Source organism: Quercus lobata, chromosome 5 (assembly GCF_001633185.2).
Source record: "Quercus lobata isolate SW786 chromosome 5, ValleyOak3.0 Primary Assembly, whole genome shotgun sequence".
NCBI classification, from domain to species: Eukaryota; Viridiplantae; Streptophyta; class Magnoliopsida; order Fagales; family Fagaceae; genus Quercus; species Quercus lobata.
Window position 1 is genome coordinate 41,056,986 of NC_044908.1, and position 144,179 is coordinate 41,201,164.

The window sequence follows — 144,179 nt, forward strand, 5'->3', positions numbered from 1 at the left end:
TTTGTTTCTTGTGAATAGGATCTCAACATCATCCATCGTACTGACGAGGCGAAATTGCGTTTTATCCGCCATCAACCTAAACTTAACTTTTCTTTTTTTAAAACTATATAGCATTTCTTGAACTACAATATGGTTTTCAGCAATCCACCTTCCCAGAATAAAAGCAACTTGGGTGGGGGAGATAAGTTTATGTAGAATTTTCATCAATCTAAACACTAACAATTTACTGATGACCTTATAAACAATATTACATAAACCGATTGGCCTATAATGATTAAATGATGAAGGGTTTCGGGACTTTGGAATAAGCACAATAAAATAACTATTTACCTCAATCGGCATTCTTCGTGATTGCAAAAATGTTGTGACAGCTCTTGTAAGTTGCAACTAACTCTCCCAAGTAATTACTTGTAACTTGTACTAATTAATCTAATCAAATATCTACCATGTACTTTTTCTATATTTGAAATTCGTTTGCCTGGGGTGCAGAGTTTGTTAGTCCCTGATAAGGAGAATTTCTCTTGTAAAATAGCTGGCTTGAAAACTTAAAATAATTTAAAATAATTTTCTAAAATTCAATAATTACATAAACTAAAAAAAAATTAATTCTTTATAAGTTCTTTCTTTATAGCATTTTCCTTCATATCCCAATGAAAAAATAATTTTAATCTCCAAACGTATCCTCAAACAAAAACTCAAAACATACAAGTAATTCTTAGGTACCCCTAAAGCATGGTAAATGGTGCTCCATTCTCTCACATTCATAGTAAAGTCTACTCATTAAATTTATGGTGGGATTCATTATAACTGTGAGAAAAATGAACATCATTTCACTGTACTACTTCGGGAGTAGCTAAGTATTTTTCAAAACACACATTATAATAACTTCAAGCTCAACCTACCATCTTCAACTACAAACACAATCATAGCCTCCAACAAAATAACATTTAAAATAAGCAAAGAGAGAAATTTAAATTGAGAAAAAGAATTTTAAAAGCAAAAGCTTTTAAGTACTCTGAGTCACGATTGAATTTCTTTCGAAACTTCTTAAATCAGCGATCGAAAGTGTCCATAGGCATAACCAACTTGCTCACATCCACGTAACACAGCCGGCCATCCTTTTTCTAAATCGTGAGATCAACCCAAGCCTCAAATGCACCTTGATTTAGGGTTGAACCACCAAGTCTCAAAGCCTTGACCACCTATTGACCCAATTGAGCTCCATGAGGACAATTGTTGAATCCTCATGCACACAACTGTTGTTATTGACCAATTACACTAAAGCTTGTCTACACGCCCTAAAAAAAGTAATCATATATATATAAAGACTTGGTTTTAAAAGATTTACTTCCATCATTCAATTTTAATGATGTTAGTGAGAACTTTTTAAATTAAATATAATTTACCCCACATGAACATGCTAATACTTTTTCTTTTTCTTTTCTTTCTTTTTTTTTTTTTTTTTAAGAAAACAAACAACTAGTTGTATATTAATAGTAGACATTATGTCACTGAATAAATACTTTCATGATATTTATTTGGAGGGGAAAAAAAAACCTTCCCCACCATATATCCTCTAATTGGACTCTACTATTCTTCTTCAACAGTAATAAGTTAATCTTGGAAAGCAAGAAGGTATAAATTATAAAGAAACCAATTGAGTTAAAAACTTAAAATTTTATAAAAAAATTAGAGAATTAAGTTAACGAATGTCCTTAAAGTAATTGTTAATAAATCATAATAAGAATGTTTGGACATTATTTTTATGAAAAATATATAAAATTATTAATAAGATTTATTATTTTATCATTCTTTCAATAATTATATCACCATCATAATTAAAAATAATTAGTAATTTGGTTTCTTTTCCAACAATTTATCACAATTCATGGAGCAAGAAGCCTTTAAAATCCGTCGGTCCGGCCCAAATTTTGTCCGGACTTCCACGTGTTTTACCGTCATTGATATGAGAGAGAAATTTGGAGTCTTTCGATGTACAGTATTTAAAAAAGAAAAACTTTAAAATAAAGGCAATCATCAATGTAGACTACAGCGGTGGGGGTAAAAACTAAAAAGTGAAAAGGGCCTATCAAAAAAAAAAAAAAAAAAAGTGAAAAGGGACTGACTTTCTTGTAACGTACAATATTCTCTCATCTATCAAAGCCCCTAGTCGTTAAAGCGTCCTCTCTTTTTTATTTGCCTCATCTCAACCCCTTGCTTTATTTTCTATTTTTTAAGTAGGGTTAACGCTTAACCTGTATTTTTTTTTTTTTTTTGAGAAATAACCTGTATTTTAAGTAATAAGTAATATGAAAAATATATTATGTCACCGTCATAGTTGAAAAAATTTTATTTTTATTGCCTAAGTCATTGGTATGAAAGCGATCATGTAATGTAAGAGACTCGCATAACGATAAAAAAAAAAAAAAAAAGGAAGGTTATCAAATGAACGAACTATCATAGATTCATAGGTGTAGAGTAGCGTTTCATTATTTATTTTTAAATGAAACCTATTTTAATTTTTAACTCAATATATATCCCAGGTAAAGTATCAATACAATTACAGTATCATTTTTTAAATCAAAGTAAAAGGGTTCTCTTTTGTATAAAAAAAAAAAAAAAAAAAGTAAAAGGGTTCTCCTACCAAGACCTTGGAAACTTCTACATTTGCCTTGCAAAATGTGCAAAATTCCAAATATGACTATTTTTTCCTCTTATGCATGTGACCTTTCCCACCACTTGTTCAAGCCAATCACTCGTCACAACTAAATAAAAAATAATTTTGGTAATTATAAGTTTAATGCGTAAAATATTATAAATTAGGTAGAGCACATATTAATAGGTCCGTTTGGATAGAACTTATTTTGCTATAACTGAAAACTGAAAACACTGTAACAAAATAATTTTTAAATGTTTGAATAATACCATGAGACTCATTTTTAATGAAAAAATAGTTGAAAAATGAAAATTATGGGTCCATGAACAATGCACCTGCAGGCTTAAAATAAAAAAAAAAAAAAATGCAGAAGAAGCAAAACGTGGATGTGATAAGTTGGATCCAAACACATACGTTAGTAAATTATTTAAAAAAAAATTTCATCGTAAATTAGATAGGGCATATGGATGATATATTTGCCCTAAGGGCATACGCTATCAATTTTTTTTGTAGTTGTGTACAATATTTTACACATTTGTATACTCTATCACATAAATTTTGTGTTACAAGTAAAATATAAACAAATAGTTTTCTTCAAAAAAAGAAAAACAAAAACAAAAAAAAATTGTCTGATTGGCCTTTCAAAACTAACTCAATCCCAAAATCTCTTCCTTGATCTCTCTTTGCACTTAATACCCCCTGCCCCACCACATTATAGAAAACAAGATTTTATCAACAAAAACCGCAGAGAATCGTGGCTTGAGCCCCTATAAAACTACCTCCTGTCACCCCCCTCACAACACCAACTCACACACACACACACACACACACACACGAGCACAATCTAGCCTGTTCTGAGCTAGAAAAAGGCTTTTAAGCATGGGTTTTGCTACAAATGCATTGTTGCTAGTGCAACTCATGCTCCTAGTGAGCACCACCCTCACTGTGTTTGCTTCACCAATCCCAGTAGACCCCCCAAGTCACCACCCTCACCCACCAACTCCAGCACCAGTTTACCCACCTACATACCACCATGGCCACCCACCAAGTGAAGCACCAGCACACCCACCTACTTACCACCATGGCCACCCTCCAAGTGAAGCACCAGCTCACCACCACCACCACCACCACCACCACGGCCACCCTCCAAGCCACTCACCAGTTCACCCACCAGCTCACCATGAACCTCCTCACCATGCTCCTCCTAGCCACCCACCAGTTCTTCCCCCATCTCACCCTCCTCACTACCCACCTCATCACTACCCACCCCATCATCCACCAAGAGGTACACCTGTCCCAAGGAGCTTTGTAGCTGTACAAGGTGTTGTTTATTGCAAGTCCTGCAAGTATGCTGGGTCTGACACCCTCTTGGGTGCTTCACCTATTGATGGTACTTTCTTCATATTTCTCATGCTTATTGTATTTGTACAACTTTGAAATTTCATCTTTCCTAGGCCCAGAATATGTTTACTTTTTAAATAAAAATTTTTAACTTCATTTTGAAATTTCTTTTGATTTAACTTTTTGTCCATCCCCTGTGCAGTAATCAGTTTAAAAATATTAATTTGTTGCTTTGTTTGGCGTCCATTGTCAATGATAAGATTTTCAGCATGCATCGTATAATACTTGCTACCCCAGAAAAAGACAAAGCTGAAAGCTCTTTTCCACACCGTTAGGAAGAATTTTCTCCTACAACCCGTGATTCATAAAACTATTCTAGTTTATAACTTATTAAATTATTTAAATAATCATATTAAGTCATATAATTAAAAATATACACCTAAATAGTTTTATCTATTAGATTTCCAAAGAGATTTTTCATTTAAATTGATTTTGAGAAAAAATAAAGGGTGTACCTTCATCATGTCTTTTGTATCATAAAAAAGCAGCATTGTCATGGCAACGCAAAAGTTAAAGTAGCTGTTATCCATTTTTAACTTCTTTCATGCCAAGCACGCTTTCCCTAGATATATATTATGACCAAACGTACTGAGTCATCTCTGACTATGGCATTGATTTTTTTGCAGGTGCCGTGGTAAAGTTTCAGTGCAATAACACCAAGTACCCAGTGATCCAAACAGCTAAAACTGATAAGAACGGCTATTTCTTCATCACTGCACCCAAGACCATCACCTCCTTTGGTGCTCACAAGTGCAAGGTGTTCATAGTCTCATCACCATTGGCCTCATGCAACAAGCCCACTGATCTTCACTATGGTCTCCAGGGTGCCAGCCTAAGGCCAGAGAAGCCATATATGGCTGATAAACTCCCATTCATTCTCTACACTGTTGGACCCTTTGCTTTCGACCCCAAATGCCCACTCTAAATCTTTTCACAGCTTGTATTAATTAATTAATGTCTGTATTTGCGTTATTACCACCACTGTCTAGGCTTCCGTTCCATGATTTAGACCACATTGTTGTATTGGCACTTTGGTGATTTTGCTTGAGATCTTGCTTGAGTTATAATAAATGATGTTTATCGATAGGATTATTATATATTAGTAATAAATAAATTCATTTGAGTTTGTGCAACTGTTTTAATATGAACATCTGCAGTAAAAAGCAATGGACATAAATGATTTTGTGAGTCAAATGGCAGACATGAATGTCACTTTTATCGGGGAAGTGTACATAGAGCTTTGAACCTCAGCGCATGCTGATCTCTTCAGTGGGTCAGCCATTGGATTCCTGAGGGGTCACGTATGTCTGATGATAAACACAATGGTTGTGGGCCTTACTCAAATTTGACCGTTGATCATTTTTGAACAACCTCGATCAAATTTGAAAGTTGGAACGAATATATAATACGCTATTGACCAAAAGAAAAAGGACACCACCCTCTATTGCTCCAATGGGGGTGGGCTGTGGCGCATAGGATGCCAAATGAAATGACGCCCAATAAAAGGACGGAGTTATGACGGTGGACAAGTTTTATCAACTTCCTTTACTTCTTCTATGATTATGAATATTGAATAAGCATGTAGATATGCAATAAATAATATTCATGTTTTAATTAAGGGCCATGTTAACGAATGTCTTAAGGACACTTGTTAACAATCTATTTTAGGAAAATTTTGACATTAATTTTATGGGAAATAAAAAAAAGCTATCAAACCATTAATTTTTTTTTTCTTCATAAAGATTTTCTTTAATTGGATTCTTAATTAGTGCCCTTAGTTAGCATTTCGCTTTAATTAAATTTTTAAAGAATTTTCCTTGCATCAACTGCATGAAAATGAATATGAGAGATTATACAATATGCAAGTTTTGAACCCCTATGAATATATGCAAGAATGTTTATGAAACTGTCTTGGAAGGCATAATGAAGTTGATATGAAAATGTTTAGTTTTGGATTATGCCATAATATGTTCCGACTCTTTCATGGAATTGATTATGCAATAATATTCATGTTTCGGATAGAAATAAAAAAAAAAAAAAAAAAATCAGTTCTTCCATCAACACACCTGACCACTCAAGTCCACTACTGGTATTTAGTGAAAAACAATCAATTATTAGTTGCTATGTATTTAAGTACTATGCGTTTGGTATTGATTATTTTTACCAACATATTTTTACTATTCAGCTTATTTTTTGTACTATTTTATGGGTTTTACTGTATTTTTTGGTACTATTTATAGATTTTACCGTACTATTTCAACTAACTTTTACTTTTATCTACTGTAATTTCAACAACAAAAAAAAATTTAATTTTAGCTAACTTCCCAAACGAACACTAATCCTAGACTTTTCTATTAAAAAATTGCGAGCCAAGATTTGAAAATTAAATTTTTAATTTTTGTCATAGTTGAGGTTTCAAGTTCCCAATGTGTATGTAATCTTGTTCTTAAAATAGTCTACCCTTTCTCGCCACGTCTACCATCATTTTTTCTTCTACGGACACCCCTAGCACATATTATATTACTATCAAAACATATTATATTATTATCGTTTACTGATGAACAAATTGGGTTAAGTTCGAGAATTGTTCCATGGACACTATAAAATGTTGAATGACATGTTACATCACTACCACTTACATAACTTTCTTAGTCTCACGTATTATATATGTCATTAGAAAGCTAAGGATCGAAGTTAATTTCACAATTAACAAAATAGAATGATTCCTAAGATATTGAAAGCCAACCTTTGGTTAGAAATTTGAGGTTTTTTTTTCAAAAAACGGTTATACATGTCTTATATGTTTTACCTGTGTAAGAGCATTCTCATCAAGACTCTCAAATGCTATTAGTGCTATTTTTTAGCATCTAAACCCCAACAAAACCCTTCCCATCAAAACTGGTATATGCTATAAAATTTACAATCTTGCTACAGTGCACTCTCATTTTTGAGAGCACACAGTAGTTGTATTGTAAAATAAAAAATAGTTTTTTATTCACCCAACGGCTCTTTCTCATTTCTCATTCTCTTTCCTCTCTCACTTCTTTCATCTCTGTTCTCTATTCTCTCTTCTCTCTTCTCTCTCTGTGGTTCATGGTCTGTTGTGCTCGTTGCCGATTTCTTTGCTCTCAGTCGCTTGATCTCTCTACTCTTCATCTGCAACGTAGCTAGCACGTCGCCAATCTCTCTACTGTCAATCACTTGATCTCTCTACTCTTTGGCCGCAACATTGCCAGGTCGTTGCTGCCTTCGATTCGCCCTCCCACTCGCCCTCACCTGTTCAGATCTATGATTATCTCTCTCTCACGCCTTGGGTTTCGATTTGCAGGTTGTGGGTTTGTACAGGGGTTCTGATTTGGGCATATTTTGGTGGGTTTGTGATTTGGTTTTGGATGGGTATGGTTTGTGATGGGTCGGTGGTGGTGCGTTTGCTAGTGGCAGCGATGGTGGAGGATTTTTTTATTTTTATTTTTATTTTTCAGCTATGGTTGGTGGTGGTGAGTGGATGTGGATGTAGATGTGGAGGTTTCTTTCTACTGTGATTTTTTTTTTCTTTTTTTGTTAGTGGTGGTTGTGGTATGGGTGGTGGGTTTTTGATGGGTGGTTGGATGGTGGGTTTTGTGGTGACTGTTGGTAGTGTGGCGCCGGCAATGTTGTGAGAAAGAGAGAGATAGGAGAAAGAGATAAAGGAGAGAGGAAAAATAAAAAATTATTGAAAAATAATAAAGAAACAATATTTAAATGAAATGGTAAAAAAAAAAAATAGAAGTTTTGATATAGGTTGTATTGTAAAGTGGTGTGTTATATGTTATAAAATTGGGTTTTGAGATGGTAAATGCTAAATTTTTTAGAATTATTGATGGGAATGCTCTAATTCCTTTTGAGAGCATCACAATAAGACTATTCAAATTTGTAAAGCAAACGTAGGTCTCATAACTCTACTCTTTTTATGTAGCAAATATATATGATATTCTTGTGTGTGCTTAAAAAAAAAAAAAAAATCTAGGGTAAATTCCACTAAACCCCCTGAGGTTTGGGCTAATACCATTTAAGTCCAAGACTTTTAAAAAACGACCAACTTGGTCCTTAAAAGACAATTTTATCCCTGACTAGTAAACCCTTCTCATCTCAGTCCCAAACCCTTCTCTCTCTCTCTCTCTCTCACACACACACACACACCTTTGGCTCCCTCTCTCTCTCTCACCCACACCCACGACGGCTCCCTCTCTCTCTCACCCATACCCAGGCGGCTAAAGACTCTTTCTTTCATGGCCAAAACCCATTTTTTCCACTACCATCTTCCACTTTCTTCTCAAATCAGTGCCATGGAGACATTTGACTAGGGATTTTTGAGCTTCATATCACCACCACTGCTATTGTTCCATGCCAGCAGCTTTGATTTGGTGCCAAATGTGCTTAGGTCTTTGTTTTTGGGTTTGGGTCTCTATTTCTAGGTTTGGGTCTTTGTTTGGGTTTGTGTGTCAAATGTCAAGGGAATGTTTGACAAGACCCACAAGCTCCGCCACCACCATCGGCGATGCCAACACCGGTGACCGTCAATCTCTATCCTCTTTCTATGTCCTAATTTTTTTTTCTCTTTTGGTTTGGTTCTTTGTTTGTATAGGTCTTGGTCAATTTACGGATTGGGTTTCTTATGTGATATAGGGATTTTGTGATTTTTTATTTGGGTTTGAAATGGGGTTTGGACATGATCATTTGCAGATTTGTGGGTATTTTTTGATTTAGGGTTTGTCTCAAAATGGTTCTAATTGGTGATTTTGTTAGTGTGTGCATATAAATCTATGTATGATTGGTAACCAGGGATAATTTTTGGGGGTTTCAGGTTTTGGAATTTGTATGGCTAAGTGTGTATGTTTGTGTTCTATGAGATGGTGCATCTCTGTAATGTGATTTGTGCTCAAATCCATGCTCATGTTAGTGTAATCACAGTGAATAGAAGAGAGGATCTGAGATGAGAAAGAGAAGAGTGAATAGAGTTTAATGGAGTTAGGGATAAAATTGTCTTTTAAGGACCAAGTTGGTTGTTTTTTAAAAGTCTTGGACTTAATTGGTATTTGCCCAAACCTCAGGGGAGTTTAATGGAATTGACCCAAAAATCTATATGTATAGTTTGCATCTCACAAAAATCTTGAGTTTGGATTCAAGTTTTCTATTCTATCAATAAAAAAAGTAAAAAGTTTTCCTGTTTTCTAATATCTAGAAGCTTAAATTCATCTAAAAGGTTCTGTATAAAAGACTGTTCTTGTACTAAATTATTTTAAAGAATCAACAAACTATATGTCTTCAATCATAAATAGTTTATAACTTTTTTTTTTTTTTTTAAATAATGTTTAAAACTAGAGATAGGTCCTAGGGGAATCTATAAGTCGGGTACGGTTGGATCTCTCATAGCCTATCACCTAACCCAACTGTGTAGAATCTTAGAAATCCAAATCTATTACCAACGGGTGAAACACACCTTGCTAACTGGCAAGCCCTGGAATTTTTTACATTCGCATCGATCAAAGTGATCGTACTCGTTGTTAATGGTGGCATAGTTGTCAGTATCGTACAATACGCAATATGTATCATACGATATGTATTGTATCATGTACAAAAAGTTTCGTATTGTAAGTGCTCATGAATCGTTCGATATATAGGTGTCTATCATATGAATCGTATCATATCAGTGAATCGTACGTATCGTACGATACATAGACATGTGAGTTTAAAATGAGTTTTTTTGTTAAAATTTGTGGTTTTAGTTGATTTAAATAAGTTGTTAGACTTTGTTAACACAAAATTATTGGGAAACTTAATTGAGTCTAATGAAATAGCAAGTCCATGAGCGATTATTGTATTGAGTTGATTATTGGACAACTATTAATGAAAAGAAGAAGAATCACTTGACATAGTTTGATCATGTATGAAAGATAGCAATTATTGCATTAATAAATATTATTGATTTGGTTTTCTTAAAATAACATAAGTAGAAGTATTAAGAATATACATATTTATTAATGGATGAAAAGGAGTATGATATTGGATAGAATAGAAATAGTATTAAAAATTACATATTTGCCAATCTTGATTAGTCTCTTAAGAACTTATAACTAATCCTAAAGTTTTTGAACTAAATCATTTTTGACATATTTGATATTTCTGCTCACAGATTCTTTGAACTTTAACCCTAACAGCTAAACATTGGTCCTTTCTAATTCTTTTGTTCTTTTTTTGGTCAACACTATAATTGATACCACCCTTAAATGAATCGTAATGAATAATTCACCAATCATAAATAGTACTAAAATTGATAATTCAACATTGGATGTGGCTTGAATCACAAGTCACAACATCCAGATCTTCCCAACACAAAGGAAAAAAAAAAAAAAAAAGGTTTAATGTAATTATTATTATCCTTTTCAATTTGGATTTGGTAATTTGAAATCAAAAGAAAAACCCATCAGTGGTTGTGGGCCTTACTTAAATGGACCAATAATTATTCCAATAAAATCTGTTGACCAATGATAGTTCTGGATACATAATGACAAGCCCAAGCCACATTGTGATACTGATAAAATTATTACAAATAATTTTGTGGTGGGGTTTCCGACTGTGCTAAGAAAGAGTCTCAACTTTCAAAAGGTCCATCAACGGACAAAATCATGACAGGTGGATTATTCATTCAGTATTGACGCCTTTTGCTGAAAAGTTTTAGCTAAGAACACTCTCATCAGGTGTGCCAAATGTCAAATATTTGGCATTTGGCACACCAAACACCAAAAACTATCCCTCATCAGCTCTTTCAAATCTCAAAAAATTTGAGACATAGCTACAGTACCGTCTCAAATATGAGACGATATGGACAACCATGCCAAAACACTATTTGGCTTATTTAATTTGTTTTTTTTCTCTCTTCCTATCAGATGTCTCTTTCTATTATTTTAATATATTATTTTAATGTGTAGTAAATATTATTTTAATGTATAGAATTATAGTATAGAACATCTGATAAATGGTATGTTGTAAAATGATGTGCTAAAATGATAAAGTAAGTTTTTAATGTGTCAAAATGACATTTTTTATGAGAGAGCTGATGAGAATGCTCTAAGGATAAAATGTGTTGGACGTGGTTTGGCCAATGAGGCATAGGGAATTTATCTTTTTCCCATTTACTGAAAGTTTTTGCTCCAACAGTATTTCCTTCCACTAACGTTATAGAAAAGAGTTCTGATTCATTGTGATAACATTTTTTTTTTCTATTGTTTTATCAAATTTTTTTATCCCTTCACTTATTTTATTTTATGGTATACAGGGATTCTCCTAATTCTTTTGCTCTTTTTTTTCCTTGACATTTCAACTTTTCTTTTATTTTTTTAATTAGTAGACCAAAGATTACAAGAAAAATAAAAATGGTAAACTACGTATTTGGTCCTTATCTTTTACACCATATTTTTTTGTTCTTAATTTTTTAATTGTGCCAATTTGGTCCATAAACTTTCAGTGTCATATCAATTTAGTTTATGCCGTTATCTCTTGGATGAAAATTGTTGACGTAGCTAATGACCAAAATAAAAAATTAGTGGCGAAAAACACATTTTAGTCCCTACAGTTTCAGGCGATTTTTATTTTAGTCCCCACATTTTATTTTTACCGCTTTTAGTCCCTATTCTGAAAAATGCTTCCCGTTTTAGTCCGTGCTGTTACTCATTTAATAGAAATATCCTACGTGGCAAACGGTCCAGCAGTAAATGTTGACGTGTATATTAAAATAATATTAAAACAAGTCACGTCAGGTAAAAATAATATTAAAAAATACCACATCAGTAATTTAATTTTTGAAAAAAGCCACATCAGATAAAAATAATATAAAAATTTCTAACCTAATTATTTTAAAAAAAAATTAGTTAAATTAATTTTTTTTCCTTTTTTTTGGAAGAACATGAAAAACGTGCCAGTTCTCCATCTCTCGCTCTATATCTCTCTTCTACGTTTCCCATTCCTCTTTCTCTATTCACAGCATGTTTCGCTCATCTATCTCTTCTCATCTAACTAAGTTTTGGTTGGATCGAATCAGTGGTTGCTGGGTTTTAGTGGTGGCGTTTCGGTGGTGGGTTTCGATTGTGGAGTTGAATCGGTGGCCGGCTTTGGTGGTGGGTTTTTTCGGTGTTTGCTGGATCCATTTGGTGGTGGGTTTCGGTGCTTGTTAGATCAATTTGGTGGTGAGATTTGGTGCTTGCTGGGTCTGTTTGGTGGCTGGGTTTCGTGATGGTCTTTTTGGTAGTTGGGTTTCTTTGGTAGCTGGGTTTTGGTGTTGGTTGGGTTCTGTTCCAGGTGGTGGTGGTCGTGCCTTTGGGTTTTGTTTGGGTGTTTGGTGAGTTAGGTATTGGGTTTGGGTTTGAATTGCTCGGCAGTGGGTGGTTTGATTTCTGGGTTTGTGGTGTATGTTGATTTATGAGTTTGTGGCGTATGTTGTCTGAATCCAAATCAACTACTCATTTGGAGAAGATTTTGAATCCAGAGTGGAATCAGTTGTACGCTTTCTCTAAGATCTTATTCAGGCTTCGCTGGGTTTGGTTGTGCATGGAGGCCGAAAATCTGGGTTTGAGTTTTGTGTTTTTTGTGTTTGGTTTCAAAGTATAAGAAAATTTTGTTGAATGTTTGTGTTTTGTAAATTTTTATGGGCATATCTTTTTATTTTGTAAATCTGAGTGATTTTATGGTTTTGGTTGCTAAGAAAATGCAAGAAAAGAAAAGTAAATTTTTAATTTTTAATTTTCTGGGCAAGCTTAGTTGGGGAAGAAAAATGAAGAACATGTTCTTCATGTTCTTCCAAAAAAAAGGAAAAAAATTAATTTAACTAATTTCTTTTCTTTTTTTTTTTAAATAATTAGGTTAGGAATTTTTATATTATTTTTATCTAATGTGGCTTTTTTCAAAAATTAAATTGCTAACGTGGCATTTTTTAATATTATTTTTATCTGACGTGGCTTTTTTTAATATTATTTTAATAGACACGTCAGCATTTACTGTTGGATTGTTTGCCACGTAGGATATTTCTGTTAAATAAGTAATGACAGGGACCAAAATGGGAAGCGTTTTTCAGAATAGGGACTAAAAGCGGTAAAAATAAAATGTAGGGACTAAAATGGGAATCGTCTGAAAATGTAGGGAGCTTTTCGCCAAAATTAGTTTAGATTCACATCAACGTAAACTAATTTTTTTATTTTGGTCTTTTGCTATGTCAGTAATTTTCATTTAAGAGATAACGACAATGACTAAATTAACACGACAATGAAAGGTTAAGGACCAAATTGACACAATTAAAATGTTATGAACCAAATTGAAATATGGTGTAAAGAATAGAAACTAAATACATAGTTTACCCAAATAAAAAAATACTATATCATTTAAAATTTTACTTCAACTAAAATTATATTGGGTCTTAGAAGTAGTGGTTATTTATTTATTTATTTATTTTGGTAAACTAAAGTAGTGGTTATATCAAGTGGTTATTTTCTATTCAAAATAAACTCCTACATTTTTATTAATTATTAAGATACTAATGTTTAAATTGAACTTTATTACCTTAATCTCAATGTTTCCATTACATAGTGGTGAATCCAAATCTTCTGTCTCACTCTCTCTATCTCACTTTATATTCCACAAATAAAAACTTGACACATGTACATCTATTTTATTTTATTTTTTATTTTTTATTTTTGATAAACACACACAGATATATTATTAGGATATTAATATCCACATACATCTTGGTTACGAGCTTGCTAAATATAGCAAGGAGTCTCTTCAATCCAAATTACATCATTAACAAGGCTTAGAGCTTGTCTTGCTAGAATGTGGGCAGGCTGATTGCCATTTCTTCTCACATGAGAATAATGGACAACACCAAGAATTGATCCTAAAGCATGAATTCCTTCCACAACAGCAGCAACCGAGGTAGGAGGTTCTGTAACTCGCTTAAGGGCATTGGAAATAATCAAAGAATCCCCTTCCAACACCCCATTCATCAACCCCAAATGTCTCACCAATAACATACTAGCTTCGTAGGCTTTTGCCTCAACTTCAAGAACCCCCAATTGAGCTCTAATTTTTCTGCATAATGCAGCCAATATTCGGCCTCTGTGATCTCTAATTACTACCCAAATTCCAGCCAACTTCTTTGTGTGAGAAAGGGCCCCATCTACATTGATTTTACATAAACCCAATGAAGGAGGAACCCGGGCCGAAGGCATAGCAACAGCATCTCTGTCAACTGGCTGTTGCATTAAATCTGAACTAGCAACTAGTACTCTGTCCATGGGCTACTGCAACATATTAGAAACAACATCTTTGTCAACAGGTTGCTGCATTAAATCCGAACCAGCAACTGCTATTCTTTCCATGGGCTGCTACAACATATTAGAAACCACACCTCTATCATCAAGTTGCTACAAAAAATTTGAACCAGCAACTACTTCTTTGTCCACGGGCTGCTGCACTATATCAAAACCAACCATTTCGTGCACTTCAATTGCAGACCAATATTCCTGAAAGTTAACCTGCTGCCCATCGAGCTATCTCCATTCCATTTTTGGCTTCACTTTCATGATAAACCTCATTCCTATTACACCATAATGCCCAAGCTATCATAACCACTTGTGAACACTTCTCATCCCCAGCAACTTTAGTCATCATTTCAATCCATAAAAGGTCCTGCAGAGAGTTAATATTATTATCCAGAGGCAGCAAATGTATCTTTGAAGCAATCCAAGCCTCTTGTGCTCTTGGACAACCCCAAAAAATGTGGCCATTCGTTTCTACCTTACCCTGACAGCATACACACACATCTTCAGCCATAACATTATGTCGCTTCAATTTGGCCTTTGTTGTTAAAATTTTGCGACAAGCATGCCAACAAAAATGTCGAACCTTATGAGGAATAGGCAATGACCAAACTTTCTTCCAAAATTTCCTTAACAAACTACCATCAGAAGTAATACCATGGTTCCTTGATTTGAACAAAGTAACCACCAATTTATATGCACTCTTAATAGTAAATTTTCCATTGTTAGTTTCAGCCCAAACCAGTTTGTCCGGCGGTAATGCAACACTCAAAGGAATACTTTTAATTAAATCAGCTTCATGATCAATAAAAAGACTATCAATTACCTCATTCTTCCACCTAGCAGTACTTGAATCAATTAAATCAGCAACCATTGTATCACCACTTAGAAACATCCTTGGAGAAATTACACTATAAGTTGAACCCTGTGGTAGCCACCTATCTTGCCAAACCTTAATATTTTCTTCATTTCCAACCCTCCATCGCATACCTTCAATAATTAAGCTTTGGGTAGAGATTAGACTCCTCCGTTTATATGAAGGATTATGTCCAATGGAAGCATGAATAAAATCAGTTGTTGGGAAATATTTAGCCTTAAGGACCTTGTACACAAGAGAATCACCACCCATTTGAAGATGCCAACCCTGTTTTGCAAGCAAAGCCTTGTTGAACAATTTTAAATTTGTGAAACCCATTCCTCCAACACACTTAGGCTCACACATTTTCTCCCAACTAAGCCATGCAATTTTCCTTTCCTCCTTTCATTGTCCCCACCAAAAATTTTGAATCATTCCCATTAGTTCATCACAAAGCAAGTCTGGAAGTTTGAAACAACTCATAGTATAGGTCAGAATTGCTTGAGCCACTGCTTTGATTAGAACTTCTTTCCCCGCCTTTGAAAGTAATTTCTCTTTCCAACCCGCCAAAACTTTCCCCAATTTCTCCTTGATAGCATTGAAGGTAGTTCTTTTATTTTTCCCCACCAATGAAGGTAAGCCAAGATACTTCTCATGTTGTTTAATTATTTGGGCACCAAACCAATTCTTTATCTCCTCTTGAACATCTCTTGAAGTGTTACTACTAAAGAACAACGATGTTTTTGTACGGTTTAGTTGTTGACCGGAAGCTTTCTCATACACGGCAAGCAATCTTTGTAGTTCATCACACTCCTTTAACGTCGCCTTGCAAAAAATCAAACTATCATTTGCAAAAAACAAATGAGACAATCTTGGACCACCTCTACAAATTTTCACACCCTCCATTTGACCCCTATCCACAGCTGATTGAATCAAAGCTAATAAACCTTCTGCTAATTTTCAGCCTTTGTTATTTCAGTTATCGTAATTAATTGAAAATTAAAAAAGACACAATAGCCAACACATCCCCACCACTGGCACCACCATCTTTCTCCGATGCCACTTATCACCAGCAATAGGTCACCAGCAACATTTTTCTACCTTTGTTCTCTTGTTTCTTCTTTATTCTTTCTTTCCTAAGTCTTTAGCCATTCTTAACCAACAGTTTGTATGCCATCCACTACCAACGGAAAAAACATTGGAGCAGAAAATTATGACATCATATTCTAAGAAACAAGTTTCTTCTTCAAATCTATGATAGGTACCTACCGCTACCTTATCTTCATCAGATCTCTAAAAAAAAGTTTTAATAGCTCAAATGATGGCATCCACCAATGATAACAAATACCAATACCTAGTAATGGCAGCAGTGGATGGTTGTGTATGGCGGCATTGACCGCATCTGCGATTGCTAATGGGGTTGGCGATGGTTGTTGTTGGTGGTTGTGGGGCATGTGGCGTCGGGGAAAGATGGTGGTGGTGCAGGTAGTAGGGATGTGTTTGACTCTTGTGTCTTTTTTAATTTTCAATTAATTTAGGTAACTGAAATAATAAAGGCACAAAATTAGCAATTAATAAAATAGATGTACATGTGTCAAGTTTTTATTTGTGAAGTATAGAGTGTGATAGAAAAAGTGAGACAAAAGATTTGAACTCCATAGCGACAAAGCCATGTTAAGTCTAGGGGCCCCCAAAATTTTTCAAAAAAATTGATTAGATATATTTTAGTATGATAATTATCCATACTAGTTTAAATTTTTCTAAGAAATTATACATATTCCCCCCCCCCCCCAAAAATTCCCATATTTGATTTTTATAATAAAAAAAGAATGCTAAAAATATAATATTTTTACAACAATTCTACAACAAAACCTAAGTGTCAAATATAGGTAATAAAACAAATGAGACAAAACTCTAAAAGATGTGCTTTCAAGAGATAAAAAATTGCTCCAATGGCTATCCTTTTTTCTTAAAACAAGTCTTTTTTTTCTTTTTCTTTTTTTAATATAATAGCTTCCTTTAAAATTCATAAAAGGCTTCTAATGGGGCATTTTTCAAACTCGTCATCTTCAAGTCCCTTTTTCAAAACCCCTCTTGTACAAAGTTTGAACTCCAAAATAAAAAACCATGGATTTTTACCTTAAAATCCTCTTTTTCTTTGTAAGAAAACCATGGAAACCATTTTCTTAAATGATTTTGATCCTAACTTGGGGTTCTAAAAATTCTTTACCTAAAATGAGTTTATTCTTCCTTTGTTTTGAATTCCCTTCACAAATAGTTTTTAATCTTAAACCTTGTGTTTTACGAAAACCCTTAATTTTTTATATTATTTCAAAACACAAAATTTGGAATTTCCTTAAAGAATGAACAAAAACCATGGACTTTTATCTCTCAAATCTTTCCCCTTTTTTTTAAGAATACCTTGGAAACCCTTTTTAAATTCAACCTCCTTTTCCTAAATAGTCTATATTTTATTATTTCAATCTTGGGTATGCTCTTCCTAAAAGGCATGAGAATCATTTTTCCTAAAAACAAGTTTTCAAAATGGTTTTGAACCTTTTCAAAATCAAAATGTCAATTATTTAAATGGTTTTTCTAAAATGTGAATGTTGTAGTTAAATTAAAATGAGGTACTATCATTAGGTATTTATTTCAAAACACAAAAGTTGGAATTTCCTTAAAGAATGAACAAAAAACATGAATATTTATCTCTCAAATCTTTCCTTTTTTCTTAAGAAAACCGTGGAAAGCATTTTTAAAAGCAAACCTCCTTTTCGTAAATAGTTTAGATTTTATAATTTCAATCCTTGGTATGCTCTTCCTAAAAGGCATGAGAATTATTTTTCCCAAGTTTTCAAAATGGGTTTGAACATTTTCAAAGTCAAAACACCAAGTATTTACTTTGTTTTTTTCTAAAATGTGAATGTTGCAATTAAATTAAAATGAGGTACTATCATTTGGATAAGCAATGTGGGGTGCCTAACACCTTCCTTAACCATAACAGAACTTCTGAGTCCAAAATCTTTGGTTCAAGATGTTAGTTCACCTTAATTACTTCAGAGAATCCCAAATTGGTTTTTAGTTAAATAGTTAACTAAAATGAATTAAACAAATAGGTGACCAATCACACACAATACAAAACCAATAGTTTGTGGCAACTCCTTAGAAATAAAAATAAGAAAACCTCACCATAGAAACACATGCACACATAAACACGTCGCCAAAACACCCAATATAGAAAAACTTCTGGAGAAGTGAATAGGACTTGAGAGAGTCCTGATGCATTCCCATCTGGGAAGGCAGCCATGTAGCCAAAAAAAAAATCAAAAAACCTAATCTCATGTTTATAGGAGGGACTAGTGGCTAGCCCGTGCGATGCATGCGATAATTTTTATAATTTGGCTCAAAGAATATTATAAATTTTTTTAACCCATAATAGTACAGAATGTTAAACCAAGAGCAAAATGGGGGAAATATAAAGAGAATACAAATTGACTAAAAAAGGGATGAGAATCTTAACAAATTTAAGTTAAGAAAAAACAGTTGCCAATGTAAATCCTTCAATTTAAGAACTTTCATGGCCTTGCAATTAATGCCTGAAAACCAAGTCTTATCTGGTTGAAAATAGCTGCGGAATAAAAAAAAAATAAAAAAGGGGGCTCTCTCCTTTTCTTCCAACCTCAAAAGTGTCAAGCAAGGATCATAGAATGGATTATGGGCAACAATAAAAGTCCACAACACAAATCTAGGTAAAAGAAGCCACCTACAACATTTAACATTCTGTGAGGCAAAAGATATGACAATCCAACTACAAATTTGAGTTAAAAAATTAATTGCAAGTAATATAGAAAAGCATGATTCCAAGCCAAAATTTTGATTCTAAAAAAGTAATAGGTTCAGGAACAAAATATGATCCAGCTCAGATTTTCACAAAAGAAGAAACTACATTTTTTTCTCTATATTTTCATTTTTATTTTGCTCCAAATGTGATGAATAAATTAAAGTCTTAAAAGACAACAAAGATGAAAAATTGATGTGTAACCCCAAAGTCTTAGGGCATAGAATTCAACTTAAGCAATCTATATATTAAACTCTAGGAGTTTATACTTTCTTTTTCAGCTTTAGATGTCTTTGTGATTCTCATTAAAAAAAAAGCTTTAAATGGAAATAAGCACCCTTTCATCAACATGTTTAATATAAACATAGGCCAGGGAAAAAAACCATAACCGAAAAAAAAAAAAAAAAAAAAAAAAAAAAAAAAAAAAAAAAAGAAGAGAATCCTATAGAGTTGAGAACAATTACATCTTAACGAAGAAGCAATTAACAATAAAATTACTAAATTTCTAAACTTTGTTTTATCAACATAGTTGAACCATAGAACAATGGAGAAATTTGTTCCCATTTTTTTTTTTTAATAGTAGAAAAAGGAACAACACAGAATAGTAGAAGAATTAAAACCTTCTATGTTGTGTTCCTTGCAATCCTCCAAAACCAAACGAAACCCACCAAAAAAAAAAAAAAAACATGAAAAATAATCAAGCAATAGGGAACCAAATGAAATAAAAGAAAAATAAGAAAAATCTATATGGAAAAAAGAGAGGAAAAAATAGGGCTGTACGAAGATTCAAAGGTGAGAATTGAGGCAACATGGTAATGGCGGAGTTTACAAACAAATAGAGAGACAAACAGATATAATTTGGGAAAACAAATTTGAAAAGAATTGGGAGAATTACCTGACATGATAAACCAATCAAAATCTCATCCTGATTATACGGGTTAGTTGACAATTGAAGATTTGGGTGATTTTCTAAGGAGGTCTTATGGTGAGAATTGGAGATTATGGTGTGTTGGAGAGGGTGGATCTATAGTGTTTGCCAAGAGAAAGAGAAAAACTTATTAGTTGGGGTAGTAGAGGCACAAGCAGAAGAGGAGTGGGGTGAATGATAGAGAGAGATATTAGTTGTAATTCCACCATCATTGATTTACCTCTTAACTGATATAAAATCAGAATTTTTGCCTTTTTATTTAAATAATGTTGATGTGTAAAAACGTGGGAGCTTTAAAAAAGTCAAAGGTTTCAGTTTTATATATATACTAGTCGCTAACCCGTGTTATGCACTGGAACCTACCTGTTTGTGGGGTAGACTAAAATAATTTTATAAAATCTTAAATTAATTAAGAAAATACACCATTGCATGATTTGCTCTTGTATGACTTTAATTTGTGTTACAATTTGATGAAGAAGTTATTGCTTGAATGTGCAATGGCTTACAAAAAAATTGTTAGACGGTTTTAGATACTACAAAAAAATAACTCAAAAACTCAGATATTAAAACTTCTAAAAGACTAAAAAATATTAAAGAATCAGATGATTTACTGCTTAGTAATTATTGAAACAAAACAAAATATATATGACTAAGCAATAGAGAAATATAAGAGGAAGATGTATTACATTCAAAAGAATAATCCATGGCTATAACTATTGAAATAAATCAAAAGATTCAGAACTTACAAATTATAGATAATATATATATATATATATATATATATATAAATAAGTGTGTGTGTGTGTGTGTGTGACTACACAAATTCAGATGTTAAAACTTCTAAAATGCCAAAAAAAAAAATATATATATATATATATATATATATAATTATATAATTAAAGAATAAGTTATTGAAACAATTCAAAAAATATATGACTATTCAAAAGAGAAATATAAGAAAAAGAAAAAAGTACACGAACCCATAAAGCAATAAGTTTTAAATTTTTAACGGGTCTAAACTTTAAACGAATCTTATTAGCATCTGGCCCATGCTAAAAAATGTTGAGTAGGAGCCCATGTTGAAATAATGAAAGTCATACCTCCTCTTAATATATCATATATAGGGACAGAACCAGGATTCGAAGTTACGGGGGCCAGGCTTAATATAAGTTCGTTGAATTTCAAAACGTCCATTAATTTCTCCGGAATGCATTTCTCATTATTTCTCTCATGTCTCTCTCCCCAAATTTTCCAACCCCCTTCTTCTTACCCCTACTTTCTTATTTGTACACCTCTATGAGTGGGGTAGTATGATGGGGGAATATTTGGCTTGTCAGTCGGTCCCTCATATCATATCGCCTGTTAGGAGGGACCCACCTTCGGCTATTGAAGTGACTCCCTAGTAACTTGTGCCTACCGTTGTGGACACAAGGGGTCGCTTTTGTAGGAGTCACCACCTTGTTTTTGCAATGGCCTAAGAACCATATATATAGCGTCCTTTCGAGGAAGGACCTTTTGATCCTATTACTAGAGATATGGGTTCAGAGTTAAGGTACGGTCTTGAGAAGGTGTTAGGCACCCAAAACTGCCCAACCTTAAGGTTGGCTTCCCATTATTGTATATTATTCTTAACCCTATTAAAGGCATACTCAATACTTTTATCTAACTGACACACACACACACACTAGCATACATCTAACAATCAACAAGGCATCAAACATCCCTAACCATACATCTATCGTGCTTAAGGAGTCCCTTAGCTTGGAATGAAAAGGTAGCCCCAGTTTGAAAGTGCTCGTGGCCACATGTTTGTTGTCTCCCCCAATCTCATTATACAGCTCTCAATACCTATCCAAGTAGGACTGGAGAGTCTCCCTACTCCCCATGGCCATCGATAGCAATGTGTCGATAGGCTGCGTTTCTCGGCTGTAAGTTTCAAACTTGTCTCCAAAGGCTTGGATAAGCTCTGCAAAGCTATGGATGGATCCCTTTCTCACACTATTGAACTATCTCATTGTTGTGGGGCCAAGACTAGAAGGGAACACCTTGCATAGTAGCCAATCATTCCGAGAATAGAAAGCCATAAGTTAGGTAAAATGGCTTATGTGCTCCATCGAATCAGTTTTGCCATTGTAACAGGTGTATAGTACACTAGCTAAGACATGGGAGAGTGTCGATATGGCTGGATCTGGACCTTACATGTGGAGTGGCTGTGAGCAAGGGAGAGGAAACGTTGGCTGCAAGATATTATCCTTGGCCCGTGCCAAAGGCGTGACTGGCTTGGGAAGGAAGTAAGATATGAATTTGACGTGGGTACTCAAGCACTCACAAAAAAGGGAGATAGTGACCTCCTAAGGTCAAGTACTATGGAAACACCATTTAATGGTTGAGTGTATGTTAGACCACTTTGGAGACACGTGTATCACCTTCAGCACCTCTGATGTCCCTCTCGTTGCTCAAGAATTGCTTCCCATGCAGTGGCAAAGTCACCTACCCCCATACCACAGTTCTGATATTGACGTTCTCTCTCCTGTAGCCACCAAATAGTACCTTAGCTGTAGTAAGGTCCAAAATAAGGAAATGATGACTTGACACATGTCTTTGTACTCAGTCATATTCCTTAGACTATAAGAGGAACATGCAGCTAGACTATTAAGGCAAGAACCTAAATAGATCTTTTGAGAAAAGAGTAGAAAGTTGATAAGGAAGGTAGAAAACCAGGTCTCTCTTTTGAGGAAGAACATCCTTATTGTACAAGAGATACCCTTATTCCCCACCTAATATAAAGATGAACAGAGCAAAAGTGATTCTCTCTTGCTCAAACCATGGTTTTTCATCCTTTTCATAGGGTTTTCCATGTACATCCATTGCCTACTTTACATTCTTGCAAACACTTTCTTTTTCTCTAGACATTATGATGTCAAAGCTTGCATCTTTGTCACTTATGGACTTTTTCATCAAGATGTATTGTTAGATAGCTTATCTACTTTCCCATATAAGTTCAAATCTAACTTACACGTACAACAGGTGAACGGCGGGTGAGTGATGTGTATTAGCATCTCGATGCGTTCTATTTCCTCAGAAAAAGGTTATTGGGCTATCCTCCTTAATGTTCGACTCATAGCGTTCATGGCAACATTCAAGCGCCTGTCTCTTTCTCTCAGTGATATTGAATTTCTATCTCTGGACTTGATTGACCAGCAATAGTCTGAAGCAAAGATGATATATTTTTTTGTTAGAGATTTTTTTTTTTTTTTTTTTGTTAGAGATCCGGGTAAAATTGAGATTTTAAAATAAAGGCAAGGGTAATTTAGGGATGATATTAAAACTAGAAACGGTAACCATGCAAGCTTGAAGTGCGTTTTCGTATTCCGTCTCAGAAGGTCCATTACCAAAACGTGCTTTTGGATTGATGGCAATTTCAAAATGCACGATTTGGAAATCTTACTATAAGGACCAGATAAACAATCAACCTAAGCCCACTTAGAACAATGGGTAGTACAATTCAACCTTGGTCCAAAACAATAAATTTGTAAGAGATGGAAACAAACAACAAGAGGGGGCTTGCCTGAGAATGAAAATAAGGAAGTAAAAGGCTGATGTTATTGAATAGATGAGTTAATATCTCAATACTGGCTAACCCGAGGAGGCCAAAGTCAATACAAAAATGGTATTGTTCACTCTCTCTTCTCAGTGTTCTTCTTGTTTCTCTTTTTATCTCTTGATCCTCCCTTCATTTTATCGTATAAATAAATACATATGATCTAAACCACCTTAAGGTTGATATTGGGATAATATGTGGCATTTTATGGATTATGTAGTATGCTAGAAGTATCATGTGGGTAACTGATAAGCTTTGTTTCAGTATCCAAAAAAATTATAAATATAAATTTTTGTTTTTAACCAAATTTTAAGTATATACAAGTTAATTAAAATTAAAACACCTCCTTGAAGCTATACGATTGAATTTTTAAAAAAAAGTTTTAACAAGAAATTACATGAAATTATCATAATGTAAGAAAAAATTAAAAAAAAAAATAACATAAAAATATTAAAAGAGGATAGCTAAACATATGATTTATAATTTTTCTTTTTTTCCTTTTAGATAAAGAATCTACAAATCTCAGGGTATATAGAATTGTAGCCGGCACATAGTACAACTTACATACTAGTTAAGATTAATGGTGAAGCTGCAACGTAAGACAGATGTGGTTGTTTAGTGGAGGTGTAGTAAGTACATGCATATGAAAAGCCAAAGAAGAATATGGTCTTGAGCTTCAAAGTTTTGTTTTGTTTTTGGGAAAATTGAAGAAAGTTGAGTTTTCAATTTTGGTTTCTTTTTTTCCCCCTTTTCTATCTTTTATATTGAGAATTTTTTATTTTAATTTAAATGTTGATATGTCATTTTAAAATATCTATTAATTTTTTTTTAAAATTATTTTATTGGCCATAAAGTGTCAAGTGTGCCAACTATGCAATGGGTTAGCCACGTACAGTGGCGACGCCACGTTGGGTTCAGGGTGTTCCCAGGAACACCCTGACCCAAAAAAAAAAAAAAAAAATTATATATAATAATTAAAATTTTTTTAGTTGTTTACCCATGAAAAAAAAATAGGAACACCCTCAAACAAAATTAGGAACACTCTCAAAAGTTTTATGCCAAATAAATTTTGAACTAAAATCTTAAAAAAGAAAAAAATGGTAACAGAGATTTTGAAAAAAAAAAAAAAATTGTTACAGAGTAAGCCCAAAAATAAAAGCCCAACATCAATCCTAAACAAAACCAACCCCAATCAGATTTTTAAATCAAAATACATTATTAACTAAATACCCAACAGGCCCAACCCAAACGTATTCTCAAAAAAAAAAATCCTACCTTCTTCTTCATCTTCTTGGTTATGGACCCTTCTTCTTCTTGTTTTTTTTTTTTTTTTTTTTTTTTTTTTTTTTTTTTTTTTTTTTTTTTCCTTCTGCTTCTGGGTTTCAGACCCATCTTCTTCTTCTGGTGGGTTTCGGACCCTTCTTCTTCTCTTCTTCTCTTCTTTATTTTTTCTTCTGGTGGGTTTCGGTCCTGCTGCCAGTCTGCCTTTCCCTTTTTATCTGTGTGTTGTACAGGATGTGACTATTTGTCTTAAATTTTATCTGTGGGTTTCGGTCCTTCTTCTCTTCTTCTCTGCCTTAAATTCTATGTCTTTTGTTTTTCATTTTTTATTAGTTCTACTTTTGCCAGCCCACTAGTGGTCTTGGTGGAATTTTTTAATGGTAAATATTTTGTCCATGGGCTAGGCTAGCTGTTAAGTCTATGAGAGCTCCAGAGTCCGGACCTTACATTACATGTATTTAGTTATTCTTTTAATAAAAGTATTTTACTTTTTCAGTCAAAAAACAAAGAAAACTAATATTAACATCAATTTTTTTTTCTTTATATTATTACTCTTATTATATTTTATAAATGATTATTATTATTATTATTATTTAGACTTAAAGATTATATATTAGTTGAAATATGTACTTATAATTTCTTTAAAACCTTTAATAATTTATATAGGTTTTTTTATTAATAATATATATATATATATATTTTTTCATTATAAAATAACGTAATTTTGAAATACCCTAAAACGGTACGCCGAAATAGATCGGTATCGAAATATTCCGTTCCAATAGACAAACCGAAACAAGGTCCGAAACGATATTCATAACATTGATTATACGAATACACGTCGCCAGTTAAAATCAGAAACCTAAAATCAAAAACTTACCTAACCTAAAATTAGAAACCACCTAAAGAAAAAAACATCATCAACGACAACACCTTACGCCTCTGTCTGAAACCTTATCATCAAGCACATAGGCGCAACGGGGCAACGACGCCTCTGTTCATTTCTTTCTTTTCTTTTCATTTTTTTTTTTCCTTTTGAGGTTTTTTGGTGTACATAATGCAAATTTGTTTTGGTTTTAAGAACAATTTTTTTTTTTTTTTTTTTTTTTTTTTAAGCACAAACTTCATGCCGACCAAATCTTGAATTTCGATCGATATTTACCGAAATGTCCCGAAACACTTGAAATAGACTGAAATGACCCAAAATTTTTTCAAAGTAGAATAGGGTAGGTTATTGTTCCGGTTTGTCCAGGAACACCCTGGACAAAATTCCTGGAGTCGCCACTGGCCACGTACACATTTTTTGTTAATGAATTAACGGTAGGGATCGACCAAATTGACTGCTATAAAAATATAGAAACCAAATTGATTATAACTCCAAAATGTATAGACCAAAATGACATTTTGCCCAAAAATATTAATAATAATAACGAAACAACAAAGACAAGAATAATAAGTAAATTAAAATATAGATATTATGATTTCTGAGCTTGGGAAATTGGATCAAAATGCTAGAGTTACACAGACCATGAGCCATGGAATTGAGCAAATCTATTGTATCCTAGTCCTCCATTCGATAGTTTGCTAAAAAGTTATAGCTACTAATGCATAAGGCTCCTACTTTTTGTTTGTGAGGTCTGGGAGAGATCGTCGATAGCAGTATTACTTCCAATTTTGATGGTTGATTTCCAGAAAAGAGTGCAATATATAGCATAAAAATTAAAGCAAAAGCAAAAGCAAAAGTTTTTAATCATGTATGGTGTTTATTATAGGTGGTCTTTTATAATTGGCAAGATTTTGAAAACAAAAAGGTACTTTGTTAACGTTTTACATCTGAGCAAACTGAATGAATGTCGTATCTATGAGCATGGCAAATATTTCAGGATGAATGATTATACTGATTTAATCTTCTTTACATAGTTTATTCCTTCTTGCATACGGATGGGAAGCATTAGTTTGGCGGACAAAATGGGCTTCTGCCCTTTTCCGGCAAATTAATTAGCCTTTTGCCCTTTTTCCCAAACTAAATAGGGAAATATCCCTCTTTTGAAAATCGAGTTTCTCAAAATCGATTTAAGCCCTATAGTGACGTTTTCAAGGACCTATAGTGACGTTTATAAAGACCTATAGTGGCGTTTTGTAACTTGATATCCATGAAATCGAGTTATAGGCAATAAGCCTATAACTCGATTTCATAGGTTCTTAAAATGTCACTATATATCCTTAAAAACGTCACTATAGGGCTCCAAAATTTTTTTTTTTTAACTCGATTTTGAGAAACTCGATTTTCAAAAGAGGGGCATTTCCCTATTTAGTTTGGGAAGAAGGGCAAAAGGCTAATTAATTTGCCCAAAAAGGGCAGAAGCCCATTTTGTCCTTAGTTTGGCCCTTTGGGGGTAATTTTATATATTTTTCTCACGCTTTATTGCAACCTGAATTTTTTCTCTTCTAAAAGAAAACTGGGCTGAATTTATATTGCTTAAGTAATGACGTAAATAAAATCTACAACATTATAAATTAAAGGGTGTGACATTTTTTTATAGATAAAAACGCATGAGCCCTATCAGATCAATGTGAAACCATGTTGCAAAGAAATTTTTGCAAGGTTATATATCACGCGTAGATGCCAAACACATACAATTGAAATGTATGATATTATTGGAATTATACAAAGACTTAATTGGAATCATTTCTACCATATTCTGGGTAGAAACACAACACTAGAGACTAAAAGATCAATATCTATTCACATTAACTCATAAACAAGATCTGCAGAGGTTATGAAATAGAAAGAATTGGAGAAAAAAAAACTCACACTAAAAGTAGTAAAGAGGGGCAAAAGAAAGGGTAGGTCCAAGTCAGAAATCTTAAGGGTAGGTCCAAGTCAAGTAACACATTAGTAGATTTGATATCTCTTGAACAATTTTCAATATTGATTCCTCATGCAAGAAAGTCAAACCTCTTTCTATGCCAAACATATTTTTTGCCTTAGAGGCCACTCCAATTTTAATTGGCCTCCTGCAAAACCTGAAATTGATGTTTAGAACCCTATCAATTGAGTTTGCTCCTCATTCTTCTTTTATTAACATAAATCGCATAGTAGGGTACTATACTCTTTTGCACGCACGCATGAGCTCAGGCTTTTCTATATATATATATATTTTCCAATATCAATACTTTCCATTTATCCAAATTTAGGGTTGATGTATTTTTCAATCACCAAAATCCATTAGAGTGTGATGAGATTTATGCATTTCTGTGTTCATTTTTTTGTAGTACACCTCATCACACTCCTCAGTATTTCGGTGATTGGAAAACGCATAAATGCCAATTGGGATAAATGGAAAGTATAGAACTGTGGTGTAGAACTGAACTATTCTGCATACCTGCCATGTGTTGATTTTAGCAAGCCAAAACGGCCCAACTATCTGCCTCTGGAAGTTTGCAAATATTTTGCATGATACACACACTTGGTATTAATTTTAGGTTAGTTTTAGACACTCTAAAATTGTAAGGTTCAATTTTATTAACCATCTTGTTAGTTTTATTCCGTGCCAAATTTGCTTGTATTTTAGCAATTAGTAACCTTGTATTTAGGTGGGAATCATGTAAGGATAGTGAGTGAGAGAGTGTGAAGAAATGCTCAAGATTGTGTAAGGATGCAGAGACTCGTGGCTGAAACTCGCGGGTGACTCGTGACTGGCAAACCGCCAACTGCAGCACACGAGTGAAGCGTGCAGAGAAGATGAACAGTCACGCCAACTGAAGCACTATAGGACAAAAAGTCCAGCCTGGCCGTTCTATTAACTCGCGGCTTGAATTCGCGACTCAGTCAAGTCGCGAGGCCAAGCCGCCAGCCAGCTCTCTTTTGAAAAACCTGACTCTTCGCATTCTACTCTCACCCTAGTATAAATACCCCTTATACCCACGAAATGTAGAAAGTTTCCAGAGAGAATTTTGAGAGAGAAACCCTAGAAAAAAACGAGATTGATTCATCCACAATCTTCACATAGAGACTCTTTAAATTCTTCTACTCTCTTCCTCTCCATTGTTACATTCTTAAGAGGTACATTACCAAAACCTTTTCTCACCATACCCATATCTGTGAGAAAGTTGTTTGGTGATTTGGGAAGCAGTTAAGAAGGGACCAATTTCATATTGGTTGATGCTATGGTCAAGTAGCGGAATCCGGTAAGCTAAAGAAAAAATAATTTCGGCGTAACCTTGTTGGAGTAAGAGCTTGGAGGGCTTAGGTACATTGGATAGATTAGGCTTGGAGGGTCTTTTGCTGTTCATGTATCCCAACTACATTCTTTAGTGGATTATTTACCGCTTGGAGGGCGGCGGAGAGGTTTTACATCGAGGGTTTCGGTTTCCTCTTCGATAACACATCTTTGTGTTGTCCTTGTATTTTCATCTCTCTTCCCTTAATCTTTGCCATTTAATTTCTGCTATGGATGTGATTTTATTTGGTTTAGATTGTTTATCAATTCTGTATTAAGCTTGTGTTCATATTCCGCATATTAATTGTTTAATATTAAGTTTGAATTGGTAATTTGTTAATTGGGGGTCTAAACGTTCATAGTGTTTTATACACTAATTGAACTTTCAAAAATATTTTGCAAATTTTTTTTTTTTTGGGGTGTTTTACCTCTGTATGCTAATTTCACTTAACGCTATACAAAAGAATTATCTTCGATGCTGAGGGCATCATTAGTTGAAAAATCAAGGCAGAAGCCTCAGAAAAAAAATACGAACTCTGACTGATTTAAATTATCCTTTAGACTTAAAGACTATTTTGTTTGTTTTGGATCATGAAACAATGCATAGACTCACTTAATCTGGTTGGCTGTGAGAAAACTACAAATATGATGATGACCCTGTGCTTGCTGAGCAGTGTGGTATTTCTATAGAGAAATATATGACTCAGGTTGAGACTCCAAAGGTATAAATTCACTTTTGTGAGAGAGAGAGAGAGAGAGAGAGAGAGAGAGAGAGAGAGAGACAGTGTCAAGGAGTGTCTTCAATTGAGTACCGGCATGCTCTCTGATGGACATGTCTTTTGTGATTTACAGTTGAAGGTCGGTAACAGCGATGACTGCATATGTCCAAGGCATTTGAAATAATAAAATTATCAAATTGTTTTCACTAAGAGAACGAGACTATTTTATCCTAATTTGTTAATCCCTCTCTGCATAATTTTAAATTTGATTGCCTAATTGAATACTTAATGATGATACTCTTTTTTCTTGTGGCTGGATAGAAACTTTTCAACCCTACTCGAATTGAACACTGGGTTGTTGTCAATTTCTCTGCACGCTGTGATACTAGTTATTTTTCATGGGAGTTTATCAACTGTACGTAGAAGTAATGAGGACATGGTAGGCTACACCACATGATGTCTTTTTTTTTTTCTTTTTTTAACTTCTTTGTATTCTTCTTATTAGAAATTTTTCGAGAAAAAAAAAAGACCGATACTGATCATTTTGATATTTGATTTGTATTTGTTTGTAATTTTATCTTTGGTGCTCATCAATTTCTGCAAAATTTATAATGCCTAGTTCTTTGATTCATTTTAGTTATGTTTTAGTCTTAAAAGTGTTTCTCTAACAAAAAAGACTGAGATGAGTAATGGTTGTGTAACGAAACTTATCTCATGTAGATAAAGCGACAATTTTCAAATCATAGGTTGGCAAAGTGAATTCAGGCCTAATCTCAGATGGGTAATTTATAATATTTTGCCACAAGTATCAATTTGATCTTTCGCTCTATTTTGCTGCCACACACACACAAAAAAATTAGTATTCTGTTGCCTTTAAGTTGCTGAGAAGGTTTGAGTGTAGTAAGTGTGGAAGTTGAAGGAGTAATTAGAGTTCCCTTGTGTAAGATCTGATGAGAGGTTTTACGGTAAGCTTGGGACATCCCTAGGATCAGGTTTTTTTTAATAAGAATGAATCTATGACCCCATGTTGTTAATAAATGGCAAGTTTCAAATTTGTTTTAGTTTGGATAAAGAAATGAGTTGTTTTAGTAATGGTTAACAAAAGTTATTGCAAACCTGGGTTTTTTTTTTTTAATATAGGTATTGCAAAACTTGATTAGTTACACTTTCTGCTATGAACACAACATAACTTTCTTCTCGGTCCATTAAGAGTTGACAATTCTAATACTTCTTTTGTAAGGTTGCAGTGTCTTTGCTCATGCTAGGCCAATAATATCCTATACGTTGGATCCTTCGGTAGAAAATGACCTTCTCTTGATCCTGTAGGTTTGCTCAAGGAGCTCATTTAGCTTTTTCTTTCCTTCTCTTTCATTGACACACCTGGACAGAATTCCCCCATGTAGCCTATGGTATAGCCCCCTTTCTATTAGAGCATAATCTTTTAGATCTCTTATACTCCCATTTCGTTCAGGCCTTACCATTTGATCTTTTAATGGGTTCCTCCAATCTTTTTCATTAGGTTCCTCTAAGAACATATCCTTTAGGTTGTGTTTGTTTGGAAGTGAAATAGGGCAAATGGAAAACTTTAGAGAGAAAATAGAAAGGAAAACTTTTTTGGAATGTGTTTGGTTGGGTGGGGACGAAAGAAAATAAATGGTGGGGCCCAGGTGTTTTCTCTCCAGGTCCACCAAAAAGTTCTCTTTAAAATGAAGAGAAAACTTGGAAAGGGAAATATGATGGCTGAATGACAAAAATGCCCATGTGCAACTTGCACACATGGGCTTAACATTGTTGATGCTTTTTTTTTTTTTTTTTTTTTTATTATTATTTTTTTTAAAGCCTTTGGCTTCACGTTGCTGTTGGATAAACACATGTTTGTATCGCATACAAGACATACGCAACAGAAAATTAGCGGATCTACTTCATTCACAATTGATAACATTTACTATGTAAATTTTAGAATATAAGAATAAGAGAGTGTACCTTAGTGCGGTAAAATTCAAAACAAAATATTAGAAGTACTCGAGAACATTTTTAATCTTCACTCCAATTCCACTTATACCCAAGAAGTGTGGTTTCTCAATCAGTTTTTATGAATGTGTTCAAAGGAGAATTAGAGAGTGTCCAACACTCACATACAAACTATTTCATTCTATTACAAAATTTTGTATGTTTCTCTCCTTATAATTGATTATCTAATTGGGCTAGCCTCTTGAGCCATTCCAATTGGGTTTTAGTATGTGACTTGGAGTGGGACCAAAAGAGGACAAATAAGACACTAACTCCAATGGGCCTTAAGCTTTTCTGTTATGACAAGTCCAAAATTATTATTAATTATATTTAATATCACTATATAAATATAAATGCACTCTAAGCCTTATTAATAAATTATATCCCAAGACTTTATTATACATGCAACCCCTTCATTAAATATTTGTAGTAATACAAAGTCATGAATATAGACTGCCACTTTAAAGATTATTACATCTTAATCCTTGAGTACCCGGTTTAATCCTTTAAGTTATTCATCATATATTTATGAAATCCAATTTCATAAATATATACTTTAGTAACTCTTTACTAAAGTAGTTAGGCCTAATATTCTGAATAACCGAATCCATTAAACTTATCTTAAGGGAATATTTTATATCTCCGTTAAGAGATTATGAATTCCATCTTGAGAATATATATTCCATCAACACTAAATGCGGCTGCTCAACATACTGAGATTTTGATCGTTACTTTAGATCTCACTCCTGATATATCAAAGCAACCTACACTTTATGATCAATTCCATTATTCTCTCAGGATTAAGAGTTGATGTAAATAGAAGACATGAGATTTATTATTCATTTGACAGTCGTTAGGAGAATAATAAATCTTATAGCGGTTCAGTTCAATATGTCTTAACTCTTAAAACATATCAACATACCAACTAGAAGCCTCTACTTCCATGATCAAGACAAATCATCTTAGTTGATATGTTATAGTCTTCATAGATGAAATGCCAAATTTCATCACCGACTACAAACTAAAATTCCGAGTTTACAAAAAACTTGTGATTTATATTTTCTGTGACTAAATCGCATATTATGCATCTCATGGACTAAATGATAATGTCCAAATATTCATGTTACCATTATTTTAGATAATAATAAAACAAGTTTATTAAATACAACATTAAGTCATAGATAATGTCATACATAATGTCGTACATAGCATTATACAATAGGATTTAAGGGCACTAATCCTAACAATCTCGCACTTGCCCTCAAGACTATTGTGCACTAATCTAACTTTCATTCCCTCCAAATGTGACTCAAAGGCCCTTTAGGGCAAGGCTTTGGTAAAGGGATCTACTAGATTATTTGCACTATCAATCTTTGCTACCACTATATCTCCTCGAGCAACAATGTCTCGAATGATGTGGTACTTTTTTTCAATGTGCTTTCCTTTCTTGTGATTCCTTGGATCTTTGGATTGTGCAACTGCTTCACTATTGTCGCAAAACAATGTGATAGAAACTTGCTCAATTCTCATAACACCAAGATCATAAAGGAATTTCTTGAGCCAAATAGCTTCCTTTGCTACTTCACAAGTAGCAACATACTCAACTTCCATGGTGGAGTTAGCAATAAAAGATTGCTTAACACTCCTCCAACTTATGGCTCCACCTCCCAAGGTGAATACACAACCTGAAGTAGACTTTTTGAAATCAAGATTTGATTGAAAATCTGAATCTATATAGCCAATAGGTACCAAATCCTCACACTAGTAAACAAGCATATAATCTCTCGTTCTCCGTAGATACTTGAAAATATGCTTTACAGCTTGCCAATGTTTTGGTCCTAGATTTGATTGATATCGGCTGACCATGCCAACTGAATAACAAATATCTGGTCTAGCACAAAGCATGGCATACATGAGACTTCCCACTGTAGAAGCATAAGGAACTTGTCTCATCATATTTTCTTCCTCAAGAGTCTTAGGCCTTTGGTCATCAGACAAAGGAACTCCATGTCTGAAAGGAAGTAATCATTTCTTGGAGTTTTGCATGCTAAACCATTCTAGAACCTTATCTATATATCCAGCTTGCGACAAGCCTAACATCTTATTCTTGAAATCTTGCCAAAGCTTGATCCCTAGAATAAAGTTAGCCTCACCCAAGTCCTTCATATCAAATTGGCTTGACAACCAAAACTTTACTGATGACATTACCCCTACATCATTTCCAATGAGTAGAATATTATCAACATAAAGCACTTGGAACATTACTACTTTATCTCGATGTCTTTTGTACACACATGGTTCATCAAGATTTCGTTCAAAACCAAATGACTTGATTGCTTGATCAAATCTAATGTTCCATGACCTAGATGCTTGCTTAAGTCCATAAATGGATCTTTTCAACTTACATATCATATGCTCTTGGTTCTTTGCTATGAAATCTTCTGGTTGCATCATATAGATTTCTTCTTCAAGTTTGCCATTAAGAAATGCAGTCTTGACATCCATTTGCCAAATCTCATAATCATAATAAACAACAATGGATAAGAGAATTCTGATAGATTTAAGCATTGCTACTGGTGAAAAGGTTTCTTCATAATCAATACTTTCTTTTTGTGTATACCCTTTCGCCACTAGCCTTACTTTAAAGGTTTCAACCTTTCCATCCATCACTCTCTTCCTCTTGTAAACCCATTTACAATCAACAGGTTTAATGCCGTTAGGCACCTTTACAAGATCCCAAACTTGATTGGAATACATTGAATCTAATTCAGATTTCATAGCTTTGACTCAATGATGTGCATCTATATCATTCATTACCTCTTCATAAATGTAAGGGTCAGATTCGGCCTCTTCTGAGATAGTTTCATAAGTTTCTCCCAAACCTATGAATCTTATAGGTGGCCTAATAAACCACCCACTACTACGAGGCAGCTGTGTATTAGACATCTCATAAGTAGTATCTTGTGGTGTATCTAATACAATCACATCATCCCTAGTTTCATCCATTGGTTGTTCAATTACAGGTTCATCTAATTCAGCCAAGACAACTTTACTTCTAGGATTAAAATTATTCACATAATCATCTTCCAAAATTTTGGCATGGGTGCTAACAAACACTTTGTTATCTTTATGATTATAGAATAAATAACCCTTGGTTTCCTTTGAATAACCTAAAAACATGCATACTTCTATTTTAGCTTCCAACTTATCAAACTTCTCTTTCAACACATGTGCTGGACATTCCCAAATGTAGAGATATTTCATACTAGGCTTGTGCCCATTCCATAATTCCTTAGGTGTGTTGGGAACAGATTTTGATGGAACTAAATTTAAAATATGCATTGCAGTTTTTAGTGCATATCCCCATAAAGAATCTGGTAAAGTTGAATAACTCATCATGGACCTAACCATTTCTAAAAGAGTCCTATTCCTTCTCTTTGCTACACTATTTTGTTGGGGAGTTCCAGGTGCAATCAATTGGGATACAATCCCATTTTGAGTTAAGTAATCCTTGAAATCTCCAAGAAGGTATTCGCCACCTCGATCAGATCGAATGGCCTTTATGTGTTTACCCAATTAATTCTCAACTTCAACCTAAACTCTTTGAACTTTTCAAAGGCTTCGAACTTTTGTCTCATCAGGTGCACATAACCATATCTTGAGTAATCATCGGTAAAAGTGATGAAGTACTCATAACCTCCTTTCGCTTAGGTTGACATAGGACCACATACATCCGAATGAACTAATTCAAGCAACTCTTGGGCTTTTCAACCTTTTGCATTAAAATGTGATTTGGTCATTTTGCCTTCCAAACAAAATTCACAAATTGGAAATCCATAAGTCCAATGGTTTTAAGAGACCATCTTTAATCAGTCTTTGAATTCTGTTGAATTAATATGACCCAAACGTAAGTGCCAAAGATATGCATCATTAGTAGAAGGAAACTTTCTTTTTAATGATTTTACATGAGAGTTATTATCTAATTCAAAATTATATAATTCATGCTTATCAGGAGTTAAAATATAAAGACCATCCACAATATTGCCAGAACAGATAAACACTTTACCTTTCTTTATTACAACATTGTCTTTTAGGATAACATAATATCCATATTTACCTGAATAAGTTGTAGAAATTAAATTCCTATGAATATTAGGTACATATAAACAGTCTTCCAATATTAAAACTCTAGATTCAAAGCATAAATTAAACACTCCAATAGCTACAACTAGAATCTTGCTACCATCAGCCAAAGTAAGAAACAATTCCCCTTCATTCAGCCTTCTAGTCTCCTGGATCCCCTACAAAGAATTGCAGATATGATTAGTACAACCTGAATCCACACACCAGGAATCCATGGGATTTTGTACTAAACATATTTCAAGAATGAATGTACTTTTCATACCCTTATTATTAGCAGCTTTGAATTTTGGACAATTTCTCTTCCAATGTCCTTTCTCACCACAATGGAAACACTTTCCTTTGGTTTTCTTTCCTTTGTTGGAAACTCTTAAAGCAATTTGTTTACCATCCTGCTTGGTGAAGTCTTTCTTCTTCTTCTTACCCTTGCCTTTCGACTTAGGTTGAGAAGTAGAAGCTGTAACCATATTAGCATCAACACTAGTTGTACCAAGAATGCCTTCCACCGCTACCAATTCATTCATTAATTTAGAAAATGAATAAATCTTTTTGTTCATATTATAATTAAGTCTAAATTCCTTGAATGATTCTGGTAGTGACTGGAGTATCATATCCACTTAAGATTCTCTATCAATATCGGCACCTAAAACTTCCAGTGTATTCAAATTAGAGCTCATCTTAAGACAATGCTCCCCCACTGAAGTGCCATCAGTCATTTTGGTATTATAAATTTGCCTCATAGTTTCTTGCCTTGTAAAACGGCCTTGCTCACCAAACATCTCCTTCAGACTTAGCATAATGTCCGAAGCTAGTTCTACATCTTGCATTTGATGCTTTAGAACATTTGAGATAAATGCTAGGATATAGCACTTGGCCATCTCATTAGATTTCTGCCGATGATCATATCGCTGTTTTTCCTCAAGAGGAGCATCTAATGATGGAAAGCTAGGACATGGTTGAGTAAGCACATATTTGTGCTCTTCAGCAGTAAGAACAATGTCCAAATTTCTTTTCCAGTCAACATAATTGGATCTAGTCAGTTTGTTTTGACTAAGAATAGTAACAAGTGGGCTAAAAGATTCCATGATCAAATCTGAAAACAATAAACATGAATATAATAAGTAAACTAGACATTATCAATTTAGCATATAAACATATAATATGGAACCTTAATAAAACCATAATATAATATATGCAATAGCAACCCAATCCATGTCTATAATTCCTTGGTAGAAAGTATATTATAAACACTATAATTGATTGAGAACTATTCTCATTATTAGTGTTGTCATAATAACTCTTATCAGACACTAATAATATGTCGTATTACCTTTAGCCTCTATGTAATAATGACATAGTTCCTTTTGGAGGTTAACATTACCCTTAGTCTAGTGTACACCATTATCTAGAATCATGTGTAGCCATATTTCATCTCCCTTATAGTGTTTAAACTTGTAGTACCATGGAACAAAACATCCTCCTTTGGGATCGCGAAGCATATACACCAAGACAAGGTGCTTGTCCACACTACTTTAAATAGGTAAGTTTAATCTTGTAGTACTATGAAATAAACACCCTCCTTTGGGATCACAAGGTATATACACCAAGACGAGGTGATTGTCCACACTACTTTAAATAGGTAAGTTCAATCTTATAGTACTATGAAATAAACACCCTCCTTTGGGATCGCGAGGCATATACGCCAAGACAAGGTGCTTACCTACACTACTATGAACCGATAATGGAGGCCATGAGATCCAACCCTTGTATCTCTCTCCTACTAGATGTTTTAAATTAAAAGTTTTTAATTAGTAAACATGCATAATCTCCTTACACATAGCCTTGCACTTTATACATGTGAAAACACTTAGAAAAGATTTTAAATTCTCAGATTTCGATCAATCGAATGTATGTCTCGATCGGTCGAAAAAATTAATAAATTCAAACTTGACAATCTGCTTGGCTCGATTGGTACTCGATCATTGCTTGATCGATCGAAAAAGAAAAATTCAATCGATCAACTAGCAATTGAATATCAATCGAATCAAACAGATTGGTCACTGTTTCACTCGATCGAATCGAAGGTAATTTTCGATTGATCGAATCTCGTGAAACTTGACAAGTCCAAAGTTACCATTAATTATATTTAATACCACTATATAATTATAATTGCACTCTAGGCCTTATTAATAAATCATATACCAAGACTTTATTATACATGCAACCCCATCATTAAATATTCGTAGTAATACAAAGTCATGAATATAGACTGCCACTTTGAAGATTACTACATCTTAATCTTTGAGTACCTGGTTCAATCCTTTAAGTTATTCATCATATGTTTATGAAATCCAATTTCATAAATATATACTTTAGTAACTCTTTACTAAAGTAGTTAGGTCTAACATTCTGAACAACCAAACCCATTAAACTTATCTTAAGGGGATATTTTATATCTCCATTAAGAGTTTATGAATTCCATCTTGAGAATATATGTTTCATCAACACTAAAATGAGAACTATGACTAGTAGTGAAGATGAGCGGGAAACCGATAACTTTTCTTTATCTTCTTCTTCAAGTTTAACACCTCCAAATGAGAAAATTGTTACTGGCTCAAGGGCAACAAGCTCATCTGCTGGTTCCTCCAACTCCAAATTGGTTGATAAGTTCATAGGGATGGGCTTTAATGAAAAGAATGTTGCAAAAGTAATTTATGAAAATGGAGAGGAAAATAAAGATTCAATTCTAATTACACTCCTTACATAGTCGACTCTTGAAACATCTCCTCAAGAATAACAACATATCGATTCTGATAATTACTCTTTGGATTGTGATGGGAGCTTTCAGGATGATTTCATTGATGTTCACAATTGTTCTGACAACTTGGAAATCACAAATACCATGTTTGATGAGGATAATAAATGTTCATCCTTAATGAGTATGGGGTACACAAAAGATGAGGCTTCAATAGCATTGGAGAGATGTGGTCTCGATGCATCACTTGCAGAGTTGACAGATTTTATCTATGTTGCTCAAATGTCTAAGGTAGCGAATGCTCATCTGCCTGTTGAAGAAAAGCTAGGGCCTAAGCTTCCATGCATTGATTTTGCTAAAAAAAAAAAAAAAAAAAAAAAAAAAAAAAAAAAAGGTACGATTATGAGATGTGGAAAAGAAAAAGACAGTAGCTCATTGATGATGATGAAACAATTTGTCTCCTAAAATCCAATGATTGGATTTGGTGTCCTTACAATTCATAGAACACTCCCAAAGGCAGCTATTGGACCTCCCTATTTCTATCATGAGAATGTGGTGCTTGCTCCTAAAGGCATTTGGACCACTATTTTACGGTTCCTATATGACGTGGTGCTAGAATTTGTTGATTCAAAATATTTTTGTGTTGCTATTAAGAAAAGGGGATATGTTCACAATCTTCCAATCCAAAATTGGTTTCCTCTCCTTCCACTTCCACCACACACCATTCATAAAGCATTATCATGGAAATGGTGGCCTTCATAGGAAGAGAGAACAAAGTTGAATTGCTTACAAACTTGTATTGGTAGTGCAAAACTGACAAAAAGAATCAGAAAGGCACTTGAAGACAATGATGGTGAACCACCTCTAAGAGTTCAAAAGTATATACTTGATGAATGTCGAAAATGGAATTTGGTCTGGAATGGGAGGAATAATTTTGCCCTATTTGAACCTAATGAAGTAGAAATGCTTTTGTGGTTTCCAAGGAACCACATTAGGGGAGGTGGAATAAATTGAACTGATAGATATAAATTGCTTGGTAAATTCATTTCAAGTTGACACAGTAGAATACCATTTCTCAATCTTGAAAGACATGTTCCTAAGAGGCATTAATCTTTTCTCTCTTTTCTCTGGGATTAGTGGTGCAGAAGTTTCCCTACATTGACCTGTTATCCCTTTGATTGATGTTGTTTAGATTGAGATTTCAGAAGTAAATATAAATATTTTCAGGAGTTGGTGGGAGCAAACAAACTAGAAAGGGAATTTAATTGACTCTACAGATGTGCAGTAGGTAAATAGTGACCGGTTGGAGCATTTAATGAACTCATTTGGTGGATTTGATCTTATAATTGGTGGGAACCCATGTAAAAATCTTGTAGGTAGCAACAGGCATCATCGAGATGGACTTAAGGGTAAAGAATCTACATTTTTCTATGATTACTTTCATATTCTAGACTTGGTTAAATGTATCATGACAAAAAATCAGTGAATTTCTTGCAAAAGGGCCTTTCCTTTTGGTACTTGTATTTAATTTGAATTTCTTGTATCCTTATGGTCTCCACAACAATCCAAGGATACATCCTTAAATCTTTTAATGAACTGCATAGGATCCTCACTGGCCTTTTGCTTCACGGCTTGAAGAATGGAAAATGTCACTTTGACTTCTCCTGGGTAATAGTTGGCACAAGATCTTTCTGTCATTTTATCCTAGCTTTAGATGGACCCAGGTCTCCTTAAGTCAAGTGCATATTAGTCAATGTTTCCTCTTCTTCTTTTTTTTGCTCTCATCCATGGCTTCCTCTTCCTCATGCAAAAGGGAAGGGCAAGCATCTTCATCCTCTGATGGTGAAGGTTCCTCTACATGCTCACACTCTAAAGGATAAGAACAAGTCCCTAAGTGGCATGCCCTACCACTTCGAGATCCTTGGTATACTCCTAATCTGTTTTTCCCTTCAAACCCTACTGCCAAAAACTTCTTAACCCCTTAGATGATCTAAGCCTTTGCCTCGGTGTGGAAGACTTAGGCTGGTTGGATTACAAGCTTGCTTCTAGGCTCTATATTGAAAGAATGAATTACTAGTCTAGGATCAAGACCTAGCATCTCATCATAAGTCCACGCAAACACATCTTTGTACTTCTTTAGCAGTTCCTCCAACTACTCATTTTCTTATACTGACAACTGGCTACTGATGAGGACAAACCTCGGGTTCCATAGGTCAACCCTCAGGTTCACTTCTTCCAACTCTTCCTTTGATGAAATTTGTGGCTTTACTTCTGCATCCTTGGGCTCCTTAGAGGCCTCTCCTTGTGCTACCATGCAAGATGGCATACATGGTGTTTTGGTACCCTCTTGCGAGTTGCATTCAAGTCCCACGCATCTTCATAAATGATACACCACTCTTCCAACAGGTTTGTGAATGATCACACAACATCGCGAATTGGATGAACTTACCTCCTCTCTTTTTTGCCTTTTTCTATTAAGATGGTTCCTTACATCGTGTTCATTGCTTTCCTCCTCCTCTTCTTCTAGGATGGGTGCTCCCAGGAACCTAGACAAAACATTCTTCAATTGGTGCTAGCTCATCATAAAACATAGTTTCCACAAAATTTACTTCATTCCAGTTGAAGGGACTTGGATTCCTAACAATTTTTATAGGTTTTCCATTTAGCCTCCCTTTCATGAATTGATGATAAGTCAAGGGAACTAGATGATGCTTATGAATCCATGGTTGCCCCAATAGGATACGATAGGAAACTTCTGAATTGATCACGTGGAATTGAGTCAGGGCAGCTATAAGGCCTACTCCAAAGGTCAACTGTATGTATCCTTCAGTGGACTCTGCAACTCCACAAAAACTTGTTACTTCCATGGTTGGCCCCAAAATCCTCTTGTCAACCATTCCCATAGTCTCAAAACGTGCTTAAGGCAATAAGATTAAGAAAGGCTCACGTCTTTACTAATGCTCTTCCAATTTGGATACCATTTATAACGGCTATTAAGTAAAGCGGTCTTCTATGATCTAGATATTCAACCTCCATAACTTTGTCTATGAAGGTCACTAAATTGGTTGTCTTAAAAAAAGCTCTGCTTGCAAGAGTTTCTGCTGCAAAGCATTCCAATCTTGCATCTACTGCTATACGTATGAGGGATTTTGTGGCCAACCTCCTTTCCTCTATAGCCCAAATCACAATTGGTTAAACAAAGATCTGAACTTTGAGTTTCTCTATAAGGTCCTCACAATATTTGGGAGGAAGGATTCCCTTGCTTCTTCTCCTTCCACGTCTCCTGCACTTTCATGAATCACAACAGCTACCACTCCTTTCCTATTATGGTTAGATAGGGGGTTCCTCTATAGTTACAACATTCTCTCTCTCTCTTATATTTTCTCGCTCTAGATTTTTTTTTTTTTTTTTTTTGCATGTAGCTTGGTCTTCTTTCTCTGCACAAATTTTCCTTCTATGGTTTTCACCACAAAAAAATTTTGGTTCAAATTTAAACTGAGCAATGGAGGTTTTTACAAAGACTTTGTAGTAGTAGTAGTATATTATTATTATTTTTACCGAAGTTAGCTTCAGAGTCAAAGAGCATTTCTTGATTTCTCATCTAGGAGAACTAAGAGACCTCAACTTTGCACAAAGCTAGAGATTATAGAGAAATAGATGGGGATGCTTTTGGTGTTGAGGGTGACAACTGTGACTGGCAGTGAAGATGAGCAAGAAATTGATAACTTATCTCTCTCTCAGATTTTCTTGCTCTAGATTTTTTTTTTTTTTTTTCCTGCATGTAGTTTGATTTTCTTTCTTTGGAAAAATTCTTTTTGTGGTTTTTACCACAAAATTATAAAACAATTTTTGTTCAAATTTTAACTGAACGATGGAGGTTTTTACAGAGATTTTGTAGTAGTATTAGTACATTATTGTTTTTACCAAGTGTAGCTTTAGAATTAGAAAGCATTCTTGCTTTCTCATCTCGAAGAGCTTGTAAACCTCAACTTTGCAAAAAGCTAGAGATTATAGAGAAATGGATAGGGATGCTTTTAGTGTTAAGGGTGACAACTGCGACTTGCAGTGAAGACGAGCAGGAAATTGATAACTTTTTCTTTAACTTCTCTCCTAGATTTTCTCGCTCTAGAGTTTTTTTTTTTTTTTTTTTTTTTTTTTTTTTTTTTTTTTTTTTTTTTTTCCTGCATGTTTGGTTTTCTTTCTCTAACCAAATTTCTTTTTGTGGTTTTTACCACAAAAAATTTTGGTTCAAATTTTGACCGAACAATGGAGGATTTTATAGAGACTTTGTAATAGTAGTAGATTATTGTTTTTACCAAAGGTAGCTTGAAAATCAAAGAACATTTCTTGTTTTCTCATCTCGAAGAGCCTAGAAACCTCAACTTTGCACAAAGCTAGAGATTATAGAGAAATGAATGGTGTCAAGGGTGATAACTATGATTGGTTTTCTTTCTCTAACCAAATTTCTTTTTGTGGTTTTTACCACAAAAAATTTTGGTTCAAATTTTGACCGAACAATGGAGGATTTTATAGAGACTTTGTAATAGTAGTAGATTATTGTTTTTACCAAAGGTAGATTCAGAATCAGAGAACATTTCTTGTTTTCTCATCTCGAAGAGCCTGGAAACCTCAACTTTGCACAAAGCTAGAGATTACAGAGAAATGAATGGTGTCGAGGGTGATAACTATGATTGGCAATGAAGACGAGCAGGAAATTGATAACTTCAGAATCAGAGAACATTTCTTGTTTTCTTATCTCAAAGAGCTTAGAAACCTCAACTTTGCACAAAGCTAGAGATTACAGAGAAATTAATGGTGATGCTTTTGGTGTCGAGGGTGATAACTGTGATTGGCAATGAAGACGAGCGAGAAATTGATAACTTCTCTCCTAAATTTTCTTGCTCTAGAGTTTTTTTTTTTTTTTTTTTCCTGCACGTAGCTTGGTTTTCTTTCTTTGACCAAATTTTCCTTTTGTGGTTTTTACCACAAAGCAATTTTGGTTCAAATTTTAACTAAACGATGGAGGTTTTGATAGAGACTTTGTTGTTGTTGTTGTAGTAGTAGTAGTAGTACATTATTATTTTTACCGAAGGTAGCTTTAGAATCGGAGAGCATTTCTTGCTTTCTCATCTTATAGAACTTGGAAACCTCAACTTTGCACAAAGCTAGATTACAAAAAAAATTGAGAGGAAAATACAGATTAAATTCTAAATACAATCTTTATATACTTGACTCTTGAAGCTTTCTTGATGATTTCTCTGATGTTGACAGTTGGTCTAATAAATGAGGAAATCACAAATACCATGTTTGATGAGGGCAATAAATTGTCATCCTTAATGAGTAATGGGTACACAAGAGATGAGGCTTCAATAGCATTAGAGAGATGTGGCCTCGATGCATCACTTGCGGGGTTGGCAGATTTTATCTATGCTGCTCAAATGTCTAAGGTAACGGATGCTCATATGCTTGTTGAAGAAAAGCCAAGGCTTAAGCTTCCATGCAATGATTCTGCTAAGCACAAGAAAAGAAAACAGTACGATTTTGAGATGTGAAAAAGAAAAAAAAAAAAAAAAAAAAAAAAAAAAAGGTGCTCCTTGATGATGATGAAACAATTCATCTCTCAAAAACCAATGATTGAATTTGGTGTCCCTAATAAATCACACCCTATATTCATAGAACACTCCTAAAGGCTACTATTAGACCTCCCTATTTCTATTATAAGAATGTGGCGCTTGCCCCTAAAGGCGTTTGGACCACTATTTCACGGTTCCTATATGACGTGGAGCCTAATTCGTTGATTCAAAATATTTTTGTGCTGCTGCTAAGTAAATGGGCTATGTTCACAATCTTCCAATCCAAAACAGGTTTCCTCTCCTTCCATTTCCACCACACACCATTCATAAGGCATTAGAGCATTAGTATTGGTGGCGCTAAAAAAGCTAAATTGCTATTTTTAGCAATTTTGCCATCAAATTAAGGTGAACGAGCCTTTTCTTCATGATTATGCTAAATTTTGGATCCCTACTTGGCATGTCTTTCAATTCAATGGCGTGGAATTATGCCCCACTCTTGAAGAATTTAGTGCAATCTGGGTGAGCCAAACCTTAGTTCTATTATCCTTCCCACTCTCGAAGAAGATCTTTCTGACATGGCTCATCAACTCTTGGGGGTTCCTCTAGCTATGGCCAAAAGATGGTGAACACTTGATAAGTTGAATGTTCAAACGGTCTTCAAGTATTTTTCTCAACAGGTTGTCCCTTTGGCCAGGGTGAAGCGCTCTTATTGTCAATGCCTTTTGTCTTTCTATCCTTGCGAGGTACTTCTTGGTGCATGAGAAACCTCATGCAGACCCAAGAATTCTTTCGGTGGTCAACAATCTAGGGAGGGGAACCCCAATCATCCTTATCTTGGCTAAAACCCTCAATGGCTTGGATTCAGTTCATAGTGTGGAAGCAGCATTCTTTTCAGGGAGTCCCCTTCTTGTTTAGGTATAATCCCTAATTTTTGCCTAGGTTATCAACCTAGCTAGATTCCTCTAATTTTGCATGGATGCCTTTCGGTTTTCAACCCATCAAGGCTCCTTACATCATCTTTGAATATTTCTCTCTCTTTTTCCTTTTTATCTCTCCTTTTTTCTACTCAACACTTATGCTTTCTTTTTCGCTTCCTCAAATATGGCTATATGAGAGGCTCTAGTTGCTTCTTCCCCTCAATGTTTCTCCCAATCAATATCAGCCAACACATTATCGTGACCTCAAACTCAAAATTAAAGAGATGGATCTTGTTGAGTTCACTGAATTTGGTGATCGCCATGGAGTTCCTAGTGATGATGGTGAAATACCTTGGCTTTTATCGAGAGGATCTTGGGGAGAATTGTGAGACTTGGTCAAGGAGGATGACAACTAAGGACATCTGCTTCTAGTGCAAAGCCATGGCACCGAGTGCCTTAGTTTTAGCCTAAGTTGCTTAAGAAACATGGTGGTTCTTTGTATCTGGCTCCCCATAGAACCTCGTAAACCTCCGTTCATTCTCCTTCCCTTAATTAATAATTGCACCAATATGATTCGGGGAATACCTATCAACTGTAAAATCAAAATCAAACTTCCAAAAAACTACCACACCTCCTCCTCTACCTACCCTTGAAACCTCCAACATGCCTCCATATTTAATTCGTGACTTTTTTTTTTCTAGCCTAGCTTTATCCAGCCATATTTTTGGCTCTTGTGCCTATATTAAATCCATGAGCTCTTATTCTGTTTGTAAGCTTCCAAGCCCACGACAGTTCCAAACTAAGAGACTCATTGGTTTTGGCAGGACTATGAAACAACCTCCACCAATACATTGACATTTTTCTTGTCATTATGGGAAACCACCCTCCTCTTCTTTGATGCCTCACAACAACTTTCCTCATCATGATTTTGTTTTGCCAAAGCCGGACCATACATCAAAAAATCCCCAATTTGCCAATGCCATTCTAGTGTAGTCTCTGGCTGAGAGGTGGTGTGACACTACCCACACCTTCCACATTACTGATAGGGAGATGACTGTGACTCCCCATGACTTCCATCGCATGACTGAACTAAGGTGCGATGGGGCTCTCATAAACTTGGAGGGTGAGTTAGGCACTTAACTAGGTATAGACTTGTCCAGGAGGAGGTACAGCACCGAGACAATCCACTATTTCGACATTGAGATGGATTACAAGCTTCCCCATAGGTGACGGCTGACGACTGTGCCCGTATGGTTATGGCCTTCTTGTTGTACCTTCTAGGGGCATATCTCTTTGCCAATAAAGGGCAGATGGTATCTCTAAGGTGGCTAACCCTCTCTTCCGTGACTTTGCGGAGGTTCGAGAGGCCAATTGGGGGAAGGCATGTCTTGCCTACTTGTACTCTTCCTTGGACACGCTCAGCCAGGGGACTCTGCACCAGCTTGTGAGGCCTTCAAAGTTTCTTGAGGTTAGTTTTCTTTTCTTTTCTTTTGCAATTATTTTCATCCTCATGTTATTTAGGCTTAAGAAAACAGCATATCATGCTCTTATAAACTGTATCTACATCTTCATCTTGCAAACTGTTCACATCTACATCTTGCAACTGCTTTTCTTGTAAACTATCATCTTGCAAACTGTCATATCTATCTTTTCCTTTCCAGTGTTGTGCCACTCAATACGGTCTCATTGCTCGTGGTGCGGATATAAATCTGAAGAGCTTCTCTTCAATTAGGGCTCATTTCAATGGGCTATCTTCCGATAAGGTGAGCTAGGAATTCGATGCTTCTCATGTTACGGCCCCAAACTTAGAGGTGGCTACTCTTGTCACTTTTGGGATCACTCAGCTGTTTGAAGGTGCTAGCTTGAGGGCGCTCTACTTGATGGAGAGGGTACGCTATTAGTTGGTGGGTAAGGATGCCCCACAGGTTTTGAAGGACCCTTCGATGTTCATGCTTGCCTTGCTTTCCATTACGGATGCGGAGTATTAGTTGTGGAGGAATGGCATTCCCTATACCTTTTACGAGCTTTTTCCATTTTTTGCCAATGTAGACTTGGTTCAAGTTCTCTACGGGTTTCATCTTTGGGATATTATTAGACATAGCAATAGGCTCATGCCCACTTCTTCCTAAAACCAGTTGATCACGTGACATAGGTAGAGTTTCAAAAATAATGAGATTCTCTGCAAGTTTATCCCGATAAGGATCATGGACAGTCATGGTTGTCAAAATCTCGATCTGGATCTTACGATCCTATGATTTTATGATTCCACCTACTCAAAACGATCTAGATCTTTCAAGGATCTTAGCGATCGTTCAGGATCGGTAGGATCGCATGATTTTGATGATCCTAAACAACTTTGGTTTCTTATAATCTTCTTTAACTTGACAGAAGCCTCAGTTGGACCCAAATGAAAAATAAAATCCCAATAGACCAAGTTTTTCCACTCTAATGTAGAGAGAGTGTCAGTTGGACTCAAATAAAATATCCCAATAGAGTGTCACATTTTGAGGTTTTTGGCCTCTTTAAATGATGCTTGCAAATGGATGTAATGATGTATGGTAATTATATCAATGAATGTATAATTTATGTGATTATTTAACATACCAATGTGTATTTTTTGTTTTTTCCTTAAATAATGTAGGATCTTACGATCCACAATCCGATCCTACGATTCACGATCCCACATACCTCCCACAATCTTACGTAGGATCCCGATTTTGATAACCTTGTGGACAGTTACCTTGTTAGGATACACCTTAAAACCGAGAATATTATTTTCAGCATCATTAAATCTCCTTAATTCATGGTCAATCTCGAAAATCCTGCTATCCAAATCTTCTCTATGACTGGCTAGACTATCTTTAATTGGATTTGAAATTGGCTGTTGAAAGCTCAAATTTGTGCTAAAACACACGAGCTTGTTTAGACCCCAATTTTAAAATTACGGCTAGATTGCTTTTACTCTAACTTATCTAAGTGCAGAACAAGAGTAAATGAAGCGTAATCACCGGAACTACTCTAGTGCATAAACATGAACAATAAACAATAAATGTAAAGTACAAGAGTAAGGGAAGAGAGATGCAAACATAAGATAACACCAAGATGTGTTATCAAAGAGGAAATCGAAGAACTCGGCGAAAAACCTTTTCGCGATCCTCTAAGTTGAAATCGATCCACTAGTGAATAAGTTGGAGTACACAAATAATGAAAGACCCTCCAAGCCTAGTCTACCCAATGTACTTGAGCCTTCCAAGCTCCTGCTACCAATGGACTTCTCAGAGTCTTGTCTTCACAAGCTTTCCAAATCCCGCAATACCACCCGATTGCATCCACCAAGTCTCACCGGCTTCTTTTGGCAAATCCCCAAAACTTCCCAAGCTCCAAAACACTCTCTACACTCTGAATAGGTGTGGGTTGTATTTTGGTATAAATCTTCTCTCAAGGTATGACAATGAGAGAGGGAAGGAGAAGAGACTACAATGATTTCTCACTACAAATGAGTAGCTCTCTCTCTCTAAAAGATGAGTGTGTTGTGTTGTGGAAACCTATCTAGGGTTTTCTCTCTTAAAATAGCCTCCTTTACTTTTGTGGGTAATAAGGGTATATATAGTATGGGTGAAGGGTAAGAAAATCACACTTAAAATTCTCTAGGCAGAGAGTTTCGCGGGTACCTCGCGAGATGGCCTGTCTTGCAAAGTACTCACGAAATGCAGCCTGGCACTTGACTCTTTAGCTTCCAGCATGTGCTTCTCACATGCCCTTTTCACAGGAACCTTTCTCGTGAACTTCTTGCGAGCTAATCGTGAAACTGCATTGATCTTCATTTCATGCTTGATTGTTCACTAACTTAATACTAAACCCAATACAATAAAATCCCACAAAATACAAGGAACAAAATTAATGCAATTACAACACTTTATGTCATGGAATAAAGCCAGTATAAAACATAGTTGTAAATCACAACTTTACAATTTTCCTTCAGTTGACTCTTTTGAAAAAAGATTCTCATTTATTCCCCCCCCCCCCTGCCCAAAAAAAACTAAACACTTTCCATATCTTGTACTTGACCAACTAGAGATGGGTTTGCTCAGCTCTTTTCAATCATCAAAGGTGCCTCACCGTCACTTTTGATTTTTTCTCGAAGAGGCTTTCTTCTTCCTATATTCATAAAAACCTAGGTCCTAGCACCCTAACCATAGATTTTCGAAACATATCTACTAGACTTGCGCGTATCCATGGACCATATTCTTGATCTTCCTTGGTCAAAGTTCTGTCACTCTCTATCCATCAATTACAATCTTTATTAACATGATTCAAACACTGCACCAGTAGAAGATGTTAGGTAACCTCTCATATTTAAAGGAAACCCAAGTCTTAGTCCCTTCCTCCAGAGAAATAATATGGTCGTGACAAAGAGGTAAGGAGACATCCACTGTTACATGAACCCTAAAAAATCTCCCCCCCCCCCCCCTTTCCACCTCCGAATCCTCTGCGGACTTATCTACCACCCCTACAACCTTACATATCTCTTTAGCTACATCCATTTTCATAAAAGCTTGCTAGGATATTGTGAAACTGAACCTATATCGAAACTTTGTCCAAGACCAAATCTTTAATCGGGGTTCTTTCTCATATCTCTGCAACATCATAAGATGTTTATCAAAACTCCATGGCTCGCTTGCTAGAATCTTATCAACCTCTTCTTTTTCTTCAAATAGGAATAACACTACATGGTCACCTATATTCCTGACCTCAAATTCGTTTCTAGATCACCACAACGGATTAAAAGTTCTAATGATTGCTTCAGTATTCAGTACTAGTTTTGTGAGAAACTTCGCAGCAATGATGAACTTTGTGGATCCCTCTCCTTGGTTAGATAAAGTCCTCTACCTTCCCTATCATTTAAAGAGAGATTGCTCCAATGTTTTGTTAGACTCTCCATCACAGTTGGAAGAGAACAAAACTCTCATGTTTTTCTGAAAAACCTTAAAGGGGAAAAAAAAAACCTCAAACCCTAGAACAAACTCTCCTATTTCCTAAAACCCTGAAAAGAAAACCACAAACCCTACAGATAACAGTATTACCTTAGGGACCCAAAGCCTTACTAGAAGGGACAACTATTCTACTACCTAAGAGAAGTTAGGAGTGCCTAGAATTTCTTAATGACTAGAGAAACTTGATGGATGTGATGTTGGTTCTTACATTTTGATAGTAATCAATTTGATTCCTACTGTCAACTCACTAGGGGTGGCTATATGCATCTTGGGGCCTAAGATGAAGATTTAAAAAATAAAAATAAAAAATAGTGATATTAACAAAAAAAAAATCAAGTTTTTTTTTTTTTTTTTGAATTTTTATGTTTTGTTGATTTGTTTTGTTTTGTTGAGAGCAAAATAGAAAGGGAGAGAGATTTGAGCTTCCGATCACAAAAAAAATTTATATTATGTAATAGGTTATTATTGGTAGACAACAAAATAAATTCAGTTGTGAGTTCAAATTAGGACTAGTAAGTAACAATTGCTACCTATGATTTATTGTGAAAATGTTGTGAATATAACATTTTTCTTATAAAATAATAATAATAAAAAGTTACTGGACATTTAAAAATTGCCACATCAAAAAAAAAAAATTAAATAAAACATTAATCTTCATTCCTCAATTTACAAGAAAAATGAAAAAAAAAAAAATTTAAATCTTAATCTGCAAATTTTTTTTTTTTCCTTTCAATTTCTTGGCAACCAAACACATCAAAATCAAACCTTTCGAAACTTCCACTTGCTTACTTTACAATTTGCACAGAATGACTGCGAATCCAAATGAGCTTCCAGGGTCATACTCATACATGACTCAACCTAAAGTCATACTAGTAGATACTAGTCTAATTAACCCATGAAAATCAAGATTTTCTCTATATTTCTATTTTTGATTTTCTCTCTTAACCTCAAGTGTCTAAATACAATCCAAGATTCTAGTAATAACAAGTCATTCAAAAAGCTTATAAAAAAGCCTAGAATTTAGAGTAGAGGTCTGTTGCAATGTGCTAGACATGTATACTCTGATCAAAATGTACCTCGGTGCTGAACTTAAACATATCAAGATAATTAGTTAGAGGCATTTCCTGGTTTATTAAGTACCCATTGACCCCATTCAGTACATAATTTCCTGCACTCTCCGAATTTGAGGCACCCTTAACTTCTCCATAAGCGGCTCAAAGATCAATTTTTTTAGGGCTGAAAAGAAAACCTCAAAGCGTTTGCCGTGACCCCCATCAAGTTGACCTTAAGGTGAATCTGTTATCCCTCGCAGTAGGGATGTACTTGCAATTGTTTATCTTTAACTCTATTACTTGAGCATTATTATGATAAAAATCTCCTCAATAGTTTTTCCAGCTCTCCGTGAGGACACAAGACACACATGCAATGAAGCGAGAGTGCGAGGTTCCGATTTGGATGGAGGAGAGATGGTGTCGCGCTTTTGGAGGGACGGCAGAGATATGGTGGAGTGGTGGTGGTGCATAAGCAATTTTCGAATTGGGAATTTAAGTTTTACAAGAATTTGAATTTGGGGAAGGCTAGCATGCACATAAGATAGGGAGAGAAGTGGAAAAAAATTGGCTTTCATTTTAATTGATTTTAAATAAGGGTGTTTCAGTCTTTTAAGTTAATTCTATCTAAACAAAATGCATGTGCTTGTCACGTGTAGTAAGATTCATTAAACATAATAGCAAAAGTAACATCGGGATGCAAAGTGTAATAAGTTTGACAGTTTAAGGTGTAAAATGTGTGTTTGAATAGTTTAAGCCCTTTAGGGTGCACAGCGTAATCTGATGCATAGCTTAGAGTAGTAAAGTGTAATCTCCCCAATAAAAGATAACTAGGAATGGCAACGGGTCAGGTCGGGTTGGGTATCTTTATGCTTGAACCCGACTTGCGGGCCTGCCTCGAAACCCAAACTCGGCACATTTAATAAACGAGTTTTTTTTAGGACCCAAACCCACCCCGTTGGGCCCCGCGAGCCCCACCCAGCCCATGCCACTTCAAGGCCCAATCCATGGCCTAAAAAAAAAAAAAAAAAAGAGTTTGCCTAAAGCCCTAAACCTCCAAAAACCTAGATTAGAAACCCAAACAAAAACCCCAAGATCATGTTCATCAATCTAGATCAAAAACCCCCAAAAAAATCCCAAGAGGCCAAGATCATGTTCATTAATCTAGATCAGAAACCCAAAAACAAAAACCCTAAGATCATGTTCTTCAATCGGACAGTAGCCACCAAAACCCTAAACACAAACACAAAAATTTTAGATTCATAATTTTCCCTTTCAAAATCACAAACATAAATCCTAACACAAACACAAACACATAAATCACCAAAAAAAGAAAAGAAAAAGAGAGAGAACATATTATTGAGAAATAGGAATGGCAATGAACCCAAACTCTAACAGGAACCCAAACCCTAATGAAGGCAAAGGTCCCAAACCTGAATGAACCCAAATAAAAAAAATAAAATTAAATAAAATTAAAAAAAAAAAAAAAAAAACGAGATGAACATATCATTGAAGGTGTTGGGAGGAGGGAGAGTGGGAGCGATTGGGGGGGGGGGGTGGTAAGGCCGTGAGGTCCTGACTGTGGCTATGCGGGTCGGTGAGAGTGATGGCTTGAGGAGTTGAGGGGGGCAACAGTGAGGCTGTGACCGTGAGAGTGATTGGAGATTGAGAGAGGGTGGGTGGCGACTCAAAGATGAGAATGAGAGAATGAGATAGGAAAGGATTAGGGTCTTGACTAAATAAGTTTATATATATAGTAGGTTTTTTGGTAATTTAGTTTAACGGGTCGGGTTTGGGGCAGGTATCATTAAAACCCGAACCCGACTTAAACCCGCTTTGGGTTTTATTTTAAAAACCCAAACCGACCCTACTGTTTCGTGAGTCGAGTAAAACCCGACCCATTAGGGTCTGGTCGGGTACTCGTGGGTTGAGTAGAAATTGTCATCCCTAAATATAACTTACTCAATTTGAGGTGACTAACCTCCCAAACTTGAGAGGGAGAATAGACTTTTTTGGTTAATTTTCTACTTGAGTTCCATTCATTCTTTCATACAACATAAATAATGCTTATAATGAGACAATAACTATTCTAAAAAATAGTAACTATCTCCTATCAAATACAAATTTGAAACAATAACAACCTAATCTACTACTGCTAATTCATTATTCAAATTTAAACTTCATTAGTTGCTGCATAATTATCTTCCATGTGGCCTTGGGATATAACAGAAATCATGAACATATTCGATTCATATCTTTGCCCTAAATCTTTTGGAAGAAAAAAATTCACGTCTCCTGGTTCATTCACTGCTTGGCCCAACCACTAACAAAACTTTTGGATGCAGTTCAGCAAATTATGGGCTTCTTTCACTTTCTTAAGCAAAATTGGGGAATCCCAAAGCTGGCATTGTTTCAAATTAGGATGACATAGTATTATTCATCATGATATGTTGTGGAATGCACTACAGAATCATTAGAAAAATGTTATTCCACGCTTGAAATTGTTACACTGTTCTCTATTTCTTATATATATGGCTTGTACATGTGCTAGAGGGGTGTGGAAGCAACAATTTCATATCTGAATGAAGTAGAGGTTCTCTTATTTGAATCTATAAACTAAACTAGGGATGAATGACTAACCTACAGGATCAGTCATCAAATACAAATTAACAATTATTAACAAGTTGAGTTAAAAGCAATTATTGGTCAACAAAAGAAAATGAAGAATATTCAAGTATTTTTGTGTTGATGAACTGCTTTAAGTAGCTATTGCAAATCCTTCATCAGTGTCACCAAAAACGTGGTTCAAAATCATAGCTAATCGAACTCCACCCTGAGCAATTCGTTTCATAACGATTGGCATCCTTGAGTCGAAGTAATCATCTGAAAGCACACAAAATATGCAAATTAACTACCATGTCATCCTAATAATTTGAAACAAGGCTAGCTGTTAATCACTTTTTTATGCCCTGATTTGTTTTGTAATTTGATGATGGTCGAAATTGTAATATTCTTTTTTTTATTTTATGCTTGAGAAATTGGAACAAATGGACAATCCTAAATACATAAATTTCAAACAAGAAGATTGAAATATACCCTCAATTTGCTAGATCTAGCATGCTGTAATTGGTAATGGATTGACAGGAATAATTTTCCATTTTAAACTGGCTTTGGTGTTTATGATGTGAGGGGGATTTGCATACCTGCTAGAGTTGTACCAGGGTCAACTCCTTTGTAACCCCATTTGCAAGCTATGTTTATGCTCTCTACAGCCCACCTGCATATAGACCACCATTAGGGAAAAAAGAAAGAGAGGGGAAAAAAATCGAAGTTGGAAAGTGATTTGTAAGAGCTAAGGGGTGTGTTTGTGTTATCCGTGTGTATTTGTGTTGTTTGTGTGTTTGCATTCCTACATGCATGTGTAAAGGATGTTTTGTGTATGGACAAAGTTTAACAACAAAACTAGTTGTAGCATAAGACTACAACCTCACTCAATAAAATAAGCATTACTACGTATTTTTAAAATCTAATTATTGCATTGCATATTCTTTATGCTCTCAATACGCATGTCAAATTTTGTGTTAATTGAATATTATTTACTATATAATCTATAAGTTTTTTTATGCATAATTTTAAACTACAAAAACTTGCAATTTAAACAAATTATTGATGACATTGTTATTGATTTTTAATTTTCTAGAAATTTTGCAAGTATGGAGAATATAAGAAGAATATGTAATCCAATAATAAATTTGTTAAAATTCACCTCTAATAAAAAAATATTGAGTAAAGTTGTAACCTAAGACTACAACCTCACTCAATAAAATAAACATTATTACATATTTTTAAATCTAACCGTTGAATTATATATTCTTTACGCTCTTAATACACATGTCAAATTTTGTATCAATCGGATATTATTTACTATATGATCTATAAGATTATATTTTATATATAATTTTAAACTTCAAAAACTTACAATTTAAAAAATTTATTAATGACATAGTTATTGATCTTTAATTTTTTAGAAATTTTGCAAGAAGCATCTGTTGAAAAATAAATCTGAATGAAGGGTATGAGAGAGAGAGAGAGAGAGAATCACTTGGTTACGCATGAAAGAATATCATCGCAATGTTCCCATGATGAAACATCAGAAGACCAGATTCCCTGTAACTATATAGTTAATAATCAAAAGCAACTAATTTCATTATTGGAAAAAATGAATCTTGTTTCTTAAATGCTAGTGAGGAAATTAATTAGTTGGTCTTACATCGGTGAAGTTTCCCTCTATGTCTTTTTGGAGGAGGTCCATGTCTTTTTCATAATAATCTGATAGAGCAGTTAGAACGATCTCCCTATCCCATACCTGTACGTAAAGTTAATAGAGAGTTATTTAAACTATGAAGAGTTTTCAAAAACTTAAAAAAGCCACATACATTATCACTTATTATGGAGATCCTATCTAGGCAGCTTACATGATGCAGATTAGATTTATGCCTAAACCAGCGTAGATTTATGGTGTTGCCTCCTTCATCGCTTGTAAATCCGACATGCATTGGCTAAATCAAGAAAAAAAAAATGATCTTTTTTGGACAAGTGATAATTTTATCAAAGAAAAAAGATGTTAAAATTCTCACATACTTGATGGATATCTCCCATGAAGTGTGACAAGAATAACAAGGCCTCAGTCATATTATCTGCAAATATACACATGGAACTGCTAAACCAAAACAATCTTATATATAATTAATTAGGACAAACTATACAATCAAATTTTGTTTCATTGGATTTCCTTACATCTACGATCAGCACTTCCCTCTCTGTAGTGCACAAGCTGAGAGGTGAAATTTTGAACGGCACCTGCAACACACATGTCCTCCACTCCATGCGGATCATGACAGTCCCCTAACCCCATGCCATGTAAACATTTTTTTTTTAATAAAAAAAAAATTAATTGCAAATATACTTATATCACCAAAAAGAAGAAAATATTTGGCTTACTTTGATAATTGAAAGTGCACTCATCATCGGGTGTGTCAATGAAATGAAGTGGGCTTGTCCACCGATATTTATGCCAATGCCGGATTTGGTCAGGCCATGTACAAAGGGCCGACAGGTCGCCATTGACATTAAGGGGCAATAAGTTTTGAATAGCTTCTAATGCCTCAGATCCTAGAAGACCCTATTAATTAAGCAAGCAAGTAGTAGCAATTTGTTAGTCATCATCATTATATTTGATTGATTGTGGTGTACAACTTATTGTTATTTAATTATTTTTAAAGACGATGAAGCCGCAATTATTCCTTGGAGATTTTACACATTTGATTGCATCTCTCTCTCTCTCTCTCTCTCGTATGTCTTTGTTCTTGTGTACTCACCCACTCTAAAATGATTAATTGAATGAATTCTGGGCCACACACTATTCTCATAGGATTGGACCTGATCATAGAAAAAGCGTAGGAGCCAGCAAGGTTGCCCCAAATGGCCAAACCTACATTTAGGTGATTTGTAACCCCTTTTAACACTTTTGGGCCTTTGATCTTTCTGAAACAAGGCCCTGCCCACACCAAGTCATTCTTAAAGTGTCTTGGCTTCATATTCCACCAATAATAAGACTAACTTTCAATTTTCCTAAAAATTAAAAAAAAAAAAAAAAAAACTTTTAATTTCATTAAACAGAAAATTTTTCTATTTAATATAGTTACTATTTATTACTATTATTATTTTCAGAGATTTGAATCTATAATGTCAGTTTCATGATGATTGTCTTTTACCATGAAATCAAGACATTAATGAATTCTTTTAGTTGCATAGAATTTGATCTCGGGTTTTTTATTTGACAAAAACATACTTAATTAACTAAAGTAACTAGTGTTGGATATATATCAGAAACAATTTACATTTTGTGATTATACAAATAAGAATAATATGCAGACCTAATCATAAACAAGAACACAAAATTCAAAAGCAAGAATAATGACTAAATTAAGAAAACTATACAATAATGAAATAATTCACATACCAGATTTCTAAAGAATTAAAGATGCAAAACTAATTGATTCTTGTGTTTGACACAATCTCCTTAAGGCAGATATTGGCCCTCGCACATTCAGTGGGGCTTAGAGATTCACTAATGTCTGCCTCCCAGAATAAAATAATTAACACCACATAGAAGAAGACATTTCAATCTTCATGCTCAACGAATTGAAATGTGTCTCTTTCTCTCTCTTTGACTTTATGCAGATGTATGCATAAATGTATTTTCTTTTGGAGAATTTCTTAGTCAAAGTAGTTTCATGAAAGAAGGATTATGAATACGTACATTGGTGAACAGACACCCTATTCAGAATAAATTGTTGTGCATAGTCTTACTGACTCAAAAATTAAAATAATAAAATATTATTATTTGGATAAGAGGGCCCAGTCCACATATGCCTAAAACACAACCTAAAGTCAAACCACACATGCCTAAAACCCGACCTAAAGTCAAACCTATGAGCATATAAACTCATATGTTATTCTGTTCATTTCCTTCTTTTTTGAAAGATTATTGGATATACTAACTAACCATTGAACATGATGTCTTGAACTGTTCAGCTGTTTGTGCATACCAAGACAATATAATTCACACAACTCCTTTTTGAACTTAGTTCGTTCTTATGGTTATGTTCATTTTGGTCTTGAACATATCCTAATATTTTCATGACATGCTTTAGAGAATTCATCATTGGAACTCTCATAGAAGCGGCTCACTTCACACTTATTTAGGTGACTCTTATTTTCTTGTTATACTCCACTTGGATTTTTAAGATATAAGAATTATTGAAAGCAAAGCTTACCTTGATCATTGCTTGTACTTGTAGGCATCACTATTTCATCGTAGGAGATGCTATCTTAATAGTGATAAAACTAGTCTCCATGATTCAGTGGTCCCTTTAAACCTTGATCTTGGGATCTCCAATCAACTAGGTTGGGTTGTCATCTTGGAAACATTGAGGTTATAGGCTTTAATCCCACCCCCCTCAATAAACACACAATTTACTTACTTTCCACTAAAACAATTGATTACAGATTGGTTTTATAATCTGAAAAATATTTCCATTTGAGAGCATGTACTATGTCTACGATGAATATGTCGAGACTTACCATAACTCCATGCCCTACCAATATATATGAACAAGCACAAGTATCCAGCAATGCATGTTTGTTTAGATTAATGAGACTTGCCAATTATATATGCTCTTCGCATAATGACATGCCCTCTTGTGATATCATTGACACACCAATCGCATTAATTTTAAACCCATTTGACATCATTAAATTGTCAAATTTCTCATGTCATTGCATTAGAGCTTACTTTAATCCATATAAGGATTTAACAAGCCTACACACTTTGTTTCCTTTCTAGGAACCATAAACTCCTCAAGAAATCTCATACATTCCTTTTGTTTGTAGCCTCTACAACAAATTTCACCTTATACTAGTCAATATTTTCATCAACTCCCAAATTCCCAAGTGGTAGATCAACCAATTACCATGCATGGTATTCTAAGATGGGTTTAATGCATTTTTTACGCTCTCTTTTCCAACGAGGCACCTCATGTGTGAATATTGCTTCTTTGAAGCCTTGAGGTTCATCTTCTAAAATATAAATTAGAAAATATGAACCATACAAATAGGACATTTTTCTTTTTACTACGCTTAGGTTCAACCTCTCTTCAATCAACTCTTGATTATGAGAGGTACTAAACATAAACTCAAACTTTCTTTTAAGAAAGAATAACACTTGAAATATATTCTAAGGAGTTGTTTGAATAAGTTGTTTCAGAAGGTGCGTTTTTAAAACGTGCGTTTTGAAAACTTCATTTAAAAAAAAAAAAAACAAATGTGCATTTTCAAACCGCCGCTGATTTGAAACTCACCGATCTGAAGCACGTCATCCTCCACAGCTCTCGTCGCCGATGGTTGGTTGAGTTTGGTCATTGATTGATCTGTTGGGTTGGGGTTTTGTCGAAGATTTTGAGTTTTCTCTCTCTCTCTCTCTCTCTCTCTCTCTCTCTCTCTCTTGTTGAGGTTTTTGGATTTGGAATTTGTTGGAGGATCCGGTGATTGTGGTTGTAGTTTGTGGCAGTGGTTGTTGTTGTGGCGGTGGTTGTAGTGGTGGTTGTTGGTTCTTGGGTGGTGGCGACTATCACTGGGCTGTGCATTTGTGTATTTGCTGGGTTTTAAGTAAATATATTATTTAATGTGTTGTATATATTATTTTAATGTTTAGAATCAAAGAATAGAAGATGCGATAAATGGTGAATTGTAAAATGGTATGTTAAAATAATAAAGTAAACTTTTTGTGTGTCCAAATAACATTTTTTATAAGAGACCTGATGGTAATGTTCTTATAGTATATAATTGATGGCTTGATCAAAAACCATTTTCTTTGAAATAACTTTTGAAAAGTACTCGTCAAAAAAAAAATGGAAAGTATATTTTACTTAATTTTAAGAGTATTAAAAAGAATCAATTTCTTCAACATAGGAATTTTCTCTTGTTCACCATTCATGATACTGTAAATAAATTATTATTAAAGTAAAATTTCAACGTTACCTGTGCAATCCGACATGTCATAATATGACCTTCTTTGCTCCAGCCCTGAGCTCCGGGCCCTATCATGAAAGCAAAACACAGCAACAAAACAAACCAGAATGGAGAGCATCTCCCCAAAACCTCAAACTTGGCCATTCTCTCAAAATACCAACAAATTTTTTTTATGACTAACACAAAAAAGATGAAACAAGAGAATGAGTTATATATACAAGTTAATCATTGAGTACAAGTTTATAATTGCCACTATTTAAAGTAGCCGCCCCAATCCCAACGGCGAGTCTGCCACAATTTAAAGCAAGGTCGGGGCATATTCTGGTATGTAGAAGGGCATCATCGTTGAGAGAAGCTTAAAAATGATAATTAATTAATTTGCATCATGACTCGTGATGTCGTCTCAGCAACAACTACTATAATATTAGATGGCATTCGCCCACTCTAGTAGTCTATCATCATCAATTTGCAATTGAGGAGTGAAGATACGGTTGAGTGTAGCAGCTAGTCTGACCCCACCTTGGGCTAGCCTCTTCTCCACAATTGGCAGCCTTGAAAGAAAATAATCATCTACAACACAAACAAGGAACTGTGAGACACAGACAGAAATGGTAATTACGTAATCAACCTCAGATGGATGGTTAGGTAGGGGAAGCAATGATGTGTACACCATAGCTTTTTTTTATCATTTCACACCAACTTAATTTAGTGCTGGCCGTGTGCAACAATTAATAAAAATAAAAGGGTTGGCCACCAGGCATTTCAATTGGATGCTTCCAATCTTCTTCTTCTTCTTTTTATTTTTATTTTATTCTTTTATGAAATAATCTTTTCTGTGATTAAAAGTCCAATAATAATAATAATAATAATGTAATTGTATGCTCTTTTCAAACAACCACATTCAATGTTGTTTGCCACTGGTATTAAGAGGGGGGGACGACCTGAACGTATATGTAAAAAATAGTCTAGCCTGTACACAAGGAATAGAGCCATATTCATTTTATTGAAGTTTTTCTCTTGCATTGATCTGGATACCTATGTATCTCTACAGCTTAGATTCTTTATTTTATTTTTATGCATGTTTATATATATCCTTTTTTTTACTTAAATAATTTCAACTTGCATAAATTATATGTGGTTGTGGTTGTGACGGTAGTGAAAAGTGGTGTTGAGTAAAGGGCTGATAATGAATCAAAAAACCATGCCAAACCGCTCAATAAAATTTTGGTGTACATCATTGGGCAAAAAAATTAAGGACTATTCTACCAAACAATAATTATAACACACAAGACACAGAGGAAATGAAAGCAAGGTGAAGACTGAAGAGAGAAGCTAAAATTAGGGTTCCATACTTCCATTTCTTTCATAAATTAAAACAATTAATCCTCACATAACTTTCAGGTAGGGGTGGCAAATGGACGGGTTGGGTCATAAATGGGTTGGGTGTATAATTACCCATTTATCCATTTATGACCCGTTTATATATAAATTAATTATCCATTACCAACTCAACCCATTTAATTAGTAACTCACCAATTTAACCCAATATGACCTAAATACCTCTAAAACTACTTGAATACCCTATTGACCTCCAAAATACCCATAAATACCTAAAATGATGCAAATACCCCTAATCTTCCAAAATTACCAATATACCCTTAGACATCCAAAATTATCCCTAAAATCTCTAAAATTAGCAAAATACCCATGAAACCTCTAAAATGACCAAAATACCCCTGATATCTCTAAAATCACCGAATATGCTTAAAAACCACTAAAATGACCAAAATACCCCCTAAAATCCAAAAAATTACCAAAATACCCTCAAAACTCAAAAAATTACCAAAATACCTCCGAAACCTAAAAATGACCAAAATACCCCCCAAAACCTAAAAAATGACCAAAATACCTCCAAAACCTAAAAATGACCAAAATACCCCCAAAACCCAAAAAAATGACCAAAATACCCTCAAAACCCAAAAAAATGACCAAAATACCATCAAAACCTAAAAATGACCAAAATACCTCCGAAACCCAAAAAATGACCAAAGTATCCCCAAAACCCAAAAAAATGACCATAATACCCTCAAAACCTAAAAATTACCAAAATACCTTTGAAACCCAAAAATTACCAAAATACCCCCGAAACCTAAAAATGACCAAAATACTTCCAAAACCCAAAAAATGACCAAAATATCCCGAAACATAAAAAATGGCCAAAATACCCCCGAAACCCAAAAACCGACCAAAATACCCCCCAAAACCTAAAAATTACCAAAATACCCTCGAAACCCAAAAAATTACCAAAATACCCCCGAAACTCAAAAAATACCAAATACCCTTGAAACCCAAAAAATGATCGAAATACCCTTGAAACCTAAAAATGACCAAAATACCACCGAAACCTAAAAAATTACCGAAATACCCCAAAACCTAAAAATTACCAAAATACTTCTGAACCCTAGAAATTTACCGAAATAACCCTAAAACTAAAAGATGACAGAAATGCCCCTGTAACCTAAAAAATGGCTAAAATACCCTTAGAATCTAAAAGATGATCAAAATAACCCCGGAACCTAAAAAATTACCGAAATTCCCTCAAAACCTATAAAATGAATGAAAGACTCTTAGAACCTTTAATTTGTCAAAAATATCCTTGAAACATCCAAAATACCCTGAAACCTCTATTTCGGTAATTTTAGATGTTTCAGGTGTATTTTAGTCATCTTACATGTTTAGGGGCATTTTGGTTATAATTTGGGTTTCAGGGGTTTTTATAGATCATTTTTTTTTTAGGTTTTGGGGTTATTTTGGTCATTTTTTAAAGGTTTTTTGGGGTATTTCGATCATTTTTTAGGTTTCAGGGTATTTTGGTAATTTTTTTAGGTTTTTGGGGTAGTTCAGTTATTTTTTAGGTTTTAGAGGTATTTCGGTCATTTTTTAGGTTCATGGAGTATTTTGGTAATTTTGTAGGTTTAGGGAGTATTTTGGTAATTTTTTAGGTTTAGGGTGTATTTTGGTAATTGTTAGGTTTTGGAGGCATTTTGGTCATTTTTTTTAGGTTTTTGGGGTATTTTGGTCATTTTTTTTTAGGTTTTTGGGATATTTTGGTCATTGTTTTAGGTTTTGGGGTTATTATAGTCACTTTTTAGGTCTTGGAGTATTTTAATCATTTTACAGGTTTCAGAGGTATTTTGGTTATTTTTTAGGTTTCGGGGGTATTTTTGGTAATTTTAAGGTTTCAAAGGTATTTCGGTCATTTTTAAGGTTTAGGGGGTATTTTGGTCATTTTTTAGGTTTAGGAAGCATTTTGGTCATTTTTTGGGTTTTGAGGGTATTTTGGTCAGTTTTTGGGATATTTTGGACATTTGAGAGGTTTTGGGGGGTATTTTACTCATTTTAGAGATTTTGGAGGTATTTTGGTCATTTCGTGGGTTTTGGGGGTATTTTGTCATTTTTTGGGTTTCGTGGGTATTTTTGTCATTTTTTGGGTTTTGGAGGTATTTTGGTCATTTTTAGGTTTTAGGGGTATTTTGGTCATTTTTTGGGTTTCAGAGGTATTTTGGTCATTTTTTGGGTTTTGGGAGTATTTTGGTCATTTTTTGGGTTTTAGGGGTATTTTGGTCATTTTTTGGGTTTTGGTGGTATTTTAATAATTTTTAGGTTTTAGGGGTATTTTGGTCATTTTTTGGATTTTGGAGGTATTTTGGTAATTTTTAGGTTTCAGGGGGTTATTTTGGTCATTTGTCGAGTTTTGGGTGTATTTTGGTCATTTTTTGGGTTTTAGGGATATTTTGGTCATTTTCTTGGTTTTGGGGGTATTTTGGTCATTTTTAGGTTTTGGGGGGGTATTTTGGTCATTTTTTGGGTTTTAGGGGTATTTTGGTCATTTTTTGGATTTTAGTAGTATTTTGGTCATTTTTTAAGTTTCAAGGGTATTTTAGTCATTTTCTAGAAATTTATATTTTATGTTGTTTATTTAAATTTTAGATGGGTTTAGTGGGTATTTTTAGGTTTCAGGGGTATTTTGGTCATTTTTTGGGTTTTGGTGGTATTTTATTAATTTTTAGGTTTTAGGGGTATTTTGGTCATTTTTTGGGTTTCAAAGGTATTTTGGTAATTTTTTGGATTTTGGGGGTATTTTGGTAATTTTTAGGTTTCGGGGGGTATTTTGGTCATTTGTTGGGTTTTGGGGGTATTTTGGTCATTTTTTGGATTTCAGGGATATTTTTGGGGGTATTTTGGTCATTTTTAGGTTTTGAGGGGTATTTTGGTCATTTTTTAGGTTTCGGGGGTATTTTGGTCATTTTTAGGTTTCGGGAGTATTTTGGTTATTTTTTGGATTTTAGTAGTATTTTGGTCATTTTTGAAGTTTCAGGGGTATTTTAGTCATTTTCTAAAAATTTAGATTTTATGTTGTTTATTTAAATTTTAGATGGGTTTAGTTGGTATTAGTGGGATTATCCATTTAGATCCATCAAATTAAATAACCAAATGGGTCTTTACCCATTTAACCCAAATATTCAAATGGGTTGGGTTAAGACTTATCCAAATAAGATGGGTAATGGGTAGGTTCATAGATATGGATAAAAATTACCATCCCTACTTTCGGGGACTATAATTTTGGCAACGATTTTTTCAGTGGGGTTAATACCAGGCAAGATATATACAGTTTATTGCTGGCTTAATTATGTCCCTTAAAACTAAGAAGTCCAACTTTTAATTATTTTATATACCAAAAGTCAAAAGAGATGAACTGTAAAAGATCAATTGAAAGAGAAAATACCTCCCAGAGTGCTTCCTGGCGTGGCATTCTTGTATGCAAACTTGCACGCCAAACTAATGCTTTCAGAAGCATACCTGAAAAAATTTAAAGCAACCTGGTCCTGATCAAGTGTATTAATTCCTTAGAAGACAAAACTAAATTTAATTTCTTTTCTTCTATCTGAAGTGAAAAAAAAAAACTATACAAGCGTTGTCAATCAAATTTGATTTTATATATATATTATTTATTATTATTTAAGAAAAAATTTTAAACAAAGCAAGCCACATCATCCCTTAGTTTTGAAGCCATAGCTTATTTATTACAATTCATCCCATGTTGAGTTATTCATATTGATATTGTCCTTTTTACTGGTATCCCACCCCACCCTTTTTCTTACTATTAATGGAAAATATTAGACCCTGGTATACCATTCCATTCATTAATTTACCACAACCAAATATAGATTTATTTCATTTCCCTTCTTCTCCCGCATTGTGTACTGTATATATATATATATATATATAATTTTTTACTGGTATCCCACCCCGCCCTTTTTCTTACTATTAATGGAAAATATTAGAACCTGGTATACTATTCCATTCATTAATTTACCACAACCAAATATAGATTTATTTCATTTCCCTTCTTCTCCCGCATTGTGTACCATATATATATATATATATATATATATATATATAATTCTTTTTTCCTCTTCACAGGAATCCAACCAAATGGTGAATGAGTAAATTACTAGGCACAGGTAACATTTATTTGTGAATAAGGCTCAATGAGGGAAGTAGCAGTTCCGCATCATTGGTATTTATGTTACTCCAGTATATTATCTGTGAATGTGCTTATAAATCCTGTACGTTATTAAAGATCTCAAAGCCATTATCACAAACAGAACTACATAAATACAAAGAATCCAAGGAACAGGAAAGGAGTATGGGCATTTACTTACGGGTTCGGACAAACTGTGTCATTATGTGAGCAGTTTTCCCATAATGATAGCTCATCAGACCAACCATTCTATAGACAAGAAAGGAATTAAAAAATTTAAAAAAAAAAAAAAAAAAAAAAAAAAAAAAAAAAAAAAAAAGCATTGGTAAGTGTCATTCTGCTGCACAGGCATTCACAGAGCACACTCACGTTAAGGCTGTTAGCAGACACAAATCCATAACAAACGAAAATTATGATGAAAAAGAAATGATATTAAAATATCAACATATAGTTTTTATTTTCTGACTGCCTTTCTAAATTACATTACATGAAATAACCTAATAAATCTGTCTTTTGGGTATCCTGCATTTATGCTTTCTTTTTTGGTGAGACAGCAGTTCCTGTTACTGATAAATCTTGAATGTATGTGCCATTGAATGTTTTATTTAGCATTGGTTTTGGAATAGTATAGTGCTCATGCTTACTGCATATAATGCACAAGAATTAATTCAACAAAGAGATTCAAAGTGCAGGCTAAGAGTTTTAGGCGATTGTGCTAGCAAAGATGTCCATGCATGTATTGCCTGAAGGAAACCGTCTTCACATCAGGTGGTCTAACTTTGGAGTCAATTGTGCCGTCTGATGTATTTAACTGTTGCTGATGTAGACAAATCTATGTTTTGTTGTGGTGTGTTTAAGGTTAGGAAAGATGAAGAATTAGAGAGAAGTTAGGGCTGTTTAGGGGCTGTGTGAACAGTACCCGTGAATAGTAACCTAAAAAAAAATAAGAGAAAAAGAGAAAAAAAGAGAAGGAGAAAGAAACAACAAAGGCCAATGTGCCTATTGCTCAAAACACTCAATTTTATTAATCAACTCATTCTCTTTTTTTTGAATACATTGAGACTCTTGCTAGTAGTTAGTATAGGATTCCTACTAGTATTAGGACTACTAAGAAACCCTAATAAATACTAACTTGGACCCAAAGTAATTAAACCTAAGGTACTTAGAATACCTTAGAAGATTCTAGACTCAACTAATTACCAAAATACCCTTAATTCGAAGGAATTGAAGAAATTATAGATTTGCCCCTCAATATAATGTCTTTCACTTCGATTGGACTTCACACAAGGACCCAATAAAATAATTCTTGTACAGGTAAATTTGCAAAGTAATAGCATATTAATCTTCCCTGACTCCATCATACTCCTCTAGTTGGAAGAAACTTGACCTTGGGTTTAAAGTGTTTTAAGTATAAGAACCTTCAAACTTGAAACTTGCACCAATTCTTCAATCACCTTTGGAAGCATCAAGAATGAAAAATCTTTATTTCCCCTTGTATCATTAAATTCGTTTGGAATGATTAAATCAACAACCAAAGGATTATTCAACTTGAAATCCTTCTTGAATTGATCTCTGGTAGTAACATCAACATCTTTCTTCATCTTGATTTTTACATGATCAATTTTATGCTCGCCTTGCTCCTTTGTGATCTCCATTGCAAGAACACCATTATCTTCCTTGGCATCAACTTTCCCATGATCAAACTTATTCTCATCTTGCTCCAGCTCTCCAACTCCCTTTAGTGGCACTATAGCTCTTTGTTTTGGAGTTTCAGTAGCATCCTTAGGCCTGACCTTTTGTTTTTTCCTTAGCTGTTCTAGTAGTTTTGCACTCATAGACTTTAACACAATTTGTGCATTATTGAACATAAATTTATATGTATTGTCCTTTTCAATATGATACACATCTCAAAAGCCAAGGGCACGCTAATAAAATATGAGTCACTATCATAGGAAGAACATCACACCATATAGAATCATTATATTGCCCAAGAAAAATAGAAACCAAGCATCGTTTCATTACCAGAATAAATGTGCTATTTATCCATGCTACCTTGTATGGTTTTGGATGTGGTTCTATTGGTAGCTTCAACCTCTCAACAGTAGCTTCAGAAACAACATTATCTCACGACCACCATCAATAATAAGCATTCGACTTTTAGTTTCACAAAGCACCATGGTCCTAAATATTGAAGTAAACTTCCAATCCTCCTCTTGCTTGGGTATAACTTGAATACACCTAAAAATTGAGAGAAGAGATCCATCTTCCTTGAGATCACCATCTTTGCGCATCAACATGATCCTAGATGATAAGTTTTGTCAAGCGCTTGAAGAAGATTTTGGCAAAAGACTTGTGATAGGATTTTGCTCTAATACCAATTTGATGTAGGAAAAATTAGGGAGTTGTCTATGTTTAGTTGCGGTGGGTTTAAGGTTAGGAAAGAAGAAGAAGTAGAGAGAAGTTAGGGCTGTTAGGGGTTGTGTGAACCATACTCATAAACAGTAACCTTAGAAAAAAAGAAAAGAAAGAAACAACAAAGGCCAACATGCCTATTGCTCAAAACGCTCAATTTTATTAATCGAACTCATTCTCTTTTCTTTGAATACACAATATATATAAAGACTTTTACTTGTACTAGTACTATAGGATTCCTACTAGTATTAGAACTACTAATAAAACCCAATAAATACTAGGACCTAAAGTAATTAAACCTAAGATACTTAGAATACCTTAGAAGATTCTAGACTCGACCAAATTACCAAATTACCCTTAATTTGCAGAAATTACAGATTTGACCCTCAATATATCGTCTTTCACCTCAATTGGACTTCACATGAGGACCCAATAAAATAATTTTTGAATAGGCGAATTTGCAAAGTAATAGCATATTAATCTTCCATTACTCCATCAGTTGCATTCAAAATTGCATGTAAAAAGGAAAAGGAAAAGCATACTGTAATGTTCCTTTGAATGGCTTTAATCATGATTTCAAGATCTGAATAATAGAATGTCTTTAGAGCAGAATCAATGATCATGTCATCCCATACCTGGAACAAAACCAATTTTATTGAATAATATTATTGACTAGAATAATCGATAGAAAAGAAAAGTGCATGCATGCACAGACATTATCCAGGTTGCAACATTTATTCAGTTTGCTATCTGTTGTATGCAAACTGCTATCCTTAGAGCATAAAATTCTAACCTATGCATATTAGTCAAATTTTATACATATTTCTTTGTCCAATACATTGTCAATGGTTATCAAGTAAAAGCAGAAAAAGATGTAAAATGGTACACAATTGGTGGACTACTAAGACTTACGTGGTGGAGATTTGATTTCCGACGGAACCATCGCACTACTATTGTGTTCCCACCTTCATCTCCAGTGAAACCAACATGTAGGGGCTTCCATCAGAAAGCAGGAAGTTAGATGACATGAGAATATATTATATTCCTCAGCACAAAATCTTTACAGAAAATTTAGCTTAAACCCAGAGAAACTAGCAGTTAAATCCAGTGGCTGCTCACTATGGTAGATGCGCACAATTAGTTGTGATATCATATTCTGCAGCCATTCTTCATATAATATACACTGTTCTTAATCATGATTATCATAGAAACACCATTACATTGACATTGATTGTAACGGATAGACTTATGGTACTATACAAGCAAGACCAAAAAAAAAAAAAAAATTACTGAATAACTTACGCTAAATTTAAACTAGGGTTCACACACTAAGCTAAGGACCATATGTCATGAAATGAAAGTCACTTGTTTGAGACTTCCCCCTGCTCCACCCCTTGAAGCTAAACCCACCTTATTAAGGTGAAAAAAAAAAAAAAAAAAAAAAAAAAAAAAAAAAAAAAAAAAAACAAACAAACATAACAATGGTACTTTAGGCTAAAATAATTGTTGCCACTCTAAATACCACTCAGATGGTTTTCACAAATATGACTATTGTTTGTTCCATTTTACACACAAATCTCGTAAACCTCTGAGACACACCATCTGAATGGTGATTTCCATTAAAACATTTAGAACATTCTTCTGATAAAACTCTCTTTCTGATTGAGAAATCCAGTCAGCTAGAAGTGGCCATACATGAAATTCCACTGTAAGCTGTAGTAAATTATTTGTAAATGAAAAAAAAAAAATATATATATATATATAGAGAGAGAGAGAGAGAGAGAGAGAGAGAGAGTTTGACAAGCACAGAACGTGAGAAAATAAATTTCTACTGTTCATTACAGATTCAATTAGTTTGCTGGCATAGTTTGTATCTTCAAACTGCTTTTAAGTTTTTGAGCTGCCAGTAGAAAGAACAAACCTGATGGACATCTCCCATGAAATGTGATAAGAACATAAGTGCCTCCGTTAAATTGTCTGTGATTGACAAAAGGAAGAGAATTGAAGTTCTTGGAACTATCATTTTATATCATGTGCAACAATTGATTCTAGTGACATAGATATAGAGCGTTTACAATGCAATTTTAAATTGGTATTCTGGTAAGCTGATGCAAGTTGCATTGTGTAGTTGTAAATTGCTCCAGTTACACATCTATCTTTATGTCCAGCAGAGTCATGACAGTCTCCTATATAAAAATCATAGAGCAATTTCATTTGGAATTTATGTTAAAGAAAATAATCATGACAGTGCAAAAGTAGATTAGAATATATAGCACAGAAGGATATGTTGTCCCTTATTTTCTCTGGTGACATGATATACTTCAATAACCATCATATGTACAAACACATCAAGGAACTTCTGCACATAATTTACTTTTCTGTGGCAACATACAAAGCCTAAGTGGCTTGAGAGCTGATACTGGAATGACTTCGTGCTTCAAATTGCAGAAATATCTGTAGATTTCATAAGATTTTTTTTTAAACACCCCCCCACATGATCCTATCAGTTTTGTGCATAAATACAAACAACATATTGAACATATGGAGTATAGACCATAACAAAAGAAATCATCAATTAACTGTTTAGACCATAAAAGTAATATAGCCAATGATATTGAGACAGTCTTACATATGCCTCCATAATGTAAAGCTTAAGCTCATATAATCTAGAATAGCCTGAACATAACAACATAGAAAACAGCATCTTTGAACCACAAAAAGTAAGTAAACTTACTGCAGTACTCATAATTACACTTAAAATCTGGTGTATCAATATAATGTAAAGCACTACTCCATCGCAGACGAAAGCGAATCTCATCAGGCCAGGAGCAAACAGCCGCAAGATTACCTCCAGCAGACTCTGGAAGCAATTCTTTCACAGCAGCTACAGCGTCTTCAGTTAGATATCCCTGAAACACCACAAATCAAGTGCACCCCTCATCAAATTTCTACTCTACAAAAATTATAGCTAGGGCAGACCCACAAACAATGCAAATACGTTGATGAGATGGTGAAATATAGATATATATTATGCGGGTTTGATCGTTTGCTTCCTAAGGCTAATAATTACAACCTCATCTTCACAAATTTCTTCTTTCTCTGGTTTTTCACATAAACATGTTAATGCCAAAATCATCTAAAATTAAAAATAAACAGTCTATGCATATATACTTACCTCAGCTATTTTACAAATTGCATAGTGGCCTTCCTTTCCCCAACCCAGAATTCCTGGTATCAATAGTAGAAAACCCAGTGACCTCCCAACCCACACTAGCTCAGACCCGCCCATATCTACCAACAATAACAATAGCAAGTAAACAACAACAACAAATAAACAAAAGATTTAGTACGTGTATATATATATATAATGAGGCAAAGAAATCGCATACAGCTCGCCAATTGAAGATAATGGATATTTGGATCATAAAATTACCGAAATGTATCGTATTCTTATGAGTGCGTAAGTTCCCAAAACTCTGCTTTTCATTCCTAAGATTCTCAAAAAAAAAAAAAAAAGTATGTTTTCCATCCCTATTTTATTAAAAAGATTTTTTTTTTTTTCCCCCTTTCTAAGCTATTAAAAATGCTTGACTTTATATACTTAAGTTAAACTTTATCATGTAATGCCTACAAAACCTTTAAACTACACTAAAAATAAAAAATAAAAAATAAAAAAACACTCCAAAACATCTAAAATAATCAAAATAACCTCCAAAACCTCTGATAAAATTATGGTTAAGTAATTAAATTCATTATTTCCTAATAACTTAAACTTTTAAGGCTATCGTTAATTTAACATAGTATTAGAACAGGAGATCCTAGTTCAATTCCTGTTTTTACTATGCCTCCTATTTAAAATGTTAAATTCTCACTTGTTAGGTCCCCACTTATTAAGAGGAAATTTAAACCCACAAGTGAGGAGTGTTGAAATTATGGTTAAGTGATTAAATTTATCATTTCCTAATAACTTAAACTTTTAGGACAATCAGTAATTTAACAACCTATAATGGGTAACATTCCTCGAAAACTTCTAAAATGACAAAAACTACTCATGAAACCTTAAAATATCCAAGATACCCCTCAAAGCCTCTAAAATAATCAAAATACCCTTGAAACATCTAAAACGACCAAAATAATCAAAATACCCCGAAAACTTCTAAAATGGCCAAGATACCCTAAAACCTCTAAAGTAACCCAAAATACTCCCAAACCTCAAAAATGGGCAAAAAAACCCCAAAAATTTAAAAATACCAAAAATACTCACGAAACCTCTAAAATACCAAATATACCCTAGTAAACCTTTAAATAACAAAAATAACCCCTTAAACCTCTAAAATGGGCAAAAAGCCATAAAACAACTAAAAATACCCCTAAAACCTCCTAAATAACCAAAATATCTCTGAAACCAAAAAATGAACAAAAATACCAATGAAACCTTTGAAAATACCCAAAGTACCCCCAAAACCTCTTAAATAACTAAAATACCCCCAAAAACCACACAAAAAAAGGGCAAAAAACACCTAAACAAAATAAATGACGCAATTTTTCAAAGAATGCCCAAAATTTCGCATGTTCTACACAATTTTATAGAGAATGATAACTATTTTGCGCACTAAATGAACACTATTTCTCTAAGAATTTACATGATTCGACACTTTCAAATTACAAAATTTTATGAAGAATGTATAGAATTCTGCATGTTTGACGTACACAACTTTTTAGAGAATGTTGAATATTATGTGCACTGAATGAACACTATTACTCGAAGAGTTTGCAAAATTTTGTTTATTTGAAGTACGCAATTTTTCAAAGAACAATCAAAATTCTGCATGTTTGACGTACAAAATTTTTCAGAGAATGTTGATTATTCTGCGCATTGAACAAACACTATTACTCAAAGAATTTACATAATTTCATTCATTCTAAGTATGTTATTTTTCGAAGAATACTCAAAATTTTGCACATTCAACATTAAAGAATGTAGAATATTCTACGCATTGAACAAACACTATTACTCGTGGAATTTATATAATTTTGTACATTCAAAATATGCAATTTTTTGAAGAACACTCAATGTTTCGCACATTCGACATACACAATTTTTAAATGATGTTTAATATTCCATGCATTTAAGGAACACTATCACTTGAAGAGTTTACAAAATTTTGTACGTTTGAAGTACTCTATTTTTTGAATACTTGAAATTCCGCTCGTTCAACGTACATAAATGTTAAGAGAATTATGAAAATTTTGCACATTGAACAAACATTATTAATCGAAGAATTTACATAATTTTACACTTTCGAAGTCTGTGATTTTTTGAAGAATGCTCAAAATTCCACTTTTAATGTACACAATTTTTTAGAGAATGTTGAATATACTGCACATTGAACGAACAATGTTACTGAAAGAATTTACATAATTTTGTACGTTCAAAGTACACAATTTTTAAATGATGTTGAAAACTCTGCACATTGAACGAATACTATCACTAGAAGAATTTAAATAATTTTGTACGTATGAAGTTGACACCGAAGCATCCCAAGATCTAACAAGACCAATCTGATGTTAGTCCGGCCCAAAGGCTTTCCTTGAAGATCAACCCATTATTTTGAACTTTTATTATTATTATTATTATTATTATTATTATTATTATTATTATTATTATTATTATTAATAAAGAGGTTAAATAGTCTTTAATTAGTGTCTCCTAGGATGTATCAGACTTTATGTTTTATTTCTCCTAGGCAGATGAGTATTTTATTGTATTTCTAGTTCCCAAAGAGTCATATTTGACTTTGGTCAGGTTAAGTGGATGTTTAAATCATTATTTTCATTTTCCTATGCTTAAGGGCTGTTTGAAACTCTATTTAAGCCTTTTGACTAAATCAAATAAATATCAAAGTTTATTTTTCAAATTAAAAACCTTTTGTATTTCAGAAGATGGATTTCTTCTAAATTAACTCTTATCCCTTGTGTGGATTCCTTTGGGTGGCGAATATCAGTTTCTATGTCTCTTGGGTGTTGTTAATCTATATCCCATTGAGTGGTGAGCTAATTAAGTTCTGTATCCTTAGTTAAATTCTTTTGGGGTGCGTTATCTGTATCCCTTTAGGTTTACTTTAGTGGTGAGCTTATCTCTATCACTTTAGTTCTTGAGTATTTTTACTATCCCATATAACCAGAAAATATAAAATTGCTCATCCAGCCTTCCCCTATTTATCATATCGGTTAAGTTTGGGTTACCCCATACAAATCCGGTATTAGTTGGTATCAAAGCTTTGGTTCAATGGCTTGACATCATTGACGTGGGAATAATGGCGAGATACCTGAGAAAGATCATCACGATGGATGATTTAAGGAGACAATTTCAGCAACTCCAAGAGCATTTGGAGTTTTACGAGAATGAAGGGTGAGGTCTTAGACATCATAATTTAGAATTCTAAGCTGTTTGTGATGATGAAGAGGAGAACCCATTTCACTATGCTCCTAGTCATTCCTTCAGTGGGAGCACTCCACCCCATCCTTGTCATCTCAGTAACTTACTACGAGGTTATGATATAAAGGTGGATATTCCAAAATTTGAAGGGAAAATGCAACTTGATGATTTCATTAATTGGCTAACTACTGTTGAGCGAATCTTTGATTTCAAAGATGTTCCAGAAAATCACAAAGTTAAGATTGTTACTATCAAGTTGAGGAAACGTGCTATAATCTGGTGGGAGCATCTCAAGAGGCAACGACAACAGGAAGGAATAGATCATAATGTGACTTGGGAAAAGATGAAAAGAGAACTTAAGAAAAAAAAAAAACTTGCCTGACTACTTCAAGCAAGATGCTTTTATGAGATTTTATCATTTCAAACAAAAAGAGATTTTTGTGGAAGAGTATGCATCAAAGTTTGATCTTCTTATGATTCAATGTGACATTGTAGAACCAAAGGAGCAGATGATAGCCCGCTATCTTGGTGGGTTACGTGTTGAACTCAGTGATGCGGTCCAACTACAACCTTGTTGAACTTACAATGATGTTTGCAAGCTTGCTATGAAAGTGGAGAAGCAACTAAATGAAAGGCGTGGTAGTAGCTTTCGATCTTAAAATCAAGAGGGGGTTTCTAACTGAGGGTGTGGTTCCATTACGAAGGTCATTGCACTACTAAAGACAGCCACTGTCAAGCAACCACCAAAGAATTAATTTGCATCAGGTTCTAATCATCCTAACACCTCTGGTACAGATCGTACATGTTTTAAATGTCAAGGCCTTGGACATATAGCTTCTAATTGTCCAAATCGCAAGATAGTTTTTCTTGTGGAGGGAGATGTGGAAATAGAAGATGAAGATAAGTCAACACTGGTTTCTCATGAACCTATTGATTACAATAAGGAAGTGATCTATGCCGACCAAGGAAAGTCACTTGTTGTTCAAAGAAGTCTCAAGGTAACCTATGCAGAAGATGAATGGCTTTGGAATAATATATTCCACACAAAATGCACTTATCATGGAAAAGTTTGTGACATTATCAATGATAGTGGAAATGAGAATGTTGTTACAACAACTACAATGGAAAAGTTGAAGTTAGAAACTGAAAATCATCCTCAACCATGCAGACTCCAATGGCTTCGCAAAGGCAATGAGGTGAAAGTAAATAAGAGGTGTTTAATTTAGTTTTCTATTGGCAAGAATTATTATAATGATTCAATAATTTGTGATGTTATACCCATGGATGCATGTCATTTATTACTTGGTAGACCATGGTAGTATGATAGGAAGACTAGTCATAATTTTTCAAAAATATTTATGATAACGCCTTAAAATGTATACTTGTTATATATTTATGTGAGCGTTATCTCCTTATTACTATGCTTAATTTGTATAACTAAGCCATGATTTGCATTAGTCCCAATTATTTATTTTTACATAATTTCTTGAATAAGATGCTATTCATTGTGTGTAATTTTCTACTTTCAGGAAATCATATGTGAAAGATAAGTTTACAGGAATTTGTGAGAGAATGGAGGCCAAACTAGAATTAAAGTGGAGCTAAAGAACCATACTTAAATGTTTAAGGAGGTGCAGCTGGAGTGCTTGGATCATCTACCATGATTGGAAGCTTCAAATAAGGAAAGAAATCAAAGAGGCAGAATTTGAAAAGGAAAAATCTGATTTGAGCACTGATCAGTATTTTGGGCGTATCTCCCTTCTCAAAAATCCAATTGATACAAGGCCAGATGGGTTGAAACCGTGACTTAAATATCTACAACTTTCCAGTTTTGAGTTTTTCACAATTCTCAATTTTTGAAGGCCGAAATTAACTCACAAGTTACTGCTGTAAACCTGGACGGAAATTAAAATAGTAAAAGTTTTATTTTCTTTGGACACTTAGACATTAGGGTTTTGAAGGGAGGCAGGAGAACGAATTTTGGCAGAGAAAATCTTGTATTTTTCTTTCTCTAATGGCAGCCTAAACTCTTTGCTAGGGCTAGGGGTTATGTTTCTTTTATACAGTATGAAAATTCAATGTGATTCTTTCTAGGATTTTATCAACAACATATTTGATTGTTCAATTAGATTTCTTTTGATATATTAGTTCTTCCGTGCTTTCAATAAGTTCAATCATGTTTTTCTTATTGTTTAGATGAATTTCTAATAGTTTCAAATAGAAATCAGGTTTTAAAGTGAATGGGTTTTTCTGAAAACTTTTCTAACTGCATTATTAATCAAGGTTATCATGCGTTTTTGAATTGTCTCAATTCAACCGAATCATAATTTTTTAATTGTATAAGAACAATCAATTATGAAATAGATATTTTCTTAAATCACAAAGAATTTCATATCGATATAGGGAAACACCCTGATACTCTAGTATTTACATTATTGATTTAAATCAGTTTTTATTATCATTCTTGTTAACAATCACCAAGTAAAAGTATTTTTCTTCTTTACCTAAATTTTTGTTTAATTATATTGTCTTTGAATCTATCCTGCTCCTTGTGGTTCGACCTCAGTACTCTGAGAACTATATTGTTACGATCTCCTGCACTTGGGAGTGAGCAAGCAACTTATTCTTTCGAGAAAGATGGGGTTAAAATAACTTTGGCTTCATAGACACCTCATTTTGTACTCATTAATAAATTTTGGTCCCCGTCCCTAATGATGAGCTCGACATATGTCAACTAAGGTGTGGGTACAATGTGCGGTCGATGTCGCTTCTCTTTGAGGAGTATGCCTTGGCCAAGTGGTTCGGGACAGAGAAAAAGGGAAGGAGTCGCCCCCTAGTTTTATGGTCTAGGAACCATGTATATAGTGCCTGTACATGGAAGGACTGATCTTACTACCAGAGTATGGGTTCGGAGTTTAGGTATAATTTTGGAAAGGTGTTACGTATCCACATCTTAATCTTATTAAAGGCATGTTTAATATTACACCATAAAACTCGCACGCACGCACACACTAGCATACATCTAAGCATACAACATGGCATTTCATCCCAAACCTAACATACATCTATCATGCTTCTCATCACATCCCAAACCCTAGCATTCATCTATCATGCTTCTCATCACATCTCATCTGAGCAAGCAAACAAACAGTCATAGGAGAGGCAGCAAGTATATATGATAAAAACTTAGGCATATCGAAGTTTAAACAAACATATGATATCACCAAAACATCTAAAGCATATCCTTCAACAAAGCATATTCATACTCATCATCAAGGTGAACCCATATGCATGTTCATGTGAGTGTATGATTTACCTCACTTATCTTACTGCATCAAAGAACCTATGGCATCAATGCATGATCATATGAATGCATGTTCATGGCATTAAAGCAAGAAATAAAAGAAACCATAATCTTGCATGTTAAAGGCAAGCATGTAATAAAACAGAGGAACAGAGACTCAAAAACATACAAGAAGGTCAAAACAAAAGCATATTATGTAAAAGAAGTGAAGAGACAAAAGCAAAAAACTTAGATTAGGGTTTCTAGGCATAAGTATGCGTACACATACATAGGCCTATGTACGCAGGTCAGTTGTATGCGTACGCATACTTGGAGCTTGCCTACACATGTAGGAAGCATGCACACACAAACACACCCTAAACCATAACCTAGAAACATAGAAAATGAACAGAATTTCAAAACAACAAATCTAGCAACCTAGCATGCTTTAAAACATAAGAACTATATAAACCTAAACTACCAAACATATTAACACATAAATAAAGCAAGAAAATAGATTAAAACATTATCAAAATGAAAAAATGAAAAGAAAAATTTTAGAACTCGATACCTCAAACAAGAAACTTTTCAAGCTTGATTTTGACCATTCCCTTTAGTCAATCTATTCACAATCAAATACAAAAGTGATTAGTAATCTTAAACTCGAGAGATCAAGACCAGAAAAGGTCTCAATGAAATAAAATTGACTTGAGAATGTTTTGTGAAAAACTCCCTCTTTGATTCACTAGAAACTATTTCTAGTGAATCTTAGGTTTTCCCTTAAGATTTTTAGTGTGTCTTTGAAATATAACATGTAAGGCTTTATACAGTTAAATCCCTAGTAGGTTCCCGAAAGGTAAGAAATGCAAAGGAAAATTCAAGAATGCATAAAAAATGTCAGAAATACCCTCAGTTGGGTAAAAGACACAAAGACCCTTAGAGCATCCCCAATGGATCGAAAACATCAAAAATATCGCTCAGCGGATCAGAAGTTGCCAAGGAAACTACCCTATAAGTTCATATCATCGACCACATCCCCAGTAAAGTACAATACATGGAGCGACTCCCTCGCGAGTCCAAGGCATAAAGGCAACCCCTCGTGAGTTGTGAAGAAAAACTTCCCCATGGAGCTGATAAAACCCCCCTCATAGGTAGAATCAACACAAGTTCCCCAATTAGCCATGAAGAAGAAGAAGAATCTTCCCTAGTGGACCACCCACTATCAAGGACTTCCTCGTGGGTCACAATCACCACCAAACTTCTTAGCAATTTACCATCCTCAATGAACTACATACCAAGAAGACTCCCTCGTGAGTCACCTGCATATTCCTCAGTAAATCATACTCCCAGTGAGTCTTCCATCATCCCGAGTTGATTCTTCACCCAAGACTCCCTCGTGGGTCGAAACACCAAGGCCACTCGTGCACATATCCTACGAGAATTGAATATGCAAGCACAAACCTATACAAGTTAGAAGAGAAGAATACAAAACTTGTGCACATATCCCAAGTGAATTGAATATACAGGCACAATAGAAGAGGTAGATATAGAGACAGAGACCAAGGTCACCCTGAGGCAAGAGCTTCATCAGAACAGATAGAGATAGAGATGGAGAAGACAAGTATTAGCCAGAGGCGCAAGCCACTCAGAGAAGTTTAAGGCAAGAGCCCTAGATGGACACCATAGAGATGTATCCTTTTAAGCTCGTAAGAGCACATTGTTTGTTGGTTGGTTGGTTGATGGTTGTAGTTGTTGGCCTTGTTTGTTTTTCTTTTTTAAGTGACTCTAGGATATTGAGTCACTCGCCTTTTCCTTGCAATTGGCATAGTAGGTTCTGGGATAGTGAGCTTGTCATTGCTCGTTTCCTGAGCAACAAAGGTGGGAATTCGGACATATGAATCCCACGTGACTCTGTGGAGTTGCACCCCGTCTCACGTATGCATATTATGTGTCGTGTGCGCGGGTTAGGCTTGAGTTGTACATGAAAACAAAATGTTTTATATTTTATTCTTTTGATTTCGTTAGCAAAGCTCATGAATCAAAAAAGCGGGCATTTGTAGACATCGCATTTTATACCCCTTACGACTCGGGCCCTTGTTCCCCAATGATGCTGAAATTCTAAAGCCCAAGTTTGTTTTAGGGCCCGATCAAATTACAAATTGACTTGAGAAATGTTAAAATGGAAAATATAACTTTTTGTGAGTAAATAAATATATTTTTGGAAAATAAAAGCCAAGAAAACATTCGGCCTGCATACACAAACCTGCGTATGCAGGTCTAATGCATGTGTATGCAGACACGGACCTATGCACATAGCTAAGGTTTCAGAAACTATTTAAGACAATTTTTCTGCATTAAAGACTGAGGTTTAGAACGAATCTCACATCATCTAAGAGCCATTCCAAACCCCCATTTTATATTTGGAGAAATGATTTTTTTTTTTAAATTTTTTTTTATACTAAACTACACATAGTTTAGTGGGGGCCTAAACTACATGTAGTTTAGCCATTAGATGCCTTCTCGCCTCTTCATTTTTCTTCAACGTTCACCAACCGTTTATTTTTTCCTTCTTATTATCTTCATCTTCCTCATCTCTTCATATCCTTTTTAACTCCACACTTCCCTCTTTCTTTACAAAAACCTTACTCCTCTCCCACTTCTTCTCACAATCTGATTCTTCTTTCAAATTTCTAATCTGAAACTCTTTCATCTCATCCATGGCACCCAAGTCCAAGAAAACTTCCTACGTGCTCCCTAGTGATGCCTTCAACCTCATGCATTGGAATGGAGTGGTGAGGCTAAACGAGTCCCCTTCGTTGACATACAAGCCACAAGATCATCTCTCAAAGGGTGCAAGGACTAGATCGATAAGTTTTTTAAATTTTTCTCATTTTCCAATTCTTCTTTGATCTTCGGTTTTAATCTATTTTTGGACATGCAAATGCTTGGGTTTTGCTGTGGAATGGGTTTAGATGAAAACCTGACACCTTAGGAAGGGTAGGAACATGTTTAGGATGAGTTTTGATCAAAACGTGCTGGAAACTATTGAAGAACAACTCTCTGTCTGTGTTTATGCATACGTGGATTTGAGCCTGCGTACGTGGCTTGTATTCATGCGTATGCGGCTCGTCATTATGCGTACGTGGGCTTATTCATGCGTACGCATATCTATTCTTGAGTTTCTATGAACGCGGTTTCCAACCTACATATGTGTACATAGTGTCTGCATACGCAAACATGGGCTTGTATGCGCATGTCGCCAGACATAAACCTTATTTTAACTCATTTTTTATTTGTTTCTTATCCAAATGCAAATATAACACCCTATTTTCATCCTTTTGCAGACTTTGCCCCCATTTTTAAGTAGGGAAGTACTAATTGTGTGGCAGTATGATATAGGGTTCTTATTATGGAAACAAGAGCCCACATTTGTGCAACGAGCTTTGAGCTGATCATCCCTTACTACAAAAAGTGTGCAACATTGGTGGTGGTATATGTAAAAATTTTACCTACTCAACTATAGTGCACAGCCATCTATGGTTATGCACTGTAGCTTAAAGCTAAAATAATATTTCTTTCTTTAAAATAATATTTCCCACCTCTCATTAAAATAATATTTCTTTTTTTCTTTCTTTTTTCCTCCATTTCACCCGTTTCACTCACACTCTCTCTCAATCAAAAAAACTATCGCCTTTCTTTCTCCTACTCCGATTCATCATCCTTCTCACCCATCTTCGAAGCCCAAGTCCATTCATCCATCATCCTCACCGAAGCTCATTGAAGCTCTCTATTCAATCAGTCATTGTCGATCCACGCACCATCAACGACCCGATTCATCATCCTCTTCACCCATCTTCAAAGCCCAGCTCTGTTCATCCATCATCCGTTCATCCATCATCTCAAATTTTTCACTCAAATTCTTTTCTTTTTCTTCTCAAATATTTTCTCTTTTCTCAATTTTTTCTCTACTATGTGAAGGTCTCTTCTTTTGCCGTGTGGGTGTGGGTGTGGGTGTGGGTGTGGTGGGTCATTGGCATCATGGTCATGCCATGGCTATGGTGGGTCATCGGTTTCGGGTCATGTTGTGGGTGTGGGTTGCCGTGGGTTTTATTTTTGTGGTTGTGGGTTGATTTTCTTGGGTAGTTGTGGGCTGATTTTGGTGATTGTGGTGGTTGATCAGTGGTAGTGGTTGTGATTGTTATTTATTATAGTAGATATATTATTTTATAGTAGTGAATATATTATTTTATTGTGTTGAAAGCTAAAATAAAACCACTAATGCTAGGTGTTTTGTAAAGTGAGAAGGTAAAATAGATAAAGTAGCTTTTGGTAAAGCCAAATAGCTAAAATTATGGCTCTACCAATGTGGATGCTTTTACCCCTAACAAGGAAATGATGGCCTTCATGGGACGAGAGAACAAAGTTGAATTGTTTACAAACTTGTATTGGTGGTGCAAAATTGACAGAAAGGATCTGAGAGGCACTTGAAGACCATGATGGTGAACCACCTCCAAGAGTTCAAAGGTATGTACTTGACAAATGTCAAAAATGGAATTTGGTCTAGGTTAGGAGGAATAATGTTGCCCCATTTGAACCTGATGAAGTAGATATGCTTTTAGGATTTCCAAGGAATCACATAAGGGAAGGTGGAATAATTCGAATTGAAATATAAAATCGTTTGGTAATTCATTCCAGGCTAACACAGTAGCATACCATCTCTCAGTCTTGAAAGACATGTTCCTAGGAGGTATCAATCTTCTTTCTCTTTTCTCTGGGATAAGTGGTGCAGAACTTTCCCCACATCGACTTGGTATCCCTTTGAAGAATGTTGTGTTAGTTAAGATTTCAAAAATATATTAAAATACTGTCAGGAGTTGGTTGGAGCAAGTAAACCATAAAAGGAATTTGATTGACCATGCAGATGTGCAGCAGCTAAATGGTGACCGGTTGGAGCAGTTGATGAACTCATTAGGTGGATTTGATCCTGTAGTTGGTGGGAGCCCATGTAATAATCTTGCAGGTAGCAATAGGCATCATCGAGATGGATTTGAGGGTAAAGAATCTGCCCTCTTCTATGATTACTTTTGTATTCTAGACTTGGTTAAATGTATCATGACAAAAAAATCAATGAATTTCTTGTAAAGGGGCCTTTCTTCTTGGTACTTGTATTTAATTTGAATTTCTTGGATCCTCATGGTCACCATAACAATCTAGGGATATATTCTCTAATTTTTTGATGAACAACATAGGATCCTTGCTGGCCTTTTGCTTCATGTTGCGGTTAAAATAATGCAAACCCAAGTGCAGATTTTTCACAAGTAATAATATCTCGGTGAGTACGATGTCAATCCACAGGGAATGATTGACACTAATGTAAAAACCTCTATTATTAAGTAGTAAATAAAAATAGTTGTTTGTTTGTTTTTCCACCCAAAGATGGAGCAAGATAATATTGATACAACAATTGAAAATAGAAAAATAAATCTAAGAGAAATTAATGGAGAGAAAACATTAGGGATTTAAGGATCTACCTAATATTTTATCACATGAACTTGGATTCTTTTTAACCCAATTAGGGTAGAGAGCCAACTCGGCTAATTGGAAGATAAAACAGTAAAGTACTCAAACAAAGTATAAAGTAGATTGAATATGAGTGATTGACCAAATCATTCAATTGACATGTAACAGGGGAGATTAAGCATTCAATATATTCTCAAATCATAACAAATCAAGAAGTTCAAGCATTCGATATACATAAAAAATCATATTAAATCTTAAAAACTTATCAACATGCAATGATTCTAGATAGTAAATCAATCTCAAAATTCAATCATCAATCCATAGAAAGCACGTAGATAATCCCAAGAACACATGATAAAAAATATTAGGTTTCACCTCTAACCCTAGCTAGAGATTTTGCCACACATAGTTATGCAAAAGAAATCCATAAAAATAATGCTAAATGTCTAAAAAATAAAACAAAAGATTAAAAAAAATAATAAAAAAATAAAAAAATTTCTATGGTTTTTCCTCTACTATAACCTCAAGCTCCTCCTAAAGAAAAGGAGAAAATCCCCCAAATTTAGGATGGGAATCCCTTAATATTCGGAATTTTATCCACTGTCAGATTCCAGCCCATGTTTGACCTTCAAAACGATTTTTATGGAATTTATGGTAAACCACAAAGCTATAGATCTTCAAGTAGGGATGGCAATTTTTCCCCGCCCTGCTTGACCCGCCCCTCCCCGCTTCGCCCCGTGCAGATTTTCCCCGCCTCGCAAAGGTGGTGGGGCGGGGATGGGGCGAGATTTTAGACCCACACCATGGGGCGGGACGGGGATGGGTTTACACTTTTTAGACCCACCCCGCCCCATCACCGTCCCACCCCGCATTAATAAAGATTAAATTGTAATTTTTTCATACCCTAAAACCCTACTATTTAAACAAAAATATCATTAGCTTATTTTATTCTACCTAAGGTGACTCTACCTCTTTTTTTCTCTCTAGCAAAGTTGGAAATAAGGTACCAATTTTAACGGTTTTTTTTTTTTTTTTTTTGTCTTTATTATAAACAAATATATATACTATTGAATTACTAGTTTTATTCATGATTCATACATCTTTCTCAATTTACTTTTCATCATGAACATAATATAATTTTTTTTTTAATGAGGTACGGGTCTGAGGCTCTAAATATTTGTGTCTGTATCATTGTTTTTGTAATTTTGTGTGGGCATTTGGTTGCTTAACAACACTGCTTCTTTATGCTTGTCAAAATCCATATCTATTTTACAAGTTGGGTTTTTGTTTTTTAATTTTTGGAGAACGAGATGATGAGGAATATGTTTCCCTTTTTGTTTGATTGCAGATATGAAGGCATCAATCATGTACTAGCTCTAGCTGATCTTTCTCGTTCTCCACACAAAAATTATATACAATTTAATTTAGTTTTTTGTATTTTTATTAAAAAAACATAAGGCGTAGGTTTGAGATTTTGTCCCATTCTCTATCAAATAGTCACAAAATGGGAGGAATTAAATAATGCACACTACTTAGTATAAAGGAGATTTGTTTTAGTGTTTTTTAGGCCAATGAAATATAAACATTTAGATAATATTATTTAATTTTTGCTGAAAATTAGTTTGATTTGATAGGATAAATTTATTTATAATTTCAAGTAGATTTTTATTATTGAAACATGTCATTTTATTTGAAAAAATGGTAATAGTTGTTGGGAAAATTAACAAAAAATAAAGTTTAATGGTGTAGGGCGGGGCTTCGCGGGGCCTTAAGGGGCGGGGATGGGGCAAGAAATTTTCCCCGTCATGCGGGGCGGGGCGGGGATGGGGCAAGAAAAATCTATGCGGGGCGGGGGTGAAGATCTCATCCTTCGGCCCCGCCTCGCCCCATTGCCATCCCTAATCTCCTACAAGAGAAAAATACATGTAATAAGTATATTTTTGAGAAATATTTCAAACTCACATATTTACATGAAATTTATGTGATATTGCCTACCAAGACTAAGATAATAGTGTAATTTTAAGCAATCAATACTTCACTACTTGAAGATTGGAAAATGTCACTTTGTCTTCTCCTAGGTAATACTTGGCACAAAATTTTTCTGTCATGTCATCCTAGCTTTGGATGAACCCTAGTCTCAAGGTGGTGTACCAGGTATGTGCATGATCCACCAAAGACTTGAAGAATTCCCATAAGCATAGTTCCTTGTTGCCTGCATGGGGACCCATGGTGTGTAAGGAACTTGATAATATGCTCTACTGCACTCCCTTTTCATCCATCATAAAGAATAAACTTCGAGGATTCATAATTATTGGGATAAGGTTTGCTGAGGAGTTCAATAAGGGAAAGAAGATCCTTGGAAAGTTGCTCGGGAACCTTTGGGTGTCTCTCCCTTTCTTGCTCAAGAAGAGCATTCACATCTGCTAAAGTAAGTTATTGTGGGTTGGCTCCCCCACCTACTGCTGATCCTCTTTCTGAATTAGGTATTTCTACGTTAACCTCTGGGGGAGCATTGTCGCTGACCTCTTAGGTCCTTACCTCTTTTAGGGGGTGAACCTCCTAAAACAGGTTCCTCATCATTTCCATCATTTGAGTCACTGGGTCAGGTTCTACCACCTTCTTGTTCCTTTATTATGACATGACTTCATTTTCTTCCACAGGTTTTAACACTACTGGTGGGATATTGTGTTTATGCTGTTCCTTAGCCTTAGACCCATGCTTGCAAAGGGAACACTTCTTCCCTTTTCTTTTCCCAGTTCCTCAACGAAGTTGCCAATAAATGTGGGGCCCTTATTTGGACAGTTCCCCTGGCCTGAACCTGATATGAAGTCCTGGGCCGCTGAGAAGTGCCTGGAGTGGAATAATAGTGTTGAACGGACAAATTGGGTTGAGTTCACTGTGACCTGCTTGGGTTGTTATGCCAAATAGATTTATACACAAGTCACAATGAACTCCACAAGGAAAATACAGGACAAATATAATAACAAATACACAAATTTGGTGAGAATCAAGAGAGAATAGTAGTATAAGAAGACGTGAAATACTTCAAGAAGCTTTATTTATTTAAATCAAGTATTTGGGTACAGACTTGGCTAACCCCTTTTAGATCCACAAGACTTGTGAGATTTAAGCCCTTGGATCAAAGTGGCTCATTAGCTATCAATAAAAGACTTTTTACAATATTTCTCTCACTCCATGAACTCAACCTAAGTTCTACAGCTCCTTTTGTACTTTTTTTTTTTTTTACTATGTGTTTTCTCTCTCATGGCCATCTTCTTCCCCCTTTTATACTGGTCTTTGGAAGGCTTGAAATTACCATCTTCTCCCCTTTTTTCTTAGTGTTGGAGTTGGTCTCTTTTGTTCTGAAACCTGGGTGACTATTCTTTCCTTATTCTCTCTTACTTTGTTCTTCTAGAAACCATGTCTGAAAGTGCCATTGTTGTCTTCCCTTCATAAAAGGCATCTTCTTGTGTAGGTCGAATCCCCTTTTGAGGTCAATGAGGCAAAACTCATGTTCTAGACTTTAAAAGGGACATTTCAAAGTTTTTGTGGCCTTGATAGTGACTTTTCCTTGTTAGGTCTTTTCTTGAAAATGGTATAGATTATTTTTCAAAATGGATGAATTTGGGAAGCCTTCAAGCTCTTTTTCCTTTTTCCCATATTTTCTTTGGCTGAGGTTCCTCGAACTCCTCACATTGAATTTCGAACTTCAAAACCTATTGGGAGATCATAAGTCCATTCATCTTTTCCTCTTCTCCAAGGAACTCAATTCTTATGAACTTTTCCAGGATTCCCTCCTTTTTCTTGATACGCTTTTCCTGAGGACTGCTTTCAAGATCCCATCTCTTGGGTCATCTACTCCTTATACAAGGCTTTTTCATCACTTATTTGCTTTCTTTTGGCATTAGGCCTCCCTTTTCACTCCATCCTCTACTTCTCTTCTTAAGTTCTCCTTCTTTTTGCAAGAACACCAATTGGGCTGTGGATCCTTTGATTCCTTCAAGGCCTATAGTTCAATTCCTCGGAACTGGGCTTTCTTCATTGAGAATTTTTTGAACCTCAACAGTGTTCTAATTTGATTTCTCTAAACCTTTTTAAGACATTTTATTTCTTGAGTTGTACTTGTCTTAGTTTGTTGCGTTCTTTAATCTCCTTTGTTATTTTAATCCTAATTTGTGTTATAGGCATTGAGGGGTTGGTTAAAAGCTTCAAAGCATTGATCTATTAGCAAGGTGACTCTTCTTTTTGTGGTTTCTCACTTTGCTTGATAAGATCAACATGCTTTTTGTTTGATAGGAGTTTAAGTGCTAATTAATTTAGCTTCCATCCCATATTTGATATTATTAATAAATCTCATATATAATATCTAATGCATAAATCATTATCAAGAGTCTTGTAATTCAACGGTATTGTCTAAGATTCAGATCCTCATTCCCTAGCTTATTGTAACAATTGAAATATATAAAAATTATAAACCATAGATCCACTAGCGGCTTAGCTTAGTAAAGCAATTTAAAATAGGTTTCCAGTGGCGGTGAAGTTTAGCCCAAGCAAAATCATGTCACATGTTGGTAGTTTACAAAAGCAAGTCACACCTCAATGATGTGTTTGGTTGGGTGGATTTTGGAAATGATGGAAAAAGTTGAGGGGAAAATAGGAGAGAGGGTTGTCTGGTTAGGGGGGGAGAAAGTGGTGGGGCTCCGCTATTTTCTCTCTAGGTCCACCAAAAAATGATCTCCCTAGATCAGGGAGAAAACATAGGAGATAAAATGTGAATGGTTGTTGGTGGTTTTTTGGAAGAAATTGTCCTTCGTTCTTCCCAGCAACTTCAATTTTTTTTTTTTTTTTTCACTTTTTTGTCTTTTTCTTCTTTGCCTTTTGTTGTCTGTTTCTTCTTTCTTTTGTTTGTTTCTTCTATTTTCATTCGTGGTTTTTTTTTTTTTTTTCAATTTTTTTGAATCCTTGCTTGTGTTCAAAATTTTTTTTTTTTTAAAAACGTATTACTTTTTGTTTTAACAAATGAGGATACAATTGTAAATTCATACCAACTTTATTTTCCATCTTCTCATTTTTCTTCACAAACAAACAAATGAGTTTTCCATCTCTCCACTTTTTTATCATTCCAACCAAACACATATGAGAGAAAACTAAATCTTTTTTATCCCTTAACTATTTTCTATCCTCCTATTTTTCCACTCCAACTAAATTATGAAGCTGGCTTACTATAGTGGTATTCTCCTTGGATAGTACTTAAAGAAAGAATGATATGATGCAGCCTAGTTCCTTCAGGAAACTAATTTGTTCATACTTCATAGCCACATGAATTATTGGAATTGTTCATGCAATTGAGAAAGTGAGTGAGAAGTAAAAACAAAGATTAACGTAGTTCAATTTGATTCCTATGCCCACTACAGAAAATCTTAATCTTAATATATAAAATCATTGTGTTACGACTTACAAGAGAGTAACCTTAATCCAACTAAAGACTTTCCTAGAATATAATATAAGAAATGATGTGTAGTTTAATTGTATTGTATAAGAACTACAATAGTAATAGTTGCATAAGTACACTAAGAGGTTGTAACTCAACTGTTTAACATTTTTTTATATTTCCAATGGAGATATTTAGGAGCCAAATTCTACTTCCCTCAACTTTGAATTATAAAATAAAATTAAAAAAAAAAAGGTCCTATAAGTACATTGAATCTAGACTAAAATCCCTAACATAAAATGATATGATGATCAAGTCTTTCTTTTTAAATCCATTGCCCCCCAAAAAAGTAAAAAAAGTCTTTGCCTTTAAACTAGATTCTCATAGGTTTCTCAAAAAAAAAAAAGGTCTTTGCCTTTAAACTAGATTCTCAAAAAAAAAAAAAAAAAAAAAAAAAAAAAAAACCTAGATTCTCATAGTTATTTATATATTTGAGCAATTTTCTTTTGAGATTAATATTTAGAAATACATATATACAATACAATAATATATTGTTAAAACTACAACTTGAAAACTTAAAATTTAGTATGTCCATGACATTCAAGATTTAAGTTTCACATCTTCTTTTTAATTATTGAAAAAAAAGAAGAAGAAGCATTTTCTCTCTTTGATGCAATAGAATAAGCCTGTCCATTTGTATTCCCAGCCCAATTACTATTAGCCTTATTCTGTGGGTTAAACTTTGAGGCTTTGAGCCTATGACGGTACCTATTAATTCGACGCTACTTTTGATGAATACATCTTTCTCTTTCCAGCCCAATTACGATCAGCCTTACTCTCTGGATAAAACTTTGAGCCTACTATATCTTTTCTTAATAAAGAGACTTTTCATTAAAACATTGAGCCTACTGTATCGAATCTACCAATTTGTTGCTCCATATATATAGCCGAAAAAAGAACATGCACAGATGCACTTATCTCATCACTCCTTTGTAAAATGCAGTTGTGTGTATTATTTAGAGTGTGTATATTAGACACTACTCATTTTATTTTATATGAAATTATTTAGTTTTTCATTTCACATTTTCCTCTCATCTCATATAAGAGTAAACAACTATAAATTCAACATATTAATGCACGAAGAAGACATAATTGATAATGCATTTAGAGTCCATAATAATTTCTCTTTATTATATATATATATATATATATATTTTTTTTTTTTTTCTTTTTTTATATATGAGTCTCTCTATTCTATTTCTATCCCTTACCAGCTAAAAGGTGGTCTCACACATTGAATTACCCTCCGTAAGGTTTCTTACTAAAAAAAACTTCAAATAGTTACTATAGATATCATCAAATTTTTAAGAGGGTGGTTACTTGTCTTATTGTTCATGATCTTCTACACTGTTGAAGAATCCCTTTGTCACTTTCATGGAAATGGAATGGGGTAAGTAATCTAGCCACGATCTATATTAAATTGGTCAAACCAACCCCCATGTCTTTAAATACTTCCCAATAAAAATGCTGTATTCTCTTGCAACGTAATCGCAGCCATCTTCCTTATTAAATTTGGTCAAGCTGACCTACCTAATGGTTCCATAAAAGCCAAAATAATTTTAATACGACAAGTCCATTATGAGAGAGATAGCCATTACAGTAAGTTTGTAACCTCTTTTTGCCCAGAGAGAAACAAAAAAACTGAGGTCCAATGAAAGAAAAGAAAGTAATAGAAGGCTTCGCCATTTTGCACCAGAAGTTTTGTTTTCCCTAATAAATTGTGAGATTCTAGCCTCATACGTACATTTAATTTTGCGTTTCAGTAATAATAATGTACATGTGGATGTGTCATCGTGACAATTGAGTGGAATCACAATTGTTGTAAACGTGATAGACAATGGATGCATCTAGCACTGTCCAACTTATAATAAGTGGAGTCTCTTCCATTCCATGACAACATCACTTCAACCCTTGTGGGAAGTGTTGCACTTACAGAAATAGGTGGTCCCTTTTGACACCTTTTTAACCTCAGCATTTGCTATCAGATATTATATATAAAATCAGAATTGGATTCACCTCTCATTTTCACTTTTTTATTTTCATGTTTTAGTGTAGCTTAAGCTCCTGCCAATAGGTATCATATAATGTGGACATTGGTCTCTCTGACTTGTGTGTAAAAAGCTACGATACACTTGGCAATTAACATTGGAACTATCATTTCTGGAAAATATATATATGCAGGGTTTGGAATATTTTTGGTAAAAGATAAGTTTGGAATTTTGGATTTATAAAGTTGATTAGTATGTTTACCGATTTTTTTTTTTTTTGCTGAATAGTATGTTTACCGATTTATATGGACAGTTGTGCTGCTTAATAATAAAAGAAATTTGGTCCAATAGGGTTGTGAACTTGTTGTGATTTGACTCTAGTAATGAATAAATCCTTGGGATAAGATCCATTGTGTGTAAGGCCATAGTGCGTTTAGACTAGGAATTTCTTTTTTTCCCCTTTTAACTTGTTAAAAACCTCATAATTTTTTACCAAATAAATTATAAAAAAAAAAAACCCTAATCTATATTAGACACGCATATATAGGATGGGACATGAAAGACATAAGATGTTGAAAAATGAGGGGGAAAAAAAGAAAAAAGAAAAGTAAAAGATGTACTTGGGATATGGGTATTATAAGTTGGGGCATCAGAAATGTGAAAGGAACTGTGTTTCTCAGAATTGCCAAGGCAACGAATCCTATCTCTACCATATTTGGTTGCAAAGTTAACTCTTGAAGCATGACGGCCGCTTTAGTGTATGGACATGAAATACTGATAAGAACAGGTACCTATATGATATGGGCCAAATTCTTCTAATCATTTCAGTTATCTCTCTCTCTCGCTCTTTTCCTCAGTGTTACAACTTGCAAGCTTGATTGCGTTATATAGTATACTGTCATTGTTTCAGTCCTCTAAATTGAGGAAATTTGAATACAAAAGACATTAATGTAGAGACGAGAAAATCCTTGAAAATGCTTTAAAAGGATTCCTTTTAGTCCTTACTAATCTTCAGACTCTCTATCTCATAACACAATTTACCACCCAAAAAAAAAAAAAAAAAAAAGTCTAGGAATTTCTTTCTGAATATGACCAAATACCCAGTACTTGTAATTCATTATCGTTCGCTAAATTCTAAGATGGGTAATTATTGTGCGGTGGACATAAGCACTACAAATATCTTTGAAGCCATGTGCTTAATAATTTGTACACGACAAAACAGATAGGATATGTTATGAAAAAGTAAGAGATGTTTAGTACATGCATTTAAAAATATGTATTTTGTTGCTTGAAAATATGTGTAGAAATACGTAAGATATTATTTAAAAACTAAAAACATATATTTGAGTAGGAATATCAAACAAGACTTAAAAGACACTTAAAAATTTGTCAAGAAATTTCACATATGTTGACGTGACAAATATTAGTAAATAAAAGAATAAAAATTTGTAAATTTAATTGTTGTGAAATTTTTTTATGTAGGTAATATTAGTTATTTATATTAATTAGTGGGACATGGCCATTTATGGGCCATCTAACCGCCACATGGCAGAGGTTGATTTGGTATAAATAGTCCAAAATGAGGGCAATATAGTAAGAATGAGAGAGAGAGATTTGCTTGTACATTCGTAGTACCTAGGAAGCATCTACTTAAATCCAAGACAATTTAAAATTTTTATTAATTTGAAATTGTTTATTTTATGATTTGAGTTGTTCAGATTAAATGCATATGTATTAATTATTATTATCTCCCAAACAGACCAAAAAATTTATTACCGTAGTCAGCCTCAAGGGCTCTACAAGTCAATGGAAAAATTTGAACCTTTTTTGACGATTTCTTCTTTTTCCCACACAACATCGCCCCCACCTATGCTGTCTTTTAATTCCAAATACAACCAATGACATGTTACCAGTTGTAGTTTCTCTCAACTTAAACCCACTCTCCTTTTAAAGCGCGTGTTCTCAGTTTCTTAGGGTTCTACTCTAACTCATTCTAGATTGGGTATTCCAATTGGTCAAAATCTAATATGCAGGTAGCAAGTGGCAGCCATGTCTTCTTAATCTGGGTTTGGCTATCTTCTTATTTTGGGTCAAATTTAATATGAAGGTGTTTAGAACTGGCCATGTGTTGGTACCGTATCTAAGTGTTTAAAAGCAGTCACATATCGACATCATATTTGATTCAGTATACTAGAATATTGAACTTAAATTCTACTTTTTTAATTGTACTTGATTGGACCATAAATAAATTGTTGCAAGAAACTTATCAAAAAATATAATTAAATAGTTAATAAATTATAAACCACCAATAAGAAATATATTTTGATTACAATATCTTAATTGTCTTAACAAATTGCCTAACCTCATACTAAATATCCAAACAAGTTGGACCAAGTTCGCTTTTCATCATGGATTCTCTAATTTTTCAATGATTTTAAAACATCAATGTTTTCTCATTCCACATCATTATATTTGCTACCAAAGGATGATGATTTGATAAAACAAAGATGTTAATTGTCATGTGGAGTACAAAGCAAGTTGAGCCCATCTACGACCATTAGAGTTCACTCTAAAAATTGATTAAACTATGTTTGAAGAAAAAGAATAAAGCCAAACTTTGTTTAAGTATAATTATATATTTAAAGAGACACTTAAAATACTCTTTGAAAGGGTAGAGTACACATCTTAGAAAATAACCCATTCTCATTTAATTGATCTACTTGAATGAAAACAATTATCTGCATAAAGAAGCATCTATGATACTTTGATAGCATTCTTCTAACTAAAAACTGAGATTGAAGGATAAACAATTATCCTGAATGAGTTGAGATGTCACAGTTTTTAAGCTGGGATGGACCTCACAAGTCACAACCCAAAGATCAAACTCTCCATAAAGCAAATAAACCAATATAAAAGTAGTAGTAGTACGTACTTTGTTTGGCATGTTAAGTAGTAACACTTGAACACACTTTTCTCTCACTTTCTCAGACTCCTGTTGGAACGTGTTTCTCACACTCCCAACAGTAACGCGTGGAGAAGTAAGGCAAAGGCAGCCACAACCAAGAGACCTAAAGTGCCCACCAAAACATTTCTTACCAAACCAAAGAAAGTAACAAAGTCCTCCTCATCTCATCTCTTAAATCCCATAAAAAACACACAAAAGTCACAAACGCATACACACACACTCTCTCTCTCTCTCTCTCTCCTCCTCTATTCAAAGCTTTTCTCTTTTATATTTTTCTCTCAAAAACTCAGGCGCAAAGAGAGAGAGAGAGAAACATAGAAATGGAATCAACAATCTTTCATAGAAACCATGAAAACCCAACCTTTTTGCCATCACCAAACAGCCACAGCTCAAACAGTAGCACCAGTAGCAGTGGCAATGGATTCCAACAACAACAACAACAGCAACAGCAACAGCAACAGCAACCCACACCACCTCCAACACCACCATCATTTCCACACCAAGCACCAAAACCCATCACCAGATCCGAATCCGCCAACCCTTACCCGACTACCTTTGTCCAAGCAGACACTTCCTCCTTCAAACAAGTAGTCCAAATGCTCACCGGATCCTCCGAGACTGCAAAGCAAGCATCTCTATCTAACAACAACAACAACAACTCAGTACCCGACCCGCCATCCAAGACCCATATCCCACCCATCAAATCCATGATGCCCAAGAAGCAAAACCAATCCGGGTTCAAACTGTATGAGCGTAGAAACTCCATCAAGAACCTCAGGATCAACCCCTTGATCCCAATCTTCGCCGCTTCTGGTTCTTCACACAATTCCCTATCTGGGTTTTCGCCACGTAAGCCTGAGATCCTCTCTCCGAGCATTCTTGACTTCCCTGCACTCGCTCTCAGCCCGGTTACTCCTCTCATACCCGACCCGTTTGACCGATCCGCCAATGCTAAGCCGGGTTTGGACACCGAAGCTGAGGAAAAAGCCATTAAAGAGAAGGGCTTTTTTTTGCATCCATCGCCAAGCACTACACCCAGAGAATCGGAGCCACCACGGCTTTTGCCTCTGTTCCCAACTACTTCGCCTAGAGTTTCAGGTTCTTCGCCTCCTTGAAATTTCAGAAAAACGAAAAAAAAATTATTTTTAATTTTGTGTAAGATTTTATGTATTACTATTGGCATTGATAATATGGATGCAAAAATGGTATAATTTGTAATGGGATATTTGCAGAGAATGAGAGCAATCTTGCTTCAATTGTAGAATTTTTATGTGTGAATGTGTCGTGAGTTTTATTTAATTTTTTTTTTGGGACTGCTTGGTTGCTGACAGAGTTGAAGAGAGAAGAAAAGAAAGGAAAATCATTTTTACTTTTATTCTTTTCTTCTACTATTGAGTGATTTTTGTGAATGGTGTTGTTTGAGCATCTAGGAAGTAAAGAATTCACATAAGAATTATGGCCCCTTTTTTTTTTTATTGATAGTTAGTAATGAAAGAATTGTAGCCAATTATGTTGTATGAAGCTTAGTTGACTGGGAATTAAATTTGTGATTAACTTGAGTGAAAATTCAATAATTAAAACTATTTTTTTAATAAAATAACACATTTATCGATATACCTTAATTATAGTTCTAAGATCCATGGAATGGAGGATGAATGAAAACCCCAAAATAAATTTTTAAAAAAAAATAATTTTTTTTTCTTTAAAAAAAAAAAAAAAAGTTTGTTAGGATCACCATAAATTGCATGGGAGAATCTTAAGTCATCTGGCTCTACTCTCAATTCTTTCAATAAATGCTGAAATGAATACTGAGATCTAATTCAGTAACAAACATTGTAAGAAGTGCAGAGTAAGAGAGAGAGAGAGAGAGAGAGAGAGAGAGAGGGATCGTGGAAAGTTTGATCATATCAATGGCAAAAGCAGCTTTGAGCTAGCTGTCAATAGAAAGAGTAGAAGAATGGGCAAGGAATCTTGACCCTTTTGTTGTTTTTCTGAGAGTGAGTGAGGGAAAGATGCCAGGTGAAGCAGGCAGGCTTTCTATATTATGTGGTTTGGTTTACAAAAACAAACTCTGGTCTTTTTTATGTCATTTTATAGTGTATTCCCCTGTTTTATAAGGCAACTATGCCCACAGTTTATAGGCCTGTGGTAGATCTATTGGATAGGTGATGGGTCTGAACCAAAATTGTTCTCCTGCTGCAGAGTTTATTGTTATACTTATGTCAGTCAAGCTAGCTTAAGCAATATGTGATCTATTTGTAACTTTAAATTGACAATTGGTCACTTTTTCTTTTGCATAGAATGGGGGGTCAAAATGGGGTGGGGTCTAGAATAAATCAATAAATCCATTGGTGCTGATGACCATAGTAGTACAGTTTGAGCCACATGAGAATTTTGATATTAAAAGGGGACCCATCAAATTTAGCAGCCCACAAGGTGAGTTTCACAAGTCAAGGTCCTTTGATACTAAGCTTTGAAATTGAATTACCTGTAAAAAGAGCAATCATGCAAATGTGGTTCCTTCTTTGAATCTTAATACTGTTTTGAGTTTGCTTTTTGACTCGAAAGGAGACCAAAAACTGTGGTGAATGGGGACATTAGGAAAAGAAAAGAATGCGTAGGAGGGGAAAGTGGGACTTGTGATGATGAAAGGAAAGAAAAGAGAGAGAGAAAGCAGTGATGAGAATGGGAAAGCCAGAAAACATGGCGTGGTGTGGCCTCTTTGTGTTTTTGTCTGTTTGTTTCTTTCTTTGTCTGTTTTCGTGAGTATGATTTTGTAGAATTTGCACCCTCTGGGTGTTGGTTCATTAATTTGGAATTTTGATTCTTCCATGTGCACTCTTTGGACACTCTTTTGTCCTTTGCTACCCCCATCACGCTCATCTTCTTCTCTAAATTAAAGGTGCAGATTACATCTAACACCTAGTCTGTCCGAGCTTATTCGGTTTATGTCTAATTTTTTAAAGCTTTATTTGTGTTTACTTTATTATTTTTGAACCCCATGAGCCAATGAAAATGAGAGAGAGAAAGAAAGAGATCCAATATTTACAATTTCCATGGTTGTAGATGGACATTACTTGTCAGACCTCTATAATCTAGAAGCATGATAATTTAGACTACGTATATGTACAGATTGTTAGAGCATTTTCTGCCATCTCTTCAAAATTTCACCCAAATTTAAAGCATCTTCTAGCCACCTTTCCAACCATTTCTATATCCTATCTCTATCTTATTAAAAGAATAAATTATTTTTAATTATTTTTTCTCTGAATTTTTATTTATTTATTTTTTTTCTACCCAAACTCCACCCACATAGATAGAGAGAGAGAGGTGGCGCTCCTCTATTTTGCCCACCCGTCTTCTTTGCTGCTCTCTCGTCCTTGCCACTCCACCATCACTCTTATACGTGTTGCTTTTGTCCTTGCCACTGGTCATTGCAGTTGTCCTATCTCCACCATCTCATTATCATACTCGTCCCTCCATAGCTATGTCGCCATCCTTGCCAATCTCCTCCAAGGAGAGAGAGAGAGAGAGCCTTGTTCAATATTTTAGATCTAACAATTCTTTGGGCTAAAGCCTAAAGTAGCTCTACAAGTGTGAAGTGTCACTTCGATGCCGTAAGTTGGAGTGAAATTTAATTTTGAGCCTTGGTTTTGGGTTGATTGTTTTTTCAACCTATTTGATCCAATCTAACTCACCATATATATAAATTTATTTTATTATACTTATTGTAATTTTTAGTTTAATTTATTTTGGCATTTCAGGAATTAGTTTAAATGAAATTAGGATATAATTTAGGTATATGATGTGAATTGTAATAATTTATTGAAAACAAAGTGTTTAAAAAGTCCAACTTTTGGACAAAATTTGGCTTTAAACTTTTTTTTTTTTCGAACCCTCTACATGGATATTTATAAGGCTATAAATAAATAAATAAATATATATATATATATATATATATGTATGTATTATTTTAAAAAAGTTGCATAACTCATTAAAAAATTTCATGTGACTAAAACTACACATCTGGAAGGTCTCTTTAATTGCCACATAATGGGTTACAGGAAGATAGTTTCAAACTTGTTTGGAACTAAACTTTTTCTCTACTTGTTTACAAGATATTAAACATGTAAATACAATTCACTAATTTAACCAAACCTAACTTAACCCAAACTGACCTATGTGTGTTGGGTTGATAATTTCCTAACCTAAAAGGTCCGGTACAGTTGAAAACATATATCTTCCAACATGATTTATGCATAGTTGATCACGCCTAATTAGAGATGCTCCTAGTTGCTGAATCTCTCAAAACCAACACACACAAACTTAACCAAACCTAACTTAACCCAAACTGACCTATGTGTGTTGGGTTGATAATTTCCTAACCTAAAAGGTCCGGTTCAGTTGAAAACATAGATCTTCCAACATGATTTATGCATAGTTGATCACGCCTAATTAGAGATGCTCCTAGTTGCTGAATCTCTCAAAACCAATACACACACACACGTACATACTCCACTCTTGATGTTAAAAGAAAAATTGACCCTGTGACATACACACACGTACATACTCCACTCTCGAGATTAAACATTAAAGGGAAAGGATCCACTATATTAAGTAAACATGTTGGTGTGGGTTCCTATTAACTCAACTAATAAAGTTTTTGATGATTGAATAAAAAATTTGGGGTTTAATCCTCGTCTATACAAAAAACTGATTGATATTTTGGTCTGATAATAAAGAGTTATCATTAGAAGTGAACGTCATAAGTTGAAATTCTCTCAAAAGAACGGTCCAAGAAAAAGATCCACTATATTAAGTAAACATGTTGGTGAAGGACGGTCTATGAAAAATAAAAGTTAAATGCACTAAGTCCCTACATTGATGTGTAAAGATTTCACATGTAATGCGTTGGTCAAAAGATTTTGCCCCTAGATAACAAACAAATGATGTGCAAAATTTCCACTGTATGATTACCGATGATTCGCACTACCAAAAGATAAAAAAGAAAAACTCTTTGTAATGAAAGCTTGCGAAGTTTAATCTTTCTTTAAGGATTTGTGTCCCCTCTGCATCCCTTTAAATTAGTACTTCGTTTGATGCTCCTATAACTACTGTTGGCATATTAGAGAGATTGACGATTTTATTTTATCACTATGGATGTCATACGTGACATATTGAACAAATTGATGAAAATAGAAAACTCCATTTTTAGACAACTCTAGGCTTTAATTAAATTCTATAGAGTTTGAATTTATTATTATCCGGCCTAAATGTCGTTTAACTGGTAGGCAATTCTTTGTGTCTCCAACAAAGACATCAAGGATTTAAATTTCTTCACTCCAAATTGTCGATTTATAGAAAAATATATATATTATTTGTTTCTCAGTGAATTTCTATTACCGTCACACTAAAACATCAAACGGGATGTTTTAGTACAGGTAAAATTCCACACATTCAAAAAATTGGAATACACATAATACCTTAAACGGGATGTTTTAGTACAGGTAAAATTCCACACAATTTTTTACTAGTTCAGAAAATTGAAATACACATAATACCTTTAGTTGGATGTAAAGGCAATGACTTAACTTGATCGTGGCCACTATTAATAAAATGGACCTAAAGATGATTATTTTTCTGGTAGGACACCTATAAATTAAGTTTTGAGTGCTTGGACAATCTAAAATATTGAATAATACCCAATGTGAATTGGGTGTGTCATGTGTGTACTGCACTAGCTGGTTGTGCTTGTGCCGCAAAGTTTGAAATAAATATGGACTACTACTACTACTACTAGTGGCTACACACGTTTGAGATGCGCGTCAAGCACCTCTTGTCATGGTTCTTTTTTAATTTGACTGAAACCTCTTGTCATGGTTCTAGCTTCTAGTGCATCACTTGTTTCAAATTGCATTAACCAGATCCAAATCCTTTTTTTTTTTTTTTTTTTTTTTCCATGATGAGTTTTAAGTTTTTCATGCAAGCATAATATAGTTTTCTTGTTGGGATTTCTTGAAATTAGTATGTTCCGAATTAACTGCCATCATTTTGGAGATGACTTCCACTTTCAGCTACGAGCTCCATTCTCAGAATATTGAATGTACCTTGTTATGGCATATTGGGTTCGCACAAGTTGCATGTTTTTGGGGTATTGTAACCCACGATTCCATTTTAATTCATTTTACAAAGTATATATGATAGGGTTGATGGATGGCTCAACAATAATAATATCTTTTGTAACGTAGTGTTTATCTGTTTATGATTCAAACTCTATCTTTTCTTCTTTCACTATCTACCTATCAAAAGTATTACCTATGTTTAAGTTTCAAATTGAACTATAAACTCAAGTTATTTTTACTTCTCAAAAAAAAAAAAAAAATCAAGTTATTTTTAATTTATCTTTATCTTAGTACGTGTGATTCTAGTTAAAAGAATTGAAAATCCGTCATTATTGTTTATTTATTTTCTATTGAAAGGAAAGTATTTATCAATTTAAAAGTAGTTCAAAGTTACTTAATTGAGACATTTTGTATATTTAAAAACAAAAAAACATGTCCAGTTAAAAATGTACTGGAAGTAAATCAAACCATTTTATTTAAGAGAGATGTTACGTCTACAATATTTTTACAATAAATCATAGGTAGTTAGTTGTTATTAGTTTAAATTTCAAATTAACGCTAAGATTACTTTTTTGCTCCAATAATAACAACTAGTAATAACTTGCCATTTAGGATTTGTTGTAAAAATATTGTATACATATCATTTCTCATTTGAGAATGTCCATTTCAAAGCTATGATTTAAAGTTACATAAAACTAGGGTTTATATTTTATCATCATATTTAAAATTTAGTCGTGATAAAAATGTAACTGTGGTTAAAGTAAACAAAAGTGATGAGTTGGCAAAATCTATATCCTAAATTTATTGAAAATTAAATTATGGTCTTGAAATGGACAATTTTTATTTTAAGTTAAATGCGGAGGATCCAAATTTTAAAAGAAAAAAAAAAGGGTGATACAAAACAAATGAACACGGAACACGATGAGTATTCATGATCAGGATCATCTTGTGTTCATTCCTCTCTCGTCTGCCAAACGGAACATAACCCAAAACAAAACAAAACCAAAAGCAAAAAAGATCAGAGATGTGTGATTCCTAGTCTATAAGACAACAAAGTTGCAACAAGATTTCGAATTTCAATCACTATAGTTGCCCATGAGCAAAGTTGGAACGCCCTTTAATATGGCAGCAATTTCGTTTCATGTGTCCCGATCACTGACACCCTAAAGAAAACAATAAAATAAAATAAAATAATAATAATTAAAATATCCAATAGTAAATATATGCATTTAGAGGAATAAAAAAAAAATTCTGTGACTACTGATTGATATGTCTATTAATTTCCTCAAAAAAAAAAAAAAAAAAAAAAAAACTAGTTCATTATGACTAGAGAAATATACTATTAGACAACGAGTTAAAAAAAAGGTAGCCTAATATTATTATTATTTTAAAGAGTAGGAATTGGCTTATGTGACTCAGTCTACACACCCCACCCCATCCCCTCTTTTTTTTTTTTTTTTTTTTGAATCAACTCATACTCTCATTCAATCATTGTGTTAGGTTTTTAGTGTTAACAAATTTCGTTGATCAAAATTTCATATTATTGTAAATATGTGGGCATTGTTGCAAATAAGATGAGAAGTCAAGTTGTAAAAGTAGAGTTGTAGCATCAACAATCTCAGTCGAGTGCGTTGGAGATGTTAGGTGAGTTGTGTTATTTGAAAAACGGTTTGCAAAATGTCTTGCTCGACACTTAACTAACCCTCGATTGAGTGAGTTTATCAGAACCCAATAGAAGGCAGTTACACACTTTCTTTGATGTACCCATCCAACTAACCCTCTCATATATCTCACAAAACCAACGAAATTAAACACCCAATTCTCATATTGAAGAGTGAGAGAGCTACCTATTTTCTTTATGATAAAAATCCATTGTAGTCTCTACCATTGTCCTCTCAAATTTCCAAATCCTTAGAGAGGAGATCGAAGCCTTACATACTTAGATACATTGAGTTATCTTTCCTGCAGTTTGGTGTTGGAAATCATTGAAGCAATTCCAAAATTTGCAATAGGCCTTGGAGGGGTCAATGAGACTTGGTCTTGCGGTTGACGGCTCAACTTACGGAACCAGTAGCTAGTAAAGAGAAAAGATTGATGCAATCAAATGTGAGCAGGAGCGAAGAGCTCATATATATTTTCATTTACATAGCTTGAAGGGTTTGTAAGTATGATGTATTGCAATTATTCTTTTGTTTCTTACTAATGAATTGTTTGGTTTGGATGGTGCTATAGGCCCTAGAGAGTAAATTGCCCATTTAGTTTTTTCTCCTTGTGAATACTTTGGGTGTTTGGGTGCTTGTAAATGTATGGGATTTTCCATTTTTTTTTATACATACATATATCAATTGATTAATTAGAGCACTAGCATCAATGTGCTAAATACTAAACTTTTAGCATTTAGCACACCAAACACCAAAAACCAAACCACTCAAGATGTCTAAAATGCTAAAATGTTTTAGCATTTGTGACTGTACCATTCTACTAGTAGAACGATACAGACCTAAATGCTAAAAATAGAAAGTATATTATTTTAGCTCTCTCTCTCTCTCAAGCGGCGGCTTCATGGGTCGGTTGGGTTTGAGTCTGGCTTGGCTTAGCATGGATGGTGATGGCACAAAGGAGGGAGGTTGGTTTATCTAATTTTGTTTTTGGTTGTTAGGATAGGGTTGGTTTTTTGAATTGGGTCTTGTGGTGGTGATTGTTGGTTGTGGTAGTGGTGGTGTTAGTTGTGGGTTTTGGCTATTTTTTTTATTTGATTTTGGATGGTTTTTGAGATGTTTTTGTTGTAAATTTAGTTGGATTTTGGTGGATTTGGGTTGTGGTCTTGGTGGCTGGTGGTTATGGGTGGATTTTGGTTGTGAAATAATTTTTTATTGGGTTTATGGGTTGTGGATTCAAACAAAGAGAGAAGAGAGACACCGTAAAATGATTTTTTAATTGGTTGGATATATTATTTTAACTTGTTGAAGGTCAAAATAGAAGATGTGATGTAGTTCATATTGTAAAGTGGTGTTTTAAAATAGATAAAGTAGGATTTAGTGTGTCAAAATATCATTTGGTATAGCACAACTGATACTAATGCTCTAATAGATAATAAGGCTAACCCAATTGGGCTTACCTTTAGGGCTTACCCAATTGGGCATTAGTGACAAATAAGATGGGACCAAATGGACAAATAAGGTTCTAGGTTTAATGGGCTTCGGGTTTTCTATCAACTCTTGACAAAGCCAAAATTATCATTAAATATATAGCAAGTACCACTATGAAAATATAATTGCACTCTAGGCCTTATTAATAAATTAAATCTCAAAACTCTAATATAATATCATTTGACCCCTCCATGAAACATCCATAGTGCACAAAGTCATAAAAAAACTATCACTTTATAAATAACTATTTTATTCCTTAAGTCTCAAGCTTAACCTTTTCAGTTATTCATATATATTTTTGAAATCTAATTTCATTAAATATAAATTTTAGCAACTCTTTACTAAAGTGGTTAGGCCTAGCATCATTAAACTTATCTCAATGGAATATTTCATGTTTCTAGAAAGAGATTATGGATTTCATCTTGAAAATATGTGTTCTCTCAACACTAAGTGTAATTGCCCAACATACTGAGATTTTGACCATTAGATTAGATCTCACTCTTGATATATCAAAATAACCTACAATTCATGATCGGGCTCACAATCCTCTAAAGATTAAGAGTTTATGAAAATAGAAGTCGTGAGAATTATTATCTAGGTGATAGTTGTTAATTGAATAATTAATCTCGCAACAATAAAGTTCAATGCATCTTATACACTTAAGACACACCAACACATCAATCAACCAAAAGTCTCCACTTTCATGATCAAGACAAACCATCTTAATTGACATATTATAGTCTTCACAGATGAAATGCTCAATTTTATCACCTACTATAAGTTATCACTTTATAAATAAATATTTTATTCCTTGAGTCTTAAGCTTAACCTTTCAGTTATTCATATATATTTTTGAAATCCAATTTCATTAGATATAAATTTTAGTAATTCTTTACTAAAGTAGTTAGGCATAGCAACATTAAACTTATCTCAATGAGATATTTCATGTTTCTAGAAAGAGATTATGGATTTCATCTTGAAAATATCTGTTCCCTCAACACTAAATGTGATTGCCCAACATACTGAGATTTTGACCATTAGATTAGATCTCACTCCTGATATATCAAAGTAACCCTACAATTCATGATCAGGTTCACAATCCTCTAAGAATTAAGAGTTTATGAAAATAGAAGTCATGAGAATTATTATCCAAGTGATAGTTGTTAATTGAATAATTAGTCTCGCAACAGTAAATTTCAATGCATCTTATACACTTAAGACATACCAACACATCAACTAAAAGTCTCCACTTCCATGATCAGGACAAATCATCTTAGTTGACATGTTAGAGTCTTCATAGATAAAACGCTCAATTTCATCACCTACTATGAACTACATTTTTTAGTTTACAAGGAACTTGTGAGTTATATCTTCTGCAACTAAATCACATACAATGTGTTAGGTTCTAAGAAGTTAGGAACTAATATATTAGAACTTCATTTTGTTATGTTGGCAAACCATGATCAAAACATTTTAGTCTTGTTTAGACTTGTTTAGACTTGCTCAATGTGCTTTTATGTAAAGTTGAAATTGAGTTATTGCAGGATTTACTATGTAAATCTGCTTGGCTCGATCGATCAAAAGTCATGTAGAATGTTTTTTCTACAGAATTTCTAACTCAGCCCAAGTCTGTTTGACGTGTAGGATTTTTATGTTTTACCTTAAGTATAAAAGGGAAAACCCTAGCCACGTTTTAGAGTGACTCTTTCTGCTGTGTGTGTGAATCTTATGTGAGATCTAGAGGTGTTTGCCTTCACATATACTTAGGGTTTCCAATCTTAAGATTGATGTCAAGAACTTGGTGATCAATTCAGTTGCTGCTTTCAAGAGCTTCAAGATACACAAGCAAGAGTGCTTGTACTTGCTGGGAATCCAAGAAAGAAGTAGTTTGTGAACTCGGAGCTGTCACGTGATTGTGGTAGTAAGTTTCCTACTCGAGGTAGCAATATGATGTTAGTGGTCTAAGTCGCTATTGTGTAAACTTCAATTCTTTTATAGTGGATTCAGTTTTATCTTGAGGATAGTTAGATTAAATCTTCCCCAGGTTTTTTACCAGTTTGGTTTTCCTGGATTATCATATCATTGTGTTCTTTATTTTCTGCACGTGTCAATAATATGATTTATATGTGTTAACCTAGATCTGCATAATTTATATAAGTTAACCACTTGGCTAAATAACTAGGTTAATCTAGTTGTATTTTAAGGGGTCTAAAAACAAACACAATATATCTCAAGAATTATATGATAATATTCAATTGGTTTATGTACAAATAGTCTTATATAATTAAATACTTCAATTACTTAAAATATGATAAAATATTGGATTTTAGGGCATAAAACCTAACACTACTGAGTCAGATATGAACAAACACGATGGCAGCAAAAAGGGTCAGTCATTGGCTTGGCCCACTTCCAAATTGACCCGTTGGGCAGCTGAAATGCAAAGAAGCCAAAACTTTGACACAAAACACAATTAACAGTTCTCCACTGAGGCAATCCAAAATGGAAATTTGCATTAGTAGAAAGCATATCCTACATAATTTTCCATAAAAGAAATTCCAATGATCTCTTTGGACTTCCATAAACTCAATCAGTCCCCTCTTGACTAACTAGCTCCTTATCTAGGGAGGCTTCGCCTGAAAATTTAAGATTGAAACTAAAGGCCCAACATTATTCTTGGTCAACGCTTGGTTAACTAGCTCTTTTCCATTGCCTCGTTTCAAGATTGATGAGCTCAACCACTATTATGTAATTGCCTGCTGGGTTACCCCTTACTTGGGTTTTGAAATCTACAACCTTTGGAATTCACAGATCTTGCAATATCGCAATCCGTGTACCATCACTAAGTTTCGACAGATAAAGATACTTTTGTAAATCATGCAAGGTGCTTAGTGAGGGAAATTTGTTTAAGGGAAAGATTTACCACGAAGGTACCTAGATTTAAAGACATGGACCCAAGCTTTTCATTGTTTTCAACATCAATGATTTCCCATGCCAATTTTTTCCAATATAAGCGCTTTTAAAATCCTCTATTCTTCTCAAGCTAATAGCTGTTGAGGGTTCTTTTTATGTTTTTTGTACCTTAGACACGCGTCTTGATATTATTGGACAATGCTTAGTCTAGGCTTTTTCTAAGAAGGAAGTTAGGCCTGGTGCTTTGCGAAATGGGCTCCAAAGTACCATTCTGCCGCTATTAGTTTGTGTGCAAACGTTAAGTCCAAAGTCCAAGGGAAGACGTTGCAAAGTAGGCTTATCCTCTGTTTCTGTCGTAGAAGGAACTTTTCTCCAATTCTGCCACAAAATTGACTTTTTGGCTGTGCAGTAAAACTTTCCGTTGTGGAGTAAAACTTTTTGATGTGTAGTAAAGCCTTCTGTAGTGCAACAAAATCTTCTGCTGTGCAGTAAAGCCTTTTGTTATGTAGTAAAGCCTTCTGCTGTGCAGTAAAGTTTTCTGTTGTGCAGTAAAGCCTTCTGCAGTAAACCTTCTGCTATGTAGTAAAGCTTTCTGCACTTTTTCTGCAACATGAATGATTACTATTCATTTTTTACTACTAAAATACTTTTCTATTTTCTGCACATAAACAAATTTAAAACCCAAAGAAAATATCCATCAAGCAAATTTTAGTTTACGTGGGTTATCAAATTCTTAAATATATACATACATATATTCGTAAATGTACTTATACATATTCACATATACATATATAAAATATATGGCAGAACATGAGCTACAATGTATACATGTGCGTATGGTAGAATAATAATTAGTTTGTGTCAAGAGTAAAACACGTAATAACAAAAAAATAAGAAAGTTTCAGCAGAAAAGGTTTAACTAGTATTATAGCTAACATGTCAAATATAATAAAAAGGTGGTACAACAAAATAACTAGTACAGCAAATAAAGATACCACAGTAGGACAACTAATGCAGCAAACTTGATAAGAACATGCTACAACAGACCGACTAAATACAACAGATATAAGTTCTAACGAGTGAAATCAAATATATTTGCGATCAAGATCAAGTATTGAATCTTCTTGTAGAATATGTAAACCAAGAAGGAACTCAAACCCCAACTTGAACAATCTTGTCATAGGCTTTTGCCATCAAAACTATGCATTTTGGAGAATAGACCTAAATGGCTACTTGTCACTACTTTTGGGATTCCAAAGAGTGGGTTTGCTAAGAGGAAAAGAAAAAAAAATCTATTGATACATGCCCCTATTCTTGAAGTGTTTTCTCCCTTCTTTTTACCACTTTCTTTCTCTCCGTTCTTTTTTTACTCTTAGTTTCTTATTGCTCTCTTTTTGTGGATTGTTCCCCCTTGGGTCTTCCTTTTCTTGGGTCCCTTTCTTTGGGTCTCTCCCCTTCTAAGTGCCTCCCCTTTCATTCATGGCTATCTCTTCCTTTTATAGTGAATTGATTCAATGAAATTTCTCTCTTTTATCCCTAGGGCTTCACCAACTGTTTTTGGCTTGTTGTAGGCATTCCTTTAGGACTGCCCACCAACCCATTGGTTGTCTGGCCACTATCTTTGCTCAGAATACATTTGCTGCACCACTACCCATTTCATGACAAAATTCCATTTTGTTTATTCTTGCGGTATACCTCTACCTCTGGGTTCAAATGGATAAGGATTGGGCTACCTCACCACCTACCTCTATGGCATGCATTAGATGATCCCAACCATCTACTACCTCTTTTGGGTAAGGTACCATCCCAGAACGGTATATTCCCAAAAGAAGTCACAGTTGGAAACCAAATATAGACCCCTTTTCCACCCACCACCAAACCACATCTTCTGAATCCCTTTGACCGTAGGTCCACCTCCCTTGTATTGGCTGGGTACAAGTTGGTGGTGCTCCGGCACCTTGCTCCACTATCTTCTAGTTTTGTCTTCTTTCGTTCTTACACTGTTTCTCCTGTAGCAAAATAGCCTTGTTTCATTCTGCTGCGTGTCTCTATCTTATTTCTTCATGTGTTTCTTGCTATGTTTCTCATTTCCTTTGGTTTGAATTTTCTTTCCTTCACGCAATTCTTGCTGTTGACACTTCCTACTATTCCTTGTTTCTTTTCATCGTGTTTCTTCATATTAGTTTTCACACATATTCTTTTATACAAAAGGATTTGGGCCTTTGTGGGCCAAATAATGTTGACTGGATCAAAAAGATCTTGGGCCAAATTTACCTTGATCTGTTGAAGCCATTCTGCTGAAGAACTGTATTCTGTGGCAAATCTGTATTCTACTGTAGATCGCTTTCCCTTGCATTTCTTTCTTTGGACCTTTCTTGCTCTTTGGTTTTCTTGGTGGGCCTTTGGGCCTTTCTTTTCATTGGGTTTTCCTCCGTATGGGCTTTTAAGTCTTGCTTCTTATTGGACTTTCTTTCTCATGGGCTTTTAGGTACGGATTTGCAAAAATGGGCATCAACAACAGCATCAAAGGATTTAGGACTAAAACTCACCCAATCACAACCAACCTCCTGCAAAAGAGTCCCCTACTTGACTCACCTTTTCCCAAAAGACCATGATTAATTTGTCGAGGCTCATATGGAGGATTTGAGAGTACAAGCACATTAATCATCCATTCATTTTTCGAGGTCACCTCTATAGCAACACCATCTTTACACCCCAAACACATACCACCTCTTTTCCCATTGGGGCCTACAAATTAAGACCATATTGAGTCTGTAGTAAAAGGTTAATTGGTAAATTGTGAACAAATATATCTTGAGTGTCTTAGTGTATTTTGAGTGTATTTGAAGTCCATTTTAAATCCGAGCCAAGACCAAGTTTCAAGCTTAAGAAGAACAGTTGATTCTAGAATCTCAATACATGCCTGACACCAATCTCAACTGATCGAGATTCATTAAACTCGATGTGTCAAGAATCGTGTTGAAAGAGTCCAGCTTCAATCTATTCAATCGTCATGCAACTAGGGTTTGTGGCTTTCAAGCTAAGATATAAAAGGAGATCTAGAGCATGTTATTTAGGACTTTTGGAGAGCCGTGCATTGTACGTAAGTATTGAAGATTTCCAAGTTTTCTCCACGCATCAACTGGAGTTCAAATTTAAGGCTTCTAAAGTTCTGGGTGATCAAAGTGAAGTTGCTTCTTCTTAGAATACGAACAAGTTTCTAGAGTGAATCTTCACATGGATACTTGAAGTCATGAGCGGGTGTTCATGTCCAACGGAGTTTACTTACAGAAGAGTCCATGGTCCTAGCATTGTGTGGAGTCATGTTAATAAGTTTGACAAGAGGGAGCAAATTAAAATATGGTTATTCTATTTGTAAACTTTGATTCCATAAGGTGGATCTATTTTCCTTGGGGCTGGTGGCCAAGCCCTCATGGTGATTTTTACTTTGGAATAGTTGTTTAATTGGTTTTCCCTATGTCACCATATTGCTTGTTTTTTAGTATTTACTTTTTTTATTTTACGCAATATTCTGTGTGATTACTATTCCTCACCTATGCTAGCTCTTAAAGCTTCCAAGCCAGGATAATCATGAGGAGACACACATGACATGGCCATAGCTGAAAAAACCATAACACTCAACTAGAAGGAAAGACAAGCTTTACAGTTATATATGGTAGGTTTCACTTAGACAAAAACATCAAATAGGTAATGGTCAATGGTTGTAAGGATAATGGGTACTTAAAGAGAGGAAAGAGCAAGGCCACAAAGCACGAGGGGAAAGAGAGGAATTGAAAAAGGTAAAGAGTAAGGAGAAGAGGAAGGATAAAAATGATACAAGGGTGGAGAAGCTAGCACGAACAGCAGCGAACTATTCTACCAGAGAAGGAGAGCTGAGTGCATGTTAGCTACAAAAGGATGCTAATGACGTGCATCGAGATCGAGAGCGGGGGAAAATAAACAGCCAACATATCATAACGGTTTTATGATTAATTCAATTGTAAGTTTAGTTCTTGGCAAGAACTACTTGTCTAGATCTTTTAATTGCAATCACATAGGCCCCCCTTTTTTTTATAAAGGGAATTATTAAAAGGTCTAAGGCTTATACCCTATTTCAAATTACACTACAAAAAAGATTACTCTTTACGATGAAACTTTTTCAACGACTACGAAAAGCTGTTGCAAAAACTAGCCTTTTCGACGGCAAATCTCTTCTATCAACAATGACTCGTCAAATATGAACACATTTGTAATGGCAAAATGAGTATGTCAAAAATGCCTATTATTTTTTTTTTGAAAATGTGATTTTTTTTTTTTTGGAGGGAAGTGTTCCTGCCTTACTTTTTACGATGGCATAAAAATGTTCGTCACTAGTAAAGTATTATTTACAACGACTAAAGAAAAATCATTGGAACTATTAACACTTGTGACGGCTTTGGTACATTGAAAATACAAAATATATATTTTTTAGCTGTTAGTATTTGCGACAAACAATCTTCCATCGTAAATATAAAAGAGGGTATTATTTACGACGACAAAAGAAACACTGTCGGCACTATTAACACTTGTGACGGCCTTTGTGCATCGAAAATACAAAATATATATTTTTTATGGTGACTTTATTTGCGACAAACATTATTCCATTGTAAATAATAATAAATAAAAAAAGGGTATTAGCGACAGACATGAAGCCATCGAAAATGGTAAAATATTTTGGAGGGAAAATTCTCCCTTGCTTTTCACATTTGTGACAACATTTATCCATTGCAATTTTTTTTTTCTTTTCTAATAGAGTTTGTATTTGCGGCGAACATTCTAACCATCGTAACTAGTTAATTTGCTTTAAAAGAAAGAATGTATTAGTAATGGAATTGGATCCCTCCCAATAAATAATATTTGCGATGGACCTACGCCATCAACATTGGTAATTTAAAAAAAAGGGGGGAAATCATGCCCTTATTTTTCATGTGTTTGATGGTTTTTTCCATCACTATATATTGCATTGTTATTTACGATGGATGTTGTGGTCATCGTTAATAGTTAAAATTTTTGTAAGAAAAAAAGGTATTAACAACGGTAAGGTAAATCTGTCACAGTAAAAGTGATTTCCAACATACATATGGCCATAAAAAATGATTATTTACTTTGAATGATAAATTTTCCTCAATTTTATCTTAAAACTCTAGAATTTTGTCTTGATTTTGAAAACAGCAAAAAAAAATATATATATATATATATATATATATATATATATATATATATGAAAAGACCCTCCATGTACATGTGGGCTATTTTGGTCATTTCAGAAATAAAAAGTATTTTGATCATTTTGAAGCTTTTAGGGGCACTTTCATCACTTTAGAAGTTTATGGGTATTTCGGTCATTTCCTAGCTTTGATGGTGTATTTCAACCATTTTGAATGGTCGGATTGTGTTGACGGGTTAATCAAAGTTTCCCAGTGGGTGGTTACAACATGTGTCCATCATGAAACCAGATGGAGATCCAAAATTTGACCATTAGATTGATAGAATGTGGTGAAATATTTGTGTTTGTAAATCATAATGATAATCAGACGATCAGATTGTGAAACAAAGTAGTCAAATCTTGCGAAACTTTGTCAAAGTCTATTAAACTTGGTCAATCTTTGGTCAAAATTCAAAGTTGGTTCTAAGACCACTGGATTTGATCAAATTAGGTTGTTCAAGGAGGTTTTAAGTGGGTTTTGGGTATTGATCAGTGTTTTAAGATTTTCTTGGTTTTCATGTATTTATCAACTTCGAGTTTTAAAAAGGCAAAGTCAAAAGTCATATGCAAATCCATTCGAGGTCATTTTGTAGGTTTTTGGTTGTATTTTACAGATCATTTTCTTGATTCTTAGTAATACTTATATAGTGTATAACTCTCTTAATTAGTAGAGTATTGGATATTTTTAGTGATTGAAGTTTCATTATAGGCAGATATGACACACATCCATCTTGTGCCATAGTCAGATTTAAAATTTGACAATTGGATTGAAAAAAGTAGGATAAAATATTGGTTTTAATGAATTTTGAGCTCAACCAAACGGTTGGATTAGGAGAACGTGACCAATCAAAATTTCTTGGTGTGTTGGTACAACAACACATGTCCATAATGCTCTAGACTCAAATCCAAAATTTGACCGTTGGATTGAAAAAATATGGTGAGATATTGGTGTTGGTAAAGTATGACATCAGTTAGATGGACATATTGTGAAAAATGAGTAGTCAAAGTTTACAAAACTTAGTCCATATTTGGTCAAACATGATCAACCATCAAAGTTAGGTCTATGACCACTCGATAGGATGAAATTATGTTGAGTAGGGAGGTTTTGAGTGTGTTTTAGGTATTGGGTATTGGTCAGTGTTTTAGGGTTTTCTTTGTTTTATGCTTTTATCAATTTCAAGTTTTAAAATGGCAAAGTCAAAAGTCATATGCAAATCCATTCGAGGTCATTTTTGTAGGTTTTTGATTATATTTCGCATATCATTTTCTCGATTCCTAGTAATATTTATATAGTGGATAACTTTCTTACTTAGTAGAGTATTGGATATTTTTAGTTATTGAAGTTTCATTATAGGCAAATACGGCACGCGTCCATCTTGTGTCATAATTAGATTTAAAATTTGACCATTGAATTGAAAGAGTAGGATAAAATATTGGTTTTGATAAATTTTGAACTCAATCAAAAGGTTGGATGAGGAGAACGTGACCAACACACCAAGAAAATGTTAATGGGTTTTTAAGTGGAAAATGTTTTTTTTTCCCTTCAAATGGGATGGTTTTGCCAAATAAAATACATAATTTTTTTTAGTAGTTATTATTGGTTATTAATTTGGTAGTTTTTATCAATATATGAGATAACGACATGCATCCATCATGCGCCAAACTCATATTCAAAGTTTGACCATTATATTGAAAGTGTGGGGATTGTGTCAATGGGGTTAATGGGGTATTTTAGCCATTTTGGATGGTCAGATTGTGTCAATGGGGTTCATTAAAGTTTCCTAGTGGGTGGGTATAGCAACACATGTCCATTGTGCAACTAGATGGAGATCCAAAATTTGACCGTTAGATTGGTAAAATGTTATGAAATTTTGTATTTGTAAATGACAATGACAATCAGAAAGTTAGATTGTGAGAACAGAGTTGATAGGCTAAGAATGTATTGACCCCTTGTGATAAATTAACCAATTAATTAGCCAAGTTAATTAATTAATTCAATTAACATGCAATATGCGTGGCAGCACAAACAAATCACCAACTAAGTTAATATGCAGCGGAAAATAAAGTTGACACAATGATTTGTTTACAAATGGGAAAAACCTGCAAGGCAAAACCCCACCGAGTGATTTTAAAGTCACCACTCCCGAGAATCCACTATTATCACAACAAGCAGTTACAAGTAAATGAATCTCAGTACCTTATACCAACCTACAGTTGAACTCTAACCCCAATACCCAATTGGACTTGTTCTATAGTGACAATCTCTTATTTTCAATGCATAGTTCACAGTACATGACTAACCAATCAATGCACGGATCCAAGTAAGTAACTAACCACCAACTTGAGAAGGATGTTGGCTGCAAAGTTTTTCAGTTCATCAACACGATGAAGATCACGAAACTCCTTAGTTACAAAACCCTACAGCGTACAAACGCAACAGCCTCTTCAAGAGAAAGATGAACTAAGGCATATGTCTCCAGTCACAATATGCCTGTGAAAAACTTTTGCATTAAGTTGCATCAGCTATGATGGCCCTTAAAATCATCCTTATATATGTTTAGGGTTGTGAGAAAAAAAAAAAAAAAAAAAAAAAAAAACCTAAACAAATATACACGAATTGGTGTGAAATTAGATCTGAAAAACTGATTTTCGTAAATCTCGATAGATAGGTTATCTATCGAGCAGCTGTCGAGCATCGGGCCGAAGATCCCATTTAAACATCGATAGATGCTATATGTTGAGCTAGTTGTTGAGTTTTAAAATCCAGCACTTCTTCACTTGATTCTTGAACAGATTCGCATGACTTTAACACTTGGACTTGAACTCTTGTTTCTTAAAGTATTAAACACATCCTCGATCTACCTAAGTACAAGTAAAGTGCGTTTTGTTAAAGGATTAGCCAATTCTAAAATGACATATGTTCCTAACATGATTCACATATGTCCTAACAATCTCCCCCTTTGGCAATCTATGACAAAACCACAACAAACAAATGATCATATGAGAGAAGTCATAAATCACTCAACTTATACTCACTTATTGAATACAATAAAATCTAATCCTAACACAAACTCTTGAAAAACTTTGCAAGAAGAGAGTTCTTGGCAAGAAAAACTTTGACAACCTATATTTCTAAAACACTTTAAACAAAACTCATCACGACATCTTAGTGTGAAATAGAAATATAAAAGATTGCATACAATATATAAGAAGCATGTGAATAAAGAGAGAAAAGAAACAACACATGAAGAGATAGGTGAAAGAATGTAATAACAACCTCAATATATATATATATATATATATCAAAATGAGTACAAGGTTTGCTATCACATAGTAAGAACAATGTATCTAAAAAGAAAAGAAAAGATACGAAAAGTCCTTACTACATCCCTTAAAAAGAAAACACTCCCCCTAACAAAAATATCTCCTACACTAACTCTCCCCCTAAAAACATGACTACTCTCATATCTAAAACTACTTCCCTTTTTTGTCACAAATGACAAAGGGTAAGTCACTGAGAAGCAGTCATCTCCTTGTCATCGGAAGAGCTAGCACCCAGAGCCATCATCACTCTCATCCTCTGAAGCTTGTGGAGATAGAGAAGAAGATGAAGTGAAACCACCCATGACAGCCTATCGCCATGCGATACAACCAATATAGGTGTTCACCTAACACAACTCATCACTGAGAATGTCAAGGCGAGCATTCATGCACACAAGCTATGCCATGATGGCCTCGAGAGTCACTCCACTCGCAAAAGAAGAAGGAGCGGAGGTGGATGGAGTGGAAGAAGCCAGAGGAGTCACCGTCTCGGTCCATGGCCGCTTTGGTCGAAGTTGGGCCTTACTCTGTTGAACGATCGCTGCGTCTATGGCACACATGACAGAGAAGTGTGAAGACACAAGATAGGAGATAGATACATGGCAGAGAATCTGGGTGATAACAAAAGGGAAAATGAGCTTATCATGGGTTGCCATATCCTTATAGACATCTATAAGGGAAAGTACGAAGTGAGTGGGAAAATCAATAATGAGTCCCTCAAGTAGGGATAGCAAAAATCGAGCACGAGGCTCAATAATGGAGTTATAGTGAGACAATGGATGGAGAACAAATGTCATCACCATGTTAAGGAACCTTGAACCTTTTACAAAGCCCGAGCAAGGGGTGTTTTGACGGTCACCCCAAGATGAAGGTGTCTCATAGAATAAAGATGAGAGTTCGTCTTTGGACACTGTCCTAAGACGATCACAACCGGGGTAGTTAGGATGCGCTAACCTTGGGATGTGTAGCACCTCGAATATAACATCCAGAGTGACTACAATGCACGTACCTCGAATGCGAGTGATGAAATGAGGTATAGAATAATCGAATCAATGCATATTGGAGTAAACCTCCTGTATGATCACGGAGGGACAAGTGACTAGGATGCCATAAAGTGACTCCCAACCCTTACTGTAGATGACGAAGGAAAGGTCAGTATCGGAAAAGTCCGATAGAATGACTTGGCGTTCTGAATGAATGCTACGTCATGAAAAGTTCTTTGAGAAGTCTGTACGGGCCTTCTTATCACAGAACCAAACGTGAGAGGGTGTAGAATCAGAAGAAGATGCCCTAGAATGAAGAGGGTTCTAGGAAGAAGCAGACTTACGCTTAGGTGCTATAGAGCAACTAGTTGAGAGAGAGAGAGAGAGAGAGAGAGAGAGAGAAGCAAAAAAGTACCAACACAGATCAAAAACAATAAGATAGAGAAAATAGTACATATGCATGAAAAATGCATGATCATGTGACATGCACAAATAAAAACATCATGGGCTCAACCCAATTCAATCCTACTAGCACACATGATTTCAATAGTAGTAAACATACATCTATAATGCATGAAACATTGTGAAATCGCAAATGTGATTCAATGCATGAACATTTAAGATCAATTTTGAAAAACCCCAAAAGTTAGGTCAGAATGAATGAAATGCATGATAAAATGATAGAAAAGAGATCATACCGGAGTGAAAATGCAAGGATTAGGCCGAAGAATGAGTGGGGAAGATGAAGAGTGTGTTTGAGAAGTGTTTGGGAGAGGGAGAGACGTTTTTCTATCAAGAGAGATCGGATAAAAAGAGAGAAAATGTCACGCTGAGATATATATAGAAAACACGAAGCTCGATGAATCAAGAGGTGTCGAGATTAAATTCTTGCTAGATGAAGCTATCAAGGAGCTAAAGAGAGGTGTCCACAGCAAAGTGACCTCGATGGATCAAAAAGCTATTGAGCATCTATCAAGCATACAAAAACTCTCTCGATGGATCGAGAAGCTATCAAGACAAATTCTCAAAAACTTCGATGGATCGAAATAGCGATAACAGCTGTCGAGAAAGGAAGATCAAGATGCTCGAGAGATAGCCTAGCTATTGAAAGGTATCGAGAAGCTGTTGAGATTGCTTAAAAATAGTTTTTCAAAGAAGAGAAAAACATAGATACGAATGCAATCAAGCATGCTACTCAACCAAAGATCCAACAAACATTTTAATCTCTCAAAAACATCTATGAACAAGAAAATGTCAAGCATTTAAATCCAAAACACACACACACACACTAAACAAGTCTAACCAATTTTATATTTTAAAAACAAGTCAAGACAGTTTAGTGAGCATATATTAACACATGTATACCTTGTGATGGCCAAATCACATTGTACTTGCACATGTATCAAAAGTAGCAAAGAATATTGCGTGTTGTGTGTGGAAAACATCACAAGATTGCATAAGTGTCTACATGTTATGACGATCTGAGATATGAGAAAATCACTTTAACTCACACACAATCATAACTACTTGATGGGGACTATTACCTTTGAGGTACATCCTATAACTCCCATATCTCCTAGAAGACACACTTGCAATCATATATAAAACATTTTGATTCTTTTTGCATTTATTTTTGTTTACATATTTTTCTTTTGTTAAGCATATAATGCATGGGCATATAAGAGAGAGAAAAGAAATACCCAATGATGTTAAGCTTTTGACATTGCACTTTTGCTATGCCAAAGCATACAGATGTGATTTTGTGATTGGCGGGCAACAGTGGTGAGATGGTTATTTATGTCTTTCTCTTAGGATTTTTTAGTCCTTCTCGTCAAAAAGAGTGATATGAGTGTTAACTACAAGAGATTACTTAATCTTACTCATCACAAACATGAGCTACAAAGCTCACTTGCTTAGTTGTGCATAAAGATGTTCATCTAAGCTACAAAAGATACAAAGTTTAAAAATTTTTGTTTCAATGACCATCCAAGGTACACAAGTACCAATGTACACAAAACCCACACTATTTTTGTATTTTTTTTTTTTTCAATTTTTTTTTTTATGAAAAGCAAAATAAAGCAAAACTAAAAACAAATAAACAAAAACATGTTAAACAAAGCAAAGCATAAAACTAGACTGACTAAAAACAAGAAAGCAAAACACACAAGTAATGCATACACAAAAACAAGAAAGGGAGAGAGAGAAAAAGTGACTAAATCACTTAGAGCCTTTTTCCTTCCACACCTTGGAAGAACCTTTCCATTTGACGAACCTTTGATCTCCAAAAGGAGCAAAAGAGGATAGAAACTGATTCTGGTTTCCCAATAAGATCATACTATTGCTCTATTGAGTGGCTAACCATTTATAACAATTTGGTCGAGTATGTCCAATTGCTCCACAGTGATGACAGAGATGTTGCTTCTTCTGTTTAGACTTTTGAGTATTGCCCATCTTAGCTCTAAGGTTTTTAGTCTCTTTCTTATCAAGTTTAAGGGGTGCTCCTAAGATAGATTTACCCATGTCTATGTTCTCACTAGCTAAAGCAGTTTTGACATCATTATTCTCAGATTCAACATTATTAGCAGGTAAAACAAAAACAGTAATACTAGTAGAAACAATATTAGGAGAAGAAAAATCATACCCTAAACTAATTCGATCAGAAGCAGATTTCTGAAATTTGAGCATCTTGTCAAGCTTTACACTTGAAGTCCTTTCCAACTGAGCTCTAACTTGGAATAGCTCTACCTCAAGCTTCTTGATCTTCTCAGCCAAGAAATTGTTCTCAAACCACAGTGCTCCAATAGTCTGATTGGTTCATTAAACTTCGTGGAGATTTCTTCTCATTCATGCTCCACATCATTGAGCTTCTTGGTGGCAAACCTATACAACTTCTCATACTTTTCCGAGACTTAGTATAATTTTGCATAGGCTATGTAGATGTCATTTTGCTCATCCATCATTTCAAACTTAAACTCCACCGAGTCCTCTTCTTCATCCACTTCTTCAATAATCCCCTCAGTAGGATTTATAGTGGCAGTAAAGGCATTCAGGATTCCATCATCCTCATTGTCCGAATCATCCTCAGACTCGGTGTCACTCAAGGTAGCAGCAAGGGTCTTGCTTTTCCCAATGGTCTTGGGATAAGTTGGGCACTCTTGTTTCATGTGTCCGAAGCCTTGACACCCAAAGCACTTTGGTCCTAAAGGAATAGTGTATTGACTGCCATCCCTAGCATCCTTCTTCCCTTTGTCTTGGATCTTGAACTTAGACGAACTAGACTACTTGCAGTCTTTGTCAAATCCTTTAGCATTGGCATTCTTCATAAACCTTTTGAATTGCCTTTTAATGTAGGATTTCATTTTAGAATCTTCATCATCTAAAGACTCATTTGTGTCACTGCTCTTGGCCTTAAGTGCCATGCTCTTTCCCTTACTCGATTTCCCAATCCTTGTCAAACCCAACTCATAGGTCTGCAAATTGCCAACTAGTTCTGTCAAAGAAATTTCGTAAATATCCTTTGATTCCTCAATTGCGGTGATCTTGGTATGAAATCTCTCGGGTAGAGATCTGAGCACCTTTTTAACAATCTTGGGTTCGAAAATCGTTTCCCCAAGATTAAAGGCTGAGTTCACTATGTCCTTGAGCTTGGCATAGAACTCATCGAACAACTCATCCTCCTCCATCTTGATCTCTTCAAAGCTTTGTAGTAAGCCTCCAAAATTTCAAATCCTTGACAGCCTTGATTCCTTCATAGGTTGTCTAGAGGATGGTCCATGCTTCCTTCGCAGTTTCAATAGAAGATATCTTCTTGAACTCCTCATTTGTGAATGCACTGAATAAAGCATTCAAAATGCCCTACTGTTGAAGTTAGTCGCCTTGTATAAGAGACCTCCAAAGTTGCCTCTCAAAAAAGAGAGATTTTTGGAATGCTTTTTAGGACACCTCTCTTTTTTGGGTAAGTGGTATGGAGTCGCCACTTATTTTTTTATAAAAAAAAAAAAAAGAAAAAAAACTAAATACAAAATACATGATTGAATTGTTCTCTTCATTGATTGAATAAAAAAAAAAATACATAATTGGAAAGTCAAAAATTACATAGCTTTGGGTCCTAGTTACAATCTACCAAATAATTACATGACCTTCTGTCCTAGTTACATTCTATCCAAAATAAAAAGTAAAGTCAAGCCTAAATCTACTTAACCAATGACCTAAATCCGATGGCTAGGTTACGAAATGGGAAGATGTTAGGCACCCATTCCGCCCAGATAGAGTCTGGTCTTCTAGACTCTTGTGACTAATGTACCTTTTTATGCATGTCATGAATGATATGTTAAAAATGTGACACCAAAATTAAATCACACAAATTTCTTTATGAATGAAGTCTCTTCTTTTGAAAAGAATCGGATATGTTTTGGTTGGTAAAAAAAATTGATTTTGATTTGTCAAAATACCAGATCTGTTTTATGGTATGTGGAGAAAAAAGTGGTTTTTAGAGATAAAAAATTCAGATCTGTGTTTATCACATAAAACAAAGTCTTTTGATTTGAAAAATATCAGATCTATTTTTTAAGAACTAAAAAAAAATGGTTTTTTGATTTTTAAAAGATCAGATCTATTTTATGATAATTAAAAAAAAAAAAAAAGGTTTTTTGACAATAGAAAAACCAGATCTGTTTTTTATATGTTTTAAAATAATGAAAAAAATATTTTTTAAGAAGAGAGTTTCACTCATAATTTAAATTCATACAACATGAATTAAATAAAACAAACACAAACACAATCATGTTTTATCTTTTTCTTTAATTCAAAAATCTACATGCATGAAAAAAATCAGATCTATATCTAAGGAAAATAAAAATCAGTTTTTTTGATAAAAAAAAAAATGTTTGGATTTGCATCTAATGAAGACACAAACCAGTTTTGATTAAGGAAAATTCAAATCTACATCGTAGATCCGTTTTATTTTGAAGAAAAATTTAGATCTATATCTAAGGAAGATACATATTTGTTTTATTTTAAAGACAGAGTTAATTACATGCAGATCTTTAAAACTAAGAAACAGATTATAGCAACAATAAAGGAATCAATAACATATTTTCATAAACTAAATTAACAAGGTAGAATATGAATATTTGAGACAATTAAACATGCATCATCATGATAAGAGAAGCATAAAAACAAAAGGGTTAGAAACCAACCTCTTGCATGAACACTCTTCTACTTGAGAGAATGTTTTAGGGTTCAAAGAAATTTATGCAATTATCTTTGAAACCTAAAAACCCTGGCTTCAACAGAAAATATGAGAGGGGATTAGAAAATATGAGCAATTTGAAAGCCTAAAACGTATGCCTCTCAGAGCGTAAAAAAAAAGTGTTGAATCATGAGGTTCAGTCTCTATTTATAGAGGTCAGAAGACTCTAAAAAATAGGCATGGACGATTAGGATGTGAATCCGGGTGCATCCTTTTGCAAAAAGATCGAAAAGGGTGTGCCTTATCGACAACCCAAAGGCCATTGGGCCAAAGCCCAAAAGATGCTAATTTGGCCCTTTTAGAGTGCCGTTCAGCACTCCAAAAGTGCCAAATTGGCTCTTGGACACCAAACACTCTTTCGTGTTCGGGTGCCCTTTAGACTCCTCTTCTAAGGTTTTTTGACCGATCCTTGCACCTAGACGTGTTTTCATCCTCTGTCTATGATTTTTTTTTAATCTCTTTTCTAGATAATTTAGGATTTTTAAGAATAATTATCTTGTAGATAAATACCATAAAATAAATCTTGATAAAGTTCAAATTATCCACAATTTTATTGTTATCCAATCATCCTTTTTATTCCTATGCATGCATCCCTATTTTAAATACTAATTATCAACCAATCACAAAATTATTTCATTAATTTTAATTGCTTAACCAATCAAAATTAATTTAAATTAATCATGTGTGATCAACTTTACCTAGACACGATGCATGTTGACCGTGCAAACTTAATCATGCGATATCTTTTGATTCGATTGTCCGATTTGAAAACCAGAAACACCGTTGTGACCGTTAGAATCTCAAAATTATTTTTATGATATGCAATGAATGAATTGATGCATGTAATGCAAAGACAAATTGATGCTTGTAACGCAATCATGATTTTTAGGGTACATAGATGGTCATTCAAGTCATTCTCCTTGATTAAATCATGGGTGCAAAATTGAGTGTCTACACCTTGATTTAAGTATCATCTCAATCGGCTGGTGCTTCCTTTGGCTTGGTCCAACCTACCTCCATAGCTTGCCACACTTTTTCATTTAATGACTACAAGAAAGCTCTCATGCGTACTTTCCAGTATGCATAGTTAGTGGTATCAAATAAAGGAGGTATAATCAATGATTGTCCTCTATCCATGACAACATGGGTCAATGGATCACACAGTAAAGATTAACCCTAATCAGAGTGTTCCTGCTCTGATACCACTTGATAGGCCAAGAATGCATTGACCCCTTGTGATAAATTAACCAATTAATTAGCCAAGTTAATTAATTAATTCAATTAACATGCAATACGCGTGGTAGCGGAAACAAATCACCATCGTTCTCTATACTTGCCAGAATCCAATCATCTTGTTGAGCCATTGGTATCACTTACTCTTGCTCTCACTCTTTTTGTCTGCACTTTTTTTTTTTGGTCCAATTTTAAGTTATACTGCAGGACATTGGTTAAATGAATCCATTGAATAGAGCCAAAGTGACAATAATGAATGGTTGGGTGTTGAGCCAAAAAGATAATGAATGAATGGCTGAAATTTTTTTTAATTAAAAAATATATTTGAATGAATGGTTGGTGTTTGCGTATTTATGTTGTGGATATATAATAATATAATATTGATTAGTGTACCGTTGAATATTTCTTTGTCTGTAAAACTAAAAGGGGAGACTAGAATCTTATTGACCACTTTTCAATAATATAAGTATTTGTTGAAGCTGTAGTAATAGTATAATAATAGTATTTGTGTTGTGGATATATAATAATATAGGTATACCGTAAAAAGTAACTTTAGCAAATTTTTTTTTTTTTGGGCTAAACTTTAGCAATTTGTTAAAGCTGTGCATTTTATTTGTATATAATTATTTAATGGCGAAAAGCACATTTTGATCCCTACATTTTCACACGATTCCCACTTTGGACCCTAAATTTTATTTTTATCGCTTTTAGTCCCTATTTAGAAAAACGCCTTCTGTTTTAGTCCTTTCCGTCAATGCCGTTAAGGAACTGACCTACGTGGCAAACAGAATTATTAAAATAATAATAATAAATTTTATTTTGTCATTAAAAAATGCCAAGTCAGCATTTAAATTTAAAAAAATAATTTATTAAATTTAACTAAATAAAAAAAAAAAAACAGAAAAAAAAAAATCACATTAATTAAGATTGAAGTGTGTCTTAAGCAAGAACAACAAGAACACAAACTCAGATCTAAGAACACAAAATTAAAATCCAAAAATCACAAACCCAAAAAATAAGAACATCAAATTAAACCTGAACAAGGAATTAAACATGAAAACAAACACAAAACACAAACCCAAAAAATTAAAATAAAACCAGCACAACACTCCCACTCTTATTTTATACTTCTTTTTCTTCGTTCTTTCCAGATCCATTACTCTATCTATTTGAATAAAAAAAAGGTTTTTATTCTCACAACTCTCTCTCTGAACTCAGTTCTCTCCTCTTTCCTCTCTCTCTTCTCTCTCACGATGGATGTGATCCGGCGATGGTTTTGGTCCGACGATGGTTCTAGTTCAGCAATGGTGGTCTGATAGTCATGCGTCCGATGTGGTCTGATGGTCTCCCTCTGTTCTCTGTTCTTTGTTCTCTCTTTGTGGGTTTGCGTGGATTGAAGGAGTCGTGGGTTGGAGTGTGGGTTTTTGGTTTAGGGCGTGGATCGAAGCAGTCGTGAGCGTGGATCGAAGGGTGGGTCTGATTGTTCGTGGGTCATCCTCCACCGGGTTCCACTCCTTTAATCGAATTTGGGTCAGGGTGGTGGTGGTTGGTGGTTCCGATCTGGGTTTGGTTTGTGGCTTGCTTCGTGGTTTGGTTCTTCATTTGTGGTTTGGTTTGTGATTTATTGGTAGGTTTTTTTGAGTTTGAGTTTTTCTGAGTTCCGATCTGACTAATGCTTGATTCATTTGTGGTTTGGTTGATGGGTTTTTCTGAGTTTGAGATTTTTTTGTTTGGATTGGTTGTGATGTATTTTTGGATTGATTTGGTAGTTTGGAGTTTTAGGATTTGATGATTTTGCTGGGTTGAGAAAATGGTGATTTTGAAAATTTTAATTTTTGAATTTTAATTTCTGGGTTTGTTTACTTAAATCTGGGTTTGTGTTCTTGCTCAAGACACACTTCAATCTTAATTAATGTGATTTTTTATTTTTATTTCTGTTTTTTATTTTTTTATTTAGTTAAATTTAATAAATTATTTTTTAAAATTTAAATGTTGACTTGGCATTTTTTAATGACAAAATAAAATTTTTTATTATTATTTTAATAATTCCGTTTGCCACGTAGGTCAGTGCCCTAACGGCACTGACGGAAAGGACTAAAACAGAAGGCGTTTTTCTAAACAGGGACTAAAAGCGGTAAAAATAAAATTTAGGGACCAAAGTGGGAATCGTGTGAAAATGTAGGGACCAAAATGTGCTTTTCGCCTTATTTAATTAAATTAGTGGACCTCTAAAATTTAATTAAGCTTTTCATGTTAGTTAGTTTACAATATATTCAGAGGTGGTGTTGTTAATTTAGTTTTTAACTTTTTAACTTTTATAATAAGTTTATCTATCACAATTTAGGCAAGAATAATTGTTAATATTTATGTCATTTTTGAAGGGTGTAGATATAATGCCGGTTAATAAATCTTGGATCAGTCTTTCTAGTAGGTCATGTGAGGAATATATAAATGGAGTAATAGAGTTTGTTGATTATGCATTTCAACGTATCAAAGATGAGGATAACAGTTGTATTTTAATGTTGACAATATGACTGTTCAACAGTTGTATTTTATTTTTAGATTATGAATGAGAAAAAATTATTTTTTATCTTTATATTGATATTTCTAATATGGTCCTTGGTTTTAATTATGTTTTTGTTGAATAAATAATTACAACTTATCAAAGATGTGGCTTTCTTTTTAACTATGTTACAGGAATGGCGAAGAGAGGTAAGAAGTGAGCTTTAGAACAAGCAAGAGATAAAGGTGATAGTGTTAGTCAATCACAAGTTGCACCTTCATCCTCTAAGTCTACAACTAATGAAGCACTTGTTTCTTCTAATAGTGTGATTAATGGGGGCAACAAAGGTAATACTTAATATTTTCCTAAAGTTTATATGCTAATATACCAATTGTATGCTTACAGCTTATTTATTTATTTTTACTTATTCCATTATTGGTAGGATCTACTGTACAAAATAAAAGAGGTTGGGGAAAGGCTAAGGGTGTTTATCCAGGTCATAATCACAAGTGTGAGATACATGACTGAAGGTCTTTTTTCCCTATTTTTTGGTTAGTTTAATCATTTATTTTTTAGTGCTTACATTTCATTTATATGTAATATTTTACATGCTTTGTGTTTCTTTCATTTTATTAGATTCATAGAAAAGAGAATACCCCAAGAGATTACTATTAAGTTCCACCAAAACATTACTGGACCATGGACAACTTTTTCAGAATACCCTAAAGAAGAACTGAACATGCTTTATGAGTTATACAATGAAGCACAATTTGAGACAAATGACTTAGTTCTTGAGAGAGAGGAATTTGATGAGCATGTCAAACGACACTATCCTAATTGGATGTGGCACCTTAGAGAAGAATGTGTGAAAAATAAAATTCCTCGAGATGAATGGTACAAGCATCCTCCAGATGATGTAACTCCAACTATTTGGAAAGATATGTGCAACAAATGGAATAATTGCAAGTGGAAGGTGATTATAAAATGAACTTTATTAATAGTTTTTTTTAATGTAATTTTTTTTTAAATCTTTCTTAGAAGCAAATGTTTAAAAATTAACTCTGTAAGGTTGAATTTATTCAACCATGTGTTGGCTTTATTCCGTGCCAAATTTGCTTGTAATTCAACAATTAGATATCCTATATTTTGGTGGGAAATATGTAAGGGTTGTGTGTGAGAGTGTGAAGAATTCAGGTGTGTGTGCAATCAAGAGCATTCTCGTGACTAGAACTTGCGAGTGACTCGCGACTGATGACTCACCAAAAGTGCCACATGTGTGAAGCATGCAGGAAATTGAAGGGTCACGACAGCTGGACCACTACAAAACAAAAGGTATAGTTTGGACCTTTCAATTATCTGGCGACTAGAACTCGCAACTCATCCCAGTTGCGAGTCACTCGCCAGAACCCCCTGTTTTGCAGAAAAATGACTTTTCACATTCCCTCACATACCTTACTATAAATACCCTTATATCCATGAAATGTAGAAAGCTTCCAGAGAGAATTTTGAGAGATAAACTCTAGAGAAAAACAAGATTGACTCATCCACAATCTTAGACATTTGATTCTCCAAATTCCTCTACTCTCACCCTCTCCATTGTCATACCCTGAAAGGATACTTAGCCAAATCCTTATCTCACCATACCCATATTAGTGAGAAGGTTATTTAGTGCTTGGGAAGCAGTTCAAAGAGGACCAATTCATTTTGGTTGATGTAATGGGCTTATTGCGGGATCCGGAAAGTTAGAGAAGACACAGTTAGACTTAACCTTGTTGGAGCAAGAAGGTTGGAGGGCTTAGGTACATTGGGTAGATTAGGCTTGCAGAGTCTATTGCTATTCATGTATCCCAATTGATTTTCTAGTGGATCATTTTACCGCTTGGAGGACCACCGAGTTCTCCAGTATCCTCTTCGATAACACATGCCAGTGTTATCTTTGTGTTGCATCTCTCTTCCTTACTCTTTTCCTTTTTAATTGCTATTGTGGTTGTGATTAATTATGTTTTAGAGTATTTTACCAATTTGGGTATTGCTTGTACTTATCATTCCGCACATTTATTGTTTAAGTATAAGCTTGTGTTGATACTTTTGAAATTGGGGGTCTAAACATTCACTAATGTTTTACACACCAAGTGAACTTTCAAACTCATTTAGTATATTTTTTTCATGTAACCAGGAAAAGAGTGATAGAAACAAAAGAAATCGCAAAGAAAATCAAGCTATCATTGTGACTATAGGTTCTGTACCAATGACTAAGCGCAGAAAATAATTGGTATGATAAAATTGCCATGTTAAATTTCTATAACATTAGTTCGTATATTGAATTGATTTATCTTATGATTTTCCTTTTAAAATGGTTATCGGAGGAGAAGAATGGATGCGAACCAAGTCCAATTGAATGTTTCAAGTCGATGCATATGAAAAAGGATGGTGTTACTTTTGCCAGTGAAAAAGCACAAAAATTATATGTATGTTATTATTATTACTATTATTATTTTTAAATGTCTTATTGAATTTAAAGTTTGTACATATCTAATAACGGAATAAATGTTGTTTTAGGAAAAAATGGATGCAAGGAAATCAGAGGTTGCATCTCAGGGTAAGATTGTTAATGATATTCAAATATTCTTTGAAGTGACTAGACCGCCTACTAGTGGTCGTGTGCTTGGCATGGGTGCCGGTGTCAAGCCTAGAGATGCGTATGGCCCAAGTTCATCTAGCCAGTGTAGTAAGCAATGTCAAGCGGATCACTTAAAAGAAAAGGAGGATATTGAGCTTCATTTTAAAGAAGTAGAGGATAAAAGTTCTGCTGAGAAAATGGAATTGCAGGGAACAATCATTCAATTGAAAGAGCAAATGCCTCATATGATAGCAAATGCTTTGAAAAAGATGGGCTTTAATTCTATACAAGAACCTACTACACAGGTATATTTATATATATTTCAGTATAATCAACATTAATATTTTTTGCTATTTTCTTGAGGTTATAGAAATAAGTTATAAATTTGCTCATTATAGATTTCAATTATTTGGATCGCAAAATTTAGATTAAAAAAAATGTTATTTAAATTAGTATCTCTTTACCTATCCATGCAAAGTACATGATTTGTAGTGTTTGTTATGAAAATGTTATTAATGTGATTATTGGTGGAAAATTTATTCTTTGAAGTTCTCATTCACAGGAGAACTACAAGGTTCTTGTTTGTAAGGATCCTGTATTCTTTGATGTTGATAATACCATTGTTATTCATTGTGGGGATTGTTGCTGACGTTGTTAAATTAATATGTTTCAATATCTTTATTATGTATTGTAAATATAATTTGCATAGTAATGATTTTTTTGTATACTTATTTAGTTTAATCAAAATATTGCAAACCAATGCTGGAGAAGGAAATCAAAATGTGGACGAAAACACAAAAGATGACTCAAATGGCTCTCAGAAGGAGAATATTGACTCAAATGATGATTAATCTTCCAATATTTACGTTTTCAAGTTTGGTGAAGGATATTATAGCTTTCATGTAGACGTTTTAATATTTTTTATTCTATTTTGTAGACGTTTTAATATTTTTTTATTGCATTATGCACTTTCTAGATTTGGACAATTATGGATTTGTGCTTGTTATTTGAATTGAGAAACTTTTGGGAGATTTATGTTTCCTCGCAATTAAAATATTAGAAATGATCTCTCTTTTATTATTGACAGAGTTATTTTATTGCAAATAATGTATTAGTGACGTGGTGAATAGGTTTCAATTATGATCAAAGTTCATTGAAAAAGGTAAATGGTCACATTGATAATGTATTGTTGACGACAAACCAAGTATTTTACGATGGCTTTTAGTCGTTGAAAAACTACATTAACTATGACTATAGTTCATCAAAAAAGTTATTTTCGACGACAAACCAAGTACTTACAACAACTTTTATTCGTCAAAACAAAGGCATTAACAACGGCCTTAGTTCGTCGTAGAAAATATTTGGTCGTTTGACTTCCTTGTATGAAGTTACATTGTCAACGACAAACCAAGTAATTACGACGGCTTTTATTCGTCAAAAAAGGTATTATCAACGGCCTTAGTTCGTCGTAGAAAGTATTTGGTCATACGACTTCCTCATATAAAGTTGTATTGTCAATGACAAATGAAAGAACTACGATGGCGTTTTGTCGTTGAAACTATGCATTAACAACGGCCAAAGGTCTTCACAAAAGGTATTTGGTTGTCCAACTTCCTCGTATGAAGTTTAATCTACAACGGCAATTATCAAGTACTTACGACGGAGTTGTGCTGTCGAAAATGAGTGTTAGCAATGATCTCATCGGTAATATAGTATTACCGACAAGGCTTTTTTCAATGGCTATCGATGGCCTTTTATCGTCAGCAATACTAATCTGCGATGGCTTTTTGTATTGTTGCGACGAACTCTAGCCATTGCTAATAGCAATCTTTTTAAAGTAATAAACTTATTAATTAGGTCCTGTGTTTTTTATTTTGTTAATTAAAGTACTAAACTTATTAAATCAATACAATTTGAAGGCTTTGCCCATTTTATGTTATCAATTTTCATTATTCTAAGTAGTAATGGAGAAAAAAGAAGTAGGAAATTATTTATTAACCTTTGTGTTTCACCTAAGGTTTGTTCATAAATCAATTTACTAGCCATCTATATATATATATATATATATTAATAGTCAAAATTGAGAGAAAATTTAATTAAATTCTAAATTAGAGTCTAATCTTGTGTCACGTAACTCATCTAATTTTTAAATTTGTGTGTCAAGTGAATTATTAGGTGCAAAAATAAAAAAAGTCTAAATTCAAATAGATTCTAAATTGAATTTTAATTGGAGTTCAAATTTGCAGCATGTGTTCCATCTAATTTTTTAATTTTTGTGGTAAGCGAATTATTGAGTTCAAAAACCGAAGATTTTAGATATATATATATATATATATATTTATATGTATGTATGTATGTATGTATAATTGTATTTGTTTTTAAATATACTAATGCATATACACAAGGTTACACACTAGTTGAACATAAATGTTAAAGAGAAAAATATTTATTTATAGAGGAAGATTTAACATAGATTGAGAAAGTAATTGCCAAAAAATCAAATTTGGTTACCTAGGTGTATATAGCCAAAGCTGAGAGAAAATCGAATTAAAGTCTAATTTTGCGCTACGTGTCTCATCTAATTTTTAAATTTGTGTGTAAAGTGAATTATTAGGTGCAAAAGGTGCAAAAATCAAAGAGTCTAAATTCAAGTAGATTCTAAATTGAATTTTAATTGGAGTTCAAATTTGCACTATGTGTCCCATCTAATTTTTTTAATTTTTGTGGCAAATGAATTATTGAGTTCACAAACTGAAGAGACTAGATCAAATTAGATTCAAAATCATATAAATATAAATATAAATATAAATATATATATATATATATATGTATATATATATATATATATATAAATGAGAAACCATTATATATTTTAGAAATTCATGGCTTAAAAAATGTGTAAGTTGTAATTCTTACACCAAGTTTAATTTGAACTCATATTTATATATATGTATATAATTGTGATTGTTTTTAAATGTACCCGTACATATGCACGAGGTTACAAAAGTTGAACATAAAGGGTAGAGAGAAAAATATTTATTTATAGAGGAAGGTTTAACATAGATTGAGAAAATAATTGCCAAAAAATCAAAGTTGGTTAACTAGGTGAGCACAAGTTTATATCAAAGGTTTTTTTTTTTTTTTTGGTACTCCATGACTGCCCAATATAACGTAAATGAACTATGGAGAGGGATAAAGGTTTCAATTTGAAATGGTTTCATAAGGTTGAGACTTTGATTGATAAAATAAAAAATCAGGGACGTATACATAAAACAAGATATAAGCCTTGAGGTTTTTTATATAACTTTTTCTTTTTCTTTTAAATAGAAAATATAGTGTAAATATATAGTGAGATTGTAATTGTGTATGTTATTCCCAATTTCTATTTGAAAATAAATTTGATAAGTTTTATACCACATCTTTCTAACTCTTTTGGGTTCAAATGATAGAAATGATACTCGTTGTGGTACTAGTTAATGTATGTTATTTGAACCCCACATATATCCTCCCTCATCTTTTATACATGGGCAAAAATTAGATACAGTACCTTAGGTATTGTTCTTTATGTACCCCTTTTAATTTTTTGACTTTTGTCTAATTAAATAAGTCAGCTAACAAACGTTGACACCGTCTCTTTTCTTTTTTCTTTTTCTTTTTTATTCTTTTTTTTTTTACCGTCTTCTTTAGCAAGAAACCTAATAGCTTCATAACTCTTAGACTTGAGACTTCTCACACACAATCTCAGAAGAACCCAGGTGGCTATTAGGATTCTCAATCAAAATCAAGCAAAGAAGGACAAAGGAGCTAGTTCGTGCGCATCATATCATCAACAATACTCTTGGATTTCTCATGCACAATCTCAGAAGATCTCGTTGGCTTTTGTAAATCAACAAACTTTCAACAGTAGCTGGCTTCTCACACTTTGAAATTTCTTATTGAAATCAAGCAAAGAAGGATAAAGGGGTGATTTTCTTCATTATTCCCATTATTTTCATAATAAAACAAGTCGATATGTTCCTATGCTTGGTTCACACAAGATCAAAGAATGATTGGCCTTGGTTCGTGAGTTTCCGTTCATCTCCATTATACCCTTTATTTACACTTGAACTCATCGTTTAGCCCCACCCCCAAAAAAAAAAAAAAAAAAAAAAAAAAAAAAAAAAAAAGAACTCATCCTATGTGTATAAAAATCAGTTTGCCCTCTTTAGAATTATAGGTTCCAAATGATCTACTCTTTGAAACCTTTATTGAAGCTAGATCTCATCTTCTTTGAGCAGAAAAAGTCGGAGAAGTTGGGGTTCAAGCGTTAACATTTTTTAGCTGACTTATTTAATTAGACAAATGTCAAAAATTTAAAAGAGACACCTAAGGAACAATACCTAAGGTACTATATCTAAGTTTTGTCATTTATATATATAATCTTTTCAACTATTTTTAGAAATGGCTTTATTAATTATGTTCAAAGTTATCTAGGGTTGTGTGGTTCAAAAAAAAAAAAAAGGTCACTCATCACTCATAACTCAATTTTTATCATCTATCACTTATCATTCTATAACTCATTTTTTATCGTCCAATAATGAGGGAATATCTCACTCACCTATTTGGCACCCATCACCCAGTTATGTTTTCAACCAAAAAAACTAAAAAAAAGGGCACCCACACACTGACCCAATGTCATAAGTCTTTTCTCTTTCCTTTTTTTTCTTTTTCCCTTGACTCTCATCTTTCTCTGCCTCTCATCTTTCTCTACCTCTCCCCTTTGTTTTTCTCTGCCTCTCCTCTTCGTTTTTCCCTTTTTTATTCTCCCAAACCCCTTCACGAACCCACCAATGGAAATCAAGGTCTGGACCTGCAGCGTTGATCTCCACCGTCACCCAGCGTCGCCTACCTCATGGGCATCGTCACCCAGCGCCATAAGATCTCCTTTGATGTGCAGCGGCAGCACAGATCTGTGATCATGGAAACATGCTTTGACCCAAAGAATGCTTAAGAGCAACAAAACAGAACTCGGGGCGACCTGACTAGTGAGCAAAATTTGAGGGTTATTGTAAACTTTGAGAGCTTGATCTGTCACTCATTTCCTTTTTCTTTCTTTCCGTAGTGATTTGTATGGATTTTGGATTTCCTTAAGCCTTGTTTATGGATTTTGATCTTAAATTTCCAGTTCATGCTGATTAAATTGAAGTGGGTCAGACTTGATATGTTCTACTCATGATCCATGATAAAAAATAAAAAAATAAAAATAAAAAAAACATTCCAAAGAAGAAACACACAAAACAAAAACAAAAACAAAAAAAAAATGATCAAGTTGTGTGCGGGAGGAGGTATGAGGTTGGATGGAGTTTTGAGTTTTGGAGTTGTGTTGTGAAACTGATCAGGTTGTGTGTTCACTGAAGGAGCCGTTGGTGTTTGTGAAAAGTAGCGCTTGGACATAACCATTGCCTGACCGTGGGTCCCTTAGATATGCGTGTAATTATAAAAATGTCATCATAACTCTGGTTTCATAACTTGAAAACACCTAAAATGTGTTTTCAATTTCCATAACTCATCATTCAAAAATCAGAAAATTGAATAATAGAAACAAAACTGAAAACAAATCCAAACAAACTCTTCTGCCATGGGACCCACTAATTTTGAGTTATGGGTGATGAAAATAAAGTGATGGGTGATGAAAAACAACAAATCCAAACAACCCCCTAGAATCTAAACAGCTGTAGAATGGATGATCAGGTTAACGGCTTTGACCGAATGTTTGGACAAAGAAATGTTAATAAAGAAATATTCAAAAGAATCTAAACACTTCTAAAATATATGCTTTGCCGAAAACCTCGTTGAACAAGGTAATAATAGAAACAAGCTTTAATAATTTTTTTTTTTTAATGGTATATAGAAGCAAGAAATACACATAAAATTAAAAATCGTATACTAAATTTTTTTTGCTTTAACAAGTTTCGATCAAAAGTGGCTGTATTTGCGCCAAAATCCCTTGTCATTGTGGTTTGGCTTCTTCACGTACTAATATAAAACATTCAACCACTACCCACCTGAAAAGAAAATTCAAAAATATCAACCAAAAAAAAAAAAAAAAATCTGCATTGTTTCGAAATTCCAGAAATTCTTTTTTACATACAATTCTTTTTTATAAGATAGTGGTTACCAGTTGGTTTAATTAATTGATAAAGTCTTTCCTATATTAAAAAAGAAAATGATAAAGTCCTTTATTATCAAAGAAAGATCCTGAGATCAAATATGGACCCATGCTAAGGGAGGAGGATCTAAAGGAAGGAGACTCTCTTAAATGAACTTTTACTGAACCAAAAAAGAAGAAGAATATATTTGCATTGACCTGAAGGTAACTAAAAATTAACTTATTTACTTATCATGCAAAAGTTAACTCCATAATTTTCAAAATTCAAAGAGTTCACAATGTATTAGATCTCACCTACATCAAGAGAAGAGGGTTCTACAAAAAGATAGAATTATCTTCCATTATCTTCCATTGAAAAATCCATAAGCTCGATGGACTTTCAATGGATTAGAACAATTTCTTTTTGTAATATGCTAATTTGCACTAACAGGAAGGCAATTAAAGTTAACATATTTACTTATCATTCAGAATTTTATTTTATAATCTTCAAATTTAAAGAGGTCACAATGTTAAATAGCCACGATTGCCAAAGATTGGCAACAAAAAGGAGGGGGAAAAAAACTAGTTATTGTCAATGGCGCTTATTTGATTATTTTTCTCTTGTTTCTCCATCTTATAGACATTTAGTTTCTGGTGATCTATAGTGTTCCTGAAAATCAATAATGTGAATACAAAATACTATTTCATGCAAAAGGACACAACATCAAAATCTGTTTAACACAAACGTAAAATTTCCAAGAAATTGAACCAATATTTATTTAATTTATTTTTTCCCAGACATCTTGAAGATCTTATCATGAATTATATATAACAAAATGGAAAGTTTCAAAAAGAACCAAACAACATAGACTAAAAGACTAAATAAAAAAAGTGTAATTTGCATGCATGGCAAAAAGCTAGTCTAGAAGAAAAACTAAAGAGGCAAAAACCTATTCAACCCTCTTTATATTCAAATTACGCCGAACAATCTAAGCCATTTTATTTCTCCAACAAATACACATAAGAAGAAGAGGGAGATTACAGAAGCAAAGGAAACGGGCCCTTTTTCACCCACCTCACAATGACATATAACACATACAAAACAAATAAATAAAATAAAAAATGCCATACCAAAGTTCAAAGATTCAACGGAGGAAATCTTGCAAGATTATTCAAGAATATCCCAGATTGATCAAATAATAAAATACTAATGATTATAATAACCAAACAGCATAACATTTTTTTTTAATTGTGCTCTTACTTCCATTCATGCACGTAGATGAATGTTGTTGTTGAATCAACCAGTGATCCTTGCACAATGTGTAATGATGTTGCAACCGCGTCTGTAAGGATTAGCCTTGCGCCTCCTTTGACAATTGTAGTAGGAGTGACCGCGGCGACCACATGGGACGGAGTTGGACTTGAGAGCTCCATAGCTTATGTACCTCTGGCGGCGGCGTCTAAGCATTCGGCTAGGATGAGAATCCATCAACATCTCATCCTCCTCTCCAATGCATTCACCAATTGCGCCATCGCATGTGCCATACTTGGTCAGACCCCACCTGCTAGCCTCATGGATATAAGGAGTTGATTCAGCCACCACGACCAATGCAAGGAGGAGGATTATCAAACAAGCCTTAACCTCCATTTTGATCAGGTTCGCGTGTGTGTGTGTAAGGTAAAAGAAATTATATTGGAAAGTTTATGAGAGAAAAAGAGAGTTTCTTTGGCTATGCCTGGCCTCTGCTCTACCCTTCTTGTTAGAGAAGGGAGAAGAGAAGGATATAGATTGAAAGCTAGGATGGTTGTGAGGTTCTTGAGATAGAAAAAGAGGGAGAGAGAGTAATGGAAATTTGGAGGGTGGGATTTTTATGGTTATGTTTTCTGTGGTTTAACGCAATTTGGGGTATCCATTTCTTGCTCCTTGTTTTTCTCACTTTTGGTTTTGATTATTTATAATATAGAGATGGCTCTTGTCTGGGGGTGTTTTGTACGATTGGCGTAGCTTTGCCAAAGCTTGGAGAGTGACTGTATTTACAACCGCCAATGCCTCTATTTAGAATACGTTACTCAACATGTACAAACTATCTCACAATCAGCTGATAGTAACATGTACAAACTATTTTACAAACAGCTGACGGAATGAGTGATTATTAATAAATAAAAATGTGATGTTAGTGATAGGCCCAAATAAGAACTAGAAAAAAATTTTCAAATCAACAATTTGTAAAAATATTATAAAATAGTTTATATCTGTAACGTTCTTCTTAGAATATAAGAACTAACTTTGTCCTTCGATGTCTTTTTCATTTTTGAAATAAAAACTAGTATTATGCACAATCTAATAATAAGGTAAGATCAAATTACATCATTAATAATTTGACAAAAGTTATACATTTTTTAAACCAATTCACAAAACCACCTTGACTTACCCAAAAAAAAAAAAAATATATATATATATATATATACATAATTATATTTAAATTAACATAATTTGTATACCCTAAAAATAATATTGACTATCCTAACTTGATAATTTTAAGAATTTAGGTTCAATAAAAATAATATTAATGCTAAGGACACAATAAAATGTTACAACAATTTTATAACATTCTAAAATTAACATGTCAACTCACACATGAGCATATTTTAATCTCTAATTTAAAATTTTTTTGTATGCTAATATTGGAATTGTTGTGACTTTTTTTTTTTGGTCTCTAGTGTTACTTACAAAAGTAATCCTGGCTCCCAAACATAATCCTAATTAACTCTAAACGTTCAAGGGTGTTTATACACGTTTTTGAACTTTCAATTGGTATCAGAGCGGGTACACTTGTTTTGGTTTTATTACCTAAGTGTGATCCTTGACCCCTTGTGTGTTTTGCCATGGATAATGCTTTGTATGCTTCTATGGATATTGTTGATTGTAACATGTCATGTGTTTGTGAAAATGCCTCTATGAGTGTTAATCCTCATAATTGTGATGACATGTTACTTGAATCTATGGATGTTGTTGACAAACTCTTGAAGAAAGGAGATAAGAAGTTTCAAAAGAATTTGAGCAAGTTAGTTTGTGAAAAGGATTATTTGATTGTTAAACTCAATGAATCCAACAAATTGGTTGAGAAATATAAGAATCTTGCTGAAATTTCTCTTGAAAAGCTGAAAGAGTTTGAATGTTTAAATAAGGACTTGGATGCTAAACTTGTTTTGTCTAACAAACTTGTTGATGATCTTAAATCTGAAAATAAATCTCTTAAGATGCATGCCAAGTGTTTGATTGCTGAACCTGTTGCTAAAATGGAAGAAAATATATGTTACAATCATGTTGTGGTACCCGATTTTGTGCCTATTGTGTGTTCTACCTCAAAGGACAAATCGGTGTACATTCCTCCACACAAAAGAAATCAAAAAGTGGAGAAAAATGCTTTTAAGCCTAAGCCTCTGTTTAGGTCCCAATCTAGGGATTTGAGTGGATCTAAGTCTGTTCCTACTTGCCACCATTGCGGTGTGATCGGTCACATAAGACCCCAATGCCCCAAGTTAAAAAGAGAACAAACCTTTGTTGTTAGATCCCTTCCCAAAAAGCCTAATGGACCTAAATACATTGTTTGTCACCATTGTGGTGTCTTTGGTCATCTAAGACCTCATTGCTCTAAGTTTCAAGCTCTTAAGAGAATCAAAAGAAAAGAGAAACTTGAACTTTTTGGAAGTTATGCTAAAAAGAGTAAACCGGTTTTGAGTGAAAATAGCATGTTGTTAAAGAAAATGTTTAATGCTCTTAACTCCTTGACTATGTGCATCTCTGGTTCTCATTCTTCCAACTCTCGTCTCACTTCCCTTGAGACACTCATTCCAAACAATCATTCCGTTTGGATGAGGAAGGGTTCCTATGGTTGAGCTTGTGCTCTTTTTGGTCCTTGATCTAATTCTTTCAATCTTTGTAGGACCCTTCATGCATTAAATGTCATATCATCATGCATTTTGTGCATTTTGCATTTATTTGTATGCATTGTTTTGTTCTTGATCTTACTTTTATGTTTCTACTTTGTGTGAGTAAAAAATCCAAAACCACATAAAAAGTGAAAAATTCAAAAAGTTTGATCGTATATGTTTGAGCACATATCTCATGTGAGTTTGGCCTTGTACCTTTGTACAAATGGCTTTGTGCATTTACGAGCTTAGCTTGTTATTTTTGCACTTATGTCTTTGTGGGAAAAATCTTGATATCTTTGTGTGATTGTTGTAAATCGATCTTCAAGCTTGTCATGAATGATTAGTCAATAGTCATGTTGGTTTTGATACATGCGTAGACTTGTGCTTATATCTCTTCCCACTCTTTTATTTTTATTGCTTAAAGAGCTCAATAAATGTAAATCTCAAAATGAAAAGAGATAATGAGCTGCAAAAGCCGTCGCATATACTAGTATTTGACTAGGAAAAAGGGAAAGCGACTTGTATTGAAAATGTTTGATGCCCAAAAGCCAAAGGCTTGTTCATCAAATTGGAATATCAAAAATTTCAGGCATCAATTTCAAAAATGAGATGTATTACTCAAAATGAGTTGTATTGATTCAAAATGATCAAATTATTCGAATTGTAAGAAGCCAAATGAAAAGCTTCATCATATGTAATCATTTTCTTGTGGGAGGTCATATATGTTCATTTCTATAATTGAGATAGACCACTTGACTTAGTACTAGTTGTGTATGACTTGATTGAATTGATCATTGAAGCTTCACTCTAGACTAAGGACTATTCCACATTTGATATACACACACAACACACATGCCTAATGTTCAATGGATGTCTTATTCATTTGTTAGATTGTACTTGTCTAAATGTGATGTGTGTGTGCTCAATCATATATGGTTTAATCTAAAAAGATTTTTGATTATTTTATATGTTTTTGGAAGTGATTTTTATTACTTTTTGTGTTCATGTTTAGTGTTTACTTTGTTTTTCATTATTTAAACATGTTCTGTATTGAAAAACAGGTATCAGAGTTTTTCGCGGCTCAGCTAGCGACTCGCCAGTCGCGAAACCCCAGTCGCGAGCTCATCCAGAAGCTTTTGGCGACTCACTCGCGGCTTGCTCGCGACTCGCAAAAATTTTCGCGACTGAAACTCGCGACTCGCGGCTGGCTCGCGACTTACTCGCGACTCGCGAAAATTTTCGCGACTCGCCCAGTCACGAAACGCCCAGAAACAACTTTTTAAAGGGCTTTTTGTGGGAAACTTGTTTTAAACCTCTCCCATCCTCTCTAAAACCCTTCTTTCAATATTTTTTACATCAAAACCCAACCAATTTGAATGGTTTTTCATTCCATTAACATTTCTAAGGTAATTATAAATTCTTTTCATTATTTTTAATCCTTGGATTATGTTTTGGAGAGTTTTGTGCTCTTGGTTGGAATTTTTATCATTGGGGTTGGGAAAACTTAATTTTTGTCAAATTTCTTCATGGGATTGGTTTCTTTTGTTGATATGCATTGGATGTTGGCCCCTTGTGGCAGAAAGAACATGTATTAAGGGTGGATTTCATGATGTTCATGCATTGTTTCACATTATTGTTCATAATGTGTATGCTAGGTGTTTGATAAAATGTCTCTTAGACATTTTCTCGCTTGTTTGGACTCCGATGAGTACCAAACTTTGGGGTTTCTCATGTTTCCTCATTAGGAACATGTTTGGTTCATTGGTTGTGTATTTAGTACACTTTGCCCCACATGTGCATTTTTCATGCATTGGTCATGCATTGCACTTAGCCACCTCTTGCACACACCTTTGCTACCTTTGTCATGCATTGGTCTTTACCTTATTTCTTCATCCTAGCATGTCATGCTTACCTTATGCTTTATAGCATGTTACTTTGTCTTAGGTTTGAGCTTCATTTTCTCATTCTTCTCGCACCCCTCATGCATCATTAGCATTGTTCGTACATTCATCTCTTGCCTTCTTTTCTCCTTGACCCTTTGTCTATTCCTGACAAAAAGGGGGAGAGTATACTCTAGAGAGTATACCAGAGTGTTTTGTCATTTCTTTATGACTCTTGTTATGACTCTTGTGCATATCCTTAGGGGGAGAAATTCTATTTCTCGTGCACATTTGTAGGGGGAGAGATTTTCCATAGAAGAGATGCATATTCCAAGGGAGATAAGACATTGTGTTAACTATAAAACTTTGTTCTGTTTGTTTTCTTGTTGGCTTTATGGTGCTTTGAGTTATACTTTGTTGTTCTCATCGCATTATGTTTTTGTTTTGGACATGCATACTTCCTTATGCTATTGTGCTCCATTGAATGCATGTTCGGATGATTATTTGCTTTGCTATGTGATCATCGTAGTCATTTCTATATGACTGTTTTGGTGTATGATCAAGTTGCTCACATGTTTCACATCATGTTTATTTGATCACAATTTACTTGTTATATTATACTTATCCTTTTATTACTTGCTTTACCTTGAGGGTCTAATGTGTTTTGTGTAAGTGTTTCAGGTTACAAGTATATATGTTCCAAGTGTATCACAGCTTCTCATCATTCTGAAGGGGAGAAATTTTAAGCACTTTTAGCTTATATTGTTTAAGTTTTTATTCAGTAATTTTGTGGTTTGTACCCATGTGCTTTTGTAAGCTTTTAGGGTTAATGTTTTATGCATAGTTTATAGGCTTTATGGTATGTACCTTGCTTATTACAGCCTTTATGCTATGTTGAAATCAGTACTTTAATGATAAATGTCTTGCATTTTGATTTATGTGCTGTCACTCTTGTGCCCTTGTAGGATTGTTCCTAGATGCATATACCTTGTGTACTATGCATTGGTTGAGTGTTGAACATACAAGTGTCTTGCCTTGTGCTTGTTAACTTGTATGTCCTTGTCTTCATTCCAAGTGTGAACGAGCACTGTGATCACTACCTTGTGGTGTTCACTTGGTTGATCAAGTCATGGTTTGTTTCTTAACTCCATCTTTACTTGATCACATATTGCCTGTTTCATATGCATTCTATGATTTTCTGCTTACAATGATCATGGTGTATTGTTGTGTTTCAGGAGTATTATGTTCATATGATTCAAGTGCTTCACAGCTTCTAGAGTTAGGTGTGAGTGAGTTTTGTTCAACTGTTCCCAACTCACATGTTAAGTCTAGAGTCTGTTTTAGGGTTTTGTCACGGAATAGCCAAAGGGGGAGATTGTAAGGTTGAATTTATTCAACCATCTTATTGGCTTTATTCCGTGCCAAATTTATTTGTAATTCAGCATTTAGTAACCCTGTATTTAGGTGGGTTTGATGTAAGAGTAGTGAGTGAGAGAGAGTGAAGATTGCTCAAGAGTGTGCAAGAAAACAGAGACTCGCGGTTGGGCCTTGCGGGTGACTCGCGGCTGCAAGCTGCCAGACGTAGCACACGTGCCAAGCACGTTGGAAGGTGAACAGTCATGCAAGCTGGAGCACTACAGGACAAAACAGGACAACTGGCCATACGGTTATCTCGCGATTGGATCTCGCGACTTAGTCAAGCCGCGAGGTCAAGCCGCGAGCCACCCCTATTTTGTAAAACCTGACGTTTCACATTCCTCTCCCACTCTAGTATAAATACCCCTTTTACCCACGATTGAAAGAGAGCTTCCAGAGAGAATTTTGAGAGAGAAACCCTAAAGAAAAACAAGATTGATTCACCCACAATCTATACATTAGAGTCTCTTCAAATTCCTCAACTCTCTTCCTCTCCATTGTCAAATCCTTGAGAGGTATTATATCAAACCTGATTCTCACCATTATCATTACTGTGAGAGAGCTGTTTGGATTTCTGGGAAGTAGTTAGGAAGGAACCAATCTTCATTGGTTGATGCTACAGTCTAGTAGCGGAATCCGGGAAGCTAGAAAAGAAAAAGGTTCGGCACAACCTCGTTGGAGCAAAAAGCTTGGAGGGCTTAGGTGCACTGGGTAGATTAGGCTTGGAGGGTCTATTGCTGTCCATGTATCCCAACTGTATTTTCTAGTGGATTATTGACCGCTTGGAGGGCGGCGGAGAGGTTTTACGCCGAGGGCTTTGGTTTCCTCTTCGATAACACATCGTGTGTTGTCCTTGTGTTTGCATCTCTCTTCCCTTAATCTTTGCCTTTTATTTTCTGCTGTGGTTGTGATTTTAATATGGCTTAGATTGTTTTCCAATTCTATTCTATAGCTTTTGTTAAATTTCCGCACACTAGTTGTTTGACATATTGCTTGAATTGGTTAAGTTGTAATTTGGGGGTCTAAACGTTCAAAGGTGTTTATACACGTATGGCCAATTGTCCTGTTTTGTCCTGTAGTGCTCCAGCTTGCATGACTGTTCACCTTCCAGCATGCTTGGCACGTGTGCTACATCTAGCGGCTTGCAACCGCGAGTCACCCGTGAGGCCCAGCCGCGAGTCTCTGTTTTCTTGCACACTCTTGAGCAATCTTCACTCTCTCTCACTCACTACCCTTACATCAAACCCACCTAAATACAGGGTTACTAAATGCTGAATTACAAGCAAATTTGGCACGGAATAAAGCCAATAAGATGGTTGAATAAATTCAACCTTACAAACTCTTTAAACAAAAATAAATAAATAAATAAATGTTCAAATAACATAAAAAAAAATAGCCCAAAAAACCAAAAGATTAGCGAAACAACAACAAATAAACAAAATATTAAACAAAAGCTCATTTAAAAATGAAATATAAAAACTCAATGCAGTGTTCACAATATGAATAAGAGAATATATAGATACTCTTCATTTTATGTATGGCTTCCATATTATCTTCCTTGTAGATTCCAAGGGGTGAGCCATGTAAAGATACTCCTTTTCTCTAAATCCCTCCATTTAAAAAAAAAAAAAAAATCCCTCGAAACTCCTTGCTGATATACATACTCTTGTAACAAACTTAAAACTTAGCAAACTTTCATGGTTCACTCAATTGCAGTCACTAGCGGCTTTCCTCATATTTTCTCCTTAATTTAATAAAATATATATATATATATATATATATATATATATATATCTTTTGTAATTTATGATCGTTGCATAAAATGAGAAATCTACTAGCAAAAACTTTGCATCCAAAGCCTCCAAGAGTTCTACTTCAGCAAACTAGATGGACTTGAAGCAGACACCCCTGAGAGCGAAAACTGACACAACGCACATACAGATTTGTGTGTACAACTTCACTGGAGCATCTAGGGTGCACTTCTAATTGTAGGGACTTAATATTCATCAGCTGAAAACCTATTCAACTTCAAGGTCCTGGACCTTGGACTACAGCATATTGATGAATTGGAACTAACTTGTACCATTCAATAAACATTTTTTTTGGGTTAAAATAGATTGATCCTAGTTAATTAATTTAATTACCCAAGTTGAATAATTATGTCAAATTACATGTAAATTGTGAAAGCACCAACAAATCACCAAATAAACTAAATGCAGCGGAAAATAAATTAACACGATGATTTGTTGACAAATGGAGAAAACCTCTCGCAATGTGAAAACTCCACCGGGTGAATTTAAAGTTGTTAGGTTCTAAAGATTTAGAATTAAATGTTTAGAGTCTCAATTTGTATATGTTGGCAAACCGAGAACAAAAACATGTCTACGATAGTTGTTAGACATTGCTCAAAGTGTTTCAAGTCAAGCCTCAAGAATATTCAAGCTGTAGGAAAAAGAAGTCATTTTCTGTGAAGCTTGATCGATCGAAAGATTAGGCTTGACCGATCGAAAATCGTAGAAAAATAATCTCTGCAAAATTTTAAATCAGGCCCAAGCCTGCGAAAACGTTTAGAGTTTAAGTCCAATACTCCTAAGTATAAAAAGAAAACCCCTATCTACGTTTTGAAGACTCTTGGAAGACTTATGAGTTACTCCTACGAGATCTGAGAGGTTCTATACCTTCTAACTCTACAAGTGTCTACTGAACAAGATCTACAATCAAGTGCTGGTGAAATCTACTTGCTGCAAGATTAACAAGCTATGATCTGAAAACCTTTGAGTGTGATCTCAAAGTCACAAACATGGGATTTTGTGTTTTGCAAATCTAAGAGAGAATGAGTCTATAGATTTAGAGCTTGCACGTAATCGTGTCAATAAGTTACTGCTGGAGGTGGCAATGAATTTAGGGTTAAATCTTTTGTAAAAACTTCAATTCTCTTTTAGTGGATTTTTTTTACCTTGAGGATAGCTACGTCAAATCTTCCCCAGGTTTTTATCTTGAGACGGTTCGTTTCATTGGTTTTCCTTGGTGATCATATCGATATGTTCTTTATCTTTTCGTTGTTGTGCATGATATGATCTCTCTTTGTTTAAGTTAGATCTCATAATTAACCTAAGTAATCACTTGGCTAATATATTAGGTTAAACAATCTGCGTTAAGGGGTTTAAACAAACAAACAAGTGGTATCAAAGCGGGTTAGCTTTAGATTGGGTAGTTTACCTTGAGTTGATCCTTGACCCCTGCTGTCATGGAACATGATCACTCTCTTATGATCCCTCCCTATTTTGATAGGAACAACTATGCTTGTTAGAAGGTTAGGATGAAAGCCTTTTTGAAATCCCTGGATGAGAGAATATAGCTCTTTGTTAAGAATGGTTGGGAGAGACCAACCACTGCTGTCAGTGAATGGACCACTTCACAAAAAGAAGTAGCAAGCTTTAATAGCAAGGCTATGAATGCTATATTTAATGTTGTTTCTATGGAAGAGTCTAAAAGGATCTTTAATGTATAGGTTGCTCATACTGTCTTAAATATTTTGCAAACTGTGCATGAAGGCACTAAGGTAATAAAGATTAATAAATTGCAATAGTTGACCTCTAAGTTCAAAAGCATTAGAATGTCTGATGATGAGACCTTTGATGAGTTCTATATCAAATTAAATGACATAATGAACTCTACCTTTAATTTGGATGAAGTTTATGATCAACCTAAAGTTGTTAGGAAGATTCTTAAATCCTTAACTAAGGATTTTAGACCTAAAGTCACTGTTATAACTGAAAGTAAGGATGTTGGAACTATCCCTATTGATGAACTTGTAGGATCGCTTCAATCCTAAGAGTCTGACTTACCCAAAACCAATAAATCCAAATCTATGGCTTTGAAATCTGTTGATAATTTAGATGATTGTGGATTTGATGATAAATCTCGTCTACAGAAATTGCTTATCTTGCTAAGAACT

The 144,179-nt window shown here is 34.3% G+C and overlaps 8 protein-coding genes and 3 pseudogenes across 9 annotated transcripts; 5 read left to right on the forward strand and 6 right to left on the reverse strand.

Annotated features, from left to right (window-relative positions):
- Window positions 1-3,439: 3,439 nt before the first annotated feature.
- Window positions 3,440-5,201, forward strand: LOC115988575 (non-classical arabinogalactan protein 31-like). Its single transcript, XM_031112141.1, has 2 exons — window positions 3,440-4,046; window positions 4,684-5,201. The coding sequence occupies exons 1-2, from the start codon at window positions 3,536-3,538 to the stop codon at window positions 4,980-4,982; spliced, it is 810 nt and encodes a 269-aa protein (XP_030968001.1). The 5' UTR covers window positions 3,440-3,535; the 3' UTR covers window positions 4,983-5,201.
- Window positions 5,202-15,664: 10,463 nt separating this feature from the next.
- Window positions 15,665-16,165, reverse strand: LOC115990474. Its single transcript, XM_031114304.1, has one exon. The coding sequence runs from the start codon at window positions 16,163-16,165 to the stop codon at window positions 15,665-15,667; it is 501 nt and encodes a 166-aa protein (XP_030970164.1).
- A 20,451-nt stretch (window positions 16,166-36,616) lies between these two features.
- On the reverse strand, window positions 36,617-37,084 carry LOC115990475. The gene has a single exon (XM_031114305.1). It carries the CDS (start codon window positions 37,082-37,084, stop codon window positions 36,617-36,619), a length of 468 nt encoding a protein of 155 aa, XP_030970165.1.
- Window positions 37,085-38,520: 1,436 nt separating this feature from the next.
- On the forward strand, window positions 38,521-40,240 carry LOC115990476 (annotated as a pseudogene).
- A 3,211-nt stretch (window positions 40,241-43,451) lies between these two features.
- Window positions 43,452-82,700, forward strand: LOC115990477 (annotated as a pseudogene).
- On the reverse strand, window positions 53,867-60,048 carry LOC115989495 (endonuclease 1). Of its 2 annotated transcripts, none has more exons than XM_031113184.1 (9): window positions 59,889-60,048; window positions 56,289-56,469; window positions 56,085-56,192; window positions 55,929-55,984; window positions 55,763-55,846; window positions 55,558-55,653; window positions 55,390-55,454; window positions 54,491-54,564; window positions 53,867-54,170 (listed from the first exon to the last, which is right to left on the reverse strand). In XM_031113184.1, the coding sequence occupies exons 1-9, from the start codon at window positions 60,021-60,023 to the stop codon at window positions 54,046-54,048; spliced, it is 924 nt and encodes a 307-aa protein (XP_030969044.1). In that variant the 5' UTR covers window positions 60,024-60,048; the 3' UTR covers window positions 53,867-54,045. The 2 variants fall into 2 exon arrangements, with proteins under 2 accessions (XP_030969044.1, XP_030969043.1); XM_031113183.1 differs by having other exon boundaries at window positions 55,390-55,460.
- Window positions 60,071-71,328, reverse strand: LOC115989496 (endonuclease 4-like). Its single transcript, XM_031113185.1, has 10 exons — window positions 71,226-71,328; window positions 71,012-71,127; window positions 70,571-70,745; window positions 69,912-70,022; window positions 69,758-69,813; window positions 68,749-68,832; window positions 68,379-68,471; window positions 65,606-65,673; window positions 64,666-64,739; window positions 60,071-60,449 (listed from the first exon to the last, which is right to left on the reverse strand). Exons 2-10 carry the CDS (start codon window positions 71,123-71,125, stop codon window positions 60,304-60,306), a joined length of 921 nt encoding a protein of 306 aa, XP_030969045.1. The 5' UTR covers window positions 71,126-71,127; window positions 71,226-71,328; the 3' UTR covers window positions 60,071-60,303.
- LOC115989497 lies at window positions 65,710-67,386 on the reverse strand. Its single transcript, XM_031113188.1, has one exon. The coding sequence runs from the start codon at window positions 67,290-67,292 to the stop codon at window positions 66,819-66,821; it is 474 nt and encodes a 157-aa protein (XP_030969048.1). The 5' UTR covers window positions 67,293-67,386; the 3' UTR covers window positions 65,710-66,818.
- A 1,681-nt stretch (window positions 82,701-84,381) lies between the features above and the next one.
- On the forward strand, window positions 84,382-84,468 carry LOC115993437 (annotated as a pseudogene).
- A 9,293-nt stretch (window positions 84,469-93,761) lies between these two features.
- On the forward strand, window positions 93,762-96,175 carry LOC115988625 (VQ motif-containing protein 4). Its single transcript, XM_031112203.1, has 2 exons — window positions 93,762-94,620; window positions 95,823-96,175. The coding sequence occupies exons 1-2, from the start codon at window positions 93,843-93,845 to the stop codon at window positions 95,855-95,857; spliced, it is 813 nt and encodes a 270-aa protein (XP_030968063.1). The 5' UTR covers window positions 93,762-93,842; the 3' UTR covers window positions 95,858-96,175.
- A 38,111-nt stretch (window positions 96,176-134,286) lies between these two features.
- On the reverse strand, window positions 134,287-134,637 carry LOC115990478 (protein RALF-like 19). Its single transcript, XM_031114307.1, has one exon. It carries the CDS (start codon window positions 134,635-134,637, stop codon window positions 134,287-134,289), a length of 351 nt encoding a protein of 116 aa, XP_030970167.1.
- Between the last annotated feature and the right edge of the window lie 9,542 nt (window positions 134,638-144,179).

Coding starts and splice junctions, on each gene's coding strand:
- LOC115988575 (XM_031112141.1), top strand. CDS start 3,536: ATGGGTTTTGCTACAAATGCATTGTTGCTAGTGCAACTCATGCTCCTA. Junction 4,047..4,683: donor GGGTGCTTCACCTATTGATG/GTACTTTCTTCA, acceptor ATTTTTTTGCAG/GTGCCGTGGTAAAGTTTCAG.
- LOC115990474 (XM_031114304.1), bottom strand. CDS start 16,165: ATGGAGGGTGTGAAAATTTGTAGAGGTGGTCCAAGATTGTCTCATTTG.
- LOC115990475 (XM_031114305.1), bottom strand. CDS start 37,084: ATGGAATCTTTTAGCCCACTTGTTACTATTCTTAGTCAAAACAAACTG.
- LOC115989495 (XM_031113183.1), bottom strand. CDS start 60,023: ATGGCCAAGTTTGAGGTTTTGGGGAGATGCTCTCCATTCTGGTTTGTT. Junction 55,461..55,557: donor TAGAGGGAAACTTCACCGAT/GTAAGACCAACT, acceptor TTAACTATATAG/TTACAGGGAATCTGGTCTTC. Junction 54,171..54,490: donor CCCTGGTACAACTCTAGCAG/GTATGCAAATCC, acceptor GTGTGCTTTCAG/ATGATTACTTCGACTCAAGG.
- LOC115989497 (XM_031113188.1), bottom strand. CDS start 67,292: ATGTTCAATAATGCACAAATTGTGTTAAAGTCTATGAGTGCAAAACTA.
- LOC115989496 (XM_031113185.1), bottom strand. CDS start 71,125: ATGGGCGGGTCTGAGCTAGTGTGGGTTGGGAGGTCACTGGGTTTTCTA. Junction 70,746..71,011: donor CAATTTGTAAAATAGCTGAG/GTAAGTATATAT, acceptor GTGGTGTTTCAG/GGATATCTAACTGAAGACGC. Junction 65,674..68,378: donor CCATTCAAAGGAACATTACA/GTATGCTTTTCC, acceptor TCTTGTCTATAG/AATGGTTGGTCTGATGAGCT.
- LOC115988625 (XM_031112203.1), top strand. CDS start 93,843: ATGGAATCAACAATCTTTCATAGAAACCATGAAAACCCAACCTTTTTG. Junction 94,621..95,822: donor TACTTCGCCTAGAGTTTCAG/GTTCTTCGCCTC, acceptor TCTTTTGCATAG/AATGGGGGGTCAAAATGGGG.
- LOC115990478 (XM_031114307.1), bottom strand. CDS start 134,637: ATGGAGGTTAAGGCTTGTTTGATAATCCTCCTCCTTGCATTGGTCGTG.